General features: G+C 42.0%; 5 protein-coding genes across 9 annotated transcripts in view; 2 read left to right on the top strand and 3 right to left on the bottom strand.

Annotated features, from left to right (window-relative positions):
• Positions 1–1352: 1352 nt before the first annotated feature.
• Positions 1353–29777, top strand: dusp16 (dual specificity phosphatase 16). Of its 3 annotated transcripts, none has more exons than XM_058416853.1 (7): positions 1353–1786; positions 12711–13540; positions 20490–20625; positions 24523–24686; positions 24996–25155; positions 25383–25506; positions 25593–29777. In XM_058416853.1, the coding sequence occupies exons 2-7, from the start codon at positions 13274–13276 to the stop codon at positions 26755–26757; spliced, it is 2016 nt and encodes a 671-aa protein (XP_058272836.1). In that variant the 5' UTR covers positions 1353–1786; positions 12711–13273; the 3' UTR covers positions 26758–29777. The 3 variants fall into 3 exon arrangements, with proteins under 3 accessions (XP_058272836.1, XP_058272837.1, XP_058272838.1); XM_058416854.1 differs by lacking the exon at positions 1353–1786 and adding an exon at positions 6409–6832; XM_058416855.1 differs by lacking the exon at positions 1353–1786 and adding an exon at positions 7982–8006.
• A 17012-nt stretch (positions 29778–46789) lies between these two features.
• On the bottom strand, positions 46790–94167 carry lrp6 (low density lipoprotein receptor-related protein 6). The gene is made up of 23 exons (XM_058417391.1): positions 93847–94167; positions 90660–91059; positions 72462–72659; positions 72135–72331; positions 70001–70135; positions 68386–68782; positions 67493–67664; positions 62999–63215; positions 62488–62777; positions 61221–61447; positions 60651–60835; positions 59927–60253; positions 57532–57734; positions 57201–57412; positions 56556–56746; positions 54240–54449; positions 53564–53689; positions 53114–53350; positions 52598–52708; positions 52276–52506; positions 52051–52187; positions 51486–51583; positions 46790–50073 (listed from the first exon to the last, which is right to left on the bottom strand). Exons 1-23 carry the CDS (start codon positions 93944–93946, stop codon positions 49770–49772), a joined length of 4905 nt encoding a protein of 1634 aa, XP_058273374.1. The 5' UTR covers positions 93947–94167; the 3' UTR covers positions 46790–49769.
• Positions 94168–96473: 2306 nt separating this feature from the next.
• mansc1 (MANSC domain containing 1) lies at positions 96474–106719 on the bottom strand. Of its 3 annotated transcripts, none has more exons than XM_058416635.1 (5): positions 106173–106719; positions 102645–102746; positions 101876–102144; positions 101392–101532; positions 96474–99065 (listed from the first exon to the last, which is right to left on the bottom strand). In XM_058416635.1, the coding sequence occupies exons 3-5, from the start codon at positions 102102–102104 to the stop codon at positions 98089–98091; spliced, it is 1347 nt and encodes a 448-aa protein (XP_058272618.1). In that variant the 5' UTR covers positions 102105–102144; positions 102645–102746; positions 106173–106719; the 3' UTR covers positions 96474–98088. The 3 variants fall into 3 exon arrangements, with proteins under 3 accessions (XP_058272618.1, XP_058272616.1, XP_058272617.1); XM_058416633.1 differs by having other exon boundaries at positions 101876–102168; positions 106173–106718; XM_058416634.1 differs by having other exon boundaries at positions 101876–102165; positions 106173–106718.
• A 2474-nt stretch (positions 106720–109193) lies between these two features.
• lg19h11orf98 (linkage group 19 C11orf98 homolog) lies at positions 109194–114514 on the bottom strand. The gene is made up of 4 exons (XM_058416584.1): positions 114423–114514; positions 111397–111521; positions 110345–110442; positions 109194–109729 (listed from the first exon to the last, which is right to left on the bottom strand). The coding sequence occupies exons 1-4, from the start codon at positions 114456–114458 to the stop codon at positions 109638–109640; spliced, it is 351 nt and encodes a 116-aa protein (XP_058272567.1). The 5' UTR covers positions 114459–114514; the 3' UTR covers positions 109194–109637.
• Positions 114515–117721: 3207 nt separating this feature from the next.
• Positions 117722–122892, top strand: part of LOC131370343 (clathrin coat assembly protein AP180-like) — a 32218-nt gene continuing 27047 nt past the window's right edge. Inside the window, exon 1 of the mRNA XM_058417614.1 lies at positions 117722–118504. Within this exon, the coding sequence (XP_058273597.1) occupies positions 118375–118504 (130 nt within the window). The 5' untranslated portion in view covers positions 117722–118374. The remainder of the gene's footprint in view (positions 118505–122892) is intronic.

The raw sequence follows: 122892 nt of genomic DNA, 5'->3' as shown, positions 1-122892 counted from the left end.
ATGGATTCTGTGCCTCTCCACTCTTACTCCAGACTCTGGGACCTTGATTTCCAAATGAAATGCAAAACTTACTTTCATCTGAAAAGAGGACTTTGGACCACTGAGCAACAGTCCAGTTCTTTTTCTCCACAGCCCAGGTAAGATGCTTCTGACGTTGTCTCTGGTTCAGGAGTGGCTTGACACGAGGAATGCGACATTTGTAGGCCATGTCCAGGATTCGTCTGAAGCTCCCCCAAATTCTTGAATGGATTTTGCCTGACAATCCTCTCAAGGCTGCGGTTATCCCTTTTGCTGGTGCACCTTCTCCTACCACACTTTTTCCTTCCACTCAACTTTCTATGAATAGTAATATTAGGTATAGTAGTAGTAGTTTGTAGGTATAGTAGTAGGTTTTCAGTTTGCCTTCATTCCAGATCCCCGGGGTGGGCTGTGTTTTTTTTTTGTTTGTTTTTGTTTTTGTTTTTTTTTTTACTGCAGTGAAAGGAAACTTGTGAGACTGAATTGTGTTAATTTGTTTTTTTGCTATATGTAATGTAATTTTATTCATGTTCGCTACAAGGGCCTGTGACACAACGCACTGTTATACAGTGTTTCTATATTCACTGTGTCTCATTTCGGATGCTGCGTCCTCCGGAGGTTACAGTTTGCTGCATACATCATCAAGAATGTCTTTTTTGAGAAAAGTAACCGTAATAAAATGGACTATTCCTTGTGAGGTGTGAAATACTGTAGCCTAATTTCTTTTTTACTTTGTTATTTAACGGTTGATTAGTATCTATTGCTGTGGCGTCATAATGATGGTATAGAGTTGGATTAATTCAGGAAGGACACCAGTGAAGGCCTAGGTGTGAAATGCACAGCCCACCACTGGGTGTAGTAGTAGTAATAGTATTATTATTATTAATAGTAGTAGTAGTAATGTTAGGTGTAGTAGTAGTAGTAGTAATGTTAGGTGTAGTAGTAGTAGAAGTAGTAGTAGTAGTAGAAGTAATGTTAGGTGTAGTAGTTGTATTTGCAGTGGTGGTAGTATTAGTAGCATTAATATTGGTATTAGTAGTAATAGTTGTAGTATTAGTAGCATTAATATTGGTATTAGTAGTAATAGTTGTAGTATTAGTAGCATTAATATTGGTATTAGTAGTAATAGTTGTAGTATTAGTAGCATTAATATTGGTATTAGTAGTAATAGTTGTAGTATTAGTAGCATTAATATTGGTATTAGTAGTAATAGTAGTGTGGAGTGACGTTTCAGTAGTGATAAGTTTGTGAGTGTATAATAATCATTAGCGCCTGGCTATAGAGTGTGTGTGTGTGTGTGTGTGTGTGTGTCATTAAGCCCCGCCCCCTTCCTTCAAATCCGCGGCAGCCAATGGGGCCTGAAAGTGAAGCTCTTGCAGGACAGCGATTTTTAACTACTTTGCCCACGTCTCACTAAAGCAGTCGCTTTATTCAGTCCCTGGCGATATCGAAAGTAGTTATTGTCGTGAAAGCCGGTGTGTGTACTTTGAGGAAGTGGCTGCTCGGTGTGGCTTCTTTAAGGCCGCCTCGCGCAGTGGGACTGGTTTCAGATGACGCCATCGCTTTATTTTTATCACCATGACCTCATCTCTGAGACGGAGTTCAGTGACCAGTGAAACTTTATTCAACTTCTTTTTAACCGGGTTTTTTTTTTCATTCGGTCGTATCTGATACTTTTTTCGGTGTCGGAGAAGATAAGTGAGACAGGAGTTTAGGAGGGAGAGGACGTGCTCTCTGAAATGTGCTCTTTCACTGCTTCTCTTTAACGGTAAGTTGGCGACATTTCGGTAATGACAAAATATCGCCGAGGGCCTGGAACGCGCACGCGCGCAATCTCTCGCACTCTCTCTCTCTCTCTCTCTCTCTCTCCTTCTGCCTCTCTCTCTCTGTCCCCCCGCCACACATACCCTGTCTCTCTCTCTCTGTATGTGTCTGTCTGTCTGTCTCTCTCACTTTCTGTATATATATATATATGTGTGTCTCTCTCTCCTCTCTCTGTCACTTTCTGTATGTATGTCTCTCCCTCTGTATGTATCTGTGTGTCTGTCTCTCTATATGTGTGTATGTGTCTGTCTTTCTCTATATGTGTGTCTGTCTGTCTCTCTGTCACTTTCTGTATGTATGTCTTTTTCTGTCTCTCTCTGAATGTGTGTGTGTGTGTATATGTGTCTGTCTCTCTCTATATGTGTGTGTGTGTGTGTCTGTCTCTCTCTGAATGTGTGTGTGTGTGTATGTGTCTGTCTCTCTCTATATGTGTGTGTGTGTGTCTGTCTCTCTCTGAATGTGTGTGTGTGTGTATATGTGTCTGTCTTTCTCTATATGTGTGTCTGTCTGTCTCTCTGTCACTTTCTGTATGTATGTCTTTCTGTCTCTCTCTGAATGTGTGTGTGTATATGTGTCTGTCTCTCTCTATGTGTGTGTGTGTGTGTGTATATGTGTCTGTCTCTCTCTATATGTGTGTGTGTGTATGTGTCTGTCTCTCTCTATATGTGTGTGTGTGTATGTGTCTGTCTCTCTCTGAATGTGTGTATGTATATATGTGTGTCTCTCTCTATATGTGTGTATGTGTCTTTCTCTCTCTCTTTCTCTCTGTGTCAGTCTCTCTCTGTATGTGAGTATGTGTCTCTCTCTGTCTCTCTCTCTATGTGTATGTGTCTGTGTCTCTCTGTCTCTTTATGTATGTGTGTCTGTGTCTGTCTCTCTCTGTATGTGTGTCTGTGTCTGTCTCTCTCTGTCTCTCTATGTATGTGTGTCTGTGTGTCTCTCTCTGTATGTGCGTCTGTCTCTCTCTGTCTCTCTATGTATGTGTGTCTGTGTGTCTCTCTCTGTATGTGCGTCTTTCTCTCTCTGTCTCTCTATGTATGTGTGTCTGTGTCTGTCTCTCTCTGTGTGTGTCTCTTTCTCTGTATGTGCGTCTTTCTCTCTCTGTCTCTCTATGTATGTGTGTCTGTGTCTGTCTCTCTCTGTGTGTGTCTCTTTCTCTGTATGTGCGTCTTTCTCTCTCTGTCTCTCTATGTATGTGTGTCTGTGTCTGTCTCTCTCTCTGTATGTATGTATGTGTCTGCCTCTCTCTGTATGTGTTTGTGTGTCTGTCTCTCTCTGTTTGTATATGTCTGTCTGTCTCTCTGTGTGTCTGTCTGTCTTTCTCTGTATGTGTTTGTGTCTGTCTCTCTGTATATGTGTGTATCTGTCTGTCCTTCTGTGTGTGTGTGTGTGTGTGTGTGTGTGCGGAGGCCAAAGTTAGCCATGTTCCAGTCTTTAAACCAGGGCAGTGAGTCTGTAGCGCAACATAAACCAGGTTAAAATGTCAGGTTGTATCGACCCCCTGATTATTTAGATATACAGCATCGTTTTATTCGTTACTTTAAAGCACCTCACTTTCTTTCTTACACTTTCCACCTCTGCTTACTACAGTTACTTCTCTTTTCACGCCAACCGTGTCACAGAGTCGATGTGTGAACGATCAAATAGTGTAGAGTTGTTAACCTGATAAAACCTGTGAGTGGTTAATAACAGAGCTATGAACACTTCTTCTTCAAATCCTCTATGGGAGGAAGTGAAGCTTCTGGTCGTTTATGCCAAAGGAAGTGATTTAATTTTCAGTGATGGTTGGGATGTTGTGTCGAAGTCGACGTTGAAGTCATTCACAGAGCTGACGTATGTAAAACTGTACGTTCTTATGAAATATCCACTGGTATATAACTTAACATAAACAAAGAACACACATATGGGTCTCAGTATTGCTTCAATTCACTACTTCCATCTACACAGCGGTTTTATAAAGGAGAAATAAACCTAGCGCATGTGACACCAGGTTTCCGGATCCAATAGAAACCTGAATGCTCTGTTTAAGTTTGCTCCACTCGCAGAAATCGATCCAGAAGAAGCTTAGACTCACTTTAAAACATGTGAAACAAGTCTCTGGGAGTTTCTCAGTAAGGTATCAGATGCCAGGTACGCTGATGACATCACTGTTTTGAACATTTTATGTTGTGAACACAGAACAAGATGAGTGACACAATGACACAGCGCTTATAGACAATATATTGCTGGAATGTTGCTCGACCAAACAGATTAGAGGACCGGAGCGGTGTGTTTTATATATTTTTATATAAATAATCACCGGATAATAAATTGCACTTTTTAGCCTGAGGTCCTGGGTTCGAATCCCGGGTTCGAACAGGCAGGGGCCTTTCTGTGTGGAGTTTGCATGTTCACCTGCGTGGGTTTACTCCAGGTACACTGGTCTCCTCCCACAGCCCAAAAACATGTACATTAGGTTGATTGCCCACAGGAGTGAGTGTGTGTGAGTGTCTGTCTATATGTGTGGCCCTGTGAGGGACTGGTGACCTGTCCAGGGTGTACCCCTGCCTTTTGCCCAGTGTGTGCTGGGATAGGCTCCAGCAGATCCCTGTGACCCTAATTAGAAATAAAGCGGGTATAGAAAATGGATGGATGGATGGATGAATAGGCTGAGGACAATGGTGTACAACTGATTTATAGTTACAACACATGTCTGACAAACTGGTCACCAGTTTAACCAGTTCTCACCTGTTACCATCACAGTTACCAATCAGGCTTACAAGAAACATCATTTCAAGCTGCTGATCACTGACATAAACCTGTTCTCGTCCACATACATGAGCGCATAGATCTTTCTGAGTGGCTTTTTGAGTGTCACTTTAGTTGAAAAGAGAGAGAGAGAGAGAGTAGTATGGCTTCCCTACCAGTTTTACTCTCTTGGCTGTGGCATCATCAGGATTTGAACTCATAATCTCCCATCAGTGCTTTTCTTTTGCATCATTCAGTCAGCTATTACAAGATTTTTTCTAAAAAAAAAGGGTGAGCTGGACCTCTGTCTGTGCTTAGACTCAGTAATAACATGGCTATGCTGTGGTTATCTCACATTAAACTTTGTGCCGTAAGAAGATAAAGCCAGGTGTGAAAGTCAGCAGTACTCTCATGGCTGTGGGTAAAAAGCGCATGACATCATCCCGTAACCCGGCGTCTGAGAAACAGATGTCCAGACGCAGCCTCACGCCCTCCAGCTCACCATCTCAACGTGACATCATCATTCCTGTAGTCATCATCATCTTCATCACTGCCTGAGATAAAACGTTACAGGACAGTCGCAGGTTTGAGGGAGACATGACGTTAACAGGCTAGTTACAGTTGACTCTGAAACACAGCGTGGCTTTAACGTGTCATCGATTTATCAGTAGGTGATAAAAGTACATTCTGTCAGTGCGCTTATTCACTGTTAATAGCACGAGTAGTGACATCAGCTTATTATAAAGTAAGGGTTTTAACGCTAAAGTAAGCTTGGTTCCAGGAAACAAAACTAAAATCCAAGTACTCAGGTTACTAAATCATTTAAAGTGATGATGATTATTATTATTATTATTATTATTATTATTATTATTATTATTATTATTATTATTATTATTATCATCATCTGTTTCTGACAAGGCATGTTGACACAATAATTAGTTATTTCTAATAATTAATAAACATTTGATACTTTGGATCCATTTACAGTTACAATTAAAGGTGTGGAAGGTCCATGTCACTTATCTCTCACTTTATAGCAGCTGTAAACAGTCCTTCCTTCATGTTCTCTAATAAGAAAAATACAAGAAACTAACTCCGTCCTTTTCCGCTGGCAGAAATCTTAAAGAAATAGCACTACCTCTGACTGTGACATCACTGACACTGGAGACTCCTTCCAGAAATGTTAAACAAATGTCACCTAAATTTATAGTCGGAAGGATGCAGAGAAAGGGAGTGTTTGCGTTCACGTATTTTCGTTGTGCTTTGCTCTAAAGGTCTTAGCTCATCCTCTGAAATCTCAGGAACTGAGGTCTTCTAAAACTTCATTAAAATTACTCACATCATCATGAACACTAAACAGAGTAGCGATAACTTAGGGTTAACTGGACTGTCCTTGTATACGAGTGTGTGCTTTAGATCAGTCAGTGTACAGACCATGCCTGAGAGTCAGCGCTAGCCTTGAAGCTTTCACCAGTAAATAAATGAAGGAGATGATGATGATGATTATCATGTAGCAGAGCTCTCTTTTATTTCTACATACACTCAGATACCCAATAAAAGAAAGTGAATTTTTCCCTCTTTGTCTGATTTCACTGAAATTCATTAGTTGAATATTTCTGAGAGTTTTTTGGTTTGATATCAAACACTACAGCGCTTCCCTTTCTTTTATCCAGCTCTCATGTAGACCTGCATGTGTTCTAACAGTGTGATCTGAATAAAAATACAGCCATAGATCATGTCTCTTGGTTTAGCAGTAAATCATTTTCCCCGTAGCGCGAGAGTTAAGCTCACCTCAGGCCAACAGCGGCCACGTTTTACCACCACTTTCCTCTCTTTACAGCGTAAACAGTGCAATTTTACTTTAATGGAGGAAGTGCACCAGTCAAATGGAAGCGAGTCTACCGGTTAGATAATGACAGGAATGTTTTGATCAGGGCTTCCTTTTTACCCACACACACACGCACACACAAACACAAACAGGCGAGTTACGGAAAGGAAGTCGAGTCTCTTAATACTCGGCGTGGGTGTGACAGAGCAGCGAGAGAAAGAGCACATCCCGAATTAAACCCCTCGCAAAAACACACCTTTTATTTCAGCCGGATTGTTTACATGTATATAAGGCTGAGGTTCTGAGAGCCAGGTGTCCAGTGACGTGTCCTGAATTAGCAGTTGTAAAAGTGGAAGTGGGCTTCCAGGGGGCAGGCAGTACAGAGCTGCTGGCTGAAACTCCTTCACCTCACTGTTCCATCTGGGAGCCGGACACGTAAGAAACGTCTTTCTCTTTGTCTCTTATCTTTACAACCGCGATCCTGCGTGGAACTTCAGATCCGTAGCGAGACGACTCGGACGAGAACCGGCCATAAGGATGTGACAGAAGGTCAGAATAGAGACCGAGTGTCAGGTAGCGGAAAATCACCCTGCCGTACAGCTGCGTGATTCGTACAACATGTTGTGTTTGTACGGCCGTGCTTACATCTGTCCTGTTTGTGTCGGGGTCATGTTTCGGATTTAAATTCCCGTCCGTATTTAATAGTAAGTCTGGATTTTCAGGCAAGAGAGATCATAATCATAAAAAGTCATAAAGGTTTTAAAAGAACACTTCGTAGATATGTGTCATGTTGTTGATCAGATTTTTACAATATGGAAGAACATACTTGGAAAACAAAAAAAATTGGAATGCAAATGAATGTCATTTGTTATTTCTGTGCCTGACATTTGGGCCATCTGCCATGGCGGGTATATATAACACCACGCATGACACTCCATGTTCCAAAGTCGAATCTCTCGTCAGTCTTTAGCCTTTATTGGGCGGATTCGTTACTAAAGTCTCACCTGAAATCACTGATAAGCGACGTGTCAGACTCTCTCTGTAGTCTGCCGAGGTCACCACGTGTTAGCGAGGTGTATACCTCGTTGTTCTGATTCTGATTGGTCCTGACGAGTCGATTCATTTTCTTCAGCAGTGATGGTGAGTAGTTATCTCAGTAGGTTTCTGTTCACGGGGAGCTGTACGGTAAGCGAGAAAGGGAAGAGCTGCTTCTAGCTGTATCGCAAGTCTCACAGACGAGCCGCACCGTTCAATATAACTATAAACAAATAAAATCATCCGGTGATAAATCAGTGTGTAAACAGAATAAAACACTTTGTGCAGTGCTAGCACAGGGGGTGTGAACAGACCGCTTCATGTTTTATTCCGTTCATAGTGTTTTAGGAGCATAACACACTAATCCAGCACCACAGAAACACACACCACAGACGGAACGTTTATTATCAGCCGCCCACGGAATATGTTTACGCACGTGTAAAAGCGTCGCCCACGCAACATGCGGAGGATGTCGATAAGGTCTTGACTTTCCCACAAGACGCTCAGGGTTGCCATGTTGTGGCGCTATTCGTAGATCATGGAGTGTGAAGCCTTGTCGTGCTTTACTCTACAGGTATCATTTTTATTACTATTATTTTTACTATTATAGTTACAGAAATTTTGGTGGATTTTTAATGCTGAAAGATATGAATCCTGCCAAATCTGGCAACACCGAATCATTTAAACACCATTTCTAAATTCAATTTTCCGATTGCAGCTTATTTTGTATTACATATTGATACACTGTCGTGTATTTAATGTGGAAAGCTGACGTTTTTTCCAATTTATGCTCATATATTACATATTATAATATTTTAAGATATCTTCCTGTTCTGTCATGCTGTATTCATTTATTTGTTTGTTTATTTATAAATCAACCTTAAAACCCAGATGTGCTAAACACAGGCCGTTGTCCTGAGAGACCAGACGAAGCAACAGGTTTATTAGGTTATACGCAAACACGGCAGTTGACACTGAGCAGAAGCCGTAATGCTACAAAAAAAAAAGAGGGGCAGCTGCTGCAGATCTGTAGAGGATGTTATTACGATCCGGCGCATGTCGAGGCCGTGCCTTTGAAATCTGTTTGTTGTGGTCGGGGATCACGCTGTGAGGAAATTGTAGCATGCCGAACGTGATTTTCCACTGTTACCTACCAAGGAATAGAAGAATTCCCCCTCTTAAAAGCCTGAGGTTGTTGCTGTCGCTTCCTATTTTTCCCCCATATACAAAAATGCAAAAGTTTTAATGTATATTATTCTCTTCAAGACGTGCTTGGATCAGTGTCTCAAATTTACCACCAAAAACCTGTTTCAGTGTTAGAGGATGTTTTAATAATCAAAAAGTCCCATGTTATAGGTGAGCAGAAGTGGAATGTTTCGTTTTCCTCTAAAACGTCTCCTCCTCTATACTCAAACATGCCTGAACCAATCAATGGAGGTGACCAGGGAAATGCTGGCAAAGTCTGTGCACCCCTGACCATCATACCTCAAACCATTACTACAAAGTTAGAAACACAAAATGATCTAGAATGTCTCTGTATGCTGTAAAATTATAGTTTTCCCTTCACTGGAACTGAGACTCGAACCCTGTTCCAGCATGACAATGCCCCTGTGTACAAAGCCCATGAGCTCCATGAAGACATGGTGTTAAGCCCTGACTCTAGGATGAACTGGAACACCGACTGAACCCCAGACCTCCTCACTCCTACAACATCAGTGTCTGATCTCACTAATGCTCTTGTAGCTGAATGATCACTAATCCCCACGGCCACAACAGCTAGTGGAAAGCCTTCACAGAAAAGTTACTACTTATTGTGTATCTCCTTGGCCTTAGTACATTGATGTATAAAGTTCTGTTTCATGGTGATGTTTGTCTCACCAAAGACGCCGTCTCCGCCGCCCTTGATAAGTGGAAACGTGTCACTTTTCAGTCGAGCAGCGCCAGTCTTTCTCATTCATTTCTGCCTTTGTCAACAAGTAAAGGAAGGTCAGTGCTTCCAAATTAGGAGGGCAACTTCCTCCTTGCGAGCAAGCAAAGTCTCTGCCAAGACACCCAGTGGAAAGGCACAAAGTTCAGAAGAACAAGGGCGTGCAGTCTACTTCCCTGTTTGTCACTGGCTTTATAGCGGAATTGTATAATAATTTCGGAATAAAACTCTTTACACACTGAGGCTGTAAAATGGTCTGTTGTGATATGTTACCACAACAAAGTGGATTATTTTCCTATAACAGCATGTAAAAATGTTTTATTACCCTTTTATATATACATGTATATATTGTGTTGGTCCCCGTTAGCTGCTAAAACAGCCCTGACCCGTCATGCACTGTGTATTCTGGCACCTTGCTATCAGAACCAGCATTAACTTCTTCAGAAATTTGAGCAACAGTAGCTCGTCTGTTGGATCGGATCAGCGTTCGCTCCCCACGTGCATCAATGAGCCTTGGTCGCCCATGACCCTGTCACCGGTTCACCACTGTTCCTTCCTTGGACCACTTTTGTTACATACTGACCACTGCAGACCGGGAACACCCCACAAGAGCTGCAGTTTTGGAGATGCTCTGATCCAGTCGTCTAGCCATCACAATTTGGTCCTTGTCAAACTCGCTCAAATCCTTACGCTTGTCCATTTTTCCTGCTTCTAACACATCAACTTTGAGGACAAAATGTTCACTTGCTGCCTAATATATCCCACCCACTAACAGGTGCCATGATGAGGAGATCATCAGTCTTATTCACTATATATTTCTTGATTCTATCTCAGTTTGGTACGTAATGGATAATCTAGCTTTTCAAATTTCTGCTCATGGACTATCTCAGGACTGGATCTGGAGGTTGAAGATGTTTTGTTGTAAAATGTTAACATAATAATTCTAGCTCATTTGCAGGCCTGAAACCTGCTTGTTTGGATTGTTGGGGTTAAAAATACTTGATTTCTATTGCTGCTTTTTTCAAAATTTGTGTTATTTGGGCTTTTTTGGTGGAAAACTACTTTAAACTATAATCACAGGATTCTGAGAGAGATGTGTGATGACGTCACGTGACGCCCCTCGACCCAAATCTGTGGCAAGACCTGCGGTAAATTTTGAAAATTCGCAAGCTCTTCCCAATTCTGAAATATCTGCAATCACAAAATCTTGAAATCCTGAAGGGACTGACTCACAAGAGGGAATCACGGCATTTTCTTTTACATCATTTGATCTACTGTGTATTGAGTAACGTGCTGTGCTAGTTTCTTTACTATTCGTGCCCTAAGTAGCCATTTTAATGTCACGTCATTGCCGGAGTCGGTGAGGAGATTTTCCAGAGAATCTTTTTGTTTTGTTTTGTTTTGTTTTGTTCTCGTCAGTCTCCAGCTACGTATGTGTGACCATGTGGGACTTCCTCATTTGACATCTACACTGATTTCAGTATAAGAATTAAGCCTTCATTTTAATCTACATGAGTTCACTTTCACTCACACATGGCTATTACTCAGAGCTTATTTATAACTTTTTATCGAGCTAGCCGTCAGTGATATGTACAGTATATATAGCGTGCAGGTCCTCTCTGTGACAGAACGTTTATCTTCTTCTTGCAGTAAAAGTACCAGAAAGTGAGTTTTCATCCACGTTCATGTACACACTGAGATAAAACCGGAGTGAGAGAAGAGGTGTTCTGGAAAACAACAGGAAACCGGAGCATCTTAAGAGTCACCAGATCATGGGAGCGTGAGTGTTCATGGGAAAAACCTGCCTTAGCGACTCGTTATTTTCGTCTCGGGGTGCTAAGGTTTGACCCAGATGAAACACAAAACCTTTTTTATTGGAAATGCTGCTGTATTTTTAGCACATCACAGCGTCCCTGTAGGGATCCAGTGACTGGATTTCACTTAACCCTTCCTTCCACTGGATACCAATAACAAATACAAGATTATATTCCTTCGCTTCAGACCTTTGACCTGGTGACAGGGTGAAAGTAGAGAGGTAATGTGACATTACCTTAATATTACAGATTATTTTGCAGTAATAATGAGGATTAAACTCAATTAATGGAGAGAACAGGTGACTTCATACAAACACACACTAATAAAGAAGAGCCATTTATCAGCTTTTAAGATGTAAGGGACTGTGAATAGTAACGTGTTAGATCACGGAACAGTTGCAGGTAGTCCGTTAGTGAGAAAAGTCCAATAGAAAGTGCTTTGATTGTGTTTATTGACTCATGCCATCGTCAGTGTGGAATCGTATCAAGAAATTCATCAGGATCAGCTCAAATATTTGCGATTAGGCAACATGTTTATGTAAGAATACAACACACACACACACACACACACACACATAAGTCTTTCCAGTTTTTTCTATAGCCAGTTCCTGCAGGATTTCAGTTTTTTTTGTGATTGTTGGCCAAAAATTCTTGATTTTGATGAGATTTTTGCTTTTTTTGTGTGTAAAACTACTTGAATTGGTGAAACTACAAGCACATGATCCTTCCTTTAAACTCCTAACAGTGAAGACTCATATGTAGTGACTCTCTATTAGATCTGTGCTCATGTTCCACACACGTGAATGTGGGAGAGATTCGTCTGAACGCGTGTGGTGATGACGTCACACGACTCGACTCGACTCCAATCTGCGGTCTCCTCGGAATTTCTCAGTAAATAAGTTTGCTTGATTTTGTGATAATTGTGTAAATCGCTCAATCCCAGAGGCACTGTATGATATACACACTGTAATTTCGAGACAGTGAAGTATAGAAACATGAGAAACTTGACTGACTGATGATTAGCGTTTGCTGAATTTTTGGTCTCCACCATTCCGAGCCCAGGAGGCTCCCAGACTAAACAAGTAGATGAGATTTCATTCAAGTGTTTGGAAACGCACCAAGCCAGTGCTCCTCTGGTCTGATCGTTTGTCTTGGCGCATGCTATCGAACGGGCTTAGCGCACAATTTGTTTTATTGTCCTTGTGTGTGGGCCTTGTTGGAAGGGGGAACTCATTGCTGGGGGAATTTTTTGCACGTCGGCACCAAGGAGAAGAGCATTTTATTTTTTAAAAACCAAGGGAGTTTCCACAATACCCAGACTGACTCGATGGCACCTACATCATTACAAGGAAGTTGGCATTTCCAAATCATACATTTCACATTTTTTTTTACCCACCCTTAAAAACTTTCACGCAACATGTAGTCAGCCTTTCTCAACTGTTTAGGCTCTTTATTAACACCAGCTTTCCATGACACAGTCCATCCCGGGTGTCTTGTCGAGAAATTAACATGCGCTGTGTTGCTTTTCTCTCTGCAGCCTAATAACCACTTGGGCATGAAGACGAGAAGCGAGGAGGAGATGATGTAATGGCACTGTGACCCAGGAGAAAAGCCCTCTTTTGTGTCGTCCGTGCAATGGTGTGAAAAAAAAGCACACCCTCCTCTTTCCCTTCCCCGGCAAACCCCCAAAAACACAGCCGAGTCTGCTGGAAGCGGGCCGAAGTGATCTTACTGCTTGGCAAACACGTACCCCATTACCACATCCATACTCTCTCAGACATGCACGCATACGCATAGTGCACAGAGAGGACAGTTTTGTTTTTTTTTATTCCCCTGTTAGTACATTAAGGAAAACCTTCTCCCCTTTCCTCACTCACTCCCTCCCTTTTTTTTTCACTCCTCTTTTTCTTTCTATTCCTTGCTTTCGCTTTTCTTTTTTTTTTTTTTTTACTCGCACTCTTTTTTCCCTTCAAACTCACCAGCCAAACACTAAAAGGGTGACATCATCGGCTGCCACCACAATGGGGTCGTTCTTCTGCTGAAGGCCCTCGTGGGCCACGTCATCGCACCACAGGAAGAGAGGAGGTAACAGTCAGACAGATGGATCGAGAGGTCATGGATATGGTAGAGCATGCTGGGACAGGAGCTCCGGCCTCGGTGAGACTCATCGGCCCAGAAGGCCTCGTGGCCCTGCTGGAGGGTGGACTGGACCGAGTGCTTCTGATCGACAGCAGGCCCTTCGTGGATTATAACACCTCCCACATCCTAGAGGCGGTCAACGTGAACTGCTCCAAGCTGATGAAGAGGAGGCTGCAGCAGGACAAGGTGCAGATCGCAGAGCTTCTGCAGCATTCGGCAAAGAAGAAGGTGAGTACGAGGTGATGGAATCCTGGCGTAAAGATCTGAAAAATAACACACATGACTGGTTTCTCATTCGGTCTCAGAAGTCATTCGGGGTTGATGAATGGATCTGCTGCAGGCTTTGAGTAGAGAGGAACAAGACATAAGTTTATTTGGATAAAGATGCTTATGTAGCTGCACACATGCTAATTTTAGAGCATTTAGTTTACAATCGCTGCAGTCGTCCATAATCGTACTTCCACACTGAAGAAGAAGCTCATTGAACATCAGTTGCCTTAAACAGTAACACAGTTCGTTTTCATACATCCAGCATGATTTGAGTGTGTGTTTTCAACCCTGAATAAAATTAATCCCTGAGCTGAGAATCAAAATCATGATGCTGATGATCATAACAGACGCATGACCACTGCACTATTCTACCATATAGAGTTTAACTCAGAGACGTAACACTATAGTTATACTGTGCTTCCCATCAGTGCCAACATCCTGCTGAGATTTCACAGTGTACCTGGTTTATGTTAAAACTATACAAATAGATCACGCTCACTCTACAGCCTTCAGATCATGTTTTGTTAAGGTTAGGTAACAATTTTATGTAAACTATACCTAATATTCTTTAATAAAATCTGACTGACCACATATTCATATTTTTTCCCCGAGCAGTCAGCTTACTTTAACTTAAGAGCTGTTTGAACACCTAGTTAGAAACTAGCTAACTATTTCACAGGTTTTATACATGTACTCTGAAACATTCACAATAAGGACAATGAATCTGATCTCTATCATTTTTAGATAAGAACGGTCATGGTTTTTTTTCAAATTGTGTTGGCTAGACGACTGGATCAGAGCATCTCCAAAACTGCAGCTCTTGTGGGGTGTTCCCGGTCTGCAGTGGTCAGTATCCATCAAAAGTGGTCCAAGGAAGGGACAGCGGTGAACCGGCGACAGGGTCATGGGTGGCTGAGGCTCATTGATGCACATGGGGAGTGAAGGCTGGCCCGTGTGATCCGATCCAACAGACAAATTTCTGAAGAAGTTAATGCTGGTTCTGATAGAAAGGTGTCAGAATACACAGTGCATAACGGGTCAGGGCTGTTTTAATGGCAAAAGGGGGACCAACACAATATTAGGCGGGTGGTCATAATGTTATGCCTGAATGGTGTACAGTGAGTGTAATAAGCTGACGTAATGAAGAGCACAGCTAAGTGAAGGTAGCTATAATCCATCTGTGATTGTGACAGCAACATCTCAGGAATGATTCGTGTCTTTCCCATAAAAGAAGAATCCACCTCCTTCATCCTAGTCTCTATATTAAGGGCTTTATTAGCACATCATTATCTGAATCTGTATCAGTGGCACTAGCGGGATTTGAAGCAGCTTCAGTGATAGAGTCATTTTTCACACCAAGAAATTTCCAGAACTGCTCCTCCGGCTCAGCTACATCACTCGCCCCTCCGTCAGCACTGTGGAACTTTCAGGCAAACTATCTGTCCAGCGTGACCGAGCAAGCTGACCTTCTCACTTTCTCACTTCAAACCAGGCAGCGGTTAGCCTACGGCATGCTAACATTTTGAGCTTGTTTACTTCACCTTTTCAGATTTGTTCCGTTCCACAAAGTAAAAGGTCACAGACACGCTGTCAGAATCCGCTCCGAAGGTTGTTCCATGGGTTAGGGCGAGACCACAGATGCACAGAATCAGAAATAAACAGCTTTCCTGATCTTATCTCTGTACTAAGAATCATGACAAATCATCGGCATAGTCATCTAATCAATCATATTAAATGTTATCTTGATCGTGAATACTTTCAGTGCTCTACTTACTGAACTCGATGCTGTTGATAATGATCTTATTTACTGAACTGCAATTCAATAAGAAATTTTTCAGTTCCTTAAAACACAGAACAAACAGATGTTCACAGGCTTGACCAATTTCTTTTTCTTCTAATATTAGTTATAATAATAATAATAATAATAGGAAGAGGAAGAACATGAGTTTTTAGAGCTGCAGTCTGAATAACCTGAAGGCTATAAGGGCACCTACCTCCATCACACAGCCTCGCTTTAAACACCATCATAACATCGCAATTCGAGTATTCACGCTACGTTCTAAAAATAAATGTGTTTTTTGTAATGTATAAACGTGTCACTATTGTGACACAAATATCCGGCTTCCCAGGAAAAGAAACTTAATTTATAGCCACCAGGATATGAGCGCAGATCACTGACATGTTTTATCACTGGGGTCATGCGTCTAAATCTAGCGTGATATTTTTAGCCATTGGCTCATTGTCCGAAGCGAGCGCTTCTAGAAACCTGAGTGATGGGGGGCGGGGGAATAGTGGCTAGAATTTGTTTACAGAAATGTCAACGCCGTGCTGTTCATAAACACTACTGTTCACCTACTACTGAATCTCGAACACCTGAAAATATTTAGGTCATGGTTACAGGAGGTTAGTGCTTTTACAGCGCACATTTCCTCTCCGAGGAGTAGCTAGTCATCGTGTCAGTGAGCTATGAATGTAACGAGCTTAGCTAGCTCGTTAGCTTCCATGTCTAATTTATATTGCTGTAGCAAACCTGTGTAGCGTGTGGACAAATTAGCTAGAGGTATTTAGCTCGGTAAATCTGTACAGCTGTGTTAATAAAAACGTTTATGGCATCAACTTGAGCAGAACCACAGCGTTCAGCGTAACAGAGTTGTTTGAGGTTTCACACTGCTCATACTTTACCCGGGATTAACAATTAATCCTGACAATTATTCACACTCTACATTCAAAATCCTGCCGTATCCTTCTTCGTATTCGCACATCAACAACCCTGACTGGATAAATACTTTCACATCAGTGAGGAAAAAAGGACAGGTCTGTTGTTGTGTAGCCGAGACAGTGTGTGATGATGAAACAGTAATCAAACCCATCCTAGATCACAGCGTGTACTGAAGCCCTGCTTCACCTGTGCATTACTTTTAGCCGTAAATGGTGAAGTGGATGTATGAGTGTGAAAATGCTAATCCATGATTATGCACGTCTTACCACAGGGAAGCAAACTGTTCCTCCACTGAGGCCATGTCACTGTTTATACATTTCCATAAACCCCTCACAGTCGCACTCAGAGGCGTTTGATAAACAGCTTTCACCTCCCTGCCTCCAAAACCCGGTGTTCATGAAGAGTCCATATCGAGTCGAATAATCCATCCCCGCTCACGAGGGCCCTTGGGAGGCCTTAGCAACAGGTTGCCAAGTGACCTCATCCCAGTGCTATCTGTCTCAGTCCAGCCTTGAGCCTCCCTGTCTCTCTTCACACACACACACACACACACTCAAAACTCAAAAAAAAAAAAAAATCAGAGCTTCTTTGTTTCTTCACTCTAACTATAAGCATGTTTTCTTTTATTCGGTGTGGGTTTTTTGTACGCACTTGAAAGCAGTCCAGCGCAGAAGGGGATGCAGTGGACGGAGTTGTGTAATGTCAGAACTCGAAATGTTGCTTAATCGAGGATGACATCAGACCCCAGAGCCACGCTGTCCTGTGGAATGCATGAGAATCCTGAGATAACGGAGAGAGGGAGAGAAAGGTGGAGGGAGATAGAGAGAAAGAGTAAGCGAGGGAAAGGAAGAGGGAGAGAGTGAGAGAAAGAGGGAGAGAGAAAGAGAGAGGTGTGAGAGAGAAAGAGAGAGAGAGAGTGGGGAGACAGAGAGTGAGGGAGAGAGACAGAGAGAGAGTGAGGGAGAGAGACAGAGACAGTGAGGGAGAGAGACCGAGAGAGTGAGGGAGAGAGACAGTGAGGGAGAGAGACCGAGAGAGTGAGGGAGAGAGACAGAGAGAGAGTGAGGGAGAGAGACAGAGACAGTGAGGGAGAGAGACAGAGACAGTGAGGGAGAGAGACCGAGAGAGAGTGAGGGAGAGAGACAGTGAGGGAGAGAGACAGTGAGGGAGAGAGACAGAGAGAGTGAGGGAGAGAGACAGTGAGGGAGAGAGACCGAGAGAGTGGGGGAGAAAGAGAGAGGGAGGGATAGAGACAGAAAGAGGGAGAAAGAGAAAGAGAGGGACAAAAAGAGAAAAGAGGGGGAGGGAGTGAGTGAGGGAGAGAGAGGAGTGGGGGGGTCCGGAGAACTGTGAGAGGAACATCTGCTGTTCTGTTAGCATCAGTTGCTCTCTCAGACAGGCTCTATTCTAAATACCTTATATATTATATAATAGTTCACCAGAGAGATATTATTACAGATCACAGCTCCTTTACTTCTAACACACTGCATTTTCTTCCTTTCAAGCACCTTCATTTTTCTCCATTTCAGCATCGAGACACTTCAACAGCATCAGACGCAGCATTAATGACATCTAAGTTCTCCTGGCTAGTGGTCATTTCAGTGAAGTGACGAAGCAGGGAGAAAGAGCTCACGTACACTCTCTGACCTCACTAACCTTATACACAGTCAACGTCATGTTTAGACAACAGCGATTACATCATCGAAGGTTTTTTTTCCCTCCCTCCGAGACTCCCTCTTGTTTCTCCGGAAACGGTGTTGATATAACACAGCTGCGATACCGTTCCTGCACAGACGTGGATTATTTTCTGATAACAGCACACGCTGAAGTGTTTCATTCCTCGTATACAACAAATAATCCCTGGATTAAAGTTTTAATGAAGGATATGTTTTTTTAATATATACACAGTTCGGTTCATGTTGTGGAAAGTCCACAAGACGAGTTCCTGTTTTCACTCGAATTATAACAGCTGTAAACATCAGTCCCTCACCAGGATGCCTGTTTTTTCCCTCTTTCTCTTGAAAAGATGCGATTTGAACAGAAAGCTTAGATCATCAGCGTATCATCTATTATGCATTACACAACAACGTATATGGATTAGTGGTTAACATGTTTGCCTCACGCCTTCGGGGTTAGTGCTTTGATTCCCATCTACAACGTGTGTGTGGAGTTTGCATGTTCTCCCTGTGCTTCAGGGGTTTCCTCTGGGTTCTCCAGTCCAGAGACATGCCTCATAATCTTTAAATTGTCCGTGGAGGGTTGGAACCCTGTCCAGTGTGTCCCCTGCCTTGTACCCCGAGTCCCCTGAGATAGACTCCAGGTCCACTGCAACTCTGTGTATTATAAACGCTACAGAAAATGGATAAATGGACAATGAGCCACACAAGCTCCGAATGATAACATCATAATAATCACATTAATATAAACCTGTCCTTTTCATTTTGACCGTCGCTTTTACACACAAGCTTTTATAGTCCCTGTTTTTTTCCATCCTGTTCCTGAACGTTCTCTGTCCAGCACAAACTTATTTCCAGCCATAGATCTCAGCTTTAGGTATCCAGGACAGCTAGCTAAAGAGACCCAACACCACATGAGAAGCCAGCATAATTTTCCATGTCTGTATCTGGACGTGGAACTGCGTGACAGTGGATGACATGCCCCGTCTGCGTGTGGTGCCAAAGAAACCCAATAACGAGCCCTCGGAGCACGCTCGGATAGCCGACACCGATTTCAGCATCTCCTGGCCCGAATACAGCGCTTCAGCTGCTTGACTGCAGGTCTGGGATCAGGGGGGGGTTGAACCGTGTGGGATTGATGTACTGTACACGTATCAGTCCGAGAGTTCAGGTTTGTTTAACTGACTGGAGATCAGCGTGAGGCTCAGAGGGGGAAAATATACCGAGCTGGAGCGGCTCGAGTGGCTTCATCAAACCTCGAAATAGGTCAGCTTGTGCTGCTGAGATCTGATCTGGGATTAAACATGCGCGTAGCCTTGCAGAGGCCTTGCTCGTTGCTAAATATATGCATACGGAGGGCGTAGATTGTTTGTGCAAATTTATTTGCCTCTCTGAGTTGGAGTGTCTGGAGTGCATAATGAGTATTCCATGAATATTCAAAAAAGCCTTTCATGTCACATGTTTGTGGGTTCAGTTGATGGATCATTAATTAAGCCTAGAGACACGTGTGTGTGTGTGTGTGTGTGTATGAGAGCAATTTAAGTAGGAAAGTAGGTGGTGTTATTTTTTGCTTTTGTTGGAGTTGAATAGAGCAGTGACTAAGCTCACTATCTATGTTTTAAAAATAATTATAATAAAAATTAAGAATGGGAATTAATGAATCATTTATAAAACTGAGAGACAACACGTCTGATGGCGTCACTGGACACTGTTACATAATAGTGGGTGGGTCAAGCAAAGAACAAAGTTCTCCATTAGAGCAATCGCTTGCCAGTAAGAGCTAGCAGGCGGTCGCTGTGAGATGCTTCAACTGAGCAAAATAAACGTCAACACATCAAGTTTTTATACTCAGTTGTTAAATATTACGCTAATAAAGACTTCGGTCAGTAATCAGAGTTTGTGTTGTAGCTTTAGTGAAGCTGCGAAAGTAGTGAATGCACTGGCACCTTTTTATATCAGGTAGATGTACGGAAGTACTAATTGAATCTAATTAACTGGACATCACTGTCAATCAGAGCGAGTCTGAACAATCATGGGTCAGCTCAGGTATGTGGAAGAGGGCAGAGCGCTCTCTCCCTGAGTGTGCTGTTATTTTCACTGCTCTGTGAGGTGTCATGAGCAGCAGTGTGAAAAGATGCAGACTGGTTTCAGGGGTCTCGGAGGAAGCAGGATTCACCCTCGCCCATCTGTATCCAGCGTGTGTTAGGAGAGAGGTGGGTAATGGGTGGAGAGTCGCAATATTAGGCCACCTTACAGGTCAACTTACAGGTTTTTGAAGGATATGCAAGTGAAAGCACTTTGTTTTTGTCCAGACTCAGACATGTTGTGTTATAATACAATCACCACACAACACATGATGTGTAATAAATCTCAAGAACAAACTACAAACTACTACTGTTACTAATAAATTCCCATTACACACAACTCAAGCATGTTTGAAAGTGCTAAGTACGAATTTAGCTAATTTTGACTCTCCTCTGTTTGTGTGTGTGTGTGTGTGTGTACACTACAGTTGGAGCTGCAGAATCAAGAAGTGGTGGTCTACGACCAGAGCTCGTCTGACCCCTCCTCCCTGTCATCAGAGGCCTTCCTCAGCGTCCTTTTGGCCAAACTGGAGAGAAGTTTTCCGTCTGTCCACCTGCTCTCAGGTTAGATGTGACCCATACACACACACACACACACACACACACACACAATAAAACACACTGCACTCAGACAGCAGAGAGTCAACCCAGGTGAAGTCATAACCAGCCCATGCTTCAACATGTAGGGTGTATCCAAAACACTTTCAGAGACAAGAGTCGTAGTAATTCAATCATTCAGGACATTTAGACAGTGTACACACCTAGAGGACTGAAAGAGTACACACACACAGCACAGGGACATAAAGGAATATATCACATGGATTTAAACCGTTTGATTCTTTGACCTCAGCAGTTTTGTCAGCCATAACAGTTTTTGGCAGTGGGCAGTGGTAGCTCAAGTGGTTATGGCTCTGGGTTGTTGATCAGAGGATCAGGGTTCAAGCCCCAGCACCACCAAGCTCCACTGTAGGGCAATTAAGCAAGGCCCTTAACCCTCTCTGCTCCAGGGGTGCTGTATCATAGCTGCCCCTGTGCTCTGACCCCAACTTCCTCAGCTGGGATATGTGAAGAAAAGAATTCCACTGTGCTGTAATGTGTGTGTGGTGATAATAAAGGCTTCATGCCCTCAGTTCTACTTCTTCTTTTTCTATCAGTCAAACAATTATACTTGCTATAGCTACGTTTACAGCTGTGAAGCATAGTTCCTCTTATCGCTCACATCACAGCAGCTATGCTATAAACAGTCTTTTTCTCATCACCCTCATGTTTCACTCCCTCTCTGTAAGGTAAGGAAATGAAAAAAAGTATTCATGAGAAACTGGAAAGCCCCAGTTAGAAGGGAATTAAACATTTAGAAAGTGATATATATATATATATATATATATATATATATATATATATACCTCTGGCTGTTGCAGAGCACCGGAGACTCCTACATATATATATATATATATATAAACTAGAATTCTGAGCTATTATCTGTTCCTGTTTAACACCGTAAGGACCTTTTTTTGGTGAAAGTCTGTATAGTGAGGACCTGATCTACAAAAAAAAAAGTCTCAGTGCAGTGCAATCTATCTGTCTATCTCCATCTATCTATCTATCTATCTATCTATCTATCTATCTATCTATCTATCTATCTATCTATCTATCTATCTATCTATCTATCTATCTATCTGTCTATCTATCTAACTATCTAACTATCTGTCTGTCTATCTATCTATGTCTGTCTGTCTGTCTGTCTGTCTGTCTGTCTATCTATCTATGTCTGTCTGTCTGTCTGTCTGTCTGTCTGTCTGTCTGTCTATCTATCTGTCTGTCTGTCTGTCTGTCTGTCTATCTATCTATCTATCTATCTATCTATCTATCTATCTGTCCATATTCAGAGTAGTGAGGGAGTGTGACTGCTTAACCGATTTACTACAGTGTACAATTTAATTGTATTTTAAAGATATTTTTAGTGATTTCTAAATTGTTTAAGTAAAAAAGTTGATTGGTTGATGTCATCAGTAAGCTCAGCTACTTCCTCCCAAGCTTTATTTTTCTTTATAATATCTCTGTACTGTACATATTTTTTTCCCTATTATAACAAGACCAGTAGCAAATGGGAAATAATTGCATGTAGGAACTAAAGTTGTGACCTGGAAGAACCGGAAAAATTTCTGTACCACACAAGCCATGTGACTTGGTCTGAGAAATCACTGCTCATTTCAACCTCTGGTCATACTTGTTTTGAATAAGGTTGAGAAAATCGCAGCTCTCATACTGGTTTGTTGCTGAAATCACAGCTCCGTATCACATAGGTCAACTATTACTTTGTCTTTTGAGTAACCTGGACACGGACCTGAGGACTGGACTTGCATTTATCATCATTTTCTAGCATATGTAAGCTTATAAACTGTGAAGTAAAGTTATACACTCACCTGATTATAAAGCCAAAACAACTTAAAGTGCAGTTAGGTGCTAAATCAAACTATACATGTTTTGCCTGCTGGAATTATGGGAATTATGGGTCCTGTGGCTACTGAGACTACACCATAAGAAGGCTGTAACTGGAAAAGAAAACAGATCATATGCTCTCTAGCATTCTGGACATTTCATTAACCAAGAACTAGACATTATTCACCTCAAAAGGTGAGCGAAAAGTCCCTGAAAAACACCGCTCATCTCTGTCCACTCTCCACGACTGACCAGTCTGACATGTTCTTTTAATTCTTCATCTAATTCAACCGTCCAGGTTACAGAACTATCTTGTGTAATATGTAGTATGTTATCAGGAAGACGAGGTTAAATATTGACCATCGCTACACAGAAAAACCAGCCCTGGCACGTCACATCCTCGTAAAAACGTTGCGTAACGATTCTTTCATCGGTTTTATCCCGAATTGAGTGGAAATATAACTAGTAATAGACATTATAAAAGGCGAAAAGTGTCAGTCTGGCCAGCTTTAGCAAAGTGCCAGAGACTTTTTCCACACATGGCATCAGATTAAGCCTCAATAAACAGAGTGTAGCCTGAGGTAACCCCATGGTTACTAAGTAACAAGGGCTTTTATTTTGTTTTTTTGTTTTGGTTTTTCTTGGTGAAGTCAGACAGTGCTTTAACATTGTTAACTCGTAGACATACGCACACACTTTTTCTTGTTTCCTCTCTCTCTCTCTCTCTCTCTCTCTCTCTCAGACACGCTACGAAGTCGTATTGACTCCGATGATTTCAAAAGTTGACACATGCAAGAGTTAATAGTGGTGCAGCTTCGGTTCCAGGATTACATCATCATTACATAACCTCTGTGTGTGTGTGTGTGTGTGTGAAAAGGAGAAACTTTTCAAAAAGGAGGTTGAAAGAGCACGGCTGTGAAAATTCTTATTTCCACTATGAAGGAAGCGAATCTGGTTTTTGAGGATGTTTAAATAATCCCTGTGTGTTACTCATGCTGTAACATGCTGTAAAAGCCCCTGTGGAGGAACAAACACACAGACACACACACACACACACACAGAGACACAAAACAACCGCTCCCTCTTTAAAATGGCCAGTGAGTGTAGCTGCACTGTCTGAGTAGCTACTAAAGTAACATTAAAAGTAATCAGATCTGTCATAACACTGCCTCCAGCTCTGACGTAATGGTGGTGCGGTAGGTTAAAGGTACGAGGTCACTCCGTCTGTGTGTGTGTGTGTGTGTACATAACGACTGACGCAATCGCAGTTTTACACAACACAGATCAAAAACATCACAGCGCTGACAAAAGATTAGAACACTGGAGCTGAGCTCAGAGTGCTGGACTTCAAAACCTCACCTCAGGATTATCTCCACTCTGATAGGGTTGAGCAGTGTGTGTGTGTGAGAGTGTGAGTGTGAGTGTGTTCTACCTCATCCATTTTCTTTATATAAACATTGGAAAAGGTTTTAACTGTAACCTATGTGTACGATTATTTGTACAATATGTCCTATGTTACGTTTCTCCTATACACTATATACAGTGGACCCCTGACCATCACACCCATATATGGTTCCTTCTCAAACTGTTGGAATCACACACTCGTATGACCAAAGCCCCTGAGCTCCATGAAGACATGGTGTGTTAAGGTGTTAAGGAGTGGAAGAACTGGAGTGTCCTGCACAGAGCCCTGACTCTGACTCAACCCCACTGAACACCTTTAGCATGAAGTGGAACACCGACTGAACCCCAGACCTCCTCACTCTTACAACATCAGTGTCTGATCTCACTCTTATAGCTGAATGATCACTAATCCCCACAGCCACACTCCAGCATCTAGTGGAAAACCTTCACAGAAGAAAGGAGCGAGATGTTTAGGAAGCACATGGGTGCACAGACTCAAAGTTATGATTATAAATGTAAAGCAAAGGGATATGATACAGTATGTTGGTGTGAAATTGTGCTGCTGCAACGTGATTGGCTGAAAAAAGTTGTTTTTTTTTTTTTTTTTTGTAATTGCAGGTGGATTTGTGGAGTTCTCAAACCTCTTCCCGGGTCTGTGTGAGGGAAAGTGTATGGTGGTGCCCTCCTGTATCTCACAGCCGTGTCTTCCGCTCAACAGCAGCGGCCCTACACGCATCCTGCCTCATCTCTACCTGGGCTGTCAGAGAGACGTCCTCAACAGGGTGAGCTACAGCGGAAAGCCTAAATATATTTCAGCTCAATGTGGGTGCCACTGTGAGCATCAAGCAAGTGTATTTTAAAGGAAACAGCATGATTGTTTAGTTACAGATTTGGTAAATATATTGTTGATACATGTTTGATTCTGTAGATCTTATATAGATTTTATTTAAGAGTGTAGATTCTTAGACATCCTTGGCACTTCTAATCAAACTCATTTCTGTCATTTTAGATTTAAAGTGATTGTCCAGTAATCAGTGTGAGATGTGAATCTGTGCTCTGAACAAAGCCTCACTGTCTTCTCCCCGTCACAGGATCTGATGCAGCAGAACGACATAGCGTATGTCCTCAATGCCAGTAACACCTGTCCCAAACCCGACTTCATTCCCGAGTCGCACTTCCTGCGTGTTCCTGTAAACGACAGCTTTTGCGAGAAGATCCTGCCGTGGCTGGACAAATCTGTGGAGTTCATAGGTCAGCTGGCAGGAAGTTTTTAAAACCGATTTGCCTTTGAGGTTTGCCTCTGAGTCATGTCTAACCACCAGCTTTGGATATTGGGAAACTGATACCATTCTCAAATTTCAGGGGATTTCTGAGTCACTGTATTACCTTCACTTTGCTTTCATTTTGATATGTAAAGCCAGATGAACAGCTTTTCTCTACGCTAGCAGGTGTTGGCTCACTTTCTCTTTCTTTTCTAGAAAAAGCGAAAGCTTGTAATTCCAGAGTTTTAGTCCACTGCCTGGCTGGAATTTCCCGATCGGCCACCATCGCCATTGCCTACATCATGAAGAGGATGGACATGTCCTTAGATGAGGCATACAGGTATGATTCAAACTTTAGACCAGAACTAGTTGAAGCTGCTCCTGCAGAAATCCGGTACACGATCAATTACTGACTGTCTTTCCTAGGTTTGTGAAGGAGAAGAGGCCGACCATCTCGCCCAACTTTAACTTCCTGGGCCAACTGCTGGATTTTGAGAAGAAAATCAAGAACCCCAGTGAAGTGGCAGCTAAGGGTAAGCCGGTGCAGGCAGAACCGGCCGACAAGCCAAGCCCGGGGCAAGAGAACGAGTGTTGCGCCCCGTGCTCGTCCGGCGGGGGAGGGGCGGAGAGATCTGCCCTGACGCCACTAGAGCCTCTGACACTGCCCTGTGTACTGGCCGGGGTACCTGAGGAGCAGCTTCTGGCTCAGGCACTATGCAGTCTGCAGCTGAGTGAAGAAATGGAGGAGAGCATGCGCTTGAAACGCTCCTTCTCCCTGGACATCAAGTCGTACGGTGAGCCGAGCGTCGGAGCTCCTTTACGCACCTTTGGCAGCGGAGATAATCCAGACTACTACAAACCGTCCTCGTTTAAAGATCCGTCTGTTAAGCCTTGTCAGTTCTCCCCTGTGGAGGAGGTTTCAGAGCAGTCCACTCCCGAACAAAGTCCGGACAAGGAGCAAGCCGAAGGTCCCTCATCTAGCAGTAACAAGTCCATAAACTCCGCCAAATCCAGTCACTCCAGCAATCCCAGTCAATCCACTAAGCCCCAATCTACAGCCTTGAAACCCCCTCCACCTCCTGCCTGCCCCCAGCCGCTGCAGAGGAGCGGTAGCATGGAGGAAACCGCGAGTGCTGCCAGCTTTCTTCTCGGCCTGTCACGCTCGCAGCAGCAGTTGGCCAAAACTGGGTTAGGTGCACTAAAAGGGTGGCACTCCGACATCCTTCTGGCGCCCGTCACCGGAGGCTGGTACCTCTCGTCCGAGTCGGCCCGCTTCTACTCCACCTCGGCTATTTTCAGCAGCGGGGGCAGTGGAGGAGCCGGAGGGGCACAGAGCAGTTTCACGGCGACGTACAGCTGCAGTCAGGGTTTGGAGGCAGTGAGGAGGCGCAGCAGACAGAGGAGTAGCGAGCGCGGAGACTCGCGCCGTAGCTGGCACGAAGAGAGCAGCTTCGAGAAGCAACTAAAGCGGCGTAGCTGCCAGATGGAATTCGGCGACGGCATGACCGAGAGCCGCTCCAGAGATGACCTGGGGAAAGTAGGCAGCCAGTCCAGCTTCTCTGGGAGCATGGAGGTCATCGAGGTGTCCTGAAAGAAAAAAGAAAAAAATGAATGTTGCTCTTAAACTGAATCATGACTTTTTGTAAGATTTTGTGGGTTATTTCCCAGCGCAAAATCTTTATCAAGTGCTTTCACAGACTATAAAGTAGTGGTGCTTCATAGGCTTTTTCCCCACTGACCAAGAATATTTTTGTATTCATCTAGCTGAATTTTGCAGGTAATAACGTTCACTGAATGCAGCTCCCTTTCACTGATTGTCCGAGAGTGGACACAAACACTTTCAGTTGATTATTATATATATATATATATATATATATATATTTTTTGTTTATATTTTAGTTTTGTTTTAGCTGAGCCTGTTTTTCTCGTCAGTGGATCAGTATTGATTATTTACCATTTTCCATCAATGTTGTGATTGATCTGATTTGTTTTTCTGACTCCAATACTGAATCTTGAGCCCAAAACTGAAGCACGAATGAAGCTGAAATGGATTGAAGATTTTTTTTCTGCATGCTCTGACTAAGGGTGTCTACGTAGCAACTATACAGTACCTCACAAATCCAAATTAAGGGCTTCTCTCTCTCTCTCTCTCCCTCTCTCTCTCTCTCTTGCTTTTATTTGCTTTTTTCTGCCTTTCCTCATATGTGTAGCTTTTAATGGTTAAAATCTCAGGTCTTATTTTGAGCAGCAGGAAAAGACTTTTTTAAAACACAAGTCCCTTTTGCTTTGAATTACGGCGTTAAGATATCAACGCCTGTAACGAGATTGTTTTTCTCTCATGTCAGATGATCCACAATCATCTCTTCACATCAAAAACACAAAGATTAAAAGTGTATGTTAGCGAATGACGTGTGGGACTGAAGTTCAGACTAAGTTCAGGTATTAGAGGCAGAGGTGGAGCTGGAAAAGGCCAGCTGTCATGGCTTGCTGTGTAAAATGGTGGGTTGTTTAAGCAAGTGCTGGGGATGAGGAAGTCTTGTTCAAAAGGCGCAACTTGATCTTGCTTGAGATCAGAGTGGATTTATTGTCCTGTCTAACAAACATCTTTTCGAGGATGGAAAATAAACACCTTTTCAAGTCAAAGCTAATCTGCTGTGTAAAATCGTCACACCACATTGGTTGCATAATTGGAAATTATGAAACAAACATCATTTGGCATCATGTCATGGCATCGTTCTCAGTCTGCCTAACTGCAGAAGGTGCGAGGACGGCGAGCCAACGCTACAGATTTGTTCTGTCCATTCAGTCAGTAACACAAAGCCGGCTTTATCACATAGACATAGACTTCAACACACATTTTTTAAATCACCACAGGTTGTAAATGCAGCACAAGACGTTCCCATGACTAATAAACACTGTGGACGAAAATGTGCTTTGATCAGGAAAACGTTCCATTAGAAATGATCCATCAGATTATATTAACATCCCCTCAAGTGTGAAAGAATATCTCTGATCATATACCGCACGTGCTCCGGCCTCAGTCCTACTTTTGATTAAACACCATATCAAGTGTTTGTGGGTCATGCAGCTGTTTGAAACATCTGCTTATTACATGCACCTTAAACTCCAGTACCTTTTAGTGGGGTCGGGTCACATGTCTAGTTTTCAAAAAGCATCAAATCAAAATGTTCCTGGTTAAATGGACGGGTGAACGTCCCACTGAACTCATTTTATTCTGCCAGTTAAGATCAGATGCTTTCACGGAGGATACAGAAAAGTACCCTGACCATCACACCCATATGTGGTTCTTCTCCAAACTGTTGCCACAAAGTACACAGTTGTCTAGAAAGTCATTGTTTGTTTGCAGTAACATTACACTTTCCCTTTATTGGAACTAAACCCTGTTCCAGCATGGACGAAGCCCGAGCTCCATGAAGACATGGTGTGTTAAGGAGTGGAAGAACTGGAGTGTCCTGCACAGAGCCCTGACTCTGACTCAAGCCCACTGAACACCTTTGGGATGAACTGGAACACCGACTGAACCCCAGACCTCTGATCTCACTAATGCTCTTGTAGCTGAATGATCACTAATCCCCACAGCCACACTGCAATATTATCTAGCGGAAAACCTTCACCGAAGAGAAGAATGAAGCATGAAGTGTAACAATCACCTGTGACTGTGATGGTCAGGTGTCCTTATACTTTTAGCTGTATGGAGCTGGATATTTGACTACAGGATCATCTTCACTATCATAATCAGTGGACTCGAGCTGAATAGAATCTCATCCTTTATCACACAGAAATTCCCAGCTACATTTAATACTGGATCATGTAAGGAAGTCCTGTCAGGCTTGGAAGTGGGTTCTAGCTTGTCCTCTTTGTCATGCTTTTATAATGAGCCAGGATGATCTTCATGGCTCTTCAGGTATTTAAACCTTCAACAAATCCCGCATCTCATCCTCCTCTCACAAACTCCTTTCTACCCAGGAATGTTTCCAGGACAGGACCTTTGTGCACATTCGGTAATGAGCAGCTCGGAATTGTTGGATTGTTGTGTTCATTTCTCCTGGTGGTGTTTCTGTTTTTGTTCTTTTTCTTTTTCAGGACACACAAAACAGTGGCTTATTCAAATCTGAAAGCTTCCCTAAAGCTGTGAAGATGATACTTCTGTAAATAAGTGCATTCAGAGACTATAAGCAGTGAGAAACGATCCTCCAGGATCAGCAGGTTTACTGCAGAGTGGCTTTTCGGATTTGAACTATTAAAGCCACGTAAACCAGGAGAAGTGTTTGAGCTTCTACTGCTTCTTTAAAAAAAAAAGCATACAGGATGTACAGCGAGTCTTGAAGCCGGGCCATGTGACACTCTTCCTGGAGGTAAATCTTTGTGGCCAAATTACAGTATATAAATATTCTTTCCTAACTGAGTGATTGTGTTACGACGGTGCGTACGTAGCGGAGAAGCGTGTGAATGGCCTGTGGAGACGGATGCAGCCGTGAGAGTATGATGTGCCTTTTCCTTCCAGCGTATGCAGTTTTTCATTGATGTTGATGTTGGTGATTATTTAGAATGTATGTTTGACAGTTGAAATAAACCTAAACTGGTACTCAACACATGGCTCTGTTCACATTTACTAAACAAAAAGATCCAAGTGATGGGTTTTTTTGGATTTTTTGGTATGAGTGTGCTGCGTCCTGATGAATTTGAACACATCTACCTGCGGGGGATCTATACACACATGGACAAAATGGTTGGTTCCCTTCCATTAAAGAAAGACAACCAACACTGAAGTGACCAAAGTAATGATGGTTCAAAAATCAGATTTGTCCAGGACAGTTTAATTAACCACTTTTAACCTTTTAACCACAGTTCAAAAGCAATGTCTGATTTGCATTAGTCAATTTTCAGTACATCTCCCCCGTGTCTGCGTGGGTTTACTCCGGGTACTCCGGTTTCCTCCCACAGCCCAAAAACATGTACATTAGGTTGACTGGTAATTCTAAAATGCCCATAGAAGTGAGTGTGAGTGTGTGTGAGTGTCTGTCTATATGTGTGGCCCTGTGATGGACTGGTGATCTGTCCAGGGTGTACCCCTGCCTTTCACCCAATGTGTGCTGGGATAGACTCCAGCAGATCCCTGTGATGCTAATTAAGAATAAAGCAGATATAGAAAATGGATGGATGGAATTTTCAGTACATTTTTATTTAATTTTATTTAATTTTAAAAGTTATGTCAGTGGCCATTGTGGGGGTTTTTTTTCATGTTTTAATGGAAGGGAACCAAGAATTTTGTCCACGTGTGTAGTTATACAGGAAATATCAGGAGCTTTAAAAAAAAAAACATGATGCCATTTGTGAAATACCAAAAATAAATAAATATTCAAATAAATAAAATCTATTAAAAATAAATAAATAAAGTAAATAAATATTTGAAATATTAAAATATTTTAATAATAGTTAGATCATCTTAACATTAAAATCTTGACTATTATTTGGAAAATACCTTGTATAAAAATTTTTTATATATTAATATACATATACAATATAATATACATTATTTAATATCCATTTAAATAACTCAAATAGAGGATCATTTTTGGAATTGTGTAGTAGCATGGAAATCTGGAAAAGTCTGAGTGTCTTTAAATACGAAATAACTTTCATAATAAAAATGTTATACCTTGAGTTATAATATTCTACCTCTGGGATAAACTGTAGCTTACCCTGAACTCCAATACTAAAACCCAACTCCATTCTGAGTCAGAACTAGGCATGGGGATATAAGGAATACATTATGTCCTGATAAACGGTGGCAGCTTAAGTGGTTAAGACTCTGGGTCGTTGACTGGAAGATCAGGGTTCAAGCCCCAGCACCGCCAAGCTGCCACCGTTGGGCCCTTGAGAAAGGCCCTTAACCTCCACCCTGCTCCAGGGGCGCTGCATCATGGCTGACCCTGCGCTCTGACCCCAGCCCCTAAGGATGGGATATGCAAAGATAGAATTTCATAACTTTACATTAAACATCTTCTCCCAATACGTTTTTAGATTTTCTCTATCATTTCTGCTCATTCCTCCTGACAGACTCAGAAGCGATGTTCAGTCCATTTACTATCGGATTCAGGTCAGATCTTTGCGATGGCACTCCAAAACTTCATTCTGTTACAACTTTAATGCTATGTCCACAACATGGTGCTGCCACCCCCATGCTTCACTGTTCCTCATCATACATAGAGCTGATTGTTATGTCCAGTGGAAATTTTGTTTTACCTGAGCAGAGAAACTCCTCCTGAAGTACTGTGATCACTAGCAAACTTCCAGGTCTTGGAGTAGCATCTTGGCTTGAAGTTCCCTTACAGAGGATGAACATCAGGTACATCTCATCTCATTTCTCTTGTACAATTTAATATCCGTCTCAGTCATTCTGCCTTCCACTCAGGAAGCTGCCTGCTAACTCCAGGCCTGTTTCTCTCCTGACATTCCCATCCAAACCCCGGGAACATGCTGTTCTCAAACCAATCTTCTGAATGCCAACCAGTCTGGAGATGTTTAGTTGCACTACCTGACAAGAGCTCACTACAGGAGTTTCCCAGGAGCTCGCTCTTGTCCTCCCTGTGTACTAAATCACTGAGCTCAGCTATCTGATCTACATTTCCGGGATTAACTGAAACTCAGCCTTGATTTTAAAAACAACTGAATTTATCTCCCAACTGTGTGGTGTATCATGACTCAGCACATTGCCCATAATCCTCCATGTTGAAAGCCAGACTGAATTTGGTGAACTTTCTTCCACAAGCCAAGCTTAAAAACTCTACAGACTTGTCAAACTCAGCTGGACAGATCATGAATAATGGCGTCGATTGACGTCACTCGTTTCAAAATTAGGCTTTTTTTTCGCAGACAGTAAAGTTTTTTCTTCCAGCTGTGCTGCTTAGATTGTGTTTTTCTTTCCCTTAGTCTGAGGAAAATGACACAGATGACGTTGTTTGTGTGCTTTATAGGATACAGCATAAAGTGGAGGTTTTACCTGGTGTACTCATGCACAGGTGGTAATACGAGGTTCGGCTAAAAACCTGGTGTTTTTATTTTTATTTGTTCTGGATTTCTTAGTTAGTTTCGAAAACAAATGTGATCACTAATGTTTTTGGCACACGTGGCTGTGTTTGGTTTGTGTCTCAGCTGGGATAAGGAAAGTACTGGAGTCGGATTTGTTACGGGTTTAAAGACATCCAGGATTTGTGCCTGTTCTCCGGGATGTTGTTTATATCTCTGAAAAAGCTCACCATGATACTGACCAGGTTTTTATAGTGATGCTATACGAGAGAATTCAAGCCACATGAATCTGAGTACAGATGAGCTGCATGCCCTATCAGCTCCAGCAGAGAGCACCAGTACCTCACTGCCACTTTTAATTGGTTTAATCATACTGGATTTGCTGTCATGTGAAATCCAGGGCCAAGCATGCGTAGAGAATATTCGAGGTCCCGATCTCTGGTGTGGGACGGAAATGAATCTGTTTACTACACAAAAGAGTTTTCTGCGGTTTTCATATTCAGATTGAAACCAAAAGTGGGCGTGGTCTAGAGTGTAAGAGTTTCTTCATGTCAGCAAGATTTTTGTGTTTAATCTGAGTGATATTTTTGCTGAAAGCTGCCACAAGTTTCAGTGAAAGCTCCACATGAAGGCGTGAAAGTAAATGTTTTTATTTCAGGGCCTGAAACTAGCAAGCTTTCGAGGGAAAAAAAATCCACCTACTGGTCATATTTACATTCTTATGCATTTACGATCAATTATCTATTCAGAGACAATAATGTATTCATATCTGATGAAATCCTGCATGTCTTCCTCTCAGTGATCTTGAGGAGGTGTCATGAGGAGCTGCCCATCCAGTCCAACACTTCCTGAAGGTCATACACCATCTGACCAGCTACCACTGGACTAACTGCCCTGCTCTGGAGGCAGTCAGTAATTCTCCATTTAAGCCTCTTGAGTAAGTGGAGAGCAAAATCTATCTAATCTCACACAAGCATGTAGAAGATCATCATTCATCCTCGTGTGCTCAGGTTGTACTGGGTGAGTACTGGATGATGTAAGGTGTTTGAGCCTCTATCTTCTGCTTCTACTTTGCTAGTTACTCAGAGAGCTTTGTGAAATCCTAGATAATAATAATAGAAAATATTTGTTCAATGTAGCTGTGTGTGGATTTGAATGTAATTTAAAGTCAGACGTAAGTCAATATCTTTTGTAGAGGTGGAGCAGCGTCCTTTAATACACCTAGTGGGCAAAATTAAAACTGCACCTTGTGCTAATAGACACCCACTGGAGGCAACAATCACACTGCCCCTGGATCTCTCTGTAAATATATTCAGTGAAGAGAAGCAGCTTTATTTTGGAGTGACACGTCATGTCTTTAGGAGCGCAGTGACACACAGCAGAAGAGGAGGATGATACACTACAGTGTGAGATGAGTGCAACACACACACACCCTAACTAACAGCACAGTACTGGATAGATCTATCTGCTTCTTTCTCTCTCACACACACACTCTCTTTTACACACACTTTCTGGATCTGCCTGATCCATCCTGATGTTCGACATCTGGTTGGAGTCTCATCACTTGGGGTTTGCTCACGGCTGCTGAAGATGAAACACATGAACAGTCTGGAGATACATGAGATTAGCAACAGCATCTCCACAGACAACACAGACAGAGACCCCAGATAACCCCCAAGAGCAAGAAAATACACCCCAGAATGCAGATTCTAATTGATTCTAATGGCAGGTTCATCAGTAAAAAGCGGCTCTATCCTAGCCACAAAACATTCAAAATCTGGTGCCCGAAAACAGACAATGCCCTACAATAACTGTGCGAGGAAAAGCTGGGTAAAGCTATCCACATCATCATCCACATGGGGACCACCGACCTGAGAGCACAGCAAGAAAGAGTGACAGAATCAGTGACTCAAATGACCATTATAGCACAAACTTTCCCAAATTCAAAAAGCGTAATCTCCACCCAGATCAGACTTTCATCCTAACACCATACAAAGAGTGAACACAGACGTATCACATGGATATTCACCACCTCTATGACCACATCCATCTCCATAAAGACAGCCGGCTCCATGTCAGCCTCCAAAACAGTGCCAGCACAACCACCGTCCTTTAACATTTTAGACGCTTTTTGCCATTACAAAGCAGTGCTTCTCCACATTCAGAGATTTACACTACAGCCTCCACCCATAAGCCCGCATCCTATCACCAATCCACTTTACACCCTCACCCCCTGCCCATGGCCTTGCCCCACACATGTCTTCCACTGCACCTATATACTGGGCCTCACCACACACACAACCTGGACCTCCACACTTTGCACCCTACCACCATCGGCCTGTACTACAACACCCAAGACCCCAGTACACTGCTCCCAAAGGCCCAATTCCCTGTGAACAAAAATGCAGGAGACCACGAACAGCTTCAGTATGGAGCAACAGAACAACAACAATGCAGCAGCCTGATCCACACTCACTGGGCATGTTTCAGCCCAGAAACCACACTAACCTGGGGAAGATCAAGGACATGCTCTGGATAATGTATACATAAACCGATCAGGCATAACATTGCCACAACATGACCACTGACCGGTGAAGTGAATAACACTGATGATCTCCTCATCATGGCACCAGGGAGGTAACACCTCGGAGTATCACACAGCAGTGGACAACTTTTTTCGCCTGGTGTGAGCTCAACCATCTACAGCTCAATGTTGGGAAAACAAAGGAACTGGTAGTGGACTTAGAAAATCCAGAACCCCAGCCTCTGCTTTGTCTGTCCTTGGAGAGAAAGTTGAGAAAGTTACAAATACCTGGGAGTCCATATTGACAACAAGCTGGACTGGACACTAAACTCAACAGCGCTCTACAAGAAAGGACAGAGTAGTTTGTATTTTCTGAGGAGGCTCAGGTCCTTTAACGTCTGTAACACCATACTACGGATGTTCTACGAGTCTGTGGTGTCTAGTGTCATTTTCTATGCGGCGGTCTGTAACATGAAGGTGGCAGAGAGAAATAAACTGGACAAACTAATCAGGAGGGCTGGCTCTGTACTTGGCATGGAGCTGGACCCAGTTGTTGAGAGAAGAAAGCTGTCAAAACTCCATTCAATCCTGGACAACCCTTCTTATCCACTACACAGTGTGCTGGTTGATCAGAAGAGCAAATTCCCCCTGGGATTAATAAAGTTCTTTGAATCTTGAATCTTGAATAATGAAAACATCTTTGAAACACTTCATAATCAAATGAACCACTTCCAGGCCCAGAGGAAGTGTATTGATGTGTGGGGATCTAAACGCTAGGACAGGACCATTATCCGACTGCACCACAGATAATGGGAATAACCACAAAACATTGTAAACGTCCCATGGAATAACTCTGATAACCAAATACTGTATATACAAATGGCAAGCTTTGGCCTGTATCTTGTCCATGGTAGGGTGAGAGGAGACTCTTTTGGAAGGTACACCTATAGTTCGTGTAATGGTTGCTCAACAGTTGAATATATGATCACAGATCTATTCTCCTTCAGAGCATTCACAGTCCCATCAGATCACAGCCAAATCACAGTGTATCTCAATAAGACAAAAAACACTACCATACACTCACAGCCCAGTAAGCTGAATAACACTAGAGAACACTACAGATAGACTCAAAACAACACAGAAAAATATCTGACAGCAATCAGCCACCCTGAAGTATGCTCACTTGTAAACAAACTTCTAAACAACTTGTATCCTGACAGTGGAGATGGCTTGAATCTGGCTGTGCAGAAAAATGGTGGGATTTAGACTGTAAAACGGTGAGGAAAAAGTTAAGACATCTGTAAAATAAAAACCATCTATACCATCAGATCTATACCATCAGTATTGATGAGGAACTTAAACATTACAAAAATACACTCAGAGGGAAGAGAGAACAGTACGTCCAAAATAGGCTCCAAAGTACTGAAGTGTCTCTAAATGGGACAGGTTCTGGGACAGTTGACATTTTCTGAATAAAAAGAAACACGAACAAGCAGCCATTCAAACAGAGACATCTGGAAAAATCATTTCGAACAACTTCGAAATCCAGAACAAACCCAAATACATGAAAATATGATCAAATATAAATACCAAAACCCATTAGACTTCCCCATTACAGAAAAAAAGAACCGAGTGATCAAATCCAGGCTTTACTAAACAAACAAACCGTGGACCAGATGGCAATCTGAATGAAATGCTCAAAATTACTGACCACAAATTAAGACTGGCCATACTAAAACTGTTCAACTTCTGAGTGCCGGTCATTTCCCTGACATCTGGAATAAAGAAGTCAAAAGGAGCCCATTTTCAAGACTGGAGACGAATTAGACCCAAACTATTACAGAGGCATTTGTATGAGCAGTAATCTAGGGAACTTGTTTTGCAGCGTCATCAATCCTAGCCTAGACTCCTAGGCTTCCTTACCGAGCACAATGTTTTAAGCAAAAGTCCGATTGGATTCTTATCAAATTATAGAACATCAGACACTTGAATTGACAAATACATGATATTGCCAAAAGTTTTGGGACACCCCTCCATATCATTGAATTCAGGTGTAGTTTTTCAGGGGTTGGGCTCGGCCCCTTAGTTCCAGTGAAAGGAACTCTTAATGCTTCAGCTTCATACCAAGATATTTTGGACAATTTCATGCTCCCAAATTTGTGGGAACAGTTCCAACATCCTTCCTGTTCCAACATGACTGCACAAAGCAAGGTCCATAAAGACATGGATGAGCGAGTTTGGTGTGGAGGAACTTGACAGACCTGCTGACCTCAACCCGATAGAACACCTTTGTGATGAATTAGAGCAGAGACTGTGAGCCAGGCCTTCTTGTCCAACATCAGTACCTGACCTCACAAATGTGCTTCTAGTGGAATGGTCAAAAATTCCCATAAACACACTCCTAAACCTTGTGGAAAGCCTTCCCAGAAGAGTTGAAGCTGTTATAGGTGTATAAGCTATAGCTCATAACTTCAGGCAATATAGTGTATATCAACCAAAACAGAACCAAAATATTTGTTCGCTTTGTAGATTTTCAGAAAGCTTTTGATTCAATTTGGCACCAAGGTTTATTATCTAAGCTCATGGAAATTGGTATAGGGAGCAAAACATATAATATAAAAACAATGTACTCAAACAATAATGTGGAATTAAAATTGGAAATAAACAAACTGAATTCGTCACTCGAGGGCTGAGCGTGTCCACTATCACCACTATTACTAGAAATTACTAGAACAATCATCAGCACCTGGCCTCACACTGCATGACTCCAATATAAAGTTCCTCCTCTATGCAGATGATCTGGTTCTGCTGTCTCCTACAGAGGAGGCTCTACAGCAGATCCTCGACATCCTCCACAGGTTCAGTCAGACCTGGGCCCTGACTATAAACCCAGCCAAAACAAAACCTTTCAAAAATGACCCAGAGGTCAGAGAAAGAGACACAGTGTCACCCTCGGTATGACCAAAATTGATCATGTCACTAATTACACATACCTTGGACTGAAATTCGGTGCAAATGGGAATCTCAACATGGCTGTGAATAAACTGAAGGAGAAAGAAAGAAGGGCTTTCTATGCCATTAAAAATTCTATTCCAGTTCAAATCCAAATTAGAATCTCATTCAAAACCTCCAAATATTCCAATCAGTTTTAGAATTAAATGTAATGGGACAAAAACCCAGTGTGTGAGTTTTGTAAGAGCATTCTCAGGGTACAGAGGAACACACCTAACAACACACGCAGGGCAGAATAAGGACAATACCCTCTATTAATCAACATTGAGAAAGGAGCCATCAAATTTTGGAAACATCTGAAATTGAGTGACCCCAACTCTTATCATTTTAAAGCCCTTAAAAACCATGAAGTGAACATTGAAAAAAGCCCCTTTATTTAGCTGGTCCTAAGGCTCCACAAAGAAGCTCATCTGACCAACACGACTAACACTGACCAGCCTCAGGACACTGACCACCTCATCTCATCAAATGATTAACACACAGAAAGAATTTTATTTATCTTATTGGACTGAAACACAAAAACACAGTAAACTGCAATGTTATTTGGAGCTAAACAGAGAATATAGAACAGCAGAATACCTGAGTACAATCACACTGAGGAAAACTATGACCAGGTACAGACTCAGTCATCACAACCTGGATATAGAGAGGGGCAGATACAGACAGAGCTGAGATGGGGGGCAGATACAGACAGAGCTGAGATGGGGGGCAGATACAGACAGAGCTGAGATGGGGGGGCAGATACAGACAGAGCTGAGATGGGGGGGCAGATACAGACAGAGCTGAGATGGGGGGCAGATACAGACAGAGCTGAGATGGGGGAGCAGATACAGACAGAGCTGAGATGGGGGGTAAGTTACAGACAGGGGTGAGAAGGGGGGGCAGATACAGACAGAGCTGAGATGGGGGAGCAGATACAGACAGAGCTGAGATGGGGGGGCAGATACAGACAGAGCTGAGATGGGGGGGGCAGATACAGACAGAGCTGAGATGGGGGGGCAGATACAGACAGAGCTGAGATGGGGGGGCAGATACAGACAGAGCTGAGATGGGGGGGCAGATACAGACAGAGCTGAGATGGGGGGGCAGATACAGACAGAGCTGAGATGGGGGGGCAGATACAGACAGAGCTGAGATGGGGGGGCAGATACAGACAGAGCTGAGATGGGGGGGCAGATACAGACAGAGCTGAGATGGGGGGGCAGATACAGACAGAGCTGAGATGGGGGGGGGCAGATACAGACAGAGCTGAGATGGGGGGGGCAGATACAGACAGAGCTGAGCAGGGGGGGCAGATACAGACAGAGCTGTGATGGGGGGGCAGATAACGACAGTGCTGTGATGGGGGGCAGATACAGACAGAGGTGAGATGGGGGGGCAGATACAGACAGAGCTGAGATGGGGGGGCAGATACAGACAGAGCTGAGATGGGGGGGCAGATACAGACAGAGCTGGGATGGGGGGGCAGATACAGACAGAGCTGAGATGGGGGGCAGATACAGACAGAGCTGAGATGGGGGGGCAGATACAGACAGAGCTGAGATGGGGGAGCAGATACAGACAGAGCTGAGATGGGGGGGCAGATACAGACAGAGCTGAGATGGGGGGGCAGATACAGACAGAGCTGAGATGGGGGGGGGCAGATACAGACAGAGCTGAGATGGGGGGGCAGATACAGACAGAGCTGAGATGGGGGGGCAGATACAGACAGAGCTGAGATGGGGGGGCAGATACAGACAGAGCTGAGATGGGGCGGGGGCAGATACAGACAGAGCTGAGATGGGGGGGGCAGATACAGACAGAGCTGAGATGGGGGGGCAGATACAGACAGAGCTGAGATGGGGGGGCAGATACAGACAGAGCTGAGATGGGGGGGCCGATACAGACAGAGCTGAGAGGGGGGGGCAGATACAGACAGAGCTGAGGGGGGGGCAGATACAGACAGAGCTGAGGGGGGGGCAGATACAGACAGAGCTGAGATGGGGGGGCAGATACGGACAGAGCTGAAATGGGGGGGCAGATACAGACAGAGCTGAGATGGGGGGCAGATACGGACAGAGCTGAGATGGGGGGGCAGATACAGACAGAGCTGAGAGGGGGGGGCAGATACAGACAGAGCTGAGATGGGGGGGCAGATACGGACAGAGCTGAGGGGGGGGCAGATACAGACAGAGCTGAGATGGGGGGGCAGATACGGACAGAGCTGAAATGGGGGGGCAGATACAGACAGAGCTGAGATGGGGGGCAGATACGGACAGAGCTGAGATGGGGGGGCAGATACAGACAGAGCTGAGAGGGGGGGCAGATACAGACAGAGCTGAGATGGGGGGGCAGATACAGACAGAGCTGAGATGGGGGGGCAGATACAGACAGAGCTGAGAGGGGGGGGCAGATACAGACAGAGCTGAGGGGGGGGGCAGATACAGACAGAGCTGAGATGGGGGGCCGATACAGACAGAGCTGAGGGGGGGGGGGCAAATACAGACAGAGCTGAGATGGGGGGCAGATACAGACGGAGCTGAGAGGGGGGGCAGATACGGACAGAGCTGAGATGGGAGGGCAGATACAGACAAAGCTGAGATGGGGGGCAGATACGGACAGAGCTGAGATGGGGGGCAGGTACGGACAGAGCTGAGATGTGGGGAGAGATACGGGCACAGCTGAGATGGAGAGACAGATACAGACAAAGCGGAGAGGGGGGGGAGGTACGGACAGAGCTGAAATGGGGGGGCAGATACGGACAGAGCTGAGATGGGGGGGCAGATACGGACAGAGCTGAGATGGGGGGCAGATACGGACAGAGCTGAGATGGGGGGCAGATACAGACAGAGCTGAGATGGGGGGGCAGATACAGACAAAGCTGAGATGGGGGGCAGATACAGACAGAGCTGAGATGGGGGGGGCAGATACGGACAGAGCTGAGATGGGGGGGCAGATACAGACAGAGCTGAGATGGGGGGGGCAGATACGGACAGAGCTGAGATGGGGGGGCAGATACGGACAGAGCTGAGATGGGGGGGCAGATACGGACAGAGCTGAGATGGGAGGGCATATACAGACAGAGCTGAGATGGGGGGGGCAGATACAGACAGAGCTGAGATGGGGGGGCAGATACAGACAGAGCTGAGATGGGGGGGATACAGACAGAGCTGAAATGGGGGGCAGATACAGACAGAACTGAGATGGGGGGCAGATACAGACAGAGCTGAGAGGGGGGGCAGATACAGACAGAGCTGAGAGGGGGGGCAGATACAGACAGAGATGAAATGGGGGGGGCAGATACAGACAGAGATGAAATGGGGGGGCAGATACAGACAGAGATGAAATGGGGGGGCAGATACAGACAGAGCTGAGAGGGGGGGCGGATACAGACAGGGCAGAGAGGGGGGGCAGATTCAGACAGGGGTGTGAGGGGGGGCAGATACAGACAGAGCTGAGATGGGGGGGCAGATACGGACAGAGCTGAGATGGGGGGGCAGATACGGACAGAGCTGAGATGGGGGGGCAGATACGGACAGAGCTGAGATGAGAGGGCAGATACAGACAAAGCTGAGATGGGGGGCAGATACGGACAGAGCTGAGATGGGGGGGCAGATACGGACAGAGCTGAGATGGGGGGCAGATACAGACAGAGCTGATATGGGGGGGCAGATACGGACAGAGCTGAGATGGGGGGGCAGATACGGACAGAGCTGAGATGGGGGGGCAGATACGGACAGAGCTGAGATGGGAGGGCATATACAGACAGAGCTGAGATGGGGGGGCAGATACAGACAGAGCTGAGATGGGGGGGCAGATACAGACAGAGCTGAGATGGGGGGGATACAGACAGAGCTGAAATGGGGGGCAGATACAGACAGAACTGAGATGGGGGGCAGATACAGACAGAGCTGAGAGGGGGGGCAGATACAGACAGAGCTGAGAGGGGGGGCAGATACAGACAGAGATGAAATGGGGGGGCAGATACAGACAGAGATGAAATGGGGGGGCAGATACAGACAGAGATGAAATGGGGGGGCAGAACGAGAGAGAGAGAGAGAGAGAGAGAGAGAGACAGAGACAGACAGAGAGAGAGATACAGTTGTTACACCAGTGTGTGAGCTGCTCCACCTCCTGCCTGTATGCTAGCTTGTGGCTGTAGGTGATGAGGCCACTGCTGCAGTGTAGATGAAGTGATTAGAGATGTTAGTCAGTGATGTCTTAAGTTGTGGTTTCAGTTTGCTAGTGGAGGAGGATCAGGATCTTGTACTGATGATACTAGTTCAGGACCCAGTATGCTGGTTGTTCATGTTCTTTGGTCTTCACTGAATACATTCTGCCCATATGTGTGTCTCTGGGGTGTAGAAAATGTCTATAGATTTATTGTGCATTATTGAACAACATCCTGAATCCACAGTTTCTCATTCATGTGTGTGATTGGTTGGTTAGAACCAAACCGAAGAGTCTAGCATAAACATTTCCAGAATCTTTCCTCATGCTACAGGTGTGCACTTCTCCACATCCTGCTGCACACAACCTTTCACTGCTTGCTGCATATTTACATGAATGTCTTATGTTTCAGAGTTTATTTGTTTCCTGAAAGACATGAAGGTGTAATACTGAGTAGAACATGTTACAGGAAACAATCTGAGCCTTGCACACACAGAACAGTAGAGTACTGTGTGTATAATCAACATATACAAATATACACAAATACAATGCAGACAATGCAACAGGATTATTTAAACTCATCTATCTGCAACAGAGCAGTACACACACTTTGGATATCTGGGAGGTCAGGTGATATTCCTTGTCTTGTATCTAGACGGCCGGTGTGAAGAGTCACCTGTGATGAATACGGCTTAGAGAGCAAACCGAATCAGATGTGCGTTATATACCACATGATCTTCCTGTGTTCCTAATGAATCCCATCACTTCTCCTTTAACTATAGTGATGTCACATTAGTGCTGTGACCATAACCTGGCAAAGCATGACGTCTGGACCTCCCTCAAAACTGGAGCTTCCTGTTTTAGCCTTCGTTTATATTTTAGCGTTTGTCATGATTGCAGTGTGTTGGACTAATTTTTTGCCCTGCTTTTCTCTCATTCTTTGAATGCAGTAAAGCAATAGTCCAAATTGAAATAGCCATCTATTTCAGATGGTCTATGGTCTGGTTTGATTCAGGTGAGATGATCAGTGGCACAAACCTGCCCTCCCTCCAGGACCTTGCAGCAGGAAACAGGCCAAAACTGCCAGAAGTAAGAATGATTCATTTTTCAGAGACATGCGAAGGGTCATGGGCCTGAAAGGATAGTTTCACTCTTCAGTACAGTCTTCATCTACTGCAATGGAGGTACAGTTAATTGTTAACTACAACTGCTAAACACACAGAAAAAGAACTTTCATAGCAGAGACTGGTCAACCCGGGCGAGTGACATCAAATCAACATGGCTGCTTCTCTACTTTTACGAGTTTACAGCAATAATAGCTTTAGATTAGTTACTCTACAGACCACACAGTGTTTGCTTAAATCTATAACACTGACCAAACAAATCACTGTTTTAAGAACATAATCATCATCATTAAAACTAACCTTTGCCAGCTAGCCTGTTGTTAACATTACTCACTGTAGACTGCTGGTTAGCTTCTTGCTAGCAACACACATTGTTATCTGCTGTCGTCCCTGTGCTGAGATTTCAGTCCAAAATGCTGCCTGAATGAACAGTAGACCAGAAACCATAGACACTCAGACCTGTGACTGTGTAAAAGGGCAGATAAAGCAGATATTTATGAGCTTTATGTGTTCTGACAAAGCAAACAAAATGTACACTTTTGTGTAGCCATCCATGCCCCCCCCACTTCAGACATTGAACATCCAAACTGAGGAACAACATTACAAATGATCACTTAGAAGGTATCCATGAACAACGTACAGTAATTATCTCATCGATATCAGTTTGCTGTGACTTTAAGTTAAGTTGTCACATATACATTACTGCACAGTGAAATTCTTTCTTCACATATCCCAGCCTTGGGGTCAGAGCTCAGAGTCAGCCATCATACAGCACCCCTGGAGCAGGTGGGGTTAAGGACCTTGCTCAAAGACCCAACAGTGGCAGCTTGGCAGTGCTGGGGATTGAACCCCGATCTTCCGGTCAACAGCCCAGAGCCTTAACTACTCGAGCTACCACCAAATGTGACACTGTTTAAACCCAACATGGTCAAGAAAACCTGGCCAATAAAACTAAAGACACTGTCCAATCCTGAAAAGTCTGAAAGACAGAAGTTGAAGGAATCAAGACACTGGATCTAGAAACACCACTGAGGCAGCACTAGACACGTGCTTAATTCCAAAATAAGTGACTTAACCAATTTAAGTAGTGTTTTATTGTCACTGTAAGCACACACAGCTGAAACAGTGCACAGTAACATCAAACAACGTTCCTACAACCACAGCCGGGTGACTGGGTTCCTGTAGGATCCTCCTAAAGCCCTGAGAGAATCTGTGAGAGCCCTCAGTGGCTGAAGTAAGGCTCAGAAAACCACACATGGGCCTCTCCAATATGGCCGTCACCTAGCAACAGCAGAGCACCCCCCCCACACACACACACACCCAACCCTACTTAACAAAAGGAGCGAGTGATGGCAGACACGGCTTACACAACACACTTCCCCTCTGCTTGTCCTCACTGCTGATGTCATGACTGTTTTGTTCTTACTATACAGCCTGGCCAATGGAAACCGTGGCCTTTGTATTTGTGCGTCTCAGTCTGCTGCCCAGTGTCTAGGAAAGAGGGGATGACAGGAAAACGGAGAGACGCAATCCATGAACATCATAAGGCAGACTAAACAATTCTCCAAAGAATGAACAGACACAACTACACAACAAACACCGTCTATTCCACATCAGTGAAAACTGACTGTATTAATCTGGTAGCTACATGCACTGATCATGATGATGCTTCATATATGAACCATTTTCTACTGAACTGATTTCTTCAGCACTCTTTAGTGTGTCATATATGTGAGCTTATTAAATGGCAACGCAAACGAGAACAAAAGAAAGAGTTGGAAAAGTAAAATTCAGTCCTGATCTGAGTTAATCTGTGGGAATTATTCTGACACTCAAAACTATCGCTCCCTCTAGTGGACTGAAGTAGAACTGTAATAGAGTTATTGTGAAGACAGTACAAGCTCCTCTGAGGATGTTAAACAGCAGCTTCTCCCGGATGTGTCTGTTGATTTATGCGCTATGTAACCTCACAGGAGCTTTTATTATATTCCAAGCGTACATATATGTTAAATATGAGTGTGTGTGTCCTACTCCTGCTTCCTGATTCTATAGAGATCCTTTAACGTGTAGTGAATCATTCTGAATCACATATAGACCGATCAGCCATAACTTTATGAGCAGTGAGAGGTGAAGTGAATAACACTGAGTATCTCCTCATCATGGCACCTGTTAGTGGGTGAGATATATTAGGCAGCAAGTGAATATTTTTTCCTCAAAGTTGTTGGGTTAGAAGCAGGAAAAATGGGCAAGTGTAAGGATTTGAGCGAGATTGATGAAGGGCCAAATTGTGGTGGCTAGACCACTGGATCAGAGCATCTCCAAAACTGCAGCTCTTGTGAGGTGTTCCCGGTCTGCATGAAATGAAATAGCCTTTATTTGTCACATATACATTACTACACAGTGAAATTCTTTCTTCACATATCCCATTCTTGGAGGTTGGGGTCAGAGCACAAGGTCTGCCATGATACTGCATCCCTGGAGCAGAGAGTGTTAAGGGCCTTGCTCAAGGGCCCAACAGTGGCAATTTGGCAGTGCTGGGGCTTGAACCCCTGATTTTCCAGTCAACAACCCAGCACCTTAACCACTTGAGCTACCACCGCAGTGGTCATAAGTGCGATCAGTGGATATAAGTATCCTTAGAGGCCCATGGAGTCCCCACCTCACAACTAAAAGGATCTGCTGCTAACATCGTGGTGACAGATACCACAGAAGGGATCTAGTGGAGTCCATGCATCGACACGTCAGGGTTGTTTTGGCAGCAAAAGGGGGACCAACACAATATTAGGCAGGTGGTCATAATGTTTTGCCTGGTCAGTGTAGTGCTCTATACAGTTAAAAATGAAGGGAGGTGAAAGTCTGTGGTTAAAGGTGCAGACTATAATGTGTAAAAGTGGTTCCAGATCTAAATAAGAATAATAACCACCATCATCAGCATCATATAGCACTATAGAAAAACAATTCTAATACCTATTTGCTTATTTCAGGTTTTCCGGTCCAGACTTTAGCTCTGCTCCAGTTTGAGCCCTGCTTTTCACATTCCTCATAAGTATATTATTTTCTACTTCAGCTCATTTTATATAAGAAGTGAAGAGGGGGAAAAAAAACTCATAGATCCCCCATGTTTGTGTTTTGTTTGGCAATAATCTAAAACCAGCTACTGGAGATAAGTGATGTAACATTTTCCTTTGTAAAACAGTGATCTATATAGTCAGTGCTCTAGATTTAACATCTGATATCTGTATGTTCACTGATCTGAACATTACACCTGTGTGTACATTATAACTCACTCAAACATATGATAAGACGAAGACGCAGCCTCAAATGTTGATTTGAGGGAAGGAAACTGGGAAGGAAGTCGTAGTGGAGTTGAGGGGATTTCTACTTTCTGAAGAAATCCTGAGAAACAGCGTAAACAGCATGATTAATGTCGTACAATAATAATGTCTAATACTGCTGTGTAACTAGTGTTTACGGCTACACTGTTCATCCATTTACTCACACCACTAATAAAGGGGGGGGGGGAATCTCCACCTTAAAACTTCACTCATTTTTATTTAAAAAAAAAAAAAAAAAAAATCAACATTTGTTACAACAGCTTATAGTAGTTACTGAATGGGCTGTACATGTCCATTTTATACAATGTTTACATGTAAAGCGATCAATGTACAAAATAGTCGAGTTAGTGGAATAACGAAATACATGATTTATTACTAACCAAATGTTGGTCACCTTGGAATATACCCTTGCAAAGCACCGTGGTATCAAAAAAAAAAAAAAAAAAAAAGAAAGTAACGAACGATGACAAGAAAATAGTCTCAGATGAACAGGCCCCACTGTCCTTCACTCTCCATCTCAACTCTCTGCTATGATCCTACACGCAGGAGCCAAAGTGCTTAATGTTTGTCCCTCCATGGCAGCATGAGGCAGCTAGATCTTTGACCATCATTTCACCACAGCCTTTTAGAAACCCCCCAGTCACGGAGTCTGAACTTCAACATCTCTCGGATTTTAAGAGGGAAAAAAGCCTTCTCTTTAAATTACACTGAAACAGTAAAAGGCCTGATCCTGATAAAGAGTTTCATCATACCTTTGGTAGCCACTTAATGTTTGATAAGATTTCTTTTTAAACGATACATTGCTACAACTGAGGAAAGTACGATGGCACCTAATAAAATGCTGATTCATTGAGAACTTTGTCACGCGTTCACGCATGTGCGCGTTGTCGTACCGGTAACTAAGCCGAGGTACCCTAAAGTGCAGTAGGAGACTGAGAATATTGCCTGACGACGATGCTGGTTTTGACAGGATGGTACTCGTACACAGAAGAAGGGGAATTACCCAAGAGCCCTTTGCAGTAAGGGAGGGAGAGAGAGAGAGAGAGAGAGCGTCAGGGCTTAAAAACGGGTCCGATGTGTAAAGGATGTAAACGGATATGTATCTGATTGTACCGCATGAGAACGTTTCAGATTCATCACAGTGAAGGATGCAGTGGATTTTGGGCAGAGGAAAACAAGGCAGCAGCGTGACTGGAACTGTACAGAGGTTAACTTAAAAGCCGATTTTTTTAAAAAATCAGAAAGTAAAAGCTGCCCACAAAGGCAGCGAGATGGGTTTGTTGTTGGACACAGCAGCTATGGGAACTCAATGCTGCACGCTGTATTAAACAGAACATCCTGCTGATTGTCTACCTGGACTTGTGTGTGTGTGTGACGCTTCTCGTGTCTCTCTTCTCAAACACATCATTCCATACAGGTGATAAAAACAGGGTCTCTAAAAGCAAGAAGAGTCAAATATTTGTGCTGGTGCAATGTCCCTTATTTGATAAAAAAACAAAAAAAAACAAAAAACAAAAAGGAAGTAACAGATAAAAGCACACTGGCTTCATCCTGATGGTATGAAGAAGAGTCCCGATTCAGCTGGAAACTGAAGATGGTGTAAAAAAAAAAAAAAAAAAAAAAAAAAAAAAGACACGTAGGTTTGGGTGTATTAAGAGCATCAGAGCTGATCAGTCATCATGAAAAACATGAAAAAGGACTCCAGGACTGAAGAAAAAAAAACAACAACAACAAAAAACAGGAGCTCCTGCTTATAAAACACTTAACTGGTGTAAAACTGTCAAAGTAAGTATATGTCCTTTTCTGTTTTGTTTAAACAGGACAGACACTCGTGAATCCACGTTCTTCGGCTTCGGGATGTTCGGCACGGATTGTCACTGTACTTCCACCGTCATACATATTTGTCTTTTTTATAGAAAAATAGAACGAAGCATATATTGAAAGCATACTGGTAAAGCACTGCAAGGATATCATGGAGAGATTTACAAGTTTTCTTCCTTTTTATAGCTTATAAATACGGTATCTATACAATATGTGGTACAAAAATATTTTGACATTTTATGGGCACTGGTAGTCTTTTTAAAAAGAGAAAGAGAGAGAGAGAGAGAGAGAGAGAGAGAGAGAGAGATGCAAAATTATCTAAAAGAGCTTTTTTTTTTTTTTTAAAGAAGAAGAAGAAGAAGAAGAAGAAGAAAAGAAAACTGCTCAGGCACAATAAACTTGTCCTTGATTGTGTGCTGAAGGTTTGTGATGAATATTTGAATATATAATTCCCCTAAGGAATAAACAGTGCTGATGGCCGGTGAGGAGATGGCAGGGAGAAAGGACAGAGGATACGAGAGATGTGCTCCGAGTTGTGACCTTCTGCTAGATTGGACTTGCAGTCAGGCATGAAAAGGAGGAGGAAGGGAACAAAAAAAAAAAAAAAAGAACAAACAAAACTGAGTTTGAGGCAAAAGTGAAGCATTTTGGTTATTTGCTCAAGACTGTATAGTGGCGTTTCCTCATCTGTCTGTCCTGGAGCTGGCTATCAAGAGCCACTGGAGCCAAAAGGAATCTGTTGCTTCTTCTTTATGACTAAATCAGCAGCTCCACACATCTGTCTGACCATCGGTCATCTTCTTATTGCTACGTTTCCCTCAGCTTTCCGCTTTCCAGTAGAGCCGTGGTGGGCTGTTGGAAAAGAAAAAGAATGATGCAAAAAACCAGGTGGAAAAGGTCACCAGAAGCGAGATGTTCTTCTCTGAGGTTGTAGGAGGGCTCTAGGTGGACTGGCTGATCAGTAGATCTTAGTGGTTGAGCTTCAGACAAAATGGCCCCACCGAACAGAGCTGAGCGGTGTAATGCCAGTGAGAGCCACAGGGAGGCTCCATTCTTCTTCTCCATCCATTCTCTATGACTTGGGGGTTTTTCTTTTCTTTTCTTTTTTTGGCATCAGAAAAAGTTAACAAGCTGCAGTCCTCCCCCCCCCACGTTTCCAGCGAGTGCTTTAGCCTCATAACAGGTAGCTTGATTACGCACTCTTGGATTAAGGCAACATGATGTCTGTGTGAATTTAATAAAACTTTCTTCTTTAAAAAATGTACAAATTTTTTTTAGCAATACAAAGCTCTATGGCATAACCAATAAACGCTGTATAGAAAATATATAAATATGCTTTCTTTTCTTTCTTAATTTTTTTTTTTTTTTTTTTTTTTTTACAAGTATCCACCACCTCTGCACGCCAAAGTGTCTCTTTTTCCCCCCCTAAAAACTGTTTCTTGTTCTTTAACAGAACATCATACACATCAGTCACTCTTCTTTATTTAAAAAAAAAAGTCATTCTATGCACAACTGTTATTTACACCGGTTGAGATGGCAGGGTGGGGCGTGTGGGGCTTCTTGTGTTTATGGACGTGATCGGTGGGGCTCAGGACGAGTCGGTGCAGGGCGAGGGAGGAGGAGGGTAAAGGTGCTGCGAGTAGCTGCGCTCTGTGTACGGCGACGGCGGGCAGCTTTCGCAGTTCTCTTCAGCTGACAGGTACTGGCTGCGCGGCGTGGGTGGAGGTGGGAACGGCTCCGAGTCGTAGTTGGCATCGCTCGCGTAGCCCTTAGCCATGACGCTGGAGGAGACAGGCTGTGCTCTGCGGCCTGGCGTGTAGTCGCTGTCGCACACGTCTGTGCTGCACGGCGTGGTTGGAGGAGCAAAGTGCCGATAGCTGTATGGTCTGTAGCTGTAAAAACAGAGGACTCGGGTTACTGAAGCACACACACCGAAGCAGAGTCAGTATAATGTGTGGTGGAGACACCAGGTGTACCAGTAGTATTAGGAAACTATTTTTCTACATTATTCTATAGTGTTAAAATGGGATGTCCTGATCTCAAATAACAGCACTGATTTCACCATTTTTTTAGTTCTGGTTCATATGAGAAGGAGAGCTGCTGGACTTCTCCATCTACTGAACTACGCTGACAAGACCAAAATGAAAACTTCCTAATATTAGCTGCTTGAGAGTTCTGAACCCTGCTAAGGTCATTATAAACGATATCGCGCAAGAAAGCGATTTATACAACAGCTCCACGATTAGGAAATTAATATAAACTAACTGATGTTCGAGACACAACCTGTCCAAATATTTTGTATAGTAATTTTTTCCCCCATCAACAAAAGATCTCCCAAAAGGCTGGATAGAGTGCTGTGTGTTGCCATGGTAACGTCTGTATTGTACTATTTTCTTTATAGTGCACCTGTGAGAATTTTCTGGACCCAAATATTTATCATCAAACTTTTCATCAAACTCACGACTCGTGGCTTCACTGATCCGCAAAATTTTCTTTGGAACCTAAGTAATTTGCATCCGCGAATTTTTCACAGACCCGCGAAATCCTGCAAAAGTGTTTACAGCTAATTTCGTGGCAATTTATACAATTTCATGCTAAAACTAAAAATCTGGTTTATTAATTTAGTAATATAAATATAAAAGTAAAATCAACAAAAATAAAATATAAATGTTATTTCAATGATATTGAATGTCGCCGATATCACGTACGTACAGTACAGCCATAACGACACGCTATTGGCTGGAAGGGTTGGATGTAGCCAATCAAAGAGCATTAACAGTTTTACCTAGCTGCCGATTGGCTGGTAGCTACGACGCTTTGTATGTGTGATGTCACGGTTCATCTCCCCGCCCCTTGTGCTCGGTTCAACGTGCGTGTATATTCCGTGAATAAGTGATCTCTGTGATTTTTTTCCTTGGTTTTTATACAGGCGATACTGTATTTTTACGTAACATCGCAGATGTGTGAGGTATTACTGTATTTATTTACAAAAAAAATCATACGCGAAACAGCGATCAGAAGCACCCTTGGTATCAAAAAAATCATGTGTTAAAGCATATCCCTTGAAATCCCTTGAAGTATTATACACGGTGTTCAATGATGCTGAGAATGTAAATTCAGCCATTGAAAATAAAGTTATTTCACTTGAAGTTCTGGGGTATTTGCTAGCATGTGGAGCTTCTGGTCATGCGCTTGTCCCTTTGAAATCCCAATGAAAAGGCTTAAACAGTATTCATACTTTTTGTTCATCTGTGAAGCTCATTCATGACTTCAATGAGAGAAGAATGCAGTATTTGTTCGTTACCTGTATGAGCGGTGTGTGGAAGGACTGTTGGATGAGTAGCCAAACTCCATTGTGTACTGAGAGCGCACTGTAGCTGGAGAAGGAGGAGGGTTCAGGATCTGGGTGGGGTGGAGGGGGGGGTGGGTCACAAGAAGAAAAGGAACATGAAACTTTGGAGAACAATCCTTTCCTTTTGCATAGCAACATCTTAAATGGTCATTATTTTTTTACTGGGCTGACTAAAAGCTAGTCAGGAGCTACCAAGTTATTCTCACACAATACAGAGCCACTTTCCATCTGAGAGACTCTCTTTAACAATGGAAAGGATTGCGAGATCAGATGAAGAGGGATGAGTCTCAGACACGGGATATTTTCCCTGTGAGTGAGGTCAGCCTAGGTACGGTACTCTCCAACAATCTACACCTTCGTATAGTTCTCTACAACATCCATAATGCAGTATAGCAATAAAAAGCACTAGTCTATACAAAGCACTAATGTCTAATGCACCTCTGAACGAAGAGATACAACGGTTTCTGGAATATTTTTAAAAAATGTAACGCGTGTTTGGACGCTTCATTCTGCTTACAGGAGGGAAGTAAGTGCCCTTAGTGCTGGACGAGCTGCTGGAGGAAGCGCCCGTTACGTGAGCACGATCATACGGCGGCCCACTGCTTCCACCCATGATGCTCAATGAGCCAATCACAGACTTCCCACGAGACATGCCTGCAAAAGAAAGAGCGGACGAAACATTAAGGAAAGTGGACACACTCGATGTTTTTTGATGCGTGTCCAAACAGCGTGTCAGTCTCACCTGGAAGAGAACCGGACAGGGAGCTGGGATGAGGCACGTAGCCCAACGGCACAGAGGACGGCCCGTGCACGACGAAATCGTTAGTCATGGTCTCGCCGTCGCCCACCATCTGCGGGCACAGGACACGCTGGCACACAAAGTACACGGCGCCCACAACAAACAGTGTCATCACTACACCGACGATGGAGCCGATGGTGTTGGTGGGCTGCGGAGAAGGCTCCTCTGTGGGGTCTGTTTATAAAAACAAGCACATTAAAGGCTCTTCCCATAGCAGTCAATAAATACTTCACAGAAAATATGTAAATATTAAAAGTTATCTTACAGCAGCCAATTTCATCAGAGTTGTCTGTGCAGTCCATGTTATGGTCGCACTTCTTGTGTTTGCCAATGCACTGGCCGTTATTACAGGTGAACTGATCCGGAGGGCAATGAACTGCAGAAAAGTGGAAACACATGACTGTTGGGTAAATGATGCAGTAATGCGTTCTCACGCTAACTACATTCAGGTGGGAACTCGAGCCAGATTCTTCAAATGTAGACTTGCTAACTGACTTTCAATGTAAAACTTTTGATCACGAACACACGAGTAGATGAACAGATCAGTAAAATCACGTTTTAAGGCGTCATGGAAAGACTCCTGAAGCATGTGCCATTACAGCATAATGTTTGAGAGTTTCATAAATTTATTGCTGCATAATCTAAATATGCCACAAAGACAAACGTGTAATGATTATACAACAGCTGTACTGCTCTTTCAGCTGTATGTGGTATTTAGCTAGCTAGGTCAAGTAATAAATATAACACAACAGGGTCTACAATTAAGAAACACGGGCCGTACCATCGCACTTGTTTTCATCTGAGCGGTCCTGGCAGTTGATCTCGCCATTGCAGCGCAGTGAGAGGTCCACGCACTGCTTGCTGTCGCACTGAAACTCGTCGTCCGAGCACACGGGGCAGTCGTGCTCATCGCTTTCATCTTTACACTCGACGTATCCGTCGCAGCGCCAGGCCCGTGGGATGCAGTCCACCTCTCCTGAGGTGCAGGAGAACTGCTCTGGGGAACACGTGGGAGGTTCTGGAAAGCACCGACGTGAATAAACGTGTCATTATTCACAGCCTAGGGCAGCTTTTCAAACTAATAACTCTGGACGATTCTGTATCTACAGCGATTATGTTCTGTACTTAAAGGCAAATGTGCTGGATGATCAAACTGTCTGAAGATCACACAAACAGAGGAACTACATATTGCTCGACACTAAGCGCAGGCTTTAAAGGGTTAAAACATTACCTCCACAGGAAAGCTCATCTACCAGAAGGACCAGGTGAACAGGGCAGGAGCAGCGGGTCGTACCATCTCCTTTCACTATACAGATGTGGGAGCATCCTCCGTTGTCTTGGGTACAGGGGTGTTTATCTGGAACACACAGGAGGAGAGCTGTAAATCTTGCTCTTTGTGGCAGATTAATGCTAGTTTTTGAAACACACACACAATCTGGGGTTTCACATAGGAATATTATTTCATTGGAAAAGACGCCTGAAACCTGTGGAGATTGGGCAGTGTGTATGTCCCAAACTGTAAATCGTTCCCAAAAAGCTTGCAAGCCTAGTCTTGCTCCAAAGTGATCTTATTTATTTATTTATTTATTTATTTATTTATTATCAGGGATAAATCATAATTTTTTCCTGTTTCCAGGCAAGTCTACGTTTGGTCAGTTTGTCTTACAGCATGCATCGATACAGACAATCTCCAGCATCCTGTTTATCAACAAGATGGTGCGTTCAGCTTCAAGTGGCTGTTAGCACACGTTTCCAAATAAACCCGGTGTTTGTTGAATGACTCATTCTTCCCATGAAAATGCCAAATAATGTGGTGCTGAAAAAATCCACGATCAAAGACAAAAAAAAGTGCCTGGCTCAGACCTACCATCGCCGGCATTTCTCAGAAAGTGAGGAGTGTGACTTACTGTACTCGTCCATGTGAAGCTCGTGGACTGCATGGATGTCCGTGAGCGCGATAATGCGAGCTTGGATTTTGGTGCGACCCTCCCGCGTCGTTTTGTCGATGCGCTCAATCATCTGCTGCTGCCGATCAATCCAGTAGAGGTGATTCCCGAACACCGTCAGCCCCACTGGCTGCAGTATGTTGGAGTCTTCGATCACAATCCGATTGGCGCCTGCAGGGGGGGGAAAAAAAAGTAGAAGGGAATGGAAATTAGCGAGCACTGAAGGGAAACTACACCAATTCTCTTTAGCGTGTGCGGGAAACAGAAAGGCACAAAAAAATGATTAACCGCCAGGGAAACGGGATATATTTGGACTGGGAAAAGTGATTGATAGTGTTTTGGCACTGCAGAGCGTTTGCGTAACAATCTAATGTGGGACAGCAGAGGGGAAATCATTTTTGCGTGATGAGAATAATGGGTAAAATGTGTCTGAATCGGGGCCAGACCTCACAAAAAGCTTTCCAGAAGAAAATGAGTGAAAACACACATAGATGGTGCAGTAAAAACAGACTCCACAGAACACTATTTGTTTCTTCATTAAAGCTAGAAGGAGTTTAACCGTGCTTCGCATTTTTCCTGCTTTCCCTAATCTACGTTACTGATAAAAATCTGTTAGCGATTTTACACTCTCGTCAGGTTTGTGCCGATTAAAAACGTTTAAAATGAAGTTGCTACGCTAAAATAATTAGAGCTGAAAAACAGAAAGGGGGGAAAAACCCTATTTAATTTGCATTACAGGATACGCATCACCTGCTGTCACACGCTGCTGTGATTTGTGTTCAGAGAGATGTGTAGAAACAAGAAAATATTTTCTTTTCATTTTGTTGGCTTTTCTTTCTTGCTTTTTTGTGTGTGATCGGTCTAGCCAATCAACTATCTCCAGAGCAAGACCAGACAAACTAAAAAGTACAAACTGGCCATGCTTTGCATTAACACTGAAGTGATCAGCACTGAATAAATACTTCCTGATATACAATCACTCGGGCCCTTTCCACACCTGGTATTAACATCCGTCTCGAGCGTCATGATCACAAGAGGACAGATGAACCTACAGCTGCCTTTTTAATTGTGTCTCTGATTACCACATATAAACGGATTGAACTGGAGATAAGAGGAGAGTTCTCGGTCCATATGGAGAAGTGTCATCTTGTTCCACTGATGTTCAAGCCACGAGTATGGCCTTTATCTATGAGCCTTGCAACAACTCTACCGCAATGTTTACGTAGCCTCCATGCTCAGGCAATGACGCAGTCCATTAGTCGTTTATTTGCTGTCTGGGACGAATCACGAGGCTCTTGCGTTCACTCTATGAACGTTACATGGTCATAAGCGTTCCACATCAGCTCCCAATGTGGTTTGAGTGACTGACTCACAGTGCATCTCTGAGAGTGCTGTACAATTACGATAGGATCACCAGGACATGTTTTCATGCCATGTGAGAACAGGGTCTCAGGTCACTTTCAGAGGTACTTTAAGGATTCAACGTTATATCTGTAATGTGAATGTGTCCTGCCGTGTTCCTAAAGACCATCTAGTTATAAATGACAGCTGCTTGTGAAAGCAATTTAAAGACTACATTTCTAATAATGAGAGACTGTTTCAGCTCTATTTAATGAAACTCTAGCAGGTCAGAAGGTGTTTTTCTTAAATGCTAATTTTCTTCAACAGTACAAGTTCGGACATGCTGCTTTAGAAACTTTGATGTTGATTATGTTCCTGTAACTGCAAAGTCTGCTTTATTTTATTCCTTAAGTTTGTGATGTTAATAATCATCAGTGCAATAATGGTGCTGAAGCTGAAGTTTGGATCTTGGGGTTTGACAGAATACATCTGGACGTCAGACGTCTTTGTTGAAGCAAACGTTACCTCTTGGGACAGAGCTGCTAAATAAAAGCCTCTGAGCACATAAATGGTCATTCATTGTTTGTGTGAGAGCAGAGATGTGATTATATGAGCAAATCATGCACAAACTGCAAGATATCACAACGTGTAAAGCTTTTAGCGACCAATCTAAGCATCCAGTGATTTAATTAGGAAATGAGATCTGCATTGGTTTTAGCATTTTTTGGTCCAGGTTTTAAAATGACTCTGGGTGGTTTGTCAAGTTTGGTAATGCTCTAATGCTGACAGAATGGGTTCACAAGTGAACATTAGATCCTAAATGCACAACTGCTGAATTTTTTGATGACACTATAGTAAATTACTGGCACTTAATCACACTACAATACAACACAGTCGATTCTAGGCAGGAGTTTATCTACAGATTTCAAAACTCACCAGACAGATCACTGCTCTCGATGCGACGCAGGTCCATGTCGGCCCAGAACAGTTTACCCAGTTCGTTGTCGATAGCGAGGGCAGCAGGTTTGCTCAGGCCACTGAAGAACAGCACCTCTCGCTCAGTGCCGTCCAGAGCCGCTCGCTCGATCTTAGGGGAGCGCTCCTGCATGTTGGTGAAGTACATGTACCTGGAAATGACAGAAAAGGCAGTTTAACATTAACATCAGTAACCAGAAATGCACTGTTATAAACCCAAAACCTTTTATTTTATGCTGACTAATGTGTGTGTGTGTGGATTATGCTTGACTACCTTAAACAATGTAAGAAACAACCTTCTGAAAGACAAACCCAAAGATATTTTCCGGTAAATGTTTCCTCTTTCTAAGGCATAAGCAGCTTAACATGACCTTAAAAACATTAAAAATCAGAAAAAGCCCTGCAATCTGAGATCAAGCACAGTTCACAGCACAGCTCAATAGTAGAAGTAAGCCATGATCTATTTCCCACCCAATGCAGCCGAGCATTCAACAGGTTAAAAAAAAAAAAGAAGAAAAAGAAAGCATGCCACCTTGTGCACTAGAATGGTGCTCAAAAAGCCAAAACAATCATTCTCTTTGCCCGAGTGTGAAATCAATCACTCACCCTCTCTCTGGGTTAACTACGATGGCCCGGGGCTTGTCATGCTCTCCACGGAGCACCACTCCAACACGCGAGCCATCGAGACGCGTCACATTAATCACGTTGGTCACCTCGCTGGTCCAGTAGATGAAGCGGCTGTAGATGTCGATGCTCAGGTCAAATGGCTGTAAGCCCAGATTGTGGCCCCCCACTGTGTTGGACACCACGGTCATACTCTGAGGAGCCAGAATGAAAACGTATAGAGGATGCAAACAAAACAGCACCACATGCACAGAAGGAGACCTACATATACAGACACAATGCAAACTAGCAGCACTTGTGTGTGTGTGTTTACCTGGTTTCCATCCTCCTGGGCACGACGGATGACGTTCTGCTTCGAGTCGATCCAGTAGAGCTGCTTGTCGAGTGGGTCGTAGTCGATGGCTCGCACGTTACGCAGGCTGTGAATGGGTAGGATGATGTCAGGGCTCTGCTGCTCGTCCATTACCATGCGATTAATAGCGGACTTCTGGCTGAACAGGAGGAAAGAGGTGGGTGCTGAAAGAGGAAGAGAAGAAGAGAGATTGTTTAAGAGCAACTCTTATAAGGGTCCTTCTGTTCGGGTACTAACAAGTTAAGACGGAAGCTTTTTGGGTAAATGTTTGACACGGACACCTCAAATACTGAGACACTTCTGCTCAACAATGTACCAAAAACACATTCGCATGAGATTTAAACGGCTCTTAAAAGATAATCTTAATGTTATATTGAGAAAACTGGATGAATTATATTCATTTACTTAAATATTAAATAGGACTAGGCATGTGAGGTTGTGTGGAATATGCCATCAGGGCATATTGTTTGTGAAGGGGGAGAAGTAGGGGAATGACCAGATGTATATAATGCATGGTGTGCACTATATTACGGTGGGGGGAAAAAACTACCAGAAACTGGTTATGAGTCAGCTACTATATACTGGTATATACTGGTTATATAACAGCTGCTATATATATATATATAGCTGCTTTAATAAGCAGTTAATATCAGAAATGCTATATAACTGATGGCTGGACTGTAAATAAATGTAACAGGCTATCAGCTATAATTACATTTACAACTACAGGAATAACTGAAGTTAAATTACATAAACAACACATGCACGTTACTCGGTACTTATCCGCTGAGCCTTTGGAATTATTACACATTAGATACTAATAGCATTTAAAGCTCATTTAAGAATTATGAAATGTAGAAAATAGTTCTAGTTCATCCACCTAATAGCATTCTGGGGTCACCCTGGTACTTATTACCACATACACGCACAGGCACACACACACCCCTCTTAGGCACAGACAAAAGCGTGCACGCCGTGCCTCCTGAGCCTCCCCCGGGTGAGCCTCAGCATGAGTCTGGAGTGTTTTACTATGTCAGACATGGCAAGGGAGCTGAGGACGGCTTAAACCAGGCTTTGGTTTCTCACTGCCTGCCAACTTGGCAGTGGCTTAGGCGACCGAGAAAGCTTTATAAAGCTCAGCGCGAGCCTGCAGCTGAAAGTTCCCCCTCTCAGAAGGCCTCGCTCAGCTCCAGGGCTGTACACTCCCCAAAACTTGATCTCTTCAGGGCTGCCTCGAACCTCGCACAGCCTCACACAGCTATCAAAACCAACAGGAAGGAGTATGAACACACAAGACCCGTGCTCTAAGCGGTCCGTATAGACAAAACGAGTTGTTAAACGAGTGAACACATCTGGATTTATAAATAGCAGATTTTACATGGGAGTGCACACACTGCATACTGCCTCTTGTGTGTGCATACAGTACACACATGCTGATGATTTTATTGCCAGTGCTGTGCAAAAAACTGTGTTTTTTAAGGCCAGAAATTTTTGGTTGATTACAATGAGCTGAATTTGATTGCTAATCAGCACCCGCTTCGAGATATATTCTCCTGCATTAGAGAGATCATCAGGTAGAAATCACACAATCCTGATTACATCTGTACAGATACAAACAACTTTGGGGAATTTCAGTAAAAAGTATATTTATCTGATTGGTCTGGAGTCACTCCTAAGTGGTTCTCAAAGCCAGCTCTGGTGGCCCCCAGGAGACTGTAAGGCATAGCTGCATTCTGATTTTGTTAGTGGTGGAGATCACAATCCACTTTACCAAAGCTGTTCATATTTAGGAGTCCAAGCACCAACTCAGACCTAAAGTGTTCTATTAGTAGAAAGTTCAGAAATAATTTTTTTAAAAAAACAAAACAAATAAATTCTACAGACCCCCTCAGTATGCATTTATTTCAGGAACATTATCTAAAAAAAGTACTCCAGAACCACTGACTTAGACATCCCTAAGCCACAATGAGGCTTGTGCATGTGTGCTCGATTTCACCCTGGCTCAGATTTATAAAGGGGATTGTGTGTAGAACACAGAAAATGCATGTTTCCATAAATATGAAACTTGTACAATGCAAGCATGGCAATGAAAGAACTGGCCGCCCATAACTACACTTTTGGTTTATTCATATACGAGTTAATCAGGACTAAAATTGCTTTAGGATTTTTTTGACAACAGACCTAAACCAAGCTTTCAAGCCATTCTTCTAACCATGCTTAAAATAAGTCTTTCTTGAATGCTCTGGCACGGCTAGACATACAGATTTCGACATCTGTCCTCTCAGGACTGGGTGAAACCTTATAGAAATATGTGAATGTGTGAGTGTGTGCATAAAAGTGTTGGTATATAGCTCACCACTGCAGGTCTTGTTGTCATCATTAAGTGAGTAATGCGCCGGGCAGCCACACACGTAACTGCTGACTGGCACGGCCAGGCACAGGTGCGAGCAGTGACCGTTGGTAGAGGCGCAGGCGTTCCAGCCTCCCTGACGTGACGAGTGGAACACCAGGATGTCCATGACGTAGTCCAGATGGCCCTGGATGAGCGTGCGGTTCTGCCCGCTGGTTTTGTTAGCACGCTCGATGCTGCGCTGGCTCCAGTCCGTCCAGTAAATGTAGTCTTGGTATTGCGTGAGACCAAAAGGGTGGGGCAAGTCATCGGCGATCACCTCACGCTCAAGACCTTAAGCAGGAGCAGTGTATTTAGAAAAAAATAGAAAGCAAAAAGGAGCATATTTAACAAAATTATTCAAAACAGAAAATTATGGATTAAAGGCTGCGGCAAACCCTAAACAAAACACATCTATCCCGGGTAAGACCTGACAAAATGTTCTCATCCTTCACTGAGGGCCTGATTTGTGTATAAAGACATTTGTGTATAAAAACCTGAGATCCCTAACATGTCAGTGCCTGCTGAGCCATTTTAATTCACACTATTTCTAAACCCTATTAACGTACCAGTCTGTATAACCTAAAGCACTAAAATATCAGAAATGTGATTGGAAATTTTACACTTCACAATTTTACAATTCTTCATACCAGATCACAAATGTTTACAGTGAACTAAAGATGGCTCTCACCGAGCATGTTGGAAGATTCAATAAGCGTGGTGTCCAGGTCAGTCCAGTAGAGCCGTCTCTCAGCATAGTCAATGGTGAGCCCATTAGCACGACCCACGTTGGGCACCAGTGTGATGCGACCGGTGCCGTCCATGGCTGCACGGTCAATCTTGGGTCTCCCACCCCATTCGGTCCAGTACATGAAACTGAGCAAAATTGAGAATTAGTATTGGACACTTTGGTCATTACTATACTGTGCTTCTGAAAGGCAGTATATAGTTTATACAAATGTAAATATATTAAGATGTCACAAAGTGGCTCTCAGATGCTGTAGGAAGCATTCTACTGCAACTCCAAATCATTACAAAGTTATTCCTAGTTATTTAATCACACCTTTATACTTTGATGAAATATTTATATTCTGCTGTAAAACCAGTATTAAAATACAAGTGGGGAAATATCTTTGGAATGACCTGTGTTTTATTCATCCAGTACAGTTCCTGAGAACCAAGACACACTGAAGCTGTTCTGCTGGTTTATGATTGTATTTCTGGATATATTCATACTCTGGCTGCACAATGTCTGCCTTACCCTTCAGCAGGGTCCAGTGCTAGAGCTCGTGGACTGTCCAGGTCTTTCCACACAAGGACCTGCCTGTGCTGGCCATCCAGCTTTGCCACCTCAATGCGGTTTGTGCCAGTGTCAGCCCAATACAGGTTCTTTCCCAGCCAGTCCACCGCCATGCCCTCTGGGTAATCCAGACCAAACTCGACCACATGCTCCAGGGCACTGCCATTCATGAATGCTCGACTGATGGTCTATTTAGTGTGAGAAGGAAAAGACAAAGCATAAAACCATGATGACATAGAAGAGGACTTGCAGACCAATATTTAGAATTGATGTGTGAATGGCACCCAAAATGAAAATATAACGAACCTTGGAGTAGATTTCTTTTAATTTAACTTCTTTTTATTGTCATGCCTGCCTATTTTCACTTTGATTAGAGGATTCCTACATTACCCACAATACCATTCAACCACCTACTGATGGTGGTTCCAGCTGGAATCAACTGCTGCATGGACTCTATCCAAAAGGACCAGTGCAGCGGCACTTTAATCATTAGGTCTATACAGTTCTCACACTTTCTCATGTGTAACTCAAGTGTGTTTTATAGCTACACTGCATTCTGAGGTCCACATTTGTGGCTGTCTTTACTACATCTACATGGGATTTCTCATTAATGACACTGATGTGGTTGAAAAATGGTGAGGGTTTTTTTGTAGTTAACCTGTTAAAACAATGAAGGACTGGGAGAAAAAAATACCAGACACAGAAATCTAGTTATAGAACCAGTAAACCAGGAACCAGGAACCAGATTTTTTGCAAATAATATATGCAAAAGTGACATATATAAGAAGTATAAATATAAAAGTAATGTCAAAGCCTACTACGTCAAATGATTTTTTTTGGACATACCAGGCTATACTAACTACCCACAAACTACCACCTGGAACAGTCTGTGCTTTTACACCAGCAGTTGAGGTATTCAGAGGTGAATACTACATATGCACCAAATTCTGACAAATTGGCAAAAGATAAAATAAAAGTAATACAAAAGACTATGGATATGAGTGAGAGAGACTGAAACAGATAAAGTAGAAAGAACATAATGCGAGAGAGAGAGATAGATAGAGAGAGAGTGTAAAAACCAGGCTATCAATTATTTCCAAACTGGTATCTCTGGGGAGTCCATTACTGAGCCATGCTTTAGGCAGCCAGGCAGCCAAGAAGAACAGCAGGTTAGGGTGTGTGTGTGTGTGTGTGTGTGTAGGTACACAATTTCCCTCCTTCCCCTCACCTTTAGTGTGATATCGGTCCAGTAGATGCGATTATCAGTAACGTCGAAGTCGAGTGCTGAAGCCTCCTTGACACCGGTGAGCGGGATGGCTACGTTGTTGTTATTGGTTTCGAGGGAGATACGGCGGATGTCAGTGTGACGTGAGAAGAGCAGGAAGGCTTCCGGCACAATGCACGTGCTCATATCGCTCATGAGCTCCAGGCCGATGGGACACGCGCACGACACACCCTGCGGCCTGTACAGGCACAGGTGACTGCAGCCACCGTTGTTATCAGCACATGCATTTGTACCTGAGAGAGAGAACAGAGAACACGAGTGTGAGAACTGGCTATCGCAAGCATTCAAAACACACCTGCATCCTCATTCCCACTCTTCTTAATACTCATCTATGTACGTACTTGTGTATGTCATGCTATGTCAGCACTTCAACGCTTCAACACGGACTGTTAACCTGTTTAGTTACTTTGTAAACATGTGTCGGTCAAACGGAGATATGAGGCATCCCACTCACCGAAAGCCTGGTGGACATAGGTGGCCTTCAGTCCCATGAGGTCAGGCAGTTGGTCAATGATGACTTCCCGTTCAGCGGTGCGTTTGTGCACACGCTCGATGCTCCGCCTCTGCCAGTCTGTCCAGTAAACATAGTCACCCAGGAGGGTGAAGCCGAATATGTGTGGAAGTTTGTCCTCAACTAAGATCCTGCGCCCAGTTCCATCCATGTTCATCATCTGAGACAGACACATAGAGAAAGAAAAGAGTTTAGAGGTTTTGTTTTTCCAGACCTGCATGACTCTTAACAGCAAGTTATGTACAAATGAATACATTACTGAGGCGTGCAGGTGCACTGAATCAAACGATAGCTCTCTGGAAGTCTAACAAGCCAACTACCCTGTATTAATTTGCAGCAGCCGGACATACAAGCAGCTGTGCACATGGCCACCACATTCCCTCTGTTGTGAATCACAACAGTGTGCACATGTAGTACCTTAGAGAGAGTGTGCGTGTCAGGGAGCATTGCCTGTAAAGCGGCAGTGTTTTTACTTCCTTTGAATTCCACAGCTTGTGTTTACCTTCTCTCATCTAATCCAAACACATATCTACAGAAGACACGTATTCCTGCTTTTTTTAAGGAGCAAAAAAAAAAAGGGAAGGGACTACAAATTCCAGAAATGACTTAAAATGACTCAACAGCTTTCTATTTCCTCCCACAGATCCAATACAATAAGACCTTCTCCTATCAGATGTTTTAATTTGAACAAAAATGTTGGCCTATAGGACAGAAATCATCTCTGTGGCTTCTGTGGGAATCACGGTCCCCCTCGCCACAAGCCAGTTACGCTGCCAGGACTTCAGGCTTCAGAAATACTACACTCAGACATCCTCACCCAACCAAAACTAACTGCATTTTTGTTTCTCTCTTAAGTTCATATGCAACTAATATATTCAAATTGGTTAAAACAATCCTAAAAATTCGAACGTACTGAAAAGATACAAAAGCAAAACCCATGAAGCGTACGCCAGCTGGCTTTCTGCATATTACATTTTCTGCTTTCTCCCTCTACTAATGTGCATATAAAATGGAGTTTCCATCCTGAGTTCGATGGCATCAGCCAAAAGGTCTCCAGTGGTTTGGGAGTTGTGACCACAGTGTGGTGTTGGTTTCAGATTCTGGGGCTATTCTAAATAGTGCAGACCGCAGATGGAGTAGAGGCCACAATCGGAACCAGATGTGGGCTGAAGCCGCAAAACGCCGCCTTTCCGAGCAGAGACGTGCTAGCCTGGGCTCCTCTCCCCTTCTCACACCCCCAACACACTCAGACTTTCAATCCTCTGAACAGGTACAAAAGCTATGGTCAGTGTCAGTGACATGTTTCACCGTCGCGCTAACGCTCTAATCAAATCAACTCTAAAGCTCAGGAATCAGCACTGCACCAGGTTGGGTTTGTTTGCTCTGGCATGGAAGGTACAGAGTGCAATTCATACTCAGGTCTGGGTCGTTACTCTCTTATGTAACATTTCTAAACAAGTGAACCATCAGCGGAGACACAGCAATGATCTGTTCATGTAAACTAAAACAAGTGAAAATGGTAGAATTTAGGTAACAGTCAGACAGACAGTGCACTGGAAACTTTAACAGGAAATGCTAGTAGTTATAGCCTAGGACTTCATTTCTGTATCCATTCCTCTTCAGTGAATCAGCTTTGTCTGCCATGTGACTTTATGTTACAGAAATCCGTTTCTTTTACATCATGCTGTGATACAAACGAAATCAAGAAAAGGACTCTCTGGACGAGGAGCTGCTTAATAAGTAACGGTCACACTTTTTTATTTTTATAACCGTTGCCTTCTGCACATCTGGGGAAACAGGTTTGTTAGCTAAGGTTATCGATACATTCTCCCAATAATTACACCCACCACACCTGAAACACTGCTGACGTGAGAATTCAGGGGTATCACGAGATCAGTTTATTTACATGATACTGGAGCTGGATCTTAGAGAAAAATGTGGACAAAAAAAAAAAGGTGGACTGCATTTTGCGTATCTGTACCGGCAATGTTCAGTATCAACATCTGGGCCATCAAATGCCTGAATAACCATAATACTGAAATGTTTCTGAATTTCTTGTATTTATTGTAAACAGAGAATTTCTTGGATTAATTTTATATGATTTTGTTGTTTGTGTGTGTGTGTGTGTGTGTGTGTGTGTGTGTCAGGGATTATTAAAAAGTGTAAACAGCTATATTTATACTCTACTAACAGAAATCTCTAGAAATATCTATAAATAGGTCAGTATAATTTATATCACTTATATTTTTTCTAAGCCAGCTTGTGTGAAGAGACCTACAGCAGCACCTCACCCATGTGGGCATGGCCTAAGCAGTCTGGCAAATCTCCATTTTGTCTGCTGCCAGTCTGTTGACACCTCACGAAGCGCCAAACTTTTACTATCGGATTTCCGAACAGCAGGGGGGCTATGATGTGGGGCTCGGAGGTGTAAGGTTAGAGGATTTAGACTTGGCCACTTGAGGGCAGGAGAGCCGTGCCATCCAAACCGACAAACGTGAACAGAGACTAATCATTTAGATTAGTTTGGATTGGCACGAGCAAAACGGAGCAGGACCGGCTTCATGCTGGGCAGCGGCAACCTACAGCACGACAAGCTGCATTTCATTATTACAGGCTCCGAGCGAACGGCTCGGGTTTGTAATTCAAGAAGCGGGGCCGTTTTTCTGCCGGGGTACATTTACAGGCTTCCCATTAACCATGTGAAATAACTCTGCTGAATTTCATGTGGGCAGGCAGAGGGAAGCTCGAGCACAACCTTGCCAGGCTTAAAATTGCTTTCTGTCGAGCAGCAGAGCAGTTCAGATCAAGAAGAAACCAAACTCAAAGCTAAATCTAGCCCACAAATTATAATGAGCTAACACAATAGGAAAGTGAATTCCTAGCTCCGCACGGGACGACGTCAGCTTCCTGGTGCTGTGACAAAGCCAGCAGCAGTGCTCCCAGCATGGGGTAGGACCGCTGCAGGCTGCCAGACAGTGGCAAAGCACAAAAGACCCCCTGCTTCACAAAAACACATCCTTTGCATCATCAGTGTCGCGTCTCACACCCATCTACCATCTCTAATCAGAAAATGCATGGGCTGTTCAATTAATCAATATAGCTTGTATATTTGCACCCAGACATTTGTAAACAGTGTTCGTTTTATTTTTTTCCTCTCCCCCACTCAATGAGAAACTCCGATATAAAATTGGTTTGTGAAGTGTTGAATTGGGATCTGTGGCTTAAGCAACATGCCAAATTCACCATCTATTGTGTGGAAGTGTGAAACTGTTGCCTTAACAATCCCAAGCTAGGTCCTGAATACACCAACACTGTTCTTATGACACAGTTTTCCTGATTAAAAGCACATATAAAGCCTACAAAAAGCCACATATAAAAACAAAATAAAGTGGACATCCAAGCTTAGGTAAATGTAATGGTCTTGAGTAGACTCTTCAGACCAGTCCCAGAAAAGGTCTGTGATTGGTTAGGAGCGATGTCAATCACTTGGCTTAATGAGATGATTAAACCTGATCAAGAGGCTGCTCATGTTTCTTTTCAGCCTTTCAAGCAGCTGTGTTAGCATTAGGAAGCTTTTCTGGCTACTTTGAAGTAATATTATTTCGGCCTACGCCGGAGTTTGCTAAAAATAAGTTAAGATGAACATGTTAGCAAGGCAGCGCTGTTTGTTATGCCATGGATCAATAACGCATTAGAACAGTGGAGTGGAGATCTAAAAATTAAAAAGCTAGTGAATCTTTTATGTTGCTCTTTCATGCACAATGACTATACATCTCATAGCAAAAATGCACAAGATAGCATTTTTATCTCTGTTCTCTCTCTCTCTCTCTCTCTCTCTCTCTCACAGAGTACACTGCTCTTCTCTAAATGTAGAGAAACATGAATTTCTGCCTTATTTACATGACCCTGAGGCACCAAAGGGCTTCATTTATCCATCGTTCAATAAAGCTGTGTAAAGTTTCAGAAAATGATGATCGTCTTTGCACTCGTGTGCATTTGTTGGTCAGCCATAAAGGGCAAAGAACAAATCCGACACAGCTCATTGGCATTTAGTGAAACCCAAAAAAACTCCATAAACGGTTGAGTGCAAAGACAGCTGGGAGCATGAAATGAACAATCAGGGTAAAGCCTGAAAGGCAGATGTGGATGTTATTTTGACTTATGGCGATACCAAGGAAAATATTTAATAATGCATCATATATCATTGGACGCTAAATCTTTCAGCAGCTGAGGCATTACGGCTCTGTGCAGTTCTGTTTATATGCCACCGTTTATTTCTGTTTTCTTTTACTTTATTAGTTTTCCTTTTTTGTTATGTATTATTTAATTTATAACAATTTACACATAAATCAGTGTTTGTATGCAGCTTGAAAACTGAGGCCAGTTAAACCAGTTTGCTGTGTTGAAGTATCACCAGCACACACAGCTACAGCTTACCTCTATCTTGTCAGTCTTAGCATCTCCCCAGTAGATTTTCCTCTCTGAATAATCGAGTGCTAAGCCGTTGGGCCAGCCCAGGGAAGTGTTCACCATCACAACTCGGTCGGTTCCATCCAGAGTAGCACGCTCAATCTTAGGGATCTCGCCCCAGTCGGTCCAGTACATGTATCTAGTAAAGGAACAACACCATCAGAGACACAATGATTAGTGGAAATACTGAATAGAATCTAATATGAGATCAATCACTCCAGTCTGAATGTACCACTGGGATTCAGATGAATTGTTGGATGATGTGCAATTAAATTAGTCTATGAACAAAAAGCAGTACAAAATGCTTTCAGGTAAATTAGATGCGAGTAGACTCTGCAAGACAAAATGAACAGGAGGAGAGAGAAACAAGGATGTGCAACTGAGCAGTGATGTAACTCTTTACAAAAGTATGGATAGGCAAATGGTTGGATCACTCAACAAAATTTCATCTGAAATTACATACAGTATGTTCTACAGAGAGAGACAGAGAGAGAGAGAGAGAGAGAGAGAGAGAGAGAGCGAGCTGTCCACTATAGCTAGCCATCATGACCTGACGCACTATGCAGCCATGGAGACTGTTGCTCAGCAACAGAGAGATGAGAGCCTGAACAAGAGAGCCAGAGAGAGAGAGAGAGAGAGAGAGAGAGAGAGAGAGCAGGAGTTCATAAATGATGACTGCACTCAATACCACTGCACTACAGGTGCAAAGTTGCTTGAGTGAAGGCGTGATTCTCTGCACTCCGTAATATAACCTAATAGAAAAGCACTACATGTATAACCATGTACCTGAGCGATGGTGCACAGACAGTCTGTCTTTATTGACCAGAACATGCTCGTTTTACACAAATAAAGAGATTCACCCTGAGACAGGATCCAGGACGATCGCTCTAGGCTCATCCAGCTCCTCAGAAATCAAGATCTTCCTCATGGTACCGTTGAGACGTGTCACTTCAATGCGGTCGGTGCCTGTGTCGGTCCAGTAAAGGTTGCGTGCAATCCAGTCCACGGCGATGCCGTCTGGGTGATTCACTTGCGAGGTGACGAGTAGCTGTGTGTCGCTGCCGTCTAACCGAGAGCGACGGATCGCGTGCACTTCGTCGTCAGTCCAATAGACATGGCCGTCTACAGGGTCGTAATCGATGGCGATGGCGTGCCGGATGTCTTCAGCATGCAGTACGATGTCGGTGAAGTCAGGTGTGTCCAGTGAGATGCGTCGCAGGTCTGTGCGCCGGGCCAGGAGGAGCAGCTTAGTTGCTCCTGAACAAAGAGTCAGGGGAGAATTATTAATAATGGTATTATTACAGTGTCAAATATTCTTCCAGATCTTTCTAGCGTCCAGGATTTCTTTCTGTTGTTGTTTTACCTACAAACCCCTTCTCTAAAGAACAAGCGCATATTTTTAGAAAGATGCCTAAAGTAAACGCAACAACTGTAATTTAACAGGATAACTAGCGTTCAGCCACCACAGCACAGCACTGTGAGCGAGCGGCAGCGCGAAATACTACCCAGGACTAGCTTAGCGGTTTAGCAGAGCTGTTATTTGAAAGCCAATGCTTTCTGCAACTCCAAAAACCAGCCTTCAATCTGCACTGGCTCTAAATAAAATGGAATCATGTGCAAATGAAATCACTGCTCTCATGGATATATAGCAAGTGACAGTTTCTATGATAATACTTTTGAAATTTTCAGAACAATTTGTCCCGGTCACTTGGGAGGCCCCTGGCAGCATGCGACTTTCTGATGGATCAAGTATGATTATAGGGGCTTGAGGAAAAACACAAATGCAAAATGCACTGGATAGAGAAAACAGCTGGGGGACAGGCTCACCGCTGTAATAGTAGGTATGTGATTTCCAAATCTACCAAAATCTGCTGGTCATACTATATAAATTACTGTATAAATATACAAATAGATTAAAAAGGGGAGGTTAAAGGAGGAAAGCGGCCTCCATTATTAGATTGACATGCATCTGCAATGAGCCATGTTGCTATAGAGACTACAGGTTCGACTCCACCATGCACCTCTGGCTTCCCGCATTAACCAGACACAGGAGAAGAGGACTGGCAGTCTCTACAGCAGTAGGAGTATTTAAGATCATATATAAAGAGACAAACTCCCGGCAGCAATGCAAAAGAAAACAGGAGATGCCGAATTTTAGCTGCAGACTGTGAAGAGAGCAAGGAAAGCAACAATTTCGGCCCAGTTCTCACAAAAGGAACGTCTCTAAACCAACATCATTCATATCTCTGCATGATGCAGCGTGGGGCAAAGCAAAAGCTGCTGAATTGGAGAAATTCCTTCCTTTTCTGTTCTTTGTCAAACAAAAATATAAAACTCTTACTACTCATTGATTTCTGCTCTTTGTTTCCCCCACAAGCTTATTAATTGGAATGCGATACAGCCAAATCAGTGTATTTTGTCTGTCTGTGTGTGTGTGTGTGTGTGTGTGTAAGACAGATGTAGAAATCATCTCACCATCTCGGCAGGTCTTGCTGTCCTCCAGCAGCTGCACGCCGGTGGGACAGGCGCACTGATAGTACGGCTTCACCGGAGAAAGCAGGCACAGGTGAGAACAGCCACCGTTTTTCACAGAGCACTGACTCGTCACGTCTGTGAGACAACACCGGACACAACACACTCGATTAATGCAAGCAGGGATAACGGCTTCAGTACATACATGAACATCTTGATCTGAGAGTTTTCATCTGCAAACTTTTTCTACTTGCTTTATCACTGAAACTTTGGCCAATTCATTTAGTTTTCCTCATGCAAGTTACCTTGTAAACTTGTTTAGGAATATCCAAAAGTGTATCTGAATTAAGAGGAGCTCTTGATAACGGGTTCTCCATTTCTAAAATATTCAAAGGCATCATTTACATTGCAGTGTACATTTACAAACCCCACCAAACACTTATTTAACCAAGCTTCAATTGCTTAATTGCTTTAATCCTAATTAAATTAACGGATTGAATCAACCCGTATTATGCTTCACTATCCAAGCTACCTTAAACAATTTTTCAAAGCTTAAATGACTACAGACCTACATTTTAATTACGCAGTAAGGAAAGCATTATAAACTAAACAGGTGGAATAAGCATTCAAGGCTTTCTGTTAAGTGAGCGAAGGCAAAATCAATCCTGTGAGCTGTTAACACTTTGCAGGCAGACGTATATACCCATAGATCGCCTGTAAAGCTGAATGAGGTAACGTCGTTTCTCCTGAGGTGGTCTATGCTGAGCATAAACTGTTTAATTCAGCACGGGAAGGGAAACATCTGAAATGTATTTCCGACTGGGAAGCATGGAGCAATGCCTCCAGAATCCTATATCCTATTGACGCTACCTAATGATACCCACTGTATTCAGGTTAGTTGACAGAAAAGTCTTTGCTTTGCTCAACAATAAGACATAGTGATTTCACAAACGTCTCAGATGAGAGAGATCTTGTTTCTATGATCAACTCTCATATCAGTCACATCTTTAAGCCAAACATTTGTGAAATTCCTATTTATACCTGATCCTGCCATTCCTACCGTACGCACAGTTACGGGACTTATTTCTAGATCAGTGGCTTTAAAAACTACTTGGACAAAACAATCTCCCAATAAACAGAGTGTTACATTTAAAGATTGAAAAATAATAAACATGCTGTTTAAAATTAGATTTTTGAAAAGTACTTCAGAGGTCTAAGTGTCTAAATTCTTCATCAGGACCGTTGTAGGTGTGTGTGAAGGTATGTCTAAGCCCTCTGTATGTTCTATACCTCATTCCTTGCTAGCGCTTACTCTTTGTTCCAGAAATCAGCGCTGCAGCTTTACAAGTGTTTGAGAGAAACCTGTGCCTGTAAACACAGTTAGCTCAAAACAAATACAGCTGGCTTACAAAGTCCAATCACCCCTCATCATGAACAAATATCCAAAGCACTAAAGGGCTGTGTTGCCTGAAACTCCCTTCAAGTCCGACTTTTTTGAAAAAGCAGAAACTTGGATTGGCAGGAACGTAATTATGTAAAGAGAAGTAATGGAAACATTTAGCAACGCATTTCTCATAAGGCGTATGTGGCACCTGGGAACGAACAAACAGAGAGAGAGAGAGAGAGAAAGGAAGAGAGAGAGAGAGAGAAAGGGGGGGTGAGAGAGAGAGAGAGAGAGAGAGGAAGAGAGAGAGGGGAAGAGAGAGAGAGGGGAAGAGAGAGAGAGAGAGGGGAAGAGAGAGAGAGAGAGAGAGAGAGAGAGAGAGAGAGAGAGAAGCATCGCTCTGACGAGTGCTATGAGCATGTCCCTGGCTTTTCTCTCAGCCATGAGAAATTCTCTGCATTCAATCCAAACAGGGCCCCCATTGTGCGGCCGTGGCGCAGAGAGGCATAAAGGTAACTGTGCCATAATCATCTCTGCAGAGTTGTATTACCAAACAAGCCATGAGAGCTTTGTGCATTGTTTCAAAAGACGCCGCTAAAAGATCCCACATGCTACAGTGAGCCATGGCTCTTGAGACTGCTTTGTGTTACATTACACTTCTTTTATTAAAAGCACTGACTGCTGTTAAATTCCAGTAGTGTGTTCAGGAAGCTCACTGTGTAAAGAACTCCACAAAAGCTGCTAAGTGTTTACCCATGAGCTGTCTCTTTTGGCTGAAGACGTGGATGTCCATGGGTGAGAAGATGTTGGAGTGGATCTCACGGTGCTCCTCCCCGTTCTGCTTCTGGCACGAGTGGATGGAGTGCGTGTTCCAGTCAGTCCAGAAGAGCGTGTCTTCGTACAGCGTTAGGGCAAAGGGGTGTGGTAGAGAGCCCTTCACTACCACTTCTCTGAGAGTGACAAACATCACAGCAGTGAATACACAAGCATACATCTCATAATATATATAAAAAAAAAAGAAAAGAAATACAAATTCGATTAAATGTGGGCTTGAAGGTCATTGAACGTCATGTGACTTACCTCCCTGTGCCATCCAGATTGGAGCGATGAATAAAGTTGTATTTGGCGTCGGCCCAGTAAAGCTTCTGCTGGGTGTAGTCCAACGTGAGCCCGTTGGGCCAGTAGATCTCTGTATCGATGATCACGGCTCGATTTGTGCCATCCATACCTGCCCTTTCAATCTTAGGGATCTCCCCCCAGTCTGTCCAGTACATGTACCTAAACGAAGGGAAAAAGGGGCGATTTAGTTAAAAGAAATTACCACTCTGTGTTGCACCTGGCACCCTGCGGCAAATCCTGGCAGTGAGAACAGCCTGTTATTATCCTCACCTCTATGATGACCCTGCTTCTCATCTGGATTTAACCTACCTCCTGGCCTCACTGTATCTCCTCACCTTCTATGACTGTAATTAGAAGAGCCTTCAGTGGCTTTCTTAGTAGTTAATTTGGCAGCTAGCCCTGCACACAGCCTTATAAATTCTTGAGTCTGTCCAACTGACAGAATTATTAACATGTTTATTCACTATTCATTAATTAACTGCTCTATTAGACCCATTAGTGGTTCTTCCTCAAACTGTTGTACAGAACAGAAAGTCTCTGCTGTAACATTACAATATCCCTTCAGTGGAACTCAAACCCTGTTCCAGCATGACAATGCCCCTGTGCATAAAGCCCCTGAGCTCCATGAAGTCATGGTTTGTTAAGGTTGGAGTGGAAGAACTGGAGTGTCCTGCACAGAGCCCTGACTCCGACTCAACCCCACTGAACACAATTGGAATGAACTGGAACACCGACTGAACCCCAGACCTCGTCACTCAGACAACATCAGTGTCTGATCTCACTAATGCTCTAGCTGAATGATCACTAATCCCCACAGCCACACTCCAACATCTAGTGGAAAGCCGCAGAAGTGGAGCGCATTATAACAGCAAACACAGAGGGAATAAATCTGGAGCTGGATGGCAGGTGTCCACAAAGTTTTGGACATCTAGGGTACGAGAAGAGAATTGTTGAAGTTGTGTAATGCAGCAGCTAAAGCCTACATTACCTACATTATAGTGTGTGTGTGTGTGTGTAAGAGAGCAGAAGGAGTCTATACAGCGCCACACACTCCTTGAGCAATCAGTTTAAAATAACACAAGCTGAAAATAGTCAAGGTTCAGATGTAAAGTTTGGATGCAATGCATTTCTAATCTCAGCTGTGGTTCGTTCGTAACAACCAAACAAAATCTTGATCTAAATAGTAAAAAAAAATGAGCAAAACCATCCCAGAAAGAGCTAATAATATCTGCTTAAAACAAATATTTCATGTGGGTGAGTATTGCTACATCCATATTGTAACATGCTGTACTGGACAGCCTATATGTTAAGACTATACACACTGCAGAGAACACAAACGTCCGTCTGTGAGTGCGTCTGCGTGTGTGTGTGCGTGTGTGTGTGTGTGTGTGTGTGTGTGTGTGTGTGTGTAACACTTGCAACTTGAAAATCCACTAACCATAAATCAACATCATGGCCACAGGGGAACACTCGACCTTTTACCTTCAGCCACGCAGGGGACCACTATAGGCACGATTGTGGTCATGTGGCTGTCAAAGACCAGGGGATGAAATAAACATGATGTAAAGGACAGGGGAAAAAAAAGGGATTTTATAATTGGATGGGGAACTGCGGAGAGATTTTATTAGCTTTTTATTATATACAGTGTGTAGGGGTTTTTTTTTGTTGCTAATTAAGTTAGGGGAAAGAACAAAAATACTTTCTAAGAATTTGTCCAGACAATCTGGAAGGAGTTTTTTTTAGCTGAGCTGAGCTGAGCTGGGATTAGTTGTAGAAATTAACAGGAAAGTGAGAAACATTCAGCCCATAGTCAGTCTCTGAGCAGCATGCTCTGAGATTATGGCAAAGAAATCATTCACCCTTTACAGGTAAAATATGTAGAACATGATCAACAAAACAAAAAATGAGGTCATTGCCTTAGCAAAAGTGCATTAGGTCTCCAGCTTAGAAAACAGACTTTTGGTCTGAAATACTTGTTTGTGTGATTAGATGTGCCATTTTATAGATATTTAAGACTGAAGGGGCAGAGCTGTGTGATATATAGATTGGAAGTTTGATACAGACTTAATACTAAACTTAAATAATAATAATAATAATAATAATCTTCCCTAATGCAACTTTAATGAAAGCTGAAGGCTGGCTAGTTCACTATGTGGGTTATAAACTGTTCATGATGAGCATCATGGCAGGTCAGCGACGCACAAACTCTGCTGCCGCTCCATCAGGCATGGTCATGCTGAAAGATAATCGGTGGATGGTAGATAAAAGACAAGCTCTTGTCGAGAGGTTTTGTGATGCGCACAATAAAGTTTGCAGCATTCAGCCGCAGGTACCTTGCGACGGCAATTTTGTCCCGGAGAGGATGAAATTCTACAATCCTTGCATGCCCACAGGGAGAAGGAAAACACTTCAGCGTGCATGTCTGCTCTAGCTGGCTGGCCTAAAGCCACAGGATCCACACTACAGATGTATATTTAGGGCAGCAGACGGTTCCTGAGCAACTGGGAGTTGTAAACAAACTGACACAAAGCAACAAAAAGGTTATTAAGAGTTCAAATATTCTTGGTTATGCCAAGTTCACCTCCCTCGACACAAAGCCACTAAAAACATTCCCCTCGCATTATAAACACTAACAGGACAAATCCTTCTAGATGCGCGACAGCTGTTGTTGGCTCAGCACATCGAGTCTCGATGCCGGGTCAGCTCTGAGGAGTCACGGTAAGCGGAAGATCGGCAAACATTAAAAAATATTTACTTTTTGCGCAACAAAAGACGAGAGTTGGGCTCAGGCTGATGAGCTTTTCATGCTGGAAACACACCTTACACTGGAATCTATTCACAGCAGTATATCTATTTAACCTGATACAGCTCTCAGGAGAATTTAACTAATGGCACAAGATACATGAAATTAGATTAATAAAAGATGACCAGATGCATCAAATAATGTAATAGTAAACGTTTTGATACTATTTACCGTGTCACTGCAAAAATATCCCAAGTCCCAAAATATCAAGAAACATTATAAAGTATGAAGCTAATCACACCTGGAATTAACATCTGATCACATATCTGTTTACACCTAAACATGACTCCAATGACCAGTCTGAAATCAGATTTCATACGACATTTCTGCTGGAGGGCATGAAGGGACTGCTATTACACCGATAACAGACACGTTTACGCTGGTCATTCAGTGTAGTATTTTCAGACTATGGCTGCGACTCCAACACTATACATGTTATGTGGTATGATTTATAATTGCTCTTAATTCTGCACACAAGAAATGGCCATCACATGTATCCTGTGGCCATTTTTCACACGTCGCTTGTGCACATCCTTAGAAATGAATGTGTCGTATCCGTGTGATAAATAGTGGAGGCAGCTTAGAACAACATGACTCCGCGTGCCCAACTCAAACTAAAGATTTGTCTTAAATCACATATTTACACACTACACTAAACCTTATTCAGCAAAACATTCTAAATACAAATATAAGAAGTTTTCCTATTATAGAGAGTGCTTCCATTTAAAAAAAAACCCTCTTAAACCTAAGGTAAGGTCAGCTTTGATTAGCAGAATTCTGGATTTTTAGATTACTAAATAATTCTGAATGTGACGTTTGAGACGACAACAATCATAATGACCGCAGGAACTTTTATAGACTTGTTGGTCTCTTTAAGGTCACAGTGCATGAAACTGTTATACATTAGAGTTCAACTTGGAAAGAAGATAGACAGAAGGGTTTTGGTTTTGCTTTTAATCCTCGAGATGGACATAAAGATACACAATCAACTGACGTGAATGATGCCACTCGTGAAACAGGCTGCACCTACAGCCCACATCTAAAGGTGGTTTGGGTGACTGGACCACAATGCATTTCTGAGACACACACTGGACTCCTGTACCTATTGCAGTCCACTTACAATCAGATCACACAAAACCCAGACACAACAACCTCCAATGGAGATAATTTATTCCACAACCGTTTTCAAAACCAGCTCCCATGTCCATAGAAGATTGCACTGCAATTCACAGAAGAGAGCAGTAACTGTACACCTGGAAAAAATAAATAAACTGGAAAAATGCTTCTCTGGAAAAAATTCTCCCAAAAAAAGGAGGTATAAAAAAAAAAAAATCCTTCACCAATCATCTCTGCAAAATTTCTTTAGCTGACCCATAGAGGAGGTCACCTCATGCATCAGCACTGATCACACAGCTGAGAAAATACACCAGGCTAGGAGCTCTGAGTGTTATTGCGTGCAGAGCGAACGTCTAGGCGTGGAGGAGGAAGGTGGGCTGGGACGCTAACTGGCTAACTGGACAAGACAAGACGGTGAGTAAGTCATTACTCTTCGGTAATGGTCCATCTGACAAAATAGCGTATCAATTTCTAAAACATTTCTGCGCTACAACTCAGGGTGTCTGCTAACTCTTACATAACGAAAGGAGAATCTGGACACTGTTCAGACGAAAGCTCACGTGTACAAGAACCGATGTGAGGTGAACATTTCGTTTTAATTTTTTAGTATCACTGATGACAAGAAGTTAAGGTTCATAGAAAAAGACATGTTACTGGGTTGCAATTAAGACACTGTGTTAGTGTTATTGGCGAGAGGATGGTGCTGAAGTGTGTTCAAGTGCTAGCTGAGGCACCTAAATAAAAGTTTCCACCACATAATAAGAAACACCAGGAAAGCCTACGGCCAATCGATGCCTCATGAATATCAATGTGTACGTGATGTTTATTTGATGGGTGGAGGGGGTAGGAGGGCCATCACAGAGGTGTCTGCCTTTATACGTCATGTGAATGTGTCAACAAGGGGGCAGAAAACAAAAAACAAACAACAAAAAGGCAAAAAAACTGCCCAATACTCTTGCATTTTATCGCTAAAGAAAGGAGATGTAGAAGAGGAAGAATAAGAACAATGCTCTGTTTAGGGCAGTAGATGGTTTCTGAGCATGTGGGAGTCACAAGGAATAACCGAAAAGGTTATTAAGAGTTTAAATATTCTTGGTTACTCTGATTTCTCCATCACGCCCCAAGACACAAAGCCACTAAAAACATTCCCTCGCATTATAAACAATAACAGGACAAATCCTTCTGGACAGTCAACAGCTGCTGTTGGCTGGGCAGACTGAGTCAAAAAATTCAGAATACTGAGGATTCATGCCAAGTGGAAGATGAAGAAACATTAAAAAATGTTGACTTTTTGCACAACAAAAGACAAAAGTTGGGCTCAACATTATATTAACCTCCTGTAAAACTTTAGCTAGCTAAATAACCTGAACAGCATGATGCTCCCACCACCAGGCTTCACTCTGGTGTGTTGTGTTTTTATGATGGGTTTCCACCCATCTATATCAAATATAGAGAGTTGTTCAATCTGGTCACATTAGAGAACCATGTCCACATGTCTTGTGGGTCTCCAGAATGCCAACCATCTCCAGTACAGACTCTGCATGCCTTGGCAGGCTTCCATTAACCCCAGCTTTCTTGCCTTTGTTTGTGCAGTGAACATTCAGTTCATTCAGAGCTACCCTTGGCTAGATCAATTCATTTATGTTATTTGCAACACACTTTTTATTGAGTATCTATAAGATGAACAGCTACCTAAGTGGGAAGAATTCAGAGATCGATCAGAAAGCAAAAACGTCGCTTCTAAACAACAGATCTGCTTCATCTGTATGACAAAACATATGGAAGACTTTTTTCTGAGCATTGATGGAAGAGTGACCTGGGTTAAGGGCGTTAGGCAGCATGTAAACCATCACTTTCTACAGAGCATTACTTAACCCCAAATCTCACGAGTCAATAAAGATCAGGATGAACAAGAAGCAACTCGTACAAGTCACGCATTGTATTCGGTACTTAAAAGCGGCCCAGTGATACCTTCCAGATTGGAGACCTGTTGTGGAGCAGATTTTTCTGTTTTTCTGCCAGTTTGCTTCAGCTAACCTGAATATTTTAAAAGGTATCCCAGACTCAATTTTCTCAGTCACGCATTCATAGATTTATTTACCCAAACATGTCAGAACCAACCATATAAACCTGGTAAACGAGACTCCTCTGTTTAGCCGATCCTCCGCGGCCCTCTGTGGATTTCGTCTCGTTAATCTGGCTTGAAACTTTTCTGCTACAGACCTTCCTATTGGGTGAAACAGTTGCGAGGTACGTTTACAAACCGTCGTCTCACTGGATCACCGTGAGCTGAAACGGGACACGTCGGTACCCTAGACATTTTATTTGTTTACTGAAAAGGTTCTGTATTAAGTACTTTAAGACAGACACTCTTTTTGATGTGGAGTTATTAAGGACAAGTCACTGTCTCGCTAAAGTAAAACAATACTACTGGAAACGTGAGAGCAGCACTATTTAAAAAACGGAAATGCGTCACAGCGCTGAAAACAATTAGCCTGGTACGGATATCACAAAGAGCCAAGTATTTAAAGTTCCTTTTACTTTTAAACTCACCTAAAACAGTTTCACTGCAGCAGCCCAGAGCAAGGAGAAATACTTTACAATTTTACACATGCCTTATGAGTGTGAGGATCTCATATAACATTATCTGGTCCAATCACAATCATATCATCTTGTATGTTTAATTTGAATGTAGCCCTGCATTTGCGTGTGTGTGTGTGTGTGTGTGTGTGTGTGTGTGAGAGAGAGAGAGAGAGTGAGAGTGAGAAAGAGACACAGTGTGTATGAGTAAGTAAACGCAGGGGGCCAAGCTGCAGGCCAGCTCCTCCAGCAGAGGATCAAACGGGTGGCACACGTGTGAGCCAGACACCCGCTGAGAGCCATTAACACACACACACACACACACACACACACAGCACTGAAGTGTTTGCTCTCTTTCGCTCTTCCTTGCCTTCTCCCACTCACTTTAAGGCAGTGTGTGTAGCCAGTGGAAGTCAGCCATATAGAAGATTAACTATAAGGCTTTGGGTAAAGAGGAGTGCTGAGGTGGAGGGAAAGTGGAGTATTGGGTCTGTTATAAGTAAGTAAGTATGAGGCGCTGTTCAAGAAAAAGTGGAACAGTAGAGGGGCGATGAAAGCTGTTAAGAGTCGTGCCACCCAGCAGGCTAGAGGAAGGACGGCAACAGCAACCCGCTTTGCATTAAAATCGTCCTTCAGACAAACGACCTGGTGTGACTGTGACCCTGTGTTTACATGAACACTACCGACTGTTTTCCGACAGCAGTCGTGTACACAGTACACTATTATACTGCATTAACTGATTTATCTGAACACTCATCCCAAAAGTCACGTCATTAATGTAGAGCATGAACCTTGTATATCTTTCCATTTTCTACATCAGAGAAACAAGCTCACAGCATCAATAGATACAACTGATCAAACTTACACGCCTGCAGGTTTCTGTGATGTAAACCGAACAGCCATAACATTATGAGCACTAAGAGCTGAAGTGAATAACACTGATGATCTCATCATGGCCCCTGTTAGTGGGTGGGATATATTAGGCAGCAAGTGAACATTTTGTCCTCAAAGTTGATGTGTTAGAAGCAGGAAAAATGGACAAGCGTAAGGATTTGAGCGAGTTTGATGAAGGGCCAAATTGTGATGGCTAGACCACTGGATCAGAGCGTCTCCAAAACTGCAGCTCTTGTGGGGTGTTCCCGGTCTGCAGTGGTCAGTATCTATTAAAAGTGGTCCAAGGAAGGAACAGCGGTGAACCAGCGACAGGGTCATGGGTGGTCAAGGCTCATTGATGGACATGGAGAGAGAAGGCTGGCCCGTGTGATCCGATCCAACAGACGAGCTACTGTTGCTCAAATTGCTGAAGAAGTTAATGCTGGTTCTGATAGAAAGCTGTCAGAATACACAGTGCAGGACGGGTCAGGGCAGTTTTAGCAGCAAAAGGGAGACCGACACGATATTAGGCAGATGGTCATAATGTTATGCCTGATCAGTGTAAAAAATGAATCAAATAACACATTAGAAAATTTCCACCTACAAAATTATAACCTGAACAATACAACCGAATACTAAACTGACAGATTTCAGAGAAAATGGATAAAAAAATAAAAAAAATAAAAAAAAACTTACCATAACCTCATTGTGTAAGTGTGCATACGCCTGTACTAACACTTGGTTGAAGCAGCCTTTGATATTATTCCAGCCCTCAGTAAGTCTGTTTGGGTAAGAGTCCATCAGCTTGGCACATCTTGACTAGGGAATATTTTCCAACTCTTCTTTGCGAAAATGTTCCAGATCTGTCAGATTGAGGGGGGGGATCTCCAGTGCAGGTCCCTCTACAGATTTTCTATAGAATTCAGATCCGGGCTCAGGCTAGGTCATATCATCCTTTTCTTCTTTTTCTTTTCTTTTTTTGCACTGAAGCCATTCTTTTGTTGAGTTGTATGTGTGCTTTGGATTATTGTCATGCTGAAAGGTGAAGGTTTTCAGCTTTCTAGCGGATACCAGCAGGTTCTGGGCCAAAACTGACTGGTACTTGGAGCTATTCATGATTCCCTCCACGTTCACTAAAGCCCCAGTTCCAGTGCCAAAGCAAGATCCTGCCACCATCATGCTTCACTGTGGACACGCTGTTCTTCTCCTGATGTGTGTGTGTGCGCCAGATATACTATGATGGCCAAAATCTTCAATCTTGGTCTCTTCAAAATATAACACATTTTCCACATGATTGTGGGAGAGTTTAGCTGAACTTGGATGTTTTTTCATCAGAAATGACTTCATTCTTGCCACCCTGGCCCAAAGCCCAGACAGATGAAGAATACAGGAGATAAGTATCGCACACAGGGAGCAACCAGTACTCCCCAGAAAGGGCTGCACCTCCTGTAATATGTACGCTGTAGTCATCTTGACAGCCTCCCTGACCAGTTTTCTCTGTCATCTCATCAATTCTGGAGGTATGGCCTGTTCTTGGTAATGTCACTGTTGTGGCTTATTTTTGTTCAACTTGTTCACGAATGTCTTCACAGTGTCCAGTGATTATATCCAATGCCTTAGAAATTGTTTTTAGCCCTTGCCTGAGAGATACCCTGGAACAACGAGATCCTGCTGATGCTTAGCGAGCTCTTAGTGGCCTGTGGATCTTTCAGTAGAACAGCTGAGTCACTTCAGTTGAACACAGGTATGTACTAGCTACTATTTCTCATGGGCCAGATGACTGGTGGATTCTCAACTTAGCCACATAGCCAAATATTTTTAGTCACTTTGGTTTTAGGTCACAATTTAAACACCGACGTTGGAAATGTTCTGATATGATTCATCTTTGTTTCATTTTTCTCCCATCAAAACAAACTGCTGTTTAAGTAGGAGTGGAAATTTTATATCCATTGTAAACATTCGTCTCGGTTACAGCTTGAAGAAGGGGGTGTGGTCAAAAACATGTACATCATGATGTACGCTTATAAAGACTGGAAGCAGGCTTCAAATCTACAATGAGGCAAATAAAAATCATCTAGGTTCATTAAAATTGATTATCTTTTTGCTTTTTATTTCTATTTCCTTTTACCCGCAGCATTTGAAGATTATAGGCTGATCAATATAATATAATATATATATATTTTATTTTTTTAATTTTTTTTACAGGAAACTATGATCATGCTAAATGATGCCGTCATCTAGGTAGACGGTACATACCGCCATACATAACATTCTTTCCCAGACAACAGGCATGTGCTGTAATAAGTTTCTTTTTTCATTTACAGTGAACATCACTGCTCTGAAACACAAATCCTGCATCACAAGTCATGGCCTAGCTGTACAAGTGCTTTCACTTTTACTCGAGTTAGTTATCCGGATCGGTTTTACTCAACTCATTCATTCATACTAGTAGCAGTCGGAGTGGTAGCTCCTTTACTAAACGTAATCCGTATTGTGGAGTAAAAGAAATAATCGAGTATTGGATCACACAGATGTGCTAATGAACAGGTTAACAACCTCCCAACCGATAGACTGGCATTCCCAAATAAGCGGATTGGAGAAAACAAAAACCTTCACATGGCACAATGCTTAAGCTTCACACTGTTCACGGCGTGAGCGGCCATGTTGATTTGATGTCACACTCTGAGGGGGGAAGGAACGGCTAGTTAAGGAGACTAGCTCATTTTCACTAGTTCTCCCTGCCTGAAGGTGGAGAACCTTGTCTTGAACTCAGCATTATTACTGTATGCTAGCGAGACAAAAGAAGCAGACACATCTGAGACACTGAGCAAACAGGAGGATACACCGTCACAGATTAAACACAAAGACTCTAGAGACGCTCACACGACTATAAGGAAGATGTTTTTCGCTTCCTGCGATCTCAGTTGTGACAAACAGCAAAGTGGATTATATCACAATAGGGGAAAGAGCTTGAGCGATAGAGAAGCACCAATCTGCAATGAACAACAGCTGGCAGAACAATAGCGCTTTGTGGAGAACACGCAACCAGTAAAACTGGTATTCTGGAAAAGAAAATGAGGAGGAATTAGGATTTGTCAAGTCACAAATAAACAAACAAATAAAGCAGATCTCATTTAAGGGTACTTTTACTACAATGAGCCAGACGATGCTGTGTGTGTGTGTGTGTGTGTGTGTGTGAGAACTGCTGTACCACATCTAATTTTTGCAGTCTACTGCATATGAGAATTGTTTAAGCTTTCACAAAATATCTTAAAAACACACGAGCAGCCATGTTGATTTAACATCCTGAGAAGGAATTTCTGCTTGAAAGGGAATTTTCTTTTGGTTTTTCAAAAGTGGTAAGTAGGAAATTACTAGCATTGGACGTGATTATGGAACCTTGGCATCAGTTCATCAACCCCACACTACTGAGACAATGGCAAAAAATCAAGCCTCACAAATATATACCATCTTATAAGGCTTACAAGGCCAGGTGCTGGGAGGTTCACAGCTCAGGCTATAAATCTTCCTAAGGCGGTTTTGATTTATTTTACTGTTTCTTGTTCATCGTTTTGATTTGTTTTGTTTTCAAATGCTGTTGAGTAAATCTTTAACCGGTGTTTCCCCAAAAATCATACGAGATAATGACGACCTCCCAAGTGTAGTTGCTCCTAATTCTGCTTGTTAATCTCATCCAGAGAAAACAACACGCCTTATTTACAGCTGGAACTCCACACGGGGTCGATGGGATAGAGATAAAGGGGGAGGGGGAGAGATAAAGGAAGAGAGCGGAGAGATAAAGGGGAAGGGAGAGAGAGAGAGAGAGTGGGGGAATGGGGGTGAGATAAAGGAAGAGAGAAGAGAGATAAAGGGGGAGGGGCAGAAACATTAAGGCTGTGTTGGTGGTGGCTTGCAAGAGTTAATTTGCGAGTAATAGCACCGGTTTCAACCTCAGGAGGAAAAACCATGCACGTTTACACGAAAGAAGATATCTTCTGTTTGTTAATGTTAGATTATGTAAATCTCACGAATAGCTACTTCACCCGAGCGGCCATGTTGATCTGATATCAGGCTGTATACGGGGATGAAACCGCTAGTTGAGAAGTCTACCCTGGGTCTGAACGACAAGCCGAGAGAAAACTTTACTGCAGCAGGGAATTACAGGTTGTAACTTTGTCAAGAACGCAGCAGGATGCCTCAATCAGCTGAAGTTCATAAGTGGTAATTCCTAACATACGACAAGGAAAAACTGCCCCTAAACGTGGAAATCCTACTCGGGAAATCGGGGAAGGTCTCCTCCACCCCTGAGTTCAGCAAGTGACATCAAATCAGAGTGAATGCTTATATCAAACGTAACGGAATTCTAAATGAGTTATACTGTATATGCAAGTATTCGATCAATAACATGACATTTATTAGAGGGCTAAATCTGATTCGAGACGGAAAATATGCACCACTCATCATAATGTGCTGGATAACTCATTAATAATAATGTGGGGAAGTCCATTACTTTGTATGTTGAACCCATGGCGATCAAATAAATTATATATCTGAGTTAAGCTGAATTGCAGCGTAAATTAGCCTTTTGCACACGTCTACATTTACGAATGTGGAAACAAAAGCAGTATGGTTTCCAGGACTCATTCATAATGACAGTAAATTAAAGACAGCATCCACACCAAAGTTCCAACAAGAGTTCATAAGGGAATGAAATGGTTTTGTGAAAATGGTCAGAATGTGCATTAGTAGATTTATTTAAGAGGCAGCACATACATCTGTTATCTGGCAAAATGTTTTAGATAAACTCAGTAAAGCGAGCAGTGTGAGGTAGACGCTACTCCACATCACGACTACCGCAAAAATATCATAACATCAGTTTTTAATAACTATTCTAATCACCATATGATCACATTCGTTCTGGACCTTTAAAACTGTACGTAAATTGCTCACAGAATCCTTCGTTTTATTGTTCAGTCATTTATTTTCGTTGGCATTCTTGAAGATGCAAAAAGCACCATTTCCTTAGCAGCTTGTGAGGAAGTGTTGTGATGCATGTCTTATATGATTGCAGTACCATGATCTGCAAACGAAATGGGTTCAGTTCACGCGATGAAACTCTCAGCTCGGGATGGAACATGTGGTTCTTGTGAAAGGTTTCTGGATACAAGGCTTTACCTCTCAAAAAAAGCATAATCCAGTTTGTACAGGCGCAGATCCAGTACTATCAAGACTGGAGCCAAACTGCAACACAGAGACCTAACAGACCATTTAATCGTCTGAAATAACTAGGGGAAAAAATAAGAGAAGTGATCTGAATAGACATCTCAAATTAGTGGCTTTCTGACCAATGAGCTGTCAGAAAAGCGATACAGAGCGGGTAACATCTCTGCATTCGACTTTCCTCGGAAACAGGAAGCCAGAGCTTCATTTTCGACCGCAGTGTGTTAAAATGCTAACTACAAAGCTAAAAAAAAAAAATCAACACGGTTTGTGAAAAAGTGTTCACTACAGATGTTGATTTGACGTCACTTCAGGTTGACGGGACTGCCTGAGTTTCCGAGTCAAGATGATGTTTTCTTCTTTCTTTCCTAGCGAGATGCTTCTTCACAGTTTTGCACCGGCATATCGGGATCTAATACAAACACTGGACTGTTAGAGACTGCAGCTGACCCTTTGTTAATGTGTTTATTGCTGTGTCCCAGAGACAAAATGAACAAAACCAACTCACTGCAGTCCAAATAAACAGCTAACACTAACCTTGACCATTAGCTAATCAGGGAATATCATCTACAAGGAATCCACTAGAGATGAGCGACAGAAGGCCGCTAGCAGTTTTAGCATTAGTGAATGAGGAGAATTAGTGACTCATCATCTTTTCACATATCAGTAGATAAAATGAAGAGTTTGTTTCATAAGGTTTACAAATAAACGTTTTTTTTTTCTTCTATTAATTAAGCTCTAGATTCTCTCCTAATTTCTATCCTCGTCCTTCACCATCGAGGGAAGGTTTTATTTTTCCTCTCCTCTAACATGCATGGCCTAAAGTCAAAGCTAAGACGAATATATTCTGAGACACTTCTCTCTTAAATGGATTTATTTTTTTTAAATAAGGCTCTCAAATTCCTCTTTCAGGTTAAAAAAAAACCCTGCCTCCTTACTTTCCCAACAAAACACTAAGATCTTGTAAACAACTTCTTCTATCTGTCCCGCGTCATCGTACGTAGACAAAAGGTTGACCGAGACTTTTCTAAACTCTAAAACATTCCCCTCTTTCCCATGAGGGCCGCTCTGTATTCCGCTATTTATAAAGCTTATGATGATGTTTATTCATATAATGTTATATGATATTATTAAAGTGTTGCACTTTGCATCAGATATGTTTAAATATGCTTAATAAATAAAATCCTTTTTATTTATTTTACTAATTTGCTCTGTGAAATTTTCCCGAAAAAACAACATATTTCACCTCCTCACACAAACTGTTGTCACGAGGTAGAAATATTTATGTAGTGTACATTTATGTTCATTCAAAAACAAAGGAAAAACAGTTCTTTCTGAAATATCTATGAGAATATACTCGGACTGTTCAGATGAACAAGCCGCTCTAGTCGCTGCTCAACCACACAGACCTCCGATTAATCTCAATAAGACGACCGCTACTAAAGGCTGCGCTCCCATCCTCGAGAATCACATGGTCATTTTCAAACTGTGACAAACCCCCGAAGAGAAGGGCCAGCGCAATGGCGTGTGCTTTTGTTTGACGTGTTCCCTTTCACGCGTGCACAAACACCACGGCTTCGAATTAAATCAAACTAATGAATAGATTAATGGTGGAGAGAGCCTTTCATCTGCATGCTCGCAAATTTACATGCAAATGCATCTCTCGCTTTGGAGATGGGCAAATGAGAGAAAATTGAAAAGGTGGACATGATCATGGGGAAACACACACACACACACGGACATCCAATGATGTAACTGTATGATTTTATCAATGGATGTGGTCCAGCTCTCATCTTCCATTTGTTTGAGAGGTTTAATTTCCTGCACACATGCAGCCTATTCATGCGTCCATCTCGGGGTGGGCGACGGGAACCTCTTAGAAACTAGTGAGCGATTAAAACAGAGCGCGTATATCAGGATATAATATATATATTTCTCTACAAATAATGACTCTAAAGTATAAATCTGATGAGGAAACCCTGTCTGGGAAAACTGATTTCTGATGCGGATTGATCGTCTGTGTTTGGATGTGCTTCATGTCAGCCTCGTTACACAAGATAATAGGGGGCGGAGCTTCGAGAACATGGGCGGGAATCAATCATCAGAAACCTAATCTTGGAAGACTAAGCTGAACTAATGCACTTTTAAACACAGTCAATTACAAATAAATACATTTTGTCGTCATTTCGGCTGCTCCCTGTTCGGGGTCGCCTCAGCGGATCGTTTGGTCCACAGGTTTCAGTTTGGCACAGGTTTTATACCAGCTTCCCTTCCTAACGCAACCCTCCCATTTAATCCAGGCTTGGGACCGGCACTGAGAGTTAACTCTTCGTTGGCTGGGTTAGCGCCCTGCCTGGGAATCAAACCCGGACTGCAGCAATGAGAATGCGAGATCCTGCCGCTGGACCACCAGGAGGCTATTACACATGCATACATACATACATAAATAAATAAATCCACCACTCAGACGTGGCATCCTAAGCACTTTAGGAACACTGGTTAGGAAACTCAGTTACACAATAGACAATAAACAGCAAGATCGCCGCGTCAACGAAACACGAGGAATTTGTTTAACCACCGACGAAGGCACTGTAAAGAGTCTGTCAATTTCTAGATAATACATATCGTGCATGTGAACCACAGCCAAAAAAACAGCGCTGAAATAAACAAATGCGTTTGGAAAAGGCAGACAAGTAACCGCTGGAAAGACATCACTGAGGCGAGGGTCAAGGATATAACACACATCAAAACCAAAATAGTTTACCCTTGTTATGACATCCCCCCCCCAGTCCTTAGCTGTATATACAGAATGCTGACACAAGCACAAGAAAACACAAAACTCTAAAAATGTAAAACCAGCTCGGCTTATGTATTCAGCATTTAAACACACACTCTTGTTGATCATATTTCCCTTTACTGCGATTTTTAAATATTATGAAGATATTAGTAGCGGTGATGCACTTTATATAAAGACCCATCCTTCATTAGCTCATTTTTAAAAAGTTATATATCATATAATCTCTATTTCTATATCTGATTTTTGCAAGAAAAATGATTCGAGTCTCCACTGTGTGCTTTGTTTACCATAAAGGTGCCATGTGTACAGACACAGGAAGCACATGATGGCATGATCCAGTATTTCTTCAAGAAATCTAATCCACAAATTAATATACATATATGAATATAACGATTTTGATCTACTGGAGTAAGAGACACTTTACTGTAACGGCACATGGCTGGAGTTTCGTCCTACACACACAGCGTACATTACGAGTTCAAACACAGGTCAGCTAGTCTTTAATGATGTGTTGACATGTCCAGCCCATAGCTACCTCTCCAGGATGAATGATACTTGCTTCTAACTATGTGTTTGCATACACAAGATGGCTGCTGTGCGTATGAACCAAACTTGTTCGGAGCATCGCTTCAGAAATTCGGAAATGTTGTGTCTCAAATCACACATGTCTCTACCATCCTAAACAGAGCACTAACACTAATGAGGTTCCCTTAATGAGTTTTAATTAATATAGCCTTTGAACTTTGGTGTGTGGATTCGTTTTCTGGATTTTTGAGAATAAACACGAAAATGGTTTATTCATGACAACAGCAGAAATCTTTAAAGAAAGACAGTGCTCCAAATCACCAAATTCAGCCGCCTTTACATCTTCCGGACTCACATGAGATATGCAGGTGAGTGTGTGAACAATGCCACTGCCTCTTTAAAGTCACGCATCAAGTATAAACTGGCATTCGAAAGCAATGGAGCAGCATTTTGGTGTGTATGTGTGTGTGTGTGGTGGGGGAGGTCTGAGAGGACCACTAGACAGGAGTGTCATGTTACCCATCAGGCTTTTGTTCTGCCGTGGGGGGTGGAGTGGAAGGGAAACACTCGGATTACATCCGCACTCATCCGGTTCCCGAGGTTTGCAGTAGTGCTCACGGCTCAGGTAAAAAAAAAAAAAAAAAAAAAAAAAAATCACAGTTCGGAAACAGCAGCTGCTTTCAGGAGATGCTTAAAAACAACTAATCGTGAGCTAAAACAGCATATCTATGAACTTCTACTTTCTGGAAAACTTAATAAAGCCCCCGAAAAATCGCTTCCCATTTATCTAGAATCAGGATGTTATAAAAATAAAAATATTTACATAACGAACAGAATTTCCTTGAAACTCGTCGTCAAAACATATCACTCAAAATGTATTCCTAAGAATTATAGCACCTCTGAGGTTTTCACCCAAAACAGACAACAGCGAAGTGTTAAGGAGGAAAAGACAACATCATCCCGAGTGTACGGCTGTTTTTCTCCGGTGAAAGGAAATAAATAAGCTCCAAAACAGCAGCATAAAGGAAAGCTGTGCTGTTCATCCATGTTTCAGGGTTACACTGAAGTCTGATTTCACCTTCATTATTTATTATTTTTTTTAACTAAAATCTGTAACCTGTGTCCTCTACGTGTTCATTTATTAAACAAACTCGCTCTTTTCCCACCTCAATCAGACTTCCTCCTGTGTCGTACAATGCAGAATTACAGAAAGCCTTCAGGAAAATACACTCAACTTATTCACTCACACGAATGACAAACTAATCATCATTCTTCTTTTCTTTTATCTACACCAAAATTACTGACTGTAAATCTTGAACAACGTATTTTGTCTTTCTCCTTCCACGGGAACGCCGTTACTGCCTTTACCCATGCCCCGTATCCATGGGGTATTAATATGAGGTTGCACATGTAAAAATCTCTTGAAGAAAACCTAATGATCTTTCAGGGATGTTGACCAGCACAAATCAGGTTCTGGATCTTTCCAGAGACATTTATCTGCAGTGAAATTATAACATATGACCAGACCAGCTGAGTGGCATGTATTTCGTGTAAGGAGGGTTACAAAAACTCAAATACACACTTGTATAAGTTCCATTCCAAAACACTCCACCGTGTAATCTTACCTACACACTCTCTCTTTAAACTGAAAACAGTGGAAAAGTGCTTTTTCCAGTGTTCTGGATAAATAAATCAATCGTTTATTGTGATAGGTCTCACCAAATTTGAGACCTGGGTTCACTAAGACTTTACACGAGTCTTAGATTAAGTAGGACTCGTTTCTAAGGAGACACTAGGGTATGGGTGAACACGAGACAAGCAAATACCTGTAGCTTCCTGGAAATACCAGTTGAGAGAAACTCGTGCTCTACACAAAAACGTGGTTTTCAGGCACTTTGGAAAAGCTAGACAAGCAAACACAATTCCAAGCTAAACAGCAAGGACTGATTTCCTTTCTGAGAGAGCGTACAGCCATGCTGAATGGTCTACATTCTGCTCTGTCGGGCTGTTGAGAGTAAACTAGCGGCTGACAAGACAAAACATGCAGAAAGTTCAGCTCTTCCTGAGCACTCGGCACACTCCGTAATCACAGCGGCCTGCTGGTCTAATCCAGAGTAAACTCTATCTAGGACTAGAACTTTACTGCTCACAATTCTTACAGCATTAGAATATTTCATTTGTAACCAACAAACAGAGCTGCAGCATGAATACAGAATAAATAAACAGTAATCATTTATTCACTCACCCTCTGCTCGGATCCAGAGCGATCGCTCTCGGCTGGTCCAGATCCTGCCAGAAAAGAACTTTCCTGAGCGTACCGTCAAGTTCAGCTACCTCGACTCGGTTCGTTTCTGAGTCTGTCCAGTAAAGTTTACTCCCTAGCCAGTCGCATGCCAAACCGTCAGGTGAGGCCAGACCCGACACCACCGTGCTCTGGGTTCCAGAGCTCGAGTCATTGAAGGCGGTCCGTTTGATGGCCTCATCGCTCACATCGCTCCAGTAGATCAGACCGTGGCTGTAAACGAAGTCCACAGCCGCCGCGTCCTCCAGGCCGCTCACCACCACTGTGGCGTTGGCGCTGCGTCCCAGGGCCGCGTCCACCAGCCGCAAGTCGCGTCTGTTGGCGTACAGGAGGAGAGGCACGGCTGCAGGAGAACAACACAACAATGGGATCATGCTCTGAACTACACACATTTCATTTCTCTTCCTTACGAGGCAGAAAACATCAAAAGAGCTCAAAGAAAATCCTGACTGTTTAGTAATGTGTTACTTCATTTTCTTTAAGAATTACCATCTTTATTCAAATAGCAATTACAAACTGTTGAAGCAGATTTGATCAATTACTCTAGGATATGAATCTTTAAAAATGATTATAACGACACCGTTAAACAATACAGTTAAGCTGGCAGTCTGTTAGGAGCCCTACACCCCGAGATGCTGATCATGTACATGAGAAATTTCTAGAAAAGTGATTATGTAATAACTTTGTCACATCTTCATATCAGTAAAACTCAGTAAACAAGCACAATGGGTAATATTACAAAAATATCAAATATTTACACAGCCCACGGCCATTTTAATGCTTATTACATGCAATTTTATTCTTCAGAAATACATTTACTTCCATTCAGCTGAAAAATGGACAAAAGTTGATGTGACCCCATGATCGACATTTACAAATACATAACACGTGTGGTGCAACACTTTAATTCATGCCATCATTTTCCAAAAATTTACCTGGTAAATTCTCACACATCATCGCTATCTATCTATCTATCCATCCATCCATCCATCCATCCATCCATCCACTATCTATCAACTTGGAACAAATGGTGTCATCTGTACGGTTGTCTATTTATAGAGCACCTATACGCAATGAATCACAATAACGGAGGCAAAAACCCCTCTGCTCTGAATGACACTATATATTTATACGTTTCCATTTACACAAACAAAAGCCACTATGATGTACATGACACTATATAATAATATGTAATATATATGTAATACGTCTAAGCATTATCTACCATATCTAAGCAACACATGAGTATGTGGAACATCTGAAACACGTCACGCAGGGTTGAAACGAGAAATGCATATGAGAAGACCTAAACTAAGAATAGGCAACGTGCGACGCCGCGTAGATAACATCGATTCGCTTGGCATTTTCTGATGAGTGGCGACAACGCTCAGGTGTCAACAGAGTTCGAACGCACGCATACACCCATGAAAAAAAAGGTGCACTCGACTAAAGCAGACACATTCCTTCTTCTAACCAGTTTTGGCCTCGTCACCAATAACTTAACTACCTGACTTCCTGTGAAAGTCGGCCCATTTATTTCCTACGTCTGGGGTTTTTTTTCCCCCCGGCTCGTATTTATTCAGCTCTGAAGCAGTCTGACCTCGAGAACTTCCTCGGCTCTGTAGCGCGTACCTCCACAGGGTTTTTGGCACCGACTCAAACCTCAGTTTGACACATCGACCACTGCACACCGGTGCGGCGCTCTCCAGGGCAAACCCTCAGCTCTCGGCCTCCGGCTGCCGGGATGTTTTTTTTTTTTTTAAACACGGGGGATTTCCTTTTCCAAATATTTAGAAATTTGCAGAACAGCAGGACAACTCACTGAAGTCTGTCCAGCACCCTTCACTCCTTCTGCCAGACTGTAAATACAGGCCATTCTGCCCTTTTTTATTCTAATTTTTTTTATAGATACTTAATGCTTGGCTGTTGATAATATTAGATTTGAGACACTCTACATATTTGTCTCTTTTGAGGTGTGATGTTCAATTAAAGGTAGTCTGGGTTGTCTTTAGTGAGAAGGAAAAAGAAACTTGGTCTGTAAACTATCATACAGTAAATATAAACTGATTTGTGGTTAGAAATATATTATATATATATATATATATATATATTTACTTCTTTAGTATCATTAGTGCCTTGACTGCAAACAGTAAAACCTATGTGGCATGAAAACATATCACACAAATAACCATTTTATACGACTAAAGCATCATTCTGGGCACATTTTTAACAAATGACAAAATATTAGAAACTATGTACTTTGGAAATATTTACACAAATCTTTAAATAATATAAACCAATCCCCTCCTGTATGCTGACCATCAGGTCAGTTCAGGGGTTTGTTTGTCTGTTTGTTTGTTTGTTTACTTTCTTTTTTTTGGTTCAGACATTTGTAGTAACTTTAAACATGTAACTAAAGAAACTTTACAAATAAGGAAAAAACTTTTAACTTGAACAGGAAAGTTTTCTTTCTCTCTCTTTTTCTTTAGGGTAAGCCACGCCATAGTTTTAACCTCTTACACAAACTACAGGCCCAAATCTCTCTCTCTCTCTCATTCACTCACTCACTCACTCAAATAAACAAACAAGAAAGCAAATAAATAAATAAATAAATAAATACATGAGGCCCAAAGCCACGTTACTCGGAAACAAAAACACTTAACCGACAGACGAAGCGGTGAGAGTAAAACTAGTGTTTAACTCCAGCTAAAACACTGCTAGCTAGCTGAGTAGGAGCAGGCTAGCAGTTCACAACAATGCAGCGCGGCTAATGAAAACTAGCACTTCCATAGAAAGCAGACCGACAATAAAGTGTCAGAGGACATCACGAGTAGTTTAAAGGAATACTAATTCACACGTGGAGTAAAAGTTAACAGGCCAAAATAAATAAACAAAGTCTACGCGAAAGGCTGTTCAACACCAGGCGACAACACGCGAGCGAGCCTTACAGAGGAGACGCAGACTTTTTACTGGGATACTGCAACTCTTCTCCTCATACAGCTCCAGCCAAGAGGGGGGAAAATGGTGCATGCTAGCTCACCTACAGCCTCATTCTCACTCACACAAACCACATCAGCCATTCCTGAACTTTCCCATTACAAGAACCAAAACAAGCCAAGTCCAAACTCACCGCGTATTTGCAAACAAAAAGTACACAAAAAGAGAGTCCGCAGCACTGCGCCCATGTTTTTCCTCCCGTTTTCTCGCCTCCGGTGCTCCCTGTTCTTCATCGCATGGCTGCGTTTTTCTCCTCTTCTCTTTCTCCTGCTCTGTGATATATCACTCGGGATTTGGTGTTTTCTTTCCCCTTTTCCAGTTGTAGGAAATCGCTGTAGTTATAACGCAAACGCGATTATTCTCCGCTCCATTCCGATATTCTCATTCTCATTCTCTCTCTCTCTCTCTCTCTCTCTCTCTCTGTGGTGGCGCTACGATTCCGAAATGGTTCCCCGACGCTACGCCGCTTCCGAGTCGTATCCTTCCGCCGGGAAAGAGGAAAAAAATGGCTTCCTCCGCCGCCTCCTCCTCCATTACTATTCTTTCTGTGTGAAAACACTTGCTATTGTTGTACAACCGAGTGTATATATAAAAAAATATATATATATATTTTTTCAATAATCCTAGGATTTCTCCTATTCTTAATAATACTAACAAGTAAGTGTGGACCACGAGGAAAAAAAATGGTGTTTAGTGTTTAAGAGACGTTTCAAAAAGCGCGAGACGCATTCCAGAGGAACTACTTTTTCACGGAATGAGCGGTGATGCGGCTCAGCGCTACTAAGCTTGCTGATAGTGTGTGTGTGTGTGTGTGTGTGTGTGTGTGTCTTAAAGTGAGCACAGCACTATGAGCTATGGGATAAATTAGCGAGTTATATTTAACTGTGTTGGGTAAATTAATAAAAAGGAATGTTTATGGTGATTACTTTCTCACGAATCAATACCTGAGAGTATGTTGAAATACGAGCCAGTTCAGCCATAGATATTTCCCGAAGCAAAGTTCTGTCAAGTCATTACATTGCTATATAAAGCAATTTTACCCATTCATCTAGTTCAGATGTACAAATGTAATGCATAGAGTCATTAACATATTTAAAAAGAGCATGGGGATTATTCGATTTCTCTCACCTGTACATTACGGCGGAATAATATACACTATATGGGCAAAAGTATGTGCACCCCTGACCATCACACCCGTATGTGCTTCTTCCTAAAACTGTTGAACCACACAACTCATATAGGATGTCAAACCCTTTTCCAGCATGGACGAAGCCCCTGAGCTCCATGAAGACATGGTGTGTTAAAGTGTTAAGGAGTGGAAGAGCTGGAGTGTCCTGCACAGAGCCCTGACTGACTCAGGGGAGATTCTAGGATTTTCATTTAAGGGGGGCTCAGCCCCCAATGAGGGTATAATAAATATAAAGTCATAAAGTAATAATTTTAACAAAATTGTTTTATCAGGATGTAGGGCTCAACAAGTTGGCCTGCACATGTATATGTAAATCTTTTTATATACTCTATACATTTATCCTACTGAATTCTTTAATTCATAAAGAGAAATGTGTTTTATCCAATATCGGTACTTAGCATTTTTAAGACTGAACTGAACAATGTTAATTATTCCAACTCATGTTAATTGTGAAAATTACAAGGTCTAACAAATTTGAATGTTTTTAAAATATCTGTATAATTCTATAATTCAGTATTCCGACTCACTTTCTAAACAATGGACATTGACACAAAGCAGCTTTAAAGAAATGTATAACATCAGGATTCGACTTCTGAATTTAGCAATTTCTTTGTAAATAGCAAGTCAGTGGTAATTGTGGTGAGAAAAATCTCCCTGAAACATTATGAGGAAGAAACCTTGCCCCTTGATCCAGACTCATAAGGGAAGCCTTCATCATAGTGTGATTATAAATCATTTCCCTTCTATAACTGTGAAGTCAACAAATCTTGCTGAAATTATCAGCTATTTACTGATGGAGACCTGAGTGCAAAACTGTTTGTGGCAATTGTAGTCCAAAGCTGTTTTCACGTTTTTTAATTGGTACAGCAACCAGGCGTAACATTTATGACCACCTGCCTAATATTGTGTTGGTCCCCGTCGTGCACTGTGTATTCTGACACCTTTCTATTAGAACCAGCATTAACTTCTTCAGCAATCTGAGCAACAGTAGCTCGTCTGTTAGACTGGATCACACAGACCAGCCTTCGCTCCCCACATGCATCAGTGAGCCTTGGGCGCCCATAACCCTGTCGCCGGTTCACCACTGTTCCTTCTTTGGGCCACTTTTGATAGATACTGACCACTGCAGACCGGGAACACCCCACAAGAGCTGCAGTTTTGGAGATGCTCTGATCCAGTCGTCTAGCCATTACCTTTTTTCCTGCTTCTAACACATCAACTTTGAGGACAAAATGTTCACTTGCTGCCTAATATATCCCACCCACTAACAGGTGTCATGATGAGGAGATCATCAGTCTTATTCACTTCACCTCTCAGTGTTCATAATGTTATGCCTGATCGGTATATTTTCTACTGTTAATATGACAATAATAACAATAATAATAACACTATTACCACAATAATAATAATAATAATAATAATAATAATAATAATAACAATTATTATTATTATTATTATTATTATTATTATTATTATTATTATTATTATTATATTACATTGTTGGTAGCTTTGTCATTGTTACCAGAATCGTCAAACATTTCTTCAAAGAATTAATGTTTTATTTTAGCCAGAGAAAATAGCCTACAATAAATTCCAATTGTTGTTCAAAGCAACCACTCACAAAAACAAGACCAAACCATCACCATCTTATATATATACAGTGATATTAAAATACAAAAAGCAATTCAAGAAAAAAACATGAAAGATTTGTGCAACTAAACCGAGTTTTAAAATGGAGCACAGGAGCGGGAAGGTGGCTGTAGATTCAACTGGGTGACTGCTGCCACCTCTGGTCAAACATTGCAATTACAGCTAGTTTCGGTGTATGCCATGTGTGTTTTATTACAGTATGTAACAAGCCCTGGTTTGACTTCACTTCTTCATTCAGGTCGACATCATAAGGCCTACTGTAGTGCTTCATTAGCTGAAGTTTGTTAGCTGACTTTGAGCCCCATAGCAGTTATGTCAATACCTATAATTTACAGTAGCAGAACTAGTTAAGTTAGCTTTGCAAATTCCTTTAAACGGATGGAGCTGTTTCTAATAAGTATTAGTATTCTTATAAGTATAATATTAGATTTATGCCTCAGTTAAACAACCACCGTCTAGTGCTGCAAGTGGAAGTCGGCAAAAGGCATGTTAAAAACCATAGTGGAACACAGCAAATATTGCAAATGACATTTACCATGCATGCTCTTAGCAAGTGTTAGCGTTAACTAGAGTAGACCACCTCACACACATCTGCACACACCTTCACACTCACACGCCTGCTCGTTAAGAAAGTATTCATGTGAAAATAGTGCACATCCAATGTAATTTACCACCAAGAAGTAGTATTTTGTTTAGACACAGAACAGAACAATGCAGCACAATGTGAACAATGCATCAGAGACCTTCCTATGGATCAGTGTAATTCATGTAAATACATCAGTAAAACATAGTGGAAAATAAAATCACACAGATTCGGTGTACAGCAAGTAAATACAGTTTTTTTTTTCTGTTAGTAAGTCCTGAACGGATATGGCCATTTAAAGGTGCTTGTGAAGGTCTGAAGAACAGAACCGTATTTTGTTTTAGCATATCCTGTCTTTTTATTTTCTATACTGCAATAAAGGAAATTGCCTAATCGCTTAAATTGTACTATAGCCCAATCTAAAAACAACCCAATATCGGTAATCTGATATGCAACTGATTAATATGTTTGAATTGGTTAAAATGGTAGAGTACTGGTTTCCCTTCATACTTAAGTCAAGTCATACACAAATGTGATCAAAAAGTGATCAAACAAACGAAGCCTCTGAAAGGAGTGAGTTGATTATGCAGCTTTTCTTATATCAGCTTCATTATTGATTGGTCTTACATGAAGGAAATGTTAATGACTAATGCATTGCCATAGCAAAGAATGTCCAACAGTATTCTAGTCCTAATTTTTTTTTTAAACTTCCTGAGGTCTTTGTATTGCTTTTATTCCCTACAACCCTAAACTCTTCCTCAGTCTCCATTGTGGTACGTCCCTTCAGCAGTTACAGCATCTTATGAATGGGGAATGTGGACTTTTTTTTTTTCAACCCAAAATGTCTTACTTATCAAAATATTTTGTTTTAGTGAGCCGATGGGGGAGAAAAAAAAAAACATTTCAAAATCGAATGGGATTGTCTCTGTGATTATCAAGGATTTGGTTGAGCTTTAGATCTCATAGTGAAGGTCATTGAGCTCCAGTCTAGTGTAGTGTCTCCTGTCAAAGGATTCCATGGCTCTGCGGCCCACGATGGCCAAGACAAACATGAGAATGATGAGGGTGAGCACCACCAGCAAAGCCAGGCTATTCTTCCACATCAAATGTGACTTCTTGTTTGACTTATCTGAGGCAGAGGCTCCTGCTGGGTCTGAATCTCTGTTTTTCAGCTCATTCTCCATCTCAACGACGACTATAGTTGTCCTTTCAGAGGTGGTTGTTGATGTAGTTGTAGTGGTTGTAGTAGTGGGAGTAGTAGTTGTGGTTGTAGTGGGAGTGGTAGTTGTGGTGGGAGTGGTAGTTGTGGTTGTGGTGGGAGTGGTAGCTGTGGTTGTAGATGGAGTAGTAGTTGTGGTTGTAGTGGGAGTAGTAGTTGTGGTTGTAGTCGTTGTAGTTGTACTAGTTGTTGTAGTAGTGGTAGCATTGGTATGTATCACAGTTTTTTGTGTGGCCTGTTTCTGTAAGGTTGGATTCTCACCTACTTTAGGATTGGATTTCCCATGGGGCTCTGGCTTTTTTGGTGGCCTGATCTGCTTTTTCAAAGGTCTGACTGGGTTCGGGGGTGGCTCGACTGGATGCGTTGTTGTTGTGGTGCTCGTTGTGGAAGGTACCTTTGTGGTTGTAGTCGTTGATTGTGTTGTTGTTGTTGTTGTTGTAGTTGATGTAGCAGTTGGAACGATTTCAACAGGCATCGTAAGGAGGATAATTGCCAGCTCTGTGGGCGCTATGGTGGAAGTGGTTGTTGTATTTGAATGTGTGGTTGTAGAGGACTGCATGGTACTTGTCGTAGTGGTGGGCTGCGTTGTGGTTGTTGTGGTTGTTGGTTTCATGGTTGTTGAAGTAGATTGAGTAGTAGAAGGTTGTTTTGTTATCATAATAGGCATTGTGGGTGCTCTCTCCTTTCCTTTTGCAGCAGGGTGTGTCATACCTTATAATAAATAAACAATTAGCACCAGTTAGAAAACAAAAGAAGCTCTATGAGCACATGCAAGGCTAGTGAGAATCACCTGTGTATCTTGTACACACATACCGTAACCTTCCAATAAATATGTCACTTAAAGACGTATGACACAGCGTCTACAATAAATACCACTGTCATTTGGCAATTCATTCCAATGGGCCTTCCTCATGTTGATGAATGACAGATGCCTGTGGTCATGCCCTTCTCACCGAAAAAAGAAAACACGTCTCTAGTTATGGCATTTGAGTTCCAGCTGTAGGCTGATAACCAACTTCAGCCTTAAGAAAACCTGTAGTTCCAGAAAACCTGGAGAATTACTGTTGTGGCTGCATTGAGCAATCATGTCACACATAGCAGCCTGTCTAAATCTGATTAGCAAACAAAAATAATGTCTGCCACATTTTGGATTGCATGGGTGGCTAGCATTCTTAGTGAATATAGCTTCACGCTGATGAATGGTGTAGTCTGTTTCAGTGTTAAGGAACATTTTCTAAGTGAAACCATGATCCACAATGTGTTCGACATAGGTGTTGTGAATAGTTTTCTCCTTTGTGGTGGCCAGTCATCCAAGTACTGCTGCCTCTGGCCATCAGAAGAGACAAAAATCTATTAATACACCACCCGTGGTACTAGTGTGAGGGAGAAGGGTAGAACCTGGCCTTGAAAGGCAAACCATAAAATCATCAGTGTACTGGAGCAATAGGGACACATGAGGGAATGGGGAACAAATAGGTGTAACAAAGGTTTATTAACAATAATCAGTCTTGTTGCACACCATGGATTAAATCTTAACATATGAAATAAATATATATATTTAGGAACTAGATTTGAACAGAACAAACATCTTGTGAAACAAAGAAACAACTATGTTTGGGTTTGATAGTGATGAGGCCTTAAGCCCCTAGAAAGTTAGAACTAAGGTTTTTACCCATGGACCTTGTAATCAGGACCCTGGTGTAGCTGTTGCTCAATGGCCAATGTTGTTGTAAGGTTTAGGACCTTGTAATGGAATTTGCAATAGGGTATATAGGACCTGCCCCACAAGATGAATGGGGTAATCAGATGTCTCCTGATGTTCCTGCCTAAAACTTGTCCAATGTAGAAGAGCCCTTTGTGGGGCTTTCAGTGACCTTAAAGTGCCTAAAATGCTGGTTTTGTGATTCTGAAACCTGGACTCTCCTCTCTGGGGTCTCTTTAGTGGCAGGCCTGAACAACAGCACTTTCAGAGTATTTGATTTGCACACATCCAGCCTCAATAGAAGCAACAACCTCTGCAGGCTGGAGTGTCTTATATGCAAGCAATAACCCAGCTAACGTATTGCCAGGGTTGGCATGTGGCCCAGCCTGACAGCTTGTGATCCATCATATTACCTAGAACACAGCCGAGCATGCCATCTCAGTGTAATTGTAAGCCAGACACTGCATCCTTAAGATGGTCAATGTCAAGGCAGTGAGGAAATATCCTCATGCTTCAGGGGATTTAGAAACTGGCAACACAAGTATGGCTTGTTTAACCACTTTGTAAATTGTGATAAAAATGAGGGGGCTATTGTGTGGAATCAACTCCAGCTTCAGGGCTAAATGTTAGCAGAAATCTGGCAACTTAGTAAATTTAATAGTGAACAGGGCATGGAATAACTGCTCGGCTAGATGTTGGGAGGTGTGAAATACCCTGAGTGGAATGATAATGCAGAGGGAGAACTCAACCCAGCTGGAAAACCGAGATGTTAGCCATGCTAACAAAGGAAAGCAGACTTGAAGCTATGCCATATGCCAAGAGTTCCAAGTGCTTGCATTGCTTAAATATACCCTCACCACATCAGAGGAGATAACAGAATTATACTGCCAGATTTGGAGGACGGGTAACCTGTAGCTCTGACCACAGGCACTAGCTAGCTTCTTACTGGATTTATCACAAACACTGGATCATTTGTTGGAAGGTATTGGTATGCAGTCTGCACACACACAAGGTATCTAGGTACCTAGGTATCTAGGCACGGCAGTTAGCAGGGGTGAAATACAGCTGCTAGTAGTAATCACAACCAATCATCAAAATCAAGAAATAATCTATAAACAATTTATCAAAAAATTATATCATTGGTAACAATGTAAAGATTACTATGTACTGATAAAGCAAGGGTCCTCATCTCTATCCACACGCATCCTGCGCATTTTCCCAATCCTCAATACAGTAGGGAAAACTTAAAACTGTGCAAGGTGATGGGTCTACAGGACCGGAGCAATGAACCAATGCAATTAATGTGCTATAGTGGTTTTACTGGTGAAGGATTACCTTTGAATATATCATAGGTGTTAGTCCCAGGCTTGGCTGACATCAGAGGGCAGTCCTGCTCAGTTTCACAATGAAACAGGTAGCAGTTCTCAATACCGTCTTGGCTTGATGGCTTATACATCACCATGTTGCATTTTATACCTGTGAGAGAGGTAGAATGTTAGTTACTGCATGTCTGTGGGGCACGTGCACAAAATGGCGGATCCCTAAATTTTCCTACAATCACAAAATTATATGTCCTGATCAAAAATATAAACATTAACCATGTCCTCAGTGGGTGTAGATTAAAAAACATCCATCTAGGGATCAATATTAGGTACAATGGATGTTGAAACTCTGCAGGCAAAGGTCACAACAAACTTATCTATCTAACAAAGACATGAAATAATCTATGTACAATCCAGTCAAATTAGCTTTGGCTGTAGTTGTGTTAGTTGTAGTTTCTTGCTATTTTACCTCAGCACGTGGTAAAATCCCAACTTACCTGGTTTCAGCTCCTCAGAACAACAGGCCAAGATACAATCTCTTTCTGCCTCTTTCTTCCTCTTTTGATGATCCAAAGCCTTGCGCACATTCACAATGGTGTCTCGATGCTGTCTGGAGTAACATGTCTCACCGATGGAGCTCAAAGCACAACTGCAAGCCAGGAGAAAGATCAGAGCCCCGAGCAGCAGCTTAGCTGCCCTGAAGGAGTGTTGATGGGCTGGGAACATGGCTTTTAGAGCTCAGAAGATCCACGGGCTTCTCAGAGTCCTGATGGGAAAGGATTAAGACCTGCTGGATGACAATTGGTAAGGTTTATTAAAAAAAAAAAACCCAAGGTTTCATCAAACACTTTAGCCACAGCTTGATCATTTTCATTTTATTACTTTGCTGCCTTCCCAACCCCCAAAGGACTCTTCACGAAAGAGTAAATTAAAACAATATATTGTCTGAAGTCCTGCTTTTCTTTTTTTTTATGGTTCCGAAGGACCTCGAGCACCTGCTGCACCCTAAACATAATTTACTTCCTTTCATTAAAACAGTACACAGAAAAAATCCACACCACACAACAGTGAAGATATAAAGTGTTTGAATTAGCAGAAGTACACATACAAATAGCATTATATTACGATATATATATATATATATATATATATATATATATATATATATATATATATATATATAAATAATATAAATATTATAATTACATTCACATTTAAAAAAATAAAAAGGTAAATCTAAACGAATCTGAGAAACGAGGTACTAACCAGTGCCTTGTGTGTGTATGTACAATGCCATTAGATGGTCCCAAGTCCTTTGGTTCCACAGTTCAAGCGCAATCATCTACCACTTGAACTTTGCTCCTTTTCCTGAAAGATATTATACATGTTATTGTAAGGGCTTGATGCCTTGCTGGAATCATACATGTAGTTAATTATCAGTTTGGGTGATAAGTTGCAGTGTATTTATTACTGTATTTATACTGTAGGGGTGATGTTATAAAATTGTGAATAGGACTGTGTTGTATATGCATTTGGATTTCCTGACTGGTTGTACTGGTTGTAGAGCTGTATTACTGGAAGTTAACGGTGCTTTTGATCTGAGTCTATTACAGTTCAAACAGTACTTCAGCCTGTGCTGTGATCGCTTTTGTGTTTATTGCATGATTTGAGAAAGCCATTAACATCGTATTCACAACCACAGGCCCGGTTACATGGTACAATAATAAGTGCTCTGCTTCCAAACAATTCCTCAAGTGCCTTAAGTACCCTTTAATGTATACTGAGTTTATTAAGCACACCAGTTTAATAGTGTGTAATGACTCTTCTGGAAAACATCACAAATGCATTGGGGTGTCGATTCAACAAGGTGCTCTAGTGGTTCCTTGTGGTTCTATTTAGAACCCTGGGGTTCTGTACTTGGCCCATGTTACCTTTTCCTGAAAATGGTCCTATGTAAAAGCTTCGGAGAGCAATGAATCTTTTTTTATGAAAAAGCTTCTATAATTCAAAGAATGTGTGGAAGGTGAAATCAGTGACGTTACTGTATGGAGTTTTATCTTTATGTAGATAACACTGAGATGTTGGGAAATGACGTGTTTATGAATGACAGACTTTACACAAAAAAGTTTGAATAGTTGATTACATTAGTGAAATACACCGATCAGGCATAACATTATGAGCACTGAGAGGTGAAGTGAATAAGACTGATGATCACCTCATCATGGCACCTGTTAGTGGGTGGGATATATTAGGCAGCAAGTCAACATTTTGTCCTCAAAGTTGATGTGTTAGAAGCAGGAAAAATGGACAAGCGTAAGGATTTGAGTGAGTTTGATGAAAGGGTCAAATAGTGATGGCTAGACCACTGGATCAGAGCATCTCCAAAACTGCAGCTCTTGTGGTGGTGTACTGTTGCTCAAACTGCTGAAGACGTTAATGCTGGTTCTGATGTTCTGAGGTGTCAGAATACACAGTGCATCACGGGTCAGTTTTGGCAGCAAAAGGGGTCATAATGTTATGCCTGGTTGGATTTGAAGAGCCCCATTGTGTTATTTTTAATGAACCCTTTAAAATGCTTCTATATAAAGATCCATGTTGTGTCTCCAGTTATGATGGCGCGACAAAGACATTCGTTTTAAGACTACATGTGGACTACCGCATTACACCGTTTCTGAGAGTAAAACAGCTGCTCATTCTTCTGTAAACAGTAATTTTCCATCGGAACTCAAAGATGTGCCATAACACTGTGATCTGGGAACTGGCCAGACCACTAATGACAGCTCATGGTCATGTATCTGACGCCATTTGGTTGCAATAAATTCGGTGCAAAAGTTCATTCACCTAACCTGGTACCTTCTCTTGTGTCTGTTCGTTTTTGATCTCTGCTCACTAGTAGCGTAGGAAGAGCTCATGCCACACTCAAAGTCATTCAATTTACTGCTTGGGTCAATATAACAATAACCTAAAGTCTACAAACACCGGTCTGTCTGATTTATACCACGCTACTGATGAGGTCATATGACATATGGCTTGTTGGAATGTATAATTTTGTGTGTGTGTTTGGGTTGTGCCTAATAAACTGCCAACGTAGTGGGTATGGAATGTGGAGTTACGTCAGTGCATTGTGGGGCATTGTCACCGTCCTGTGTGGAAAATGTCATTCATGATCATATATTGTATCACAGGAGTTTGATGTATAGCTACAATAAACCTGTAACTATTGTAATAAATCAGTACAACAATCAGTGTGACATAGTACAAAGGAAACTTGTCCTATCAGGTGAAGTAATGATTATCAGGAACATGTCTCCCAGATTCTCTCACTATTGCTCTCACTGATCATTTTTTTATTATGCTTTTATTATGCATATTCTATTAATGTTCATGTCTAATTCATTATGCTGTTAACTTGTTCATTTTTCTTTTATTACAAAGACCAACATTTTTGTCGGCATATTTCCTTTTATAAATACAACCACCATGTTAATATAATATTTTTTTACTTTTTCAAATGAATTCCAAATGTTTACACTTGCACACAGTAACCATATGGCCAAACGTATTTGGATACCCGATCATAACACTTGAAAATCTAATTCCAGATTTATTCCTTGTGTTTTTGCTCCACTGATCTTGGAAGGCTTCCCACTAGATGTTGGAGCGTGGCGGTGGGGATTAGTGATCATTCAGCTAAAAGAGCATTAGTGAGATCAGACACTGATGTTGTAAGAGCGAGGAGGTCTGGGGTTCAGTCGGTGTTCCAGTTCATCCCAGTGGGGTTCAGTGGGGTTGAGTCAGAGTCAGGGCTCTGTGCAGGACACTCCAGTTCCTCCACTCTAGCCTCATGGAGCTTAGGGGCTTTGTGCACAGAGGCATTGTCATGCTGGAACACTGTTATTTCCAGGAAAGGGAAATTATAATGTTACAGCAATCAAACACATTCCATACAACTTTGTGGCACCTTTTTGAAGAAGACCTACATAGGAGTGTGACGGTCAGGCGTCCATATACCTCTGGACATATATTGTATATTATATGCGCTGAGATTGAAAAGTAGTCATTCTCGACATTCGGGTATGTGAGCAGTGGTAATTTGGGATCCTGTATTTGTGATACAGTTAGTTCCTTTATGTAAAAAAAGACCTACATGTACTACTAGCATGTTATTACATATGTTTTTCATATGTGACTGTGTCTGTAATAAGTGATTACATGAGAAGGTTTCAGTGTGTTATACCCTTAAAGTGCACAACAGACTCATATTAATACTATATGTGCTAAATAAAACCATATCTTATGAAAACAACACACATGAAGTTTGAGACCTTTCTGGAAGTGTTGTAAAAAAAAAAAAAAAACCTGCTTTAGGATCCTGCATGAGTTCTATCTTCTTTGTCTCGCAATTTAGTAAGTGTAAGCTACAACAATGCCTGTCTCCTACCGCCCCAAAATGCAATGCGGGATGATGTTGAGGGCAATCGAATCTGTGAAAGATCAGCACAGAGAAATGAGGAGTTTGATGCAACAGCACACTGGTGCTGATGTTGACGCGTCGCTAGGATACAGAAGCCTCGTCCGTTACAAGCTCATCTCCGTGATGCAATCATAATGAAATCGGCAAATAGCCAACTTACATGTTGTTTATTTCCAAACTGATGCTTGCGTTTGTTCATTAAAATTGTCTACAATTCACCCAAGCTTTTCTAACACCTGCTAGCATCGCTGCTGGCCTTCTGTAAAGCGTAGAAATAACAATAAATAAATATATATAAATAAAAAAAAAAAACAACTTACCTTCACCAAAATAGCACAGAGGGGGATGAAACCGTCAGCATCTTCATCCAGCAAATGATCTTCGGCATCCTGGGTAGGTAGATCTGATGCGACCTGAAAATCCTACATAAAGATCAGGTTTCCGTAGAGCTCCTTAAAGATGCTCACAAGGACTGTGGTCTAAAATGGTGTCTTCACACACCGCATCACACCGAGAGCTCTCACACGATGCAAACAACACGTAGGAAACACGTAGATTTGTGGGGGGATTTTTTTTTACGTAAAAACCAAACCTAGGGCTCCCCGTTGTGCACACAAAAGACGGAGAGAGGAAACACAACGCGCCGAGCTTTAAGGCAGATGAAAAACAAACACGCACAAGGTAAAGGAGCGCGCGTTTAAAACGGACGGCGGTAATTCGCCTTAGTGAGTCGGTCCAAAGCAATGCTCACGGTTTCATCATGACTCTCTGACCCATTTTTTTTTGAGCTCTTTTGTCCCCCCAGTGAGAGCAGCTGAGCGACGACACGTGTTTACTGCAGAACCCGTATGTTAACTAAAGCAATGTGACTGAATGGAGACAGCACACAAAGAGGTGCTGAAGGAGGAGAATACCCCCCCCCCACAAGCACAATTATACAAGCACACAACATACCAGTGGTGCTTTTTTGCATGCAGTGTTTATGAAGCATCATGTCTCTGAGAACGTCACTCATGTCATGCTTTTCATTTCAGTCAACTATCCGATGTGTGTAAATGATATGCAACTGTAACTGTAAGTGTGTGTTATCTGGTACACGGTGATTTGCATAGAACAGATGGCATCTGCAAAAACACTTGTCAGTACAGTGATACACAGCTCATCAATGCTCAGAAATGAAAAATGGAGATGTTTCGTCATTTATGTTACAGACTCTAGTACGACAGTGTATCTGGGGGTGATAATGCTGGAAAGGCTGAAGGATTTTCGGAAGAACTGTGGACAATGTAACTGCTCAGGACAAACAAGGGACTCATGAAGAACTCATGAAAACACTCCTTGATCATCCACATACAGTGCCTTGCAAAAAGTATTAATACCACTTTTCCACATTTTGTCACATTACAACCACAAACGTAAATGTATTTATTTTAGGATTTTATGTGATAGACCTACACAAAGTGGCATATAATTGTGAAGTGGAAGGAAAATGATAAACGGTCAACCACATCCCAATCACCCCCACCCCCAAAGTCAATACACTGTAGAACCACTTTTTGCTGCTATTACAGCTGCAGGTCTTTTGGGGGTATGTCTGTCCCGGCTTTGCACATCTGGGGAGTGAAATTCTTGCCCTTTCTTCTTTGCAAAATAGCTCAAGCTCAGTCAGATTAGATGGACAGTGTCTGTGAACAGCAATTTTCAATTGGATTTAGGACTGGACTTTGACTGGGTCCCTCTAACACATGGATATGTTTTGATCTAAACCATTCCATTGTAGCTCTGGCTGCAGGTGCAGGAGGTGAACCTCCGCCCCAGTCTCAAGTCTTTTGCAGACTCTAACATGTTTTCTTCTGTATTTAGCTCCATCCATCTTCCCATCAACTCTGACCAGCTTCCCTGTCCCGGCTAAAGAAAAGCATCCCCACAACATGACGCCGCTATCACCATGTCTCTGCTATCACAATGGAGATGATGTGTTCAGGGTGATATGCAGTGTCAGTTTTCCACCAAACATAATGTTTTGCATTTAGGCCAATTTTGGTCTTATCAGAGCACCTTCTTCCAAAAGATGCTTGCTGTGTCCCCCACATGCCTTGTCACAAACTGCAAACAGGACTACTTATGGCCTTCTTTCTTCTTGTAACTCCTCCATAAAGACCAGATTTGTGTAGTGCACCACTAATAGTAGTCCTGTCCCAGATTCTCCCACCTGAGCTCTGGATCTCTGCAGCTCCACCAGAGTTACCATGGGCCTCTTGGCTGCTTGTCCGATTAATTCTCTCCTTGCCCAGCTTGTCAGTTTAGGTGGACGGCCATGTCTTGGTCCATTTTCAGATGATGGATTGAACAGTGCTCTGTTAGATATTTTTTTTTTTATAACCTAAGCCTGCTTTAAACTTCTCCACAACTTTATCCCTGCCCTGTCTGTTGTGTTCATGGGCTTCATGATGCTGTTTGTTCACTAATGTTCTCTAACAAACCTCTAAGGGAGTCACAGAACAGCTGTATTTATACTGAGATTACACACAGACTCTGTTTACTAGGTGACTTCTGAAGGAAATTGGATCCAGTGGATTTTAGTTAGGGGCGTCAGAGTAAAGGGGGGCTGAATACAAACGCAGGCCACACTTTTCAGATTTTTATTTGTAAAAAATGTTGAAACCCATTGATCATTTTTCCTTCGCTTCAGAATTGTGCCACTTTGTGTTGGTCTATCAAATAAAACACATTTAGGTTTGTGGTTGTAACGTGACAAAATGTGGAAAAGCTTAAGGGGTATGAATAGGGTTCATACTGTAACAACACGCAGTATTCAGAAGTAAACTTTTGAACTGGTTCATTGGTGAAAATAAATTATTATTTTGTCTTGTGGACTATATTCATTTGAAATGGATTATTCAGGTCAGAACTGTTTAAAAAACAATCTGTCTGTAAGAATAACAATCTATAAGATCCCTTTTATTAACTTTAAATTATTAACATTCAGCAAGGGGTGTGTAAACTTATGAACTGTACATTGTTAGTTAACTTAGGCTCAAACATGTACCACATATTTTCAAAATCCACATCATCATCATCATCATCATGTAGGACACTGTCCTTGTTTAAACTGGCCAGGTGTGGGTGAAGGTTGCAGTAAGAAATCCTGTTTGTTTAGACTTTTGTGGTAGTGTGGTGTTGTAGCTCAACCACAACTGAAGCAAGTACACGGTCACTCTCACAGACTTCCTGTCTGAAAAGGAAGTACAGTTCATTTCATGGTGACTGTAGCTTCCATTCTTAATTCTTACAGTGTAAATCTGTCCCCTGAAACAACAAATACAACCCAGAGTCACTGCTGAACACTAAGGTGAACTTTATTGTGTCGCAACACCACAGGAAACAAGAGAACAAAATCGTTTTGAGAAAGTGGAGTTTGGTCAGAAAACAAGATTTGGTGAATCTAATTATCCAAATAAATGCTAAAGACATAAAACTGTTCATCGAGCCATCATTATCCATCAGTTTTCTCCTCATGTCAACATACTGCAGCGAAGATCGTCTCCAAAGAGCTGCTCTGACACACAGAGAGAGAATTCAGATTTAAGACTATTGGTTTTAAAGAATTTAACAAGACGGAAATCCTTTCAGCTCATCTGAAGATCATCACAGTAAATACTGCAAGGACTGATATTTATATTATCAGCATTGTCAAAAGGCGTACATGTTTCATGTGCAGATTCTGTACAGTCTACACACGGGAGGGAAAAATAGCAGCTTTCAAAATGTCCATATAGTTTGTCTTATTCCAAATCCATCATCTCCACGTCACCGCCGCTTTTCTTCTCCTTCTTCTTTTCAGCAGGAGCTGCTTTCTTCTTTGGTACTTCTTCAACTTTAAAGAAAGAAGTAAAGGAGTTATTTGTTACTCCATGGCGTAACTGAGTATACTATACCATCGCTTTTAGGACATACTCTGATCTGACACGTTCCACTTTAACTGGACAATACTGATATTCAAAGCAAATCAGTGTATTAGAATTTAGGTCATCATGAGGACAGAAATAAGTGTGTATTCTTGGTGTCCACAAACCTTTGGCCATACAGTGGATATAAAAGGAAAGACAATCTGATATAAAGAGCAGTAATGAGGTCAATTTGTTGAGGAAACTATATCATTGCTGTACAGTCAAGTGGACTGGTTCAAACTGCCAGTTGTGTCCAGCTAAGGAAACAAATGCCTCGTGAATGTTTGAATAAACAATAAATGTTGTTAGTAGGTGAAATGCGATTGGTCTGGTCACTTGGTCTGATTCAGCTTGATGAACTGAAAGCAGGTCAGCTGTATCTTTGGCTCATGACGTCTCGCCAAAACACAAATACCCTCTTTAGCCATCTTTACATTCAGAGAAAAACGTGACTAACTGATACACCTTTTCCAAATCCAGCAAAAAAAAATTCTCTGAGATATATATATAAAAATATGAGACAGAAAACTGAATATATCTACCATCCATGGATGCTTTCTCTTTCTCCATGTGACGCAGCTGTTTCAGCAACTTTCGTCTTTTCTTCCCAGAAAGGGTGATGTTCGCTCTGGAGCTGGTGCTGGAAAAAAAACAAAAAAAAAAACACAAACACAGTCTTCTTACTAAACTGAACGAACAGTATCTTAACCCTTCTGCTGTGTTCAGGTCAAATGTTTACTAAAAGTCGTAAATCATCTGCATTTGCGGACACATTTGAGAGCTGAATTTCAGAGCCAGAGACTGCAATAATCTTTAGTTTCTTGTGCTTCTGTTGTTGCTCATCACCTCTATTTGTATAAACCAGTCACATTCAACCTCATTTTCAATCATCATACAGCTGATATGAAGTGATTAACTACAAATAAACTACAAATAAAGATCATCTCACCCACAAAGCGCTTACAAAGCATGTACAGGATTTCCTTGTTGAAAGTATAGATCAGGAGAGGGAGATAAAGAATTTCCAAAACATCAGCTGTACCATGGAACATTGTGAACACCATCATTAAAAATGGAGGAAATGACCCATGACTGTAACATAACCCAGTTTCTCCAAAATAGAAGGACCAAAAAAAAGATGGAGCTGCAGGAATATCTGAGAAGTACTGATTAAAAAGTTGATGGTTCAAGCCCCAGCTCTGCCACTGTCAGGCCCTTGAGCGAGGTCCGTAATAATCACACTCTCCGGATGGCTTCATTTTATTTTACATAAGGCTGGATCTTCTCAAGGTTTCTTCCTCATATTGTCTCAGGCAGATTTTCTTCACTCTGACAATCTTACTTTTTTTGAAATGTATATATTTCTGTAAAGCTGTCCATAATTAAAACTTCTACACAAATAAAAGTGAATGAAAAGAATTTGTTTTTCCAACAGCACAATGCACTGAAATGATTTATACCCAACACGGTTCACTAATGTCTCCTTTATTCAATCTGTAGAGATCATGTGAGATCTGACTGCAGCATTAGAACTCCAACAGCACAGGGTCAATTCATCTGTTGCTCTTCAGTATCTTTAGCCTGACTGACCAACCTCCTCTTTTTCAGGTGGTGTTTAGTTATAAGCCCTTCATCCACCACTGCTCCAACAATGCGGTGCTTCTTCCTCTTCTGCTTCGTCAGAACCCTCCGCCTCTTGAACAGCTTCTTCCCCAATTCCTGCAGAAACAAAATAAACACACAGAGAGTGGCTATAGTGTTTACTACATGGACTATCTGTCCCTCCATCCATCCATCCATCCGCACTTCCTACACAGGGTCTCAGGGAACCTGAAGTCTATCTAAGGGGACTTGGGGAACGAGGACACCCTGGATGGGGTTCCAACCTATAACTTAGAGACACCAATCAGCCTAAAGCACATGTCTTTGGACTGGGGAGGAAACCAAAGACTCCAGAGGAAACCCATGAACTTCCAGAGGAAATGGGAATCAAAGCCCAACCCTGTAGGGGTGAAACCACGAATGACCATAAGTATATAAATAAACATTAAGACCCTCTGGTGTTATTCGTTTTGGTCAGCGTCCTCATGTAAGTTGTGATGTGTTGTTTATGGAGTATCACCCTGATCACAACACTGAGGTTATCACAGTGTAGCTATGTGTGTGTGTTTAGGTGTAAATGAAAAATATTTATACACTCAGTTGACTGTAAACACACGTCCATGACGGCGATTTAACCTTATGACATTCGGTTCTTAATGAGATGAGGAATGATTACAAAGCGTGAACCCTGTGTCGTGTCGGGTAAAGAGACGGAATGCTGAAGAGTTCATATGCTCATAAAGAGTTTATGGTCTAGTTTGACTTTTTTTTTTGGCATTTAACATTTTATAATATGCAAGAAAAAACAGAAAAAGTACACCAACATACCCCAACCCAACCCTTTACCCATCAGACATCAAGTATCAATCACATTGTACAAAGACGACAAGGGAAAAAAAACAAAAAACAAACCCACACAGTAATACATATTTTGGGGATTGTATTCCCAACTTGTATTTTTCAACAAATAGCAAAAAAACTTGCATACAATTTGTGGGAAGACCCTTAAAGAGAGTATCTTATTTTATCCAGTTTAAGATACTGCATGATCTCTTTAATCCAGAGAGTCTTTCCATTGAAGCAGTATTACTTAGTATTATTACCTTCAGGCAAGTAGTGTGCAAAAAGCCAACAATTTACAAGTTGTCTTTATTTGTCACGTATACATTACTGCACAGTGAAATTCTTTCTCCGCATATTCCATTCTTGGGGGGTTGGGGTCAGAGAGCAGGGTCAACAATGATGCAGTGTCCCTGGAGCAGAGAGGGTTAAGGGCCTTGCTCAAGGGCCCAACAGTGGCAGCTCGGTGGTGCTAGGGCCACTTGCGTGACCACTGCCCCAATTATAGCTACTTATGCGCATGTTTTGTGCTCTAACACCAAATATAGCAATAAAAGGAGTTGGGTCCATTGGCAAACCTATTCTTTCTGAAAATGCACCAAAAATCAATTTCCAGAAGTTATACAAACTTGGACATGTCCAGAACAGGCTTGCAGGAGCTTGCCTACATCTCTCACAAATAGGGTCTAGCTCTGGTCAGAACTTAGATAACCTAATCTTCAACCAATAGAGCTGGCTCTGGGTTGTTGATCAGAGGATCAGGGTTCAAGCCCCAGCACCACCAAGCTCCACTGTTGAGTAAGTCCCTTAACCCTCTCTGATCCAGGGGCACTGTATTATAGCTGCCCCTGCGCTCTGACCCCAACTTCTTCAGCGGGGATATGCGAAGAAAATAATTCTGTGCTGTAATGTATGTGTGGCGATAACAAAGGCTTCATGCCCTCAGTTAAATTGCACAACCACATGTCATTGACGTAGTTTTAGTTTTACTAGTTTAAATCCAAAACATGATCACACTGAAGAATAGACATCTGAAACAACAACACAGCGATCTTCATATGGTCTAGTGTGCAACAGCTGAGTGTTATTGAGGCACAGCACTAGCAGACTGCAGCTTTCTCCTTCTTAAATGATTTAACTGTAAAATAGCGCCCTCCTCTGGAGACCATTCATCACTGTAACACAAGCTGAGGAAGAAAACACAAGCCAGCTCCGGAAGAACTGCAATAGCATTTAGGAACTCATTTTAAATAATAAAAAAAAAAAATTAAAAATAAATTTTCAAGATATTTTGAGAAGAAAATTCATAATATTTTAAAAATAAATTTATAAATAAATAAATGTATGAAAAAAATAATAAATTAATTAAGAATAAAATTGTAATATTTTGAAGAAAACAAATCAGACTCTGATATGATTTTTTTAATTATATGATGTAATATTTTAAAAATAAAAAAATCATAGTTTGAGAAAAATTAATACAGTTATTAATAAATAAAAAATAATAAATATGTTAATAATAAAATTGTAATATTCTGAAGAACAACAAATCACACTATGATATGGTTTTTTATGATATGATGCAATATTTTGAGAATTAAAAAAAAATCATAATTTGAGAAAAAATGTACAGCGATCGAGCTGCAACGTGTTATAACTTTATTTTCATAATATTGCCACTGTTTTCTCCAAATATTTCAGCTTTACCTCCTAACATTATTATGGCTTATTTGTCCTCAAAATATTATGCCTTTATTCTCACACCTATGACAAATAAACAGAAAAAATATTTAGCTTTAAAACCAGCACATGAATCATTTATATCTCAAAGATTTTCAGAATAATTATTTGAGATTTATTGTGTGAGGGTGATTACTGTGTCATTGCACTAAAGATATGATGTGATATTTTACACACTGCACTGCTACATGAGAGGAAAACTGTATAAATGACCTCAGGACATTGTACACAGTCACAGTATATTTGATAAGCTTGTCCATACTGACTGATTGCTCTGATTAAGTCCAAGTATAAAGCTATCTAAAAACACCAGATTCCTATCAGCAGATCAGCAAGAGACTATATCCGATTGTTCCCTCTTGACCTAATCTCCTTTACCTGCACTGTATAGCTGTATAATCATACACGAGTGTGATATTAAACAGTAAAAACACCTACTGTTTTCGGTTTGTTGATCTTCCCACCAGGAGCCATGCTTGTAAGCAACGTGCGTATGAGCCGAGAACACTGACTTCCGGCTCATATCTCTACAATAAAAGTCCTTCATAAGGAAGTAGCTCGAAAGCGTAGCGTGTATTTATTATTATTATTATTATTATTATTATTATTATTATTATTATTATTATTATTATTATTATTATTATTATTTATCTCTGTCCATCGTAGCCTTTAGATTTTTTTGCTGTGAATTTCTCAATGTTTTTTTGTGTGTTAATTTTATCGTGATATAGTGATTGTGATAGTGATGTCTCTTTATCATAAAGAGAGAGAGAGAAAAAAAACAGTGTATGGTGAGTAAAATATACTATATTGCCAAAAGTTTTGGGACGCCCCTCCAAATTATTGAATTCAGATGTTTTTCTTCAGGGGTTGGGCTCGGCCCCTTAGTTCCAGTGAAAGGAACTCTTGATGCTTCAGCTTCATACCGAAATTTTGGACAATTTCATGCTCCCAACTTTGTGGGAACAGTTTGAGGATGACCCCTTCCTGTTCCAACATGACTGCACACCAGTGCACAAAGCAAGGTCCATAAAGACATGCATACCACAGATACCTCCGTTTGGTGTGGAGGAACTTGTGGATGAATTAGAGTGGAGCTTGTGAGCCAGGGGTGTCCCAAAACTTTTGGCAATATAGTATATGTAGGGTGATATGTATGATCCACAGCTTATACAACAGCTTGTGCTTTTGTATTGAAACTTATATGGAGCCATTTGAATTGAGCTAAACCCCTAACAACAGACACTTTTTCTGTGCTAAGATCATATGCAATATGCGACTGTTTTCAACTATTAAAAATAGAATTTCTTTCTCTTTAATTTCTGCTCAGTTTGGACTGTTAATGCTCCTCAATTTCAGTCCTGAAGCCCAGAGTCCAGGAGAATGTGAAGTTCAGACCCAGCCAACATTGCAAGGTGGGGCCCATGTGGGCACCATATGGGCTTGAAACATGGGCCCCAGATGGATTTGTCCGTGGGTTCCACGTGGGCCCTATCTAAATTAGCCCATGTGAATCTTGAGAATTTCTGAATTTCTGACAGAAACTTTAAATTATATTCATATTATTTGATCCTGATTCTCAATTCTAGAGCTAGCCTGATGGGATATTTTACCAGTTTTAGGTAAAGTTTATAAAATCTAATAATCTATAAAGCTAATCCTGACACACCCATGTGGGGCCAGTCCAGTACCCACTGATAAACCTATAATGGGCCCTTGTATATACCACATGGGCTTCACAAAAAGGAACCAATATGGGCCTCATGTATGTTGCCCAGTTGGGCCCCACATTTGCCCCAGTCAGAATATACGGGTGGGTTAATATGAGTTAATTTAGATGGGGCCCATGTGGAACCCGCAGACAAACCCATCTAGGGCCCATGTTTCAAGCCCATATGGTGCCCACATGGGCCCCACCTTGCAATGTTGGCTGGGGAGAAACCTGACTCAAACCATTACCTAATGATCAGGCTTAGTCTGTGAGATTATAAACAAAATCAATAAGCTGCGTGAGTACAGCTGATTTTTACAAAAAATTCACGAGAACCCTGCACTAGCAGTTTATTATCGACTGGCAGACCACAAGTCCAGTGTGTTTCTCCAGCTTCACCTCTGGAGGGCAGGGCTGAGTATAACTACAGTAATCCTCAGTATTAAATCCTCAACATAACCAATTCTCAGTGTAACTAATCCTACAACGATCAGACATAACATTATGACCACCTGCCTAATATTGTGTTGGTCCCCTTTTGCAGCCAAAACAGCCATGACACATAGAGGCATGGACTCCACTAGATCCCTGAAGGTGTTCTGTGGTATCTGGCACTAAGATCCTTTAAGCAACAGATCCTTTAAGTCCTGTAAGTTATGAGCTGGGACCTTCATGGGCCTCCAAGGATACTTACAGGACTTATAGGATACTTTTGATAGATACTGACCACTGCAGACTGGGAACACCCCACAAGAGCTGCAGTTTTGGAGATGCTCTGATTCAGTCGTCAAACCATCACAATTCGTCAAACTCTATCAAATCCTTACGCTTGTCCATTTTTCCTGCTTCTAACACATCAACTTTGAGGACAAAATGTTCACTTACTGCCTAATATATCCCACCCACTAACAGGTGCCATGATGAGGAGATCATCAGTGTTATTCACTTCACCTCTCAGTGCTCATAATGTTATGCCTGATCGGTGTAACTATAACTAATCCTCACTATAGTTAATAACCAGTATAACTAATTCAGGGCAGATTACTAACATTTAGTTTATCTGCCTACACAGTAATAATACTCCAACACAGTTATAGTCACAGAGATCAGACTTTTTCTTCATATTAATGTTTGACTAGCTGAAACGCTTGACGTGTATCTGATGATTTTACGCAATGTGCTGTTGCTACATGATCAACTGATCAGCTGTAGATGTACAGGTCTTCCTACATGGATGGGGAGTGTAAATACAATACAGAAGCACTGTGAGAAAAGGGAAATCTGTAAAGGAGAGAAAGGAGCTTATTTCTAAACACAAAATATCTACATCATCCTAAAGGTGTTCAGTGGGGTTGAGTCAGAGTCAGGGCTCTGTGCAGGACACTCCAGTTCTTCCACTCCTTAACACTTTAACACACCATGTCTTCATGGAGCTCAGGGGCTTTGTGTACAGGGGCATCGTCATGCTGGAACAGGGTTCGAGTCTCTTACTTCCAGTGGAAGGAAACTGTAAAGCCACAGCATACAGCGACTTTCTATACAATTATGTGCCTTTAATATTTCTGACAAGAGATTGGGGAAGAATCAAAAATCAAGAAATAAACACACTTTGTAAACAAAGCACTTAGATGATGTACAAAAGGGTGACTGAAGAAAGCGTCCTGAGTGTCAACTTCTACTAATAGGCTGTTATTATTAATATAATAATAAAACAATATTATTAATTGTTTACTACAAGTATATAAAATCATTTTATTTTAGAAAGTGATTTGCTGGTATTTGCTTCACCAAAAGCACAAAATAAACCACAAGACTAAAGACTAAGAATAAACTCTTTACTAAACGTTTCGTAAACGTTTACTCCGCTTTTCACACTGGCATAGCATTCATGAGCACTGTATAATGCAGTGTTTGTGTTTGTGGTATAATCTGCCATTTTAACCCTTAAAGCCTGCCTCCTCTTTCTCCCCAAACCCACTTCCTTTAAGGTTGCTGATGGTCACGTGACCGTGTCCGCCAACCGCTGATGACCGTGTAGGACAGGGCTCTCTCTCTCTCTCTCTCTCTCTCTCTCCTTCACTGGTGTATACACGGTACGGGGAATAAAACCGACACCGAGTAGTTTAATCCTAGGAAACACCAGTCTCCGTTTATCACTTAAGTGTACTGATAACAGCCTTGCACGAGAGCATCTCTGCTTTGGTGAAGGAAAGGACACAGATAGAGGACACCGCGCGCGACATCCTTAAAAAAGGAGCATTTCGGGTTATCGTTTTTTTTCTACTCTCTAATTCCAGCACGTTTCGTATTCTTATCTACGTGCAGTAATAAAAGTGCTTAGAATTTGTTTTATTTTTTTTTTTCATTTATAAAGAGATCCGGAAAATCCGGTGGCCTACGTCACCGACGTAACCTCTCGCGTTACGTAACACCGAGGAGCGCAACCGTGCGCCAAATCCCTCATGTCAAGACGCACACCTATGAAGCACTGTGTTCGTTACAGGATCTGAAGAAGAAGCGCATATCTAGTCTTGTAATATCTGCTGCATTTGTTCACCTTTATATAGGCTGTTTATTTTGCGTCTAGTTTTTTTTTTGTCGGCCAACAGCCTATGTTCTTGCTCCGCCGGTTCATTCCTTAGTGCGAAACGGATTGGTGAGGAAAAAAAACAAAAAAACATGTCGGGCCAGACGCTGACGGATCGCATCGCCGCCGCGCAGTACCAGCTCACCGGCTCGGACGTGGCTCGGGCTGTGTGTAAAGCAACCACGCACGAGGTGATGGCGCCTAAGAAGAAACACCTGGACTGTAAGTGGACATTTTGAGTAGCACTCTTACTGCGTTACCAATATGGACCGAAAATAGCACGCGCAATGTGAATGTGGAGAGCGTGTAGTGTCGAGCCTGGGCGCTTGGCGCTGTCCATTTCAGCACCACGCCGATGAGATGTGGTGTCCTCTACATATTCTCAAACACAGGGGGCGACTGTGTGTGTGTGTGTGTGTGTGTTGGGTGGGTGGGTGGTTGGAAAAAGGCCTACAAATAGCCACACAGACATACACGCATACATGATGCAGAGTTAATCAATAGCCGATGAAAGAAGAGAAAGCCTTTATTAATCACATATGAATTACAGCACACTGAAATTCTTTTCTTCACATACACCACCTGGTTAGGAAGAGCTCATGGTCAGCTATAATACAGCACCCTGGAACAGATAGGGTAAAGGGCCTTGCTAATGGGCACCAACACTGGCAGCTTGACAGAGCTGAACCTGTAACCTTCTAATTAGAGCTTTAACCATCAAGATTCCACTGCTCAATGTACTGCAGCCGACATGTTTATTTTTTTTTAAATATTCTCTGTTCTTCAATAGGAACGACAAGTATTAAGTGTCTCTGAAGATTTTGTCACACAATATGTTCATATACATTAGCAGGTAATTTAATATGCACTGTACGGACAGAGGTATGTGCACCCCTGTCCATCACACCCGTATGTGGATCTTCCTCAAATTGAGTCACAAAGTCTGAAGCACACAATTGTCTAGAATGTCTCTGCATGCTGTAACTTTACAATTTGCCTTCACTGGAACTCAAACCCTGTTCCAGCATGGCAATGCCCCTGTGCACAAAGCCCCTGAGCTCCATGAAGACATGGTGTGTTAAGGTGTTAAGGAGTGGAAGAACTGTAGTGTCCTGCACAGAGCCCTGACTCTAACTCAACCCCACTGAACACCTTTGGGATGAACTGGAATGATGCTCTTGTTGCTGAATGATCACTAATCCCAAAACAAGCAAATTCCAAAATCTAGTTGGCTGTTTTCCCAGAACAATGGAGGCTGTTAGAACAGCAACTCAATTTTAATGCCTATAATTTTGGACTAAGATGTTCAATAATCAGAGGTCCACATATTTTTGGCTATATAGTTTATTGGAGCCTTCAGTTGAGCCAATGACTCTAAATATAGACTTTAAATATAGTCAGAGACTTCTTCAGCACCAATTAATTTAATTAAACTGTTTAGATATTTGGCTCATTATTTAAATATATGCATTAATATTCTGGGTATTTATTGGAGCCCTAGAGCCTTTTTAATTTCCGATCTTTCCAATAACAGAACATTAATTATCCACCAGATCGTTTATCAGTTATTGAGATTTGCAGTAAACCCATTCAGTTTAAGAGACTAGTCAAACAGATTAATAACTGCATCACTTAATAATATATAACATTTCCTGGTGATGGGTTGTTTAAGAAAAAGCTATGCTTCCTGGACCCCTGGGAGTTCTGTGCCTTATTTAGTCAGCTAAAATGGGCTATTTTATAGTCTATGACTGCCAAAATCAAACATTATGTAGAAATAACAGTGTGATCTGTGAATAGGTGAACTATTTATCTGTATATACCATTAGCTTTAAAATACACAAGTCTCATTTTATCAGTTGGTGGTAGTGGTCTTTAAAAATGATTTTCCTAAAACTCTTTTAGAAAAACAAAAATTAAGGGTTCTTGCAGGATTCTTAGATAGTTGAACTCCAGACTTTTCTGACTGAGAAACACTAAATTGTGAGGTTTTACAAAGAACTCTTATATGTTATAGATGAGCTCATTTCTTCCCCTAAAAATCTTTATTATTGCCTACATCATATAAGCTACTATGAATTCACTCACTATTCCACAGACTCGGGTTAAACCTGGAACCCTTCCGTTCTTTGGTTTGCCTTTTCATGTGAACACTACAACACAGTGTTCCCTTTCCGAGAAGGGAAGTGGAATAGTAAAAGCTTTAACTATTTAAGACTCCTTTAGGACCATTTTATATCACATAGTACTCAATTATGTATTTGTCTTCTGGGATTTTATGTTAATGTGCAGTACGTTTTGATATCCATATCTTTTAGGGGCTGTGGTATTGGAGAATCAGGAGCACTATGTAGGACATTTTCAGTCTGTCACATCACATTGAAATCTTCTTCTTCTTTCACATTGAAATCTTTCACATTGAAATCTTCCTTCAGGGGTTGCCACAGCGAATCATCTCTCTCCACCTATCCCTATCTTCTGCATCCTTTAATACTTACACCCACTAGCTCCATATCCTCATTTATTACATCCATATACCTCCTCTTTGGCCTTCCTCTTAGCCTCCTGCCTGGCAGCTCCATGTCCAACATTCTCCTACCAATATACTCACTCTCCCTCCTCTGGACATGTCCAAACCATCTTAATCTGGCCTCTCCCTAACTTTGTCCCCCAAATGTCCAACATGAGCTGTCCCTCTGATGTACTTGTTCCTAATCCTGTCCAACCGTGTCACTCCCAAAGAGAACCTCAACATCTTCAGCTCTGCTACCTCCAGCTCTGACTCCTGTCTCTTCCTCAGTGATACTGTCTCTAAACCATACAGCATGGCCGGTCTCACCACTGTCTTGTACACCTTCTCCTTGATTCTTGCTGATATTTTTCTATCACACAGAACTCCCGACATCTTTCTCCACCCATTCCAACCTGCCTGCCCTCGCTTCTTTACCTCTTTCCCACACTCTCCTGTCACATCACATTGAAACAGCTAGTCATATTAACTAGTAGCAGTTACAGTTAACAGAAATATAAGGAAATATATAAGGACAGTTGATGTGAGTATTCTCTCATCAGTGTGGTGGTAGCTCAATTGGTTCTGTGTTGTTGATTTTACTATCAGGGTTCAAGCCCCAGTGCTGCCAAGCTGCCACCATTGGGCCCTTGAGTCCTCAACAACCCCCTGCTCCAGGGGAGCTGCATCATGGCTGATCCTACACTCCTGACCCCAACCCCCTAGAATGTGATATGTGATGAAAAATTTCACTGTGCAGTATACATGTATACATGACAAATAAAGGCTACATAATGTAACTCTAACTGCCAGAGCACTTTATTGCGTAAATAAAGTAATGAGGGTAAAATCGCATAATACACTACAAATTAGCTGGCTAAACAATATTTATTTAAGAATTTTATGGCAAAAAGCAATATGCAAATGAGCTCAGTAATCTGACATGTTCTGTATAAGGGTTCCTTGGGGAGTTTTGACAAATCTCGGCATTCTTACAAATGAACGCACGCTAATTTTTAACCGTGTCACGTCATTGCTTATAGATGAGTTTGTACTATAGGGGGAAATTTATGCATTTAAACAGAAACAGAATCTCATGATAATATTTGGCTATTTTGTCTTTAATTAAGCGCTGTAAGTGTGGCACAATTTGCCTAATAGAAACAAAATGTTTGTTGGAATTATGTTATTTCTTTTGAGTTTACTCAAACTAAAATCGAAATGTTTCTGACAGAGATCAATTATTGCTCAAAATCGTCTTAAATTATATACATTCGATTGACTGCTACTGACTTGTCCTATAACTATGTGGCTATAGAATTGCAGTGTGATGTTTTATACTCATTGTACAATCCTAAAAATATTTCTGTATCCGTGAATGGGAACACAACAGCCTCTTAAATGTAATGCTGCGTTCACACATACAGTGACTCTCAGCGGCAACGTGAGCACAGATCATTCTTTTTCAGTGAGAGCTGCTGACTTATGGCGACATGAGTGACAGCAAGCGTTGGTGACTAGATGTGGGCGTGTTTACATCAGCAATATGACAAAGTTGAAAAACTTTATGCCAATATGGAGCGACTCGGTGCAGCGACTACCAATGGGAGCGAAGACAGTAGAGCTCACACACACTGCTTCTGCTTCATCTCGTATGATATGATATTGAATTTTATACACAAACACCAAATCTCTCTCCAGAACCTTATTTTAGCCGCAAGAAAACTGATTTGTAATGTTAGTTCTTCCACCCACCGATAAACATTTGTTACCATGGCAACCAGTAGTAGACTAGGAACACCTACTGAAGCCTTCATGGTACCACGACTGACTGTATGTGTGAACGCAGCTTTAGAGACTGGGACTCATGAATGTTTGGTCTACTGGGATGTCTGGACGGTTTTATGCTAACTGGGTATTGTGTCATCTATTAAATCATTTCTTTGGTATTTTTTGGATGATATTGAAAACCCTAGGGTTAAAATTAGAAGTTTTGTGGAACTTGTGGATGAAGCGTCCTGTCTTTTTATGTGTAAGCTAGTGTGGCCATGGACAAATCAAGTTATAAGCACAGGAACAAAATTACTCATCTTTCACTGGA

Source organism: Hemibagrus wyckioides, linkage group LG19 (assembly GCF_019097595.1).
Source record: "Hemibagrus wyckioides isolate EC202008001 linkage group LG19, SWU_Hwy_1.0, whole genome shotgun sequence".
NCBI lineage: Eukaryota > Metazoa > Chordata > Actinopteri > Siluriformes > Bagridae > Hemibagrus > Hemibagrus wyckioides.
Note: the sequence above shows the minus strand (reverse complement) of the source record. Positions and strands in the feature narration are given on the sequence as shown.

Coding starts and splice junctions, on each gene's coding strand:
- dusp16 (XM_058416853.1), top strand. CDS start 13,274: ATGGATCGAGAGGTCATGGATATGGTAGAGCATGCTGGGACAGGAGCT. Junction 20,626..24,522: donor GTCTGTCCACCTGCTCTCAG/GTTAGATGTGAC, acceptor TTGTAATTGCAG/GTGGATTTGTGGAGTTCTCA. Junction 24,687..24,995: donor AGAGAGACGTCCTCAACAGG/GTGAGCTACAGC, acceptor TCCCCGTCACAG/GATCTGATGCAGCAGAACGA.
- lrp6 (XM_058417391.1), bottom strand. CDS start 93,946: ATGAAGAACAGGGAGCACCGGAGGCGAGAAAACGGGAGGAAAAACATG. Junction 70,136..72,134: donor CCAAAAGAGACAGCTCATGG/GTAAACACTTAG, acceptor GTTGTCTCACAG/ACGTGACGAGTCAGTGCTCT. Junction 53,351..53,563: donor AGATGAGCTTTCCTGTGGAG/GTAATGTTTTAA, acceptor GGTGCTTTCCAG/AACCTCCCACGTGTTCCCCA.
- mansc1 (XM_058416635.1), bottom strand. CDS start 102,104: ATGTTCCCAGCCCATCAACACTCCTTCAGGGCAGCTAAGCTGCTGCTC. Junction 101,533..101,875: donor TTCTGAGGAGCTGAAACCAG/GTAAGTTGGGAT, acceptor CCTCTCTCACAG/GTATAAAATGCAACATGGTG. Junction 99,066..101,391: donor CACCTATGATATATTCAAAG/GTAATCCTTCAC, acceptor ATTTATTATAAG/GTATGACACACCCTGCTGCA.
- lg19h11orf98 (XM_058416584.1), bottom strand. CDS start 114,458: ATGGCTCCTGGTGGGAAGATCAACAAACCGAAAACA. Junction 111,522..114,422: donor AGATCAACAAACCGAAAACA/GTAGGTGTTTTT, acceptor TTGTTTCTGCAG/GAATTGGGGAAGAAGCTGTT. Junction 109,730..110,344: donor AGAGAAAGCATCCATGGATG/GTAGATATATTC, acceptor CTTTCTTTAAAG/TTGAAGAAGTACCAAAGAAG.